The following is a 130,095-nucleotide window of genomic DNA, read 5'->3' on the forward strand; positions in this document are numbered from 1 at the left end:
GTTTTAAACTGTAGAGGATTTTCTAATGTGTAAGATGTTAGCTCCATTAATCATATTGCACAATAGTTTCAGACTGGAAACCCAGGTTCATCCCTTCTTTTTTCATTCTGATGTAACTCACACTGTTGTTTGCTGTTTGTTCTGTGATCCCTATTTATTAACTCAGATTCCAGTAAAAAGTTGTTTTTCTCTCTGTTCTTTTCTGGACTAAAGTATTGCGGGTGTTTGGCCTTCCCATTAAGCATTTTCTCATCATTCACTCAGAAATTTTCAAGTTTATTAAGGAAAAGGTAATCCTGATGATTTACTGGAAAGAAAAAGTCTACTAGGTTGAAGTGATTTACACACATGGGGTAAGTGGAAATTACACATTCACAATAATGAATTCAAGCTGCTGCTGTTAAATTTCAAAAGCAAAGGAATGGGATTATTTGGCTGATTTGATCATTACCTCTGGTAAAATGCAGTATTTTGAAATACAGACCTATTTTTTTCCTCCTTGTATCCTTTTTGCCTCCTTCCCATTCAAGCATTTAGTAAACCCTGAGCTCACTTCCTCAGCAGAGGGACCTATAACTGTATGTCCCAGTAACAGCAGCTATCACACGTGGCACCCTTATGTACCAGACGTGGTAAATATACTAACTCATTCAGCGCCAACAGCCCCATCAATGGGTACTGTTACTATCCCCATTGCACAAATGAGGAAACCAAGACACAGAGGTTTAAGTAACTTGCCCAAGGTCAAGTTACAGTGAGCAAGAGGTAGAGCTAGGATTCAAAGGCAGTCTGGCTCAGAATCTGTGCTCTTTACCGTTAAAGATGATCAATGTTATCTGTCAAGGATTTGAGCAGCACCATGGCCTCAGGAGAAACCTGGGAAAAGCTAATCAGATGATAAGGACAGAATCCAGGGTCAATGCTCTGTGAAGGCGTTGCCAGAACCTGAACTTTCTGCGAGGAATGTTAGTACTGTAGTCCATGGATGCATTGTCAGAGCATCAGGAAAGGTCAGATTGGTGACCCTGCACAATTGTACCAAAGCTATGAAATGAGAATGAGACCTCAGCCCACTGGCTGACAGAAGTATGAGAAAACAACGAGACAAGAGGAGCAGGTGGGATCCAGTGTTTGAGGAGATGGACCAGAAACAGAACGGTTGGGATGCATACTGTAAGGCATGGCTGCTTTTTTTCTTTCTTTCTTTCTTTTTTAAAAATTGAAGTATGGTTGCTGTACAATATTATATGTTATAGGTGTACAATATAGTGATTCACAATTTTTAAAGGTTACACACCAGTTACAATTATAAAATATGTGCCATAGTCCCCATGTTGTACAGTATATCCTTATAGCTTATTTTATACCTAATAGTTTGTACCTCTTACTCTCCTACCCAATATTGCCCCACCCTCTTCCCTCTCCCCACTGGTAACCACTAGTTTGTTCTCTACATCTGTGAGTCTGCTTCTTTTTTGTTATATCACTAGTTTGTCACATTTTTAAGATTCTACGTATAAGTGATATCATACAGTATTTGTCTTTCTCTGTGTGATTTATTACACTTAGCATACAGGGCTCAGCTTCTCAAAGGGGCTTCACTGAGCAGAACAGTGAGCTCATTAGGCTTAGATCTTAAATTAGCTTGTCTAGAAGTTGGATTTTACACATTTACCCTAAGTGATTATTTTCTGGAGAATGGACTCATACTTAACAGTTTCTCAAGGGATATATAAAACAGAAAAGTGAACTTATTAATTTAGGAAAAGAGAATTGCTTGGTAAGATAACCTGTTTAGGAATTTGCATAGAGGACTTCCTCAAGGTGGACAAAATTGCCGCAGGGCAAATCAAGCAAAAGGAATTTTGATGAACAAAGAACATGAATAAAGAGCATTGAACTTAGAGGCTTTTTTTTTTTAAAGTAAAGTAATTAGATAAACTTTTCTTCTCTGATCCGAGAATATTTCCATTGGATAACAGGTACAGTTGCATCAAGATCAGGTCACTCTGGCTCCCAGACAAGATTAGATGAGCACCGACAAATTTTTTCCTTCTCCTTTTGGAAGACCATATTCAGAGAAGCTTCTCAATTAATACACCAGTTATAACACAGGTGTCATCCAAACCCTCTGGACTCTATACTGTGTCTGCCCCTTACCTGATACCTGACCCAGTCCCAAGAGGAAGGTTGAATTCCAGGTCTCCCCAACTCCAGTCCGCTCCTGCCTGCAGCAGTGAACATGGCTGTTCTCAGCCCCATCATGAACTAGACAACTGATCGTATATCCTTTAGTGTATTCTACCAGCAAACATTTTTGACGGTTATATTTTCCAAACTTGACTCCCAATGAAGGGGGAGACACCTTTTATGGGACTTATAAAATCCTGTGCTCTGAATACTGTGATCACATTTTAAACTTAAAAATGTGACTTTTATCAAAATATTTAGGATGGGACATATTTTAAATATCAAGGAAAGAGGTCAATAAGACTAGTCTTCATTTCAGGCAACTAACAGAGCTTCCTCAGGTGGAGGTTATGAAACTCCTAAATATATAAACTTCCTATAATGTTGGTTTAGATATCATCTCATATGGAGTCCTGAAAGGATATAAAACATTCTCATGTAGCATAATTTCTCATAAGAGAAATTACTATGGAAAAGCATTTTAAAATTAGTAAGACTAAACCAATTACACTAGTGAGTCACCCTACCTATTCCTATTGTCTATGTAACTAGTAAAAGTTTAAATTAATAGATGCTCAATAAATGGGTCCTGAATTAATTAATCCATGTCATGTCAATATGAATGGTATGTATGGTCAAGGGAATAAAAGCGTTTTACTGAAGACTGAGAAAACTGCATTAATTTCCAAGCTCTGTCATGGCTCATTATATGCTCTTGAGCAAGTCATTGCTCCTCTCTGAAACTCAGTCTTCTTCTCTGTGAAAAAAGCTATTGGATCTAAAGGTCCCTACGATCCACTCCCACTTTTAAATTCTCCTTTTTTGCTTATTTATTATTATCTACAAGAAACCTTCCTAGAACATATTATGAAAGAGGATTAAAGTTTTATATCAAAGTTAGTTCATGGATAACTAGGCAACGCTGGTAAGTATGTGTAACGGATGAGTGAACTAGGTTGGAACTGAGACTTGGGTAGAGAGTCCTGTGGAATTAGGGATCCCTTTCATAGTTCTTCTGGGGCTCAAAACAGATAATCACAAAGCTGCTGTAATTATCCAGTTAGAAAACCTATATTATTACTTAAAAAATCTAGGTGCTTTGCTCTGTTCCTGGCCAACTCCTAGAGTTCTGGGACCATGGTGGTCTTGAAATGCTGCTGTTACTACCACGCAGATTTCAAAATGTAAGTGGTGGTTGTAGGAAAAGGCCACTTTCTCCTTCCCTAACCTAATCTAGACTTGGACACAAGCCCCTTCCCTGAAACCTCAACAAAAGCATTTGATAGGCTGTGATGTTTGCAAAACTTCTGAAACTTTGGGGATAATGGAAAGAAATTACAATGCAGAGAAGGAAAATGTAAACAGGAATATTAGCTATGACTATTCTCTTCTCCATAGAGGTCCCCCATGGGCCATCTCTCCCCTTATCAATGGACCCAAACTATTGACATGTTGAAGGAATTACATAACTCTCCATGCAGAGAATGTCCTTGGTCATATCCTACCCTTAATTCCTCTCTTGCTTTATAAAAAGGGAAAAAATGTCTATATCCCCAGCCAATAAAGTACTAACCACTACTGATTCTTTACCTACAATTAAGACAACAATTTATAGATTATGCAGAAAATTTTGCTTTTTTTCCCACAAAGTTTCCATTTCAGAATATAATCTGTGCTATATTTTGCATAATAAAAGCGCATTAAAGTATCACCCACCAAGAAAAAGAAAAGTTTTCTCCAAAGATAAATAATGGTTCTGCTCCTAGCTAAACAAAAAAATTGTCACCAAAATCTTCTTGTTAAATATGGTGGATTGACCACACATTTTAAAATGTGCTTCCTCCTCAAATCCCTTTAAAATGACAGCAAAGAAATAAAAAGGCATAAACCTACAATGTCAAAGCAAACAGGAATGATATGTGAAGAGATAAGAGATTACAACAACTTATTGGAAGAGATTTTAGAGGAACCACAAAATTCAAGAGTGACTGTCAAGGCTGAAAATAAGGGGATTTGTAAAATAATATAAAAAGTGTAGTTGGACCCTATAGCCTTCTCCCCAGCCCATGTAACTCCTACCCTCTTTATTCATATACTACCTACCACTTGCCCATTTTTTATTCCTAAAAGAATTTGATCTGGAACTTATTTTCATTTGGGGATAGCAGGAATGTTGAAAGGTAGGAGCCACAAACAGAGAAGTTAAAATAAAGCATGTATAGAAAAAGTACAACCAGGCACCTCTTTCAAACAAGATTGCTGTCAGGCAGGCTTGTATTTCCTGGCAGGAGACAGGGTTCTTCTCGGGAGAAATGGAATGGCCCCACAGGAAAAAAAATTAAGGATACTAAAATATAATGCTTCCTCCACAGACATGCCAGGTCACCACCTAACCATACATTGAATCTCACCAGTCCACAAACTCTACCCATGAACATTAAGCTGGCTTTCCGTTAGCTTTGTTGGTGCCTCACATAGAGATAACCAAGGATCACCAGACATTTGAAGAATGTCTCCAATATGAAAAACAGAGATAAAAACAAGGGAAGAAAAAAATAAAAATGGAACCCAGGGAATACAGAATACTGGGGGCCAGGCAGTGTTCTAGATGCTGGGGAAACTGTAATGAACAAAACAGACAAAAGTCTCTGCCCTCACAGAGCTTACATTCTAGCAGAAAGGTGGAAGTAAACATTAAACGAAATAAATAAATAGATTTGTTAGAAAGTGATGTCTGCTATATACTGTGAAGAAAAATAAGTCAGTGGAGAGGCTTAGTGAGTGGGTGGGGGAAAGAGAGGCAAATTTAGATAGACTGGGCCAGGGAAGGCTTTATTGAGACGACATTTGAGCAAAGACTTGAAGGAGATAAGAAAGTAAATCATGGGGATAGCTGGGGACAGAGGGAGGAAGGAAGCAGTCTAGGCAGAGAGACTAGCTAGCGCAAAGGCTATGAGGCCGAAGTGTGTCTGAATGTCTGAGGAATAGCTAGGAAGCAAGCAGTCGATGTGTTCAGAGAGATAACAGAGATCAGATTATAGACAGACTACTAGTCTGTTGAAAGGAATGTGACTTTTACTTTGAGTGATGGGCAAGCCACTGAGGTATTTTTGAACCAAGAAATAATATGATGTGACCAACATTTAAAAGAAAAGACATATTTGGGGGGCACAAGAGTGGAGGTAGAGAGACCAGTAAGAGACTAGAGGAATACTCCAGGCAAGAAATGATGGCAGGTCAGAACAGGATGCTAATAGTGGAGGTGAAGAGGAATGGATATAATTTCAAAGTAGAAGAATGATTTCCTGACAGATTGAATGTGAGTTGTGAGAGAAAAAAAGAAGTCAAAGATGACTTCAAAGTTTTTGGTCTTAGCAACCTGAAAGATGAACATGTCAATAAGCTGAGGCGGGGAAGAATGAAAGAACAACAATTTGGAGCAAGGAGGAGAGATCTATTTTGGAAAAAGTAAGTTTGAGACGGCTGTTAAACATGCAAGGAAAACGTCAAGAAGGCAGTTGGATTACAGAGTCTACAGTTAGGGGAAAATATATATTTTGAAGTCAGTACCATAAAGAATGGTATTTAAAGTTACAAGAAGGAGGGCTTCCCTGGTGGCGCCGTGGTTGAGAGTCCGCCTGCCGATGCAGGGGACACGGGTTCGAGCCCCGGTCCGGGAAGATCCCACATGCCGCGGAGCGGCTGGGCCCGTGAGCCATGGCTGCTGAGCCTGCGCGTCCGGAGCCTGTGCTCCGCAACGGGAGAGGCCACAACAGTGAGAGGCCCGCGTACCGCAAAAAAAAAAAAAATAATAATAAAATATAATAAAAATAAATAAAGTTATAAGAAGAATGAGGACAGCAAGGATGTAGTACAGACTCAGAAGGGAAGAGGTAAAAATACCGAGCCCTGGGGTAATCCAAGGTTAAGAAGCTGGGGAGATGAGGCACACAGAGCAAAGAACAGTAGAAAGGAGTTGTCAGCGGGGTAGGAGGAAAACCAGAAATGAGCAACTCCTAGGAACCCGGCGAGAAGATGCTTCAAGGAAAAGGGAGTCGTTCATGTGTCTAGCAGATAAAGTAACAGGAGGACTGAGAACCGATCCTTGGATGAAGAAACATGAAGGTCCTTGGAGACTGTGACAAGGTCAGTTTCAGTGGAATGGTGGGGTGAAAGCCTGGTCAGAGTGAGTTTAAGAGAGAATGGGAGGGGATAAATTGGACATAGCTAAAAAGAAGTACAACTGCTCTAATGGGAAGTAAAGAAAAGGTTTTGTTTTATTTTTTAAGATGGGAGATGTCTGCAGAAGAAAACTCCTTCCAAACTATTTTTAGTATAATCAGAAAAGAAACAATAATGGAATGCTGTTATTTTTATTTAAAAAGGAACAATTAACACAAAGCAGAAAAAGCTCAAAGAAATTAAATGAAACAGTCAAAATTAAACAAACTTCACTGAGTGGATTAGAATATATATTCAAGGAAACCTCCCAGAAAGTAGAATAAAAATACAAGGGTAGTAAAATAGGAGAGAAAAGATAAGAAAATTAGAGGTATAATTTTAGGAAGTCAAGCATGTACCTAACAGAACTTTCAAAGAGGAGATAGAACAAAAAGGAGAGTGAATTATCAAAGAAACAATAGAAAAATAATTCCCAGAACTGAAGGAGTTGAAGTTGAGTTTATTTAGCGTCCAGCACAACGACTTTTAAAAACAAGACAAAAAACACCCACCTCTTGGGCAAATCATGATAAAAATTTGAATAACAGTGTTAGTGAAAAGCTGCAAAAAGCTTTTAGAAGTGAAATCACATAAAAAGTACTGAGACTCAGAATGGCATCATGCTTCTCCACAGAAAGAATGCCTTAAAAATTCTGAGGGAATTTATATTTTCCAAATCAGGACTCTACACTGCCAAGCTAGCAATCAAGTGTGAAGTGTGAATAAAGCCATTTCAGACGTGCAAGAACTAAAAAAACAAAAACAAACACAGCAAACAAACAAAAAACTGCCTTAACATAGCCTTTCTGAGAAAGAGTCTGACAATATGATCTAGAAAAATAAGGGCGAATGAAGATCGATACATCAGAAGACAAGGAAAAGGAACCAAGAAAAAGGGTACGTTTCCCAGAAATCCCTTGCCCTTGCCAGAGTCGGGATTCTTGAGGGAGATCTGGAGGGCAGAAACGAAGCGGCAGCCTTTGTAGCTCTCACATGCTGTTGCCCATCTGTTGGCTCATCTCACTGGCATAAGATCTCTGCCAGGCCTGCAGCTGCCCCGCCTCCCCTGGATATTCCTTCAGCACATGACAGTGGGTTCGGCTTCTACAGGACAGCCACAACAGCCAGGTCAGAGGCAACAAGAACTGACAGAGCTTGCAGTCCGTCCTCACGGGCTCCAGCTCCTGCTTCCCTTACAGCCATCTACCCTTTTCACTCACCTACCCTCCATCCTTCGAACTCCTCCGGCATCTTATGTTAAGAAAAGGGCCTTTGAGAGACCCACAATAGCCTAAGGTCATTTCTTATATATCCTAGAGGCTCTGCTTCTCTGATTGAACTCTGTTATATACAGGATCCCAAACAGGAAAACCGAATGCCAGAGAAGGAATTTTTCAAATGCACTGTTGTTTCCTGGAGGACTCACTGGCCCTCTTGGCCAACTACATAAAGCACGTAAAAAGTAATCTTAATAGACATTGGACAGATCTCCCAAAATGTATAGCTTCAGGTCCCACAAAACCTGTATCCTCCCCTGCTTACCAGTTAAGATAAAATGAAGTGCTTATTTAGTACTCTTCTTTTCAGAGGTTTCTTGCCTATCCGAAATTTTTTCCCTCTGGTATCTAACCAACTCTAAATTAGTTGCCTAACAGGGCAAAGTGCAAAAGATGTTTTGTTATTCAATATATTTTCCCTGTAAAGAATAAAAAGAGCTCTGGGCAAGGAATGTTTGTTTTTCTTTCGATGTGTATGCAAGGACTTCAGAATTGCATATATTTTATGCTTCTGAAGAATAACATCTTTCTTATTAAAGAAGAACCTCCCCATAAGATCACGTCATTAAAAAAAAAACAATTGCAACCAAATAAATGTTAAATTCTAATAGAAAACAGATTTTTTACACTAAATACATGAAGAAGAAATTCAGCTATATTGTGTAAAAATATGTGGAGAAAAAAGAAAACAAGAGCTCATGTTAAGTAAAACCACATTTTAAAATATGCCTTTAGACCCAAGGAAGATGGGCAGTAAGACAAGCGTCTGCTTTCACTCTACCCCCCAGTATGACTTCTCTGCTTTCTTTGATAAATTTGCTATACATCTTTTTCATTCAGGTACCTAAATCCAATTTCTATGTGAGCTTTTTTCCTCCAGTTTTTAGATTCTTAAAATATTATCTCCTCTTAAAACATCATCCAACTAATTGGAAAACACATGATGATTCATACTTTTATGACCACAACTAAAAGTAGAATTCCCAGAGTTGTTAGTTATCCTGACAAAATTTCTGGACACTAGCAGAACATTTAAAAACATATTATTGACGGAAGTTTATTTGTACATTTGAATTTAAATTTGTCCTTGGGACTTCCCTGGTGGCGCAGTGGTTAAGAATCTGCCTGCCAGTGCAGGAGACACGGGTTCAATCCCTGGTCCGGGAAGATCCCACATGCCGTGGAGCAACTAAGCCCATGTGCCACAACTACTGAGCCCACGTGCTGCAACTACTGAAGCCCACGCACTTAGAGCCCATGCTCTGCAACAAGAGAAGCCACAGCAATAAGAAGCCCACACACCGCAAAGAAGTGTAGCCCCTGCTGGCTGCAACTAGAGAAAGCCTGCACACAGCAACAAAGACCCAATGCAGCCAAAAATCAATCAATCAATCAATAAAATTTAAAAAAAAAGTCCTTATTTTTCATTCAGCTTTTAATATTTTTTATTTCTTAGAAAAAAATAAGACATCCTAAATATAATGCTCTAAGATAGTTCATTTAATTTTTTTGGCCGCACAGCTTGCGGGACCTTATTTCCCAGACCGGGGATCGAACCCGTGCCACCTGCAGTCGAAGCAAGTCCTAACCACTGGACCCCCAGGAAATTTTGAGATATAGTTTCTTATTTTCACTTCAAAATAACCACATAATGCTGAGAAAAAAAGTTTTACTGTGCACAATTACACACACATTCTGATTCATTGTTTGGTTAGCCCGCATAAGTTTCATTACAATGAATTTATTTTTCTGCATGTGCATTTGAGACCAGAAGCTGGCGTATTAAACTTTTTAAATTTACATTTAAAAATTTTACATTTGCATGTGGATGACTTTACCAATAACTAGGATTACCTCAAGAACAAAGGACAGATGTCCACACATGTGCATGACCAAGAGTACACACCAAAGTAATTCCCTTCTCTTACATTGAAGTGTTTTCCCGTTTCCTCCTTAGAAATATTGAGGGAAAATTCTAGAACTTTTAGATTAGACTTTTTGCCCCTATCTCTAGCAATCAAAGATGATGAAATATTAAAGCCTAATCTCAGAGTAATCCACTTTTTGTTTTTGCTTATAAGCTAAAGAAATAAATTTATCCAGTCATCTTGAGCAAAAATAAATAAATAAAATAAACAAATGAATTTATTATTACAGGGATACTAAGGTAAGTAACAGAATCAATAACAGACTGCCACAAAAAAGCTGAGGAAGACAGAACATGCACTGCTCCAAAATGCTCAGCAAGAGTTCTTGGATCTGTTCTGTAGTGTGCACCCTTAAAGCGATTTAATTTCAGTGCAAGTTTAGCCCCTGTGTCTTTCCATACAAATTCCACAGCCCTGGGAGAGAGAATCCAATTAGCCTAGTCACTTATATATCAGCGTACACCTAGACATACAGCACCCACACATCGGGGCTATACGCCTGCTCTCTTGCCCACAGATGATAGATTCAGGGTAGAGATTCTTACCGAACATGACTACTGGGGGAACTTCTGTAAATAAAGAAGGGTCCCAGTACGTACCATTTTCCTACTAGCCAATCAGGAAACTTAAAGAATGAAGACAGGGGGATCCCTCCAGTTTACTAGAATATCTTCTGGTTCAATAAAGATGCCTGGCAAGCCTAATATCTCATCTTCTGTGATGACTATTTTCACCAATGACTCAACCACATTACATATGCTCTTTTGTTATTGCTGCCATATACATACATATATATATATATATAAACATATATATACATGGTTGATATGTGTGTATATATATATATATATATGTATATATATGGATGTGTGTGTGTGTATTCCAGTCCTCTTTCCCTTTATTTATCTATTCCAATATTCCAATAATCCCTCTGTACCCTCTGTGAATGAAATAAGCCTTCCCTGGCCACCTGCCCTTCCCCTAAGCCCATCCACCTAGGCTAGATGTTTTCCTATGTGTTTACTCTCTTATATCACACATCACTATATTGTGTACTGGAGTTTCTCTCGTCATTAAAGAGAGATCAGGGACTTCTTTCTTGCTTCTATATCCATAGCACCTAGCATATACGTACCATACAATAGAGGCTCAAAAATATTTATTGTTCACGGAACAATAAAATTCCTTATCTGTGATAGCATATAATAAAAGATTCAAACTTGGTAACTTACATCAAATTGGCATCTTACATGAAGTATTACTTACTATCAGGCCTAATACACAGAAGTCATGCAATAAATTCTAGTTTCCTATTGTCTTGAAACAAGATTAGGACTGTTGAATTTGATCTATAGAGAGAGTGGCAGCAATAATACACACACAAATAATTAATGGTTTCATATACACTGCTAATTTAGGAAAGGAAAAAAGTGCTTTTTAATAATCTAGAATTATTTGTGAGATGGGGAAGAGGTGAATCTGGAGACAATACCTTGCTCCTAAAATCATTTTCCAACATTGCCAAACTCACTCACTCTGGTAGCAGAATGAGAATTTTACATCGCAATAAAGAAAAGTAACAGAAACTTCTGCTTTAATAACGTAAGTGCTTGTAGCAGAACAAAACTGCTACCAAGAAAAACTTGAAAAGTTAGGTAAAATGAAAAAGACTATCTTGTATGAAAGCATCAGGGAGTTACTAAGGCATCCAGGACTGGAGGGGCCAGATTGTAGAGAAGAAAGCTGCCCACAGTCATAATATGATAAATGTAAACTATTCTTCCTTCTTTTTATTTTTTTTTAAAGCATGAACTATTGATCAAAGCAAAAAATACACACAGGTACACACAGGAAAAATACACAAATCATTAGCATATAGTTCAATGAATTTTCTCAAACTACTTTTTCTGTAGTGTGGACGTTCTGGTGATTGATTTTTTCTGTTTTTGTACACCTGAAAATATTTTTGCCGTAGTTTCTGCATATAACCTTCTGGTTACTCCACTGTTCTCTCACGTGCATCATTTCCAGCAAGAAATCTGCTAGCATCCTTGTTCCTCCGTAGGTGACACTTTTTTTCTCTTGCTGATTTTAAAGGAACTAAGTCTGTCCATCCAGATTATATTCTCCAGGAAGCTAAAAAGTTTTGTTCTCGGGATGTTTATGAGGGAGTGGCCTGTGATCCACCCCTGTGGAAGGGAGCAGGTTTGGGCAAAGGGAGAACCTATGCAGAGTTTTGAGCTAATATGGCCCATCAGAGGTATCCTGCTTTGGCCAAAATAGCTGGACCTTACTCCCAGCTTGAGGGGACGTTACATGTGGGCTGCCCAGGGAGGGGAGAGACCCTGGCCAGAGGTAGCTCTCTATAACTGAGGGAACTCCTAAAGGGGCTGATGGCACACCAAGCAACAGGGCAACAAATTCTCCCTTGAAGGGCTGATCTGGAGGTGGTGCATCACCATTTCCTTACATCTGTGGATACAATCACAGGCATTATTCATTCACTTGGTGGAGGAGAGCAGAGTCTAGATACCCCAGAGAGTGTCTATTGTTGTACCTTTTTTGTGACACAGAAAGACTGTTAGATGTCTTTAAAAAAAACTGTGATAAAATATACATAGCACAAGATTGACCATTTTAACCATTTTAAGTGTATAATTCAGTGGCATTAAGTACAGTCACATTGTGGTGCAACCATCACCACCAACCATCTCCAGAATTTTTCATCTTCCCAAACTGAAATGCTACACACGTTAAACAATAACTCCTGTTATTTTCTTCCCCCAAACGATGGCAACCACACTCTAATCTCTGTCTCTATGCATTTGACTACACTAGGTACCTCAAATAAAAAGAATCATTCACTATATGTCCTTTTGTGTCTGGCTTATTTTACTTAGCACAATGTCTTCAAGATTCATCCATGCTGTAGCATGTGTTAGAATTCCCTTCCTTTTTAAGAATGAATAATATTGCATTGTATGTATACAATGCATTTTGTTTATTCATCTGTTGATGGATATTTGGCTTGTTTCCACCTCTTGGCTATTGTGAATAATGCTATTATGAACACTGGTATACAATATGTCACATTCCTTTTAATCGCTCTCCATGACTACTAAAGGATAAAAGAAAACAAGAGGCCAAAATATGAGCTATGAATTTCAATTGGTGAGATTCAGAGGCAGATTTTGAGTATGTGATCATGCAAACTACATGAGGATTAAAAGCAGGTTTGCAAAACAGGTAAGTGTCTTTAAAAGGATTGTTCAGCTTTCAACAGTAAAAAAGGCCACACACACACACACAAAATCTGAACAATCTCATGTTCTCTCCACCCCAGCCAAACTGGATATATGCCATTTCCCAAATACAAGTTGTGCTTTCTGTTTCTGTGTCTTTGCCCATGCTGTTCATTAAGTCTGCAGAAATCTTTTCTCAAAGGATCTGTGATAGCCAACTCTGACCTGTAGTTCAGAACAGAGAAAATGCCAATAATTATTTTCCTAGTCTGAGGCAATTCCATTTAGCATCTTTTCATTCCACTGCTAACACCTATTTAGATTTATTCCCATTTTTTCAGTTTGTCCTTTAAATATTACATTATACAAATTATAGCCAAAGAACCTTATGCATTCTAGATCATAAGATCCTTATGGTTATTCACTTATCAATGACCAGGTCTGTGTCATCCATAGTCAACAGGCAGCCCTAGACAACAGCCCTGTCTGGTTAACTGATGAGATTTGCAGTTGACATGTTATTCTTTTGCCTCCCAGCTTCTATTCCTCCTCTCTAATAGCATCTCTATTTCTGTCTGGGGCTTCTCCGTAACTTTTGGGGAAAACAATTCTGCACTTCCACCGCAGGAGCCAAAGGACAGTGGGCTGCAGGAATTAGATACTTTCTCCAGCATCTGCACATTTAGGGAGAGACACAAGGAGGTCACGCACCCTAGAAGAGCAGAGGCAGCCGCATGCTGGCCGGATGGCACAGGCTATGACACACGTGCTCTGCCCCTTGCTGTCTGCTTCTTGGCTTCCCAGAGCTCTCTCAATGCCCGTTCAGCCTGAAGCCTGATGGCCCCAGATGGCGTTTGATTCTGTGAATCCCACATTCTCCAGTAAATTTCAATAAATTCACCTTTGCCCCAATTAGTGTCAGAAACCAACCAGGAACTCTGATACTTTACTATCCTCTTGCCCCTACTCATCTCTCAAATTCCTGTCCTGCTCTGGCCTGTAACTATTTTTTTTAATGCATATGTATACATATATATATGTATGTATATGTATATATATAAATACTACATATATATGATGACATTTGTAGATGAAAATGTAGATGTAACTTTAGACACAGATGAACAGTATCTATCTATCTATCATCTCAAAACATGAAAGATCAGATTCAGAAACAATGGAAGTGAAGGATAATAACACAAGTTGGCAGTTAGCTTTTACTGCTTTTACACATCTCTCTTTAGAAGATCCTTATCCTAGGCTACTCATCGGAAGATACAGTACTACTGGCATGGACAAAAAAAAAGAAGCAAAAAGCACAACTTGTATTTGGGCAATGCCATGTACCCAGTTTGCAAAAAGGTTAATAAAAGTGACAAAGTATGATTTGGCTGGAAAAACCCAAGACTTGGAATTAGAAAGCCTGGGATAATGTTCTAACTCAAAATCTATTTAAATTGGGGTCCCCCAAAGCAAAGCCTGAGACAAAGATTTGGATGCAAGTAGTTTACTTGGGGGGTGATTCCAGGAATCATAAGTGAGGGAGTGGTGAGATGGAACAGGGAGGAAAGCCAATAAAGGGTGCCTAGTGAGCGAGTTACAGCCCTAGGCAAATGGGGCACAAACCTGCTGGACCAGGGCTTCCCTGGTGGTGCAGTGGTTAAGAACCCGCCTGCCGATGCAGGGACACGGGTTTGAGTCCTGGTCTGGGAAGATCCCACATGCCACGGAGCAACTAAGCCCGTGTGCCACAACTACTGAGCCTGCGCCCCAGAGTCCACGAGCCACAATTACTGAGCCCACGTGCTACAACTACTGAAGCCCATGTGCCTAGAGCCCGTGCTCCGCAACAAGAGAAGCCACCGGAATGAGAAGCCCGCGCACCGCAACTAGAGAAAGCCCGTGCACAGCAACAAAGACCCAATGCAGCCAAAAACAGATAAGTAAAATAAATACATTTATTAAAAAAAAAACAAAACCTGATGGACCCCCAGAGAGACCCACATCAGAATTTCCCCTCATGTGGCAAGAAACCTGGGGTATATACCTAGTAACTCCAGCCCCTCATTGCTTGAGGGTTGCTTCTGTAGGTACTGGCTCCTCTTGTTTTAGTCTATTCCTTCTACCTATGCTCTGAATCCCAGCCCCTCCTTTCTTCTCTAGAACTGTACTCTTTTAATTATCTTTCCCCTTCTTACTTTTAACATCACCCTCTCTACCCAGAGTCTTGTTCCCCTTTCATCCTAGAGACAAGCTCAATTCTTTTAAACTCTAGAAAATTAAAATCTCCCTTGTTCCTGCCTCTAGCTACCCTCTAATTGTTCTCTCTCCCTTCCAGCCACGCTTTGTAAAAAGGGCAATCAACACTGACTCCACGGTCTCACTTCCTATTAATCCCTTAACCAAAGCCAATGACTTCTGATCCCTTCACTTCGCTGCAGCTGCTCACAATTAGGTCACAAGTCTCCACAGAGCAGTTTCTTACTGATTTCTCAGAATGCTCCTTCTTCTTCAAAACTTATTCTTCAGTGGGCTTTCCTAAAACACCTCCCTCTTAGCTCTCTGGGTGTCCTTCAAGTGTTTCATCTTTTCTTAATAGAGTATATTCTTCCTCTGCTAGTCCACTGAATGTTAGCGTGTACCAACTCCCAAATATCTAGTGACAGCTTTCACTTCTCTCTGTAACTCTGTGTTTGGCCAACAGTCAACTCATTATAGTCTCTTCCTCTTCCTTTCCCCTGGAGGAAAAGGCTTGCCTTTGGGAGAACACAATGAGTTGGTAAAACCCCTATTTATTCACTCATTCAGTTCAAAATCTGGGCATTATCAGACATCGTTCCTCTCCCTCATCCTTCATTTCATTAGTCGGTAAGCCCTATTGAATCTACTTCCTAAATACCAAACTTTCTTCATCAGCCCCATTGTCACAATCTCACTGCCACTGCAATCTTAATTTGTGTCCTCAACACCTTAGCATAATCTATTGGTACCTCCTCTTTGATCAATCTACTTCCAGTTTCCTTCCCATGGTGAATATCTCCTACACAGTTAAAAAAAAAAGTTATCTGTATAAAAACAAATGTGATCACATCACTCCTCTGTCTAATAAGGCTCAAGTGGCCCTCCATAATCAACAAGATAAAATCCAATTTCTTTCCTGCAGTGATCTAAACTTGGTGTCAGTATCCACTGGTAGTCAAGTAGTCCCCACGGTTAAAGCCACTGTGACTCAGCCAAAGTGGTGTACTGTGAATGCTTTGAAACCTCTGCTAAAATGTGATGCAGGAATGGATCCTGAAAACTTGGAGGCCTAAGTCAGCATCAGCACAGAGCCTCCTTTGTAAGCATAATAAATGTAAACATTTATATATCACTTACTGTGAGCCAGTACTCTCTGAACATTTTCTGTGTATTAATTCATTTAATCCTCATAACAGCCCTTTGAGATATGCATTCTTATTTTTACTCCCATTTTGTCAGTGAGGCAACAGACATAAAAAGAGCAAGTAACTTACTGAAGGTCACATATGCCAGGGTTTGACTTGAAATAGTCTGGTCTCAGAAGCATGTTCTCATCCACTTGCTGTAGTGCTTTACTAGCTTTACACGAAGGTAGTGGGGTTGCCCAGCCTTAGAACATCATTACAGCCTGTGCAGGGATCTATGCTAATCAGAGGCAAAAAGCATGAGTCAGTGACAGCTCAGGGCAACCTAAACCTGGAGCATAACGTTATAAGGAGAATCCTTGTCTCCACGTTTTCCCAGTGCCCCACACTCCATGAAAAGCTTCTAAGAGAAGTGGAATCACTGCTGCAGAGGACAATGATGGCCTCAGATCATATGGGAATGCTTTCAAAAGTGATAAGATGAGGGCAGTGGGACAAAGAACAAAAAGTGGGACCCATCTTGAAAATTAGGCAGTCTACCCTTCTCTCTCCACTATGTGTTTGGACTAAAGACTGGCTCCTGGGCTTCCCTGGTGGCGCAGTGGTTGGGAGTCGGCCTGCCGATGCAGGGGACACGGGTTCGTGCCCCGATCTGGGAAGATCCCACATGCCGCGGAGCTGCTGGGCCCGTGAGCCATGGCCGCTGAGCCTGTGCTCCGCGGCGGGAGAGGCCACAACAGTGAGAGGCCCGCGTACAGCAAAAAAAAAAAAAAAAAAAAAAAAGACTGGCTCCTAAGAACTGAGTTAAACATCCCCCATTCCATTCTTGAATATTAAGGGAGGGGATGTCAGGGAAATGGAGGGAAATGTTTCTTGTTACAATATCTGCTAATCAGGATAGTTAAGAGTCATATGCAATTAATTTTAGCATTCAGAGAAGACATAACTTTCTTAGAATTTCATGCTGAGGAAATGGGTCACACTAACTCATGTAGCAGAGGAAGAACCTTGTTTATTTTAATAGTAGGTCTAGCTGGGACAGGCTAGAAGCAAGACCAAGGGAAAAACACTGTTCTGGTAACAAATAATTCATGAGGAATTTGTAGTTTCCATGGATAACCCAAGAGGAAGAGGGTGAAAAGGCAGGAGTGAGTGAGATAAGAATGGGCAGCAGAATGTGAAGAATCCATCAAGACGACAGAAAGTTGGCAAGAGGCAGCCAGTGAGAAATTCCAGGCTATGGCCAAAGATCTTTAAACAACAGGGGTGTCGAATATTCACTTTTAAGATGTTTGCTGCAGCACGAGGTCCTCTTTCTCCTCACCCCCTTGCACTGTTAACGCCAAATCTTCAGTGAAAAGCTACCACAGAGAGGTGCCTTGTGTCCATGGTATTTTGAGAAAATAAAGGGTAAGAGGCCATGTTCTGCCTTGGGAATGATGTGGGATGAAGAAAAAGAACAGCCCAAAGAGGCCAGACTTGAGAGAAATCAAGCAATCAGCAAAAGCAAAAAATAATAGAAAAACATTAGCTCCAAGGATCCTAGAAGATGTCGGCAAATGAGATCAGATTTCCTGCTGTCCTCGCGACGGAGATGTGGGTATCCCAACAACTTCGGGGGCTTGGGAACATTCAAGCTGACATTTGAACTATGTAAGTAAAGTGGGTATATTTCTTAAGCCACAAACTTACACGTGAAAGATAAATGTGACTCTTGTTTTTCGAATTGGATTTCGAGACTATAGTCTCTGGGCTTGAAGAAACCTAATCTCTCTTGCACTGACTGCCGGGGCTTGTGGCAGGCGAGGTCTGCGCTATGCCACGAGAACCCTCTATTCCTCCCGCAGATACTGGCCCCTCTTAGTTCTCAGTCAGCAGTCCACACAGGCTGCTGCTAAACTTTCCTCCTCTTCCTTTTCAGAGACGCAAGCGAAAGCATCAAATTCTTTTGATTTCCCATCAAGTCTTCCTCTTTTCACAAATTGTAAGGGGTGGAAACTGCTCTGATTTTAATCTTTTTTTCTCATGTCTGAAATTTTTATCTTTTGTTTCTGGTATGACTGCCTGGGACCATCCTTCATGGAGGCAATGCATGCCTATAACTAGTCTGAATGTGGGAAAAGAAAATACATCAGAAAATGGAACACGCTAATACCTACAAATATTGTTCAGTTGCATTTGCTTGATATTCTCCCTTTCTTAATTAGTTCAAAAGATTCCTTGTATAATGACCATCCTGCAAAGTAGTAAAACTGCATTTTTTTCTGTTGTTAATTTCTCCTTTGATCCATCGTTAATTATCTAAAAACTTTCAATGTTCAGTACTCTCTGTCAGGGGTCAGCACACTATGGCCCCTGGGTTAACCTGGGCCCACTGCCTATTTTAATATCTTCAAATGGTTGAAAAAAATTAGAAGAGGATTAATATTTTGTGACGTGAAAATTATATAAAATTTAAATTTCAGCGTCCAAAAATAATGTTATATTGGAACACAGCCATGCTCATTCATTACCTGTTGTCTGGCTGTTGGCACTCTACAATCATTGAGCAGTAGGACCGTATGGCCCACAGTACCTAAAAAATTTAATATCTGGCCTTTTACAGGAAAAGTTTATCAACCCCTGCTCTACACCATTCTGCTGCACCTACTGTCAGGGTTTTATTTTTTTCCTTGTCTAGATTAGATTGTCTATCCATTCAATATCCCCCAGTTTTTAACTCTGGAAATTTAGTCCTCTTTTGGTAAAGAAAGAACATTCTAACCTCTTTTACCTGGTTAATTTGAGTTCACACATGTTTTGCCAGTTCTCCCTGACCTTAGAATCTTTCTTATGGAAGGAGAAATGCAGTGTGGGAAGCCTTTTTATGGTAAAAGGGCAAAAATCATAGCATATACAGCTGTACCTCACTATATAATGCAGTGGATTTAATACGGCTCAATGTAACGCCAATCATGTTGGATATTCCTTCATTAGCCCACCCTTATTTTTATGCATATACCAAATCTAGACCTGCAGATCTCCTTATTTATGTGAGAAAAGACCCTTTTCTGACCCAGAGTTCATCTTTTGTAGTTACTCCAGTTTACTCCTTTAGAACCATGGCAATTGTTATTTCATATAATTTTAGTTTCAATAACAGGGTTTTGAAAGTAAAAGCTGAAAATTACTTTTCATACCTTTCTAATATTTTTCATATGAATTACAGAACAAAATCTCTATCAGTCTATATTTCTGTAATTTTGGAACCCTCCCACCTAATTACCTGATTTCTCTAATTATTGACAACCTACATCTAGTTATATTTAAGACTTTCTATTGTAGGGGTGGTGGGAAGCTAGGAAAAAATATATAGATTATTTTCCTTCCAATTTTTTATTGTTACTCAGGACACCTTTTTTAAAACCCTTCAACTTGATTTTTTTCCTGGGAAGCAAGCATTGCACATAGGACTGCACTACTGCAGCTCTGATCAGGTTTACAATGAATAGAGAAGGTGGGGTAAAAACACACAGACCCCCAAGAATATACACAAGGAAAATATAGGAAGAAGTGTATAGTAATTACAACTCTAGAGTTGGAAAGCCATGTAAAGACTGATGACCTGCACACAGAAATAGAGACACAGATGTAGAGAACAAACCTATGGACACCAAGGGGGGAAAGTGGTGGTGGTGGAGGGGTGGTGGTGGGATGAACTGGGAGATTGGGATTGACGTGTACACACTAATATGTATAAAATGGATAACTAATAGGAACTTGCTGTATAAAAAAATAAATAAAATTAAATTAAAAAATTAAAAAAAAATTGATGACCTGCAAATATGCATGGAATTGTCAGAATCACAAGGGTTACATTTATCGAAAGAGTGATTTTTGAATGAAAAGGACCATAAATTGGTTATGAAGGAAAGAGCAGTACTGGTGTAAACATTAATATTGTATGCTGAGAGCAGCAATTAGGTATTTTGGAATCTAGTAATAAAGAGTCTGAACTAGGCAGTAATGAGAGATGTTGTAGTAATTAGATATGGGGGAAACGGAAGAAGGTAAGAAGAGCCTTGAAACATTACTTATGCATGAGGATTTGATATAACTAGTTGATATAATTACCTAGTAATTAATTGATTTAATTATTTATATGTTCAGGTTTTTGAGCAAAAGAGGTACATAAGAAAAATCATAATTAACACGGTTTTCTCAATGCAAAGACTAGACAGTGTTTCTCAACTGGGAGTGAGTCTGCCCTTAAGCCACACGGCCCACCGCACCCTGACTCCGGGGTTATTGGGCAATGTCAGGGGACAATTTTTTTTTTTGGTTTTTTTTTGCGGTACACGGGCCTCTCACTGTTGCGGCCTCTCCTGTTGCGGAGCACAGGCTCTGGACGCGCAGGCTCAGCGGCCATGGCTCACGGGCCCAGCCGCTCCGCGGCATGTGGGATCTTCCCGGACCCGTGTCCCCTGCCTCGGCAGGCGGACTCTATACCACTGCGCCACCAGGGAAGCCCAGGAGACAGTTTTGATTGTCATCACCGGGGAGGCAGCGGGCTACAGGCTGCAAGAGGCCAGGGCTCCTGCAGCACACAGCACAGCTCCCATTACAAAGAATCATCCAGCCCCACAGGTCAACCACGTCAAGACTGACAAACTCTGGGCCAAATTAAGGCAGAGCAGTGAAGTGCTCAAATTTAACCGAAAGGTATAAGAACTAGGCCAGAGGTCTCCAACTAGTTCCCTGGGTGACATGATCAATCCCTTTGTTCATCAAGTTACCCACAAGCTAAGATAAAGCGTAAAGATAAAATCAGCTATATTCAGTTGTAGGATTATTCAAAAATTAATTTTACATTCTGCTCTTAACAGACTGTTTCTACCCATCAACATGGATGAATCTCAGAAACATAATGAGGAATCAAAAAGCACATCAAGCAAGAATATAATCAGTATGATACCATTTATATGAAGTACAAAAACAAGCAAAACTAAAAAAATATACTACTTAGGGATATATACATATAGTTACACAAGGAAAATGAAGGAATTATAACACTGATATCATTCAAGATAGTATTTATGACTGCAAAGAAGGGAAATGAGTTTGGTGGAAAGCAGAAGGGTCCTTAAATATACAGATTATATTCTATGTTTTAGGTTAGGAAGTGGATTCTTGAGTGTTTCTTTTCTTATTGTACTTTATAATTTACGCAAATATCATACATTTTCTTGAGTGTTTCAAAAATCACATAATAAAAACAATCTTAAATTCAGTTATAGTATAGTGGTCACTGTCGGTTTTATCTTTAAGTTCTATCACCACCTACAGGTTAAAGCTAGGTACTGCAGAAAACCGTCTTCAAAGACCAAATTAATGAACATCAAAATAAATGAACTCTACAAGGCATCTGGGATATAAAGAAGCATAAAAGGCAGGGTTTCTGCTCTAGCCATGATTAAAATCTATCTGTGGATAAAGAACGTACAGAACTCATTAAAGAGGTAAATAAGATATCACAAAATGTTAAATTTTAAGTGCCCTCTGGTCAATGTCATACTAAATATCAAATAACAGAAACAAATATTTTACACAGCAATGACAGATGATTTAATTTACCATCAGATTCCAACTCCTCCACTTGATTCATTCTGCTACCACCTTAGACCAGGCCTTAATTACTTCATGCCAGTTACCACCTGTTCTTTGTCTTTCCCTTCTCTGCTCTCCCAGTCTGTTCTAAACATTGCCACTAGATTAAGTCTTAAAACAACTACTTCCTTATATCATTGCCTCTTCCAAACCCTCAACTAGTTTCACACTATCTGTTGAACAAAGCCCAAACATTTCAGATCAACATTTAAGATTTTTTACAGTTTGGCCCCAACCTGTTCATGGATCTCACTTTCTTCTCCTGCTTCCCCATCTCCACATGAATCCTCTACTTGACCCAGTCTGTTTTCTGCATTATTCGTTGCTTATTCTGGATGTATTCTCTGGGTTACAGGTGTGCTCCTTTCCTTTGAACATCATTCTTCCATTTCGGCCTCCTCACCCACCTTCAACACATGTGTTTAAGTTTTACTTAAATGTGGAAAACTGAGATGTAGTTTCAACCTATATCTCTTAAAGGCTACTTACGTTCCCCATTTACATTTCCACCAGACTGTTGCCCCTAATTTCATCCTACATAGAAATCCTGGAGCTATCATCATCTTTGAGGCAATATAATACAATATACTTAATATAATGTACTCTTTCTCTGCATTCCTAAAGCACTTACTGTCTGTATCATTTATTTGCCATACTCATACACTACTGATGCTAAACTGGTTCATTTGCATAGTTTGTTTTTCTAAATTAGATGTGAAGGTTTTAGAAATCCAGGATAATTTCATCATTTGGGGGGTCCTCTGTCCCCTGCTAAGATCAATAATGCCCATATTTAGTTTGAGGACCCCATTTTAACGTAAAAATTTCTCAGACTTCTCTCACCACCTAACAGACCAATAACAGCACTGGCATTTTTTAGGGTTCACAAATTAAAAGAACATAATGACCATACGATTTCAGTAGTGCTTTTGAATCCATCTGAATTGTTTCAATGACAATAGCTAATACATATTTAAAAATAATAATATATACGTATAAAACAAAACAGTGATGATGGTGATGATTATGGCTTACCATGTGCCAGTATTTTTTCCCATGCATTTTCTTTTTTTTTTTTTTTTTGCGGTACGCGGGCCTCTCACTGCTGTGGCCTCCCCCGTTGCAGAGCACAGGCTCCGGACACGCAGGCTCAGCGGCCATGGCTCACGGGCCCAGCCGCTCCACGGCATGTGGGATCTTCCCAGACCGGGGCACGAACCCGTGTCCCCTGCATTGGCAGGCGGACTCTCAACCACTGCGCCACCAAGGAAGCCCGCCCATGCATTTTCTTAATCAAAAAATTCCTTCGAGGAGTCAGTAGACCTCAGTTTACACCTGGGCTCTCCCACTTGGAGGTGTCAGAACTTTGGCAATTTATTTAACTTCTCATTAGTAAAATGGAACTGATGCCGAACCAGTATCTTCAGGATAGTTCTGAGAATTAAGAAAACCACAAGAGTTGAAATGCTTAATCCTGTGCCTAATACAAAATAGACACTACTAAAAAAAAAATCTTTCTAAGGTAGGCAATATTATTAGCTCCTCCCCCTCATTTCATAGGTGGGGCAACTGAGGCTCAGAAAGGTCAAGTAACTTGCCTAAGATCTTAGAGCTAGTGTGCGGTGGAATTACAATGAGGCCTAGGGCACACTGGACTACAGTAAACACCTAATCCATTAGCTGCTCGGTGCTGGGAGTTCCCACAGCACTTTGTTTTCTTCTAAAACAGTTTATTTACATCACACCCTATTTCTTCATCATTCATTAAAATATGAGCTCTTAATGGGCAAGGACTATGTTTTTGTTACCTAAGTAATCAGCACTGTTGGACGCACAGAAAAGTACTTAAAAAATGCGGGACAAAGTGTCAAAGATCATTGCACTGAAGCTGAACCTTGGATTCAGTTGCAAATTACAGTAGCACGAAGGGCTTGATTTACCTAAATTATGTATTGAGATGCAGTTCTATGAATTGGTTTTGTGAACAAATTCCATTGGTAACTGAGAACAATTTGCTGTTGGCACTCAGATACCCATTCTTCATTCCACCTACCCTTATTTTGCTTAAAACAAAGTTATCCCACAATTACAAACTGTCGAAAAATAAAGAAAAACTGACCAGTGTTTAAAACTTTCAGGTAGCCACACTGAAGGCCTTAATTGTCACCGCGTTCTGGGGGTTTAAGAGAGAACCTGTTGATATACTAACTTTAACAGGGCTGCTGCTGAGAAAAGAGAGTAAATAAAAAGGGACTTCAGAGACTATAGTTTTAGAGAACATTTTTCGATATTAAATTTTGATTAAAATCATCTGGTTCTTCTAAGGAAACTAGGGCGTTAATCCAAGGTGGAGTTAATTACTAACACTGATGATTCTCCCACTGACCAGCTGTACGACGTCTGGCCAATTAACTCGCGTGGGTTTATCTCCTCAGGTGTAAAATTAAGCCCAGATTGTAAAGGTCCTTTTGCTTCCACCCCTTCGTGACCGGGATGTGGGTAGAAAGCGACCCCACTCTGCGGCCTTTTCTCCTCCTTCCGGCACTCTCCGGAGCTGGCACCACCCCCCCACCAACGGAAAACCAGAACGCGCCTCCACTCTTCTTCTAGCTGCCCAAGAGGGCTCCATCCGCTTCCGCACAGGCCTCGACCTCCTCGTTGGAGGAGCCGGAAGCGCACAGCATGCTGGGATTTGTAGTCATTTCCCTCGTGGCGAACGTGCGGGCGCGTATAACCCGAGCGCCAGTTGGCATTCTGGGATATGTAGTTCCTGGTGGTTCGTTTGTGTAATCAGCAGCCGGCTCCGGAGCCAGAGGTGACAGCGCAGACTCCCGCCGGTCACATGACGCCAGTCTAGAGCGCCGTTCGCACTGCGGCTCCCGCCCAGGCGAATTTCGCCCCCGCGCGGCCGTTGCCGAGGAGACGGCGCATGTCTCGCGGCGCGTTGCCCCCTCTGCAGTCCCCCCGCCCCTCTTCTCCCACCACAATGAGAGCCTAAGATGGCGGTGGCTGCGACGGTTGGAGCCGAGTAGGTGATGTAGAAAAGGCGGCCATTGGGCCCTCAGCAGCCAGGAAACTTGGGGACTCTCCCTGCTGCGGTCTCTAAGGGAGGCCCGCCGCCGGTGGCGGTTCGTGGGGGCTGGCCGTTACTCCGCCCTTGGCGGGAGCGGCTGCTTCGTTTACAGGTAATGCCTGAGCGTCCCCAGCCCTTGGCAACCGAGGGCAGCGCGGCGTAGGGGCGGGAGAGCAACGGCCCTGGGACACTTGACTCCGTAGGGCCTGGTCTCGGGCCCACGCCTCTGTCTGGGCTCCTGGGGTTTTTTTGCTGCTTGCTTCCCGTCCCCTGGGCAGGCATTCCGCCCCCTCCCCCGGACCGACCGACGCTATCTCGGGGTGAGCCTCAAGGGACGCATCTTGGCGGCCGCAGAACCCCCCTTCTTGCCTCCCCGCCCCTCTCTCTTTTTGGTCCTGGGGAGCAGGCCGCCCTGCGACTCGGGAGCTCCAGGAATGTCCCTTGCGAGTGGAGGAAGCGGAGGGGGGTTACGGTTTGGTTGCCAGGGGCAGGGGGTCTAGTTTTCCATAGTAAGGGGCTTTAGTGGCCGTAGTCTTCGTCACTGCGCCTCTCCCACCCTACCCCCAAATTCTCTTCTGGTGGGGCTCTCGAGGTCCAGAATTTGGGGTGGAGAAGGGCCGGTGAGGAGCGACGCGACTTCGGGGTTGGGCTGTGGGTAGCGGGACTTCAGCTGTCTCGGGTGTTCTTAGAGCGGAAGGGCCGCGGGAGGCGTTCCTGGCTTTGGGGTTTCTACTTGCGAGGGGAACGTTCATTTCAGAGCTCTTCCCTCGCCTCTGCCGTTGCGCCCTTTCGCCATCCCTTACTGCTGGTCCAGTTTGGATGGGCCCAGGGTGGGGAAAAACAATGCCAAATGGGATTCGGGGAACATCGCTTGCTTTGCAGAAACGGGGGTTTGGGGATTACGTAGTAGGCCCCGCTAGGGAGGCGGGTCGCCCAAACTTTTCATCCCGCGGCTCACTCCTCAAGAGCTCGCCCTATCTGAAAGAAGAAAAAAGTTTTTTTGACCGATTGGAGATCTGTGTCGTGGGCTCTACGGGTGACGGATCGTGTCTTGCGCCGGAAGAAGCGGGCTTTCTGGGCGCCCCTTTCACCCCCGCCCCATCGCTGCTTTCCAGACTCCGCCTTCTACTATTCTCTGGTTACTGGAGTGGGTGTTGTCAAGCTTCGGTGCACCTGCTCCTTTCTTTCCCTATCACCTTCCCAGTTACAGCCACTGGAAACCATTATAATTCTGAGTTTTTGGGCTGAAAGTAAACCTTGTGTTTATGTAGTTACAGGGCTATTTTTTCATGAAGTAGCCAGCTTTTAAATAAAGAAACTTTTTCCTCATCAACGGGTCTGCAAAGTTCTGGAAGTTTTGAGTGACAGGAAGTTAATGACTTGATCAATCTGAAGAGTAAACTTGGGCAGGGATTTTTTACATGATGATTACATTATATTCCAAAATAGGTATTAAGGTATCACACTGTTGTTTGGTAGGGTCTTACAAGCTTGGAGGATTTAAACCTGTGTACCACATTGTTTTCCTAAAAGATGAAAGTAAGATGATTTAAAAATAGTGATAAATTGGATTTTTCCTTTTCTGTTGATTTTTCTGAACATACTTTACGTTATAAATATAGTCAGTATTTGTTATGCTGTACTTCAATAGTGTAATTTACTGAAGTGATTTTTTTTAAAATCATAAGCAGACAACAGTTTTGAAGTGTGAAACAGGAAATGAACCGTTTCTGAGCTGCAAAAACTAGTTTCTAAACAGGTAATTTGACATCATTATATATGTTATTGGCCTTTGTATTATAGTTGAAGAAGACCTTATGATGCAGACTGAATTATAAAATACCAGTGCATGTAGTAAACAAACGATCTAGGTTTACTGCCCTGTTTGCCCTGCTTTTGGCATGCCACTTTGGTCTGCCTTCATACTTTTGTTTGAAAAGAGGCATGTCATTCCTAATTATTAAATACTAGAATAGTTTATGCAATACCTTTTTAAATGTCTTTGTCTTCGCAGAATTTCTTCTTCAGCCCATTTCAGTTTGAATGTGTCCTGTAACAACTATTTGGATAGCCTCTTGTTCTGAATTCATTTAATCTTAAGTCATCTTGTACAACTTTTCTATTAATTAGCTGTTTTATTTTTTATTCACAAACTTCTCTACTTTTTGAGCTTATTATATATACTATTGATGGAGGTTGTTTTGGTTTGTTGTTTTTTTTTAGCTGTCTAAAATTACCTTAAACATTAGTTTGTATGCACAGTGCATTGTCAAATGCTGGTTATGTAAAGATATTCTCTGACCAGCAGAAAAAAGTCAATGTAAGTTCATTGAGGGAAAGTTAAGTAATTGTTTGCCAAGGACCATTCAGAAATTAAATGACCAAAGGATGAGGATTAGAAGAAATTTTTGTTAGAAGCATTTCAACAATAATTACTCTTTTTAAAAAACGTCTCAGAAAATTTAATTCTATTGTTAAAATTTTAAGACAGACAATTTTCAAAATATGTTTACTATATCCTTGCTTTCTAGGAAAGCAGACAAATCTTCAGCTCCCTTATGAAATAGGCTATCATGAGAAAATATAGATTGGCCATTGATTTATATCTTAATTATAATTCTTGGTATTTTTTTCTTTTAATTGAAAGAGTATAACAGAATAAAACAAGAAAAGTGGAACTCAGGAAAAGTCAAATGTGAGTTTGTGGATTAGAGTTCTTAACACTGGAGTGTGAAATAGGCATTTGGTAAAATAAAAGCAGTTATAAAATCAGTCATAAAATAATTCTCCTTTTAACACATTAGAGAAGATGGATAAAATAGAATAAAAATATAGGGCTCTTGAGTTAAACTCATTTTAAAAGACCTTCGTTTTCTCAGTAGGAGATTTGGCCATTTGTTTGTAAAGGAGGCAAGTGTATGTGAGATTTGGAAAAAATAGAAAGTGTTTGGAATAATCACACTACGGAATTTATTAAGAAGCCAGAAGGGGGTACATAGCAGTACATTCATCTTACAAATTTAATTCAGTGCCTACAATGTGCGACTTAATGGCTATAAAGTACTAGAGATGTGGCAGTGAGCAAAACAGATAAAGTTCCTTACCTCAGTGAGTAAACCTACATTTTGCAAGTGTGAGTGTGTAGTATGGTATAATACACCTTAATAGTGGACACAGTCATTGGCATTTTATAACTATTTGACTGACCTTACCTTTGAGTTTGAGAGTAGAAGCAAAGAGATTAGGTAATGAGGTTTATCCAGAATTGAGTTCATAAAATGGGCAAATAGCTGAGTAGGCCGAGGATGCTAACAAGTCATTTTTGGAATGGCTTACTTGGGTTTGTATTTGGGGTTGAATAAGGAAGTGAGGGTTTAATGGATTCCTGGGGAGAGAAATGATCAAGGGGCTGGAAGTATTCAGGAGGGCCATGAGCAAGTGAGAGAAGTAGAATGCAAGGTCTTAGGTTCACAAGGAGGGATTTCAGAAGTTCAGGATCTTGAACAAATTATCTCTTCAGAGTAGAGATAGTATTGGAATAGAGGAGATGGATGTTGGAACTGAGGTCAGAGTTTAGAAAAATGGTTACAAATGTTCAGGTTATGAAAGCAGAGAATGAAGTGGAGAGTGAAACCATGAGCCTGTTGTTACCAGGAAAAGTGTAAGACTGTCTTGGGATGGACAGTAGGAAATGGTACCCAAGATAGGGAGAGGGGTATTTTTGGTGGTTAATTTGTTCGAAAGAGGAAGGTTAAGCATTGTTAAATAAGAATGGTCTGCAATTGGTATCCTTTCCCCCATGAATCTAAAAGACTAGGAAGAGTAGCATCTTCTTTTAGAAAGGATTTCTAAGGAAATAGTGCTTTTAGAGTGGCTTGGGACTTTATTAAGAAGTAGGAGGAATATTTGGGAACAGATAGAGGATGTGTAGGGAGTTTGTGTGGAATGGTCCAGTGGAAAGGGATCATAGGAAGAGCTGTTACCAGTAATGAGTATGGAATGGAGTGGCAGTGAAGATTGGGATTGGTTATAGCAGGGCATCTAGATGTACCCAGGGAGTTATATGTAATCAGTGACAAGGAAGTGACCGATTTGAATATAAATTGTAGAGAGGGAGCGGTTTTAGCAAGCAGAATTTAATTGACCTCAGGGCTCTCATTTGCTTTTGTAGAGAGCAAGGATATATTAAATTTTCTTGGTGTGGAAATGCTCTACAGAGTAACTGTACCGTAAGATAGACACAGTGCAACACTTGGTACATAGGTCTAATCAAATTTTTGTTAATTCAAACGGAGTGTTATATATTGCAGTCTATTGTTGCAGTCTATTCATTCTCCTCCCCCCAATACCTTAAGAGTTTTTATATTTTTTTAATTTAAAGAGGGTAACTATAGAGCGATAGCTTAAGTTCTAGAAAATTATTGAAATTTTTAGGAAGTGTCAAATTGAAAGAACCAAGGAAAAGATCTGTATGGTTTTTAGGTACAGAGAAGAAATTGAGAAATTCCTCAAATGAAACTAAACAATCACATAATGCCAGAAACTTATGCATTTTCTTCTCAGTTTCCATTAAAAGTGCTTAGTATGCTTGTGCACTGTATTAAAGACTTTCAAAACAGTATACTGGGTATTTCCTTTATATAATTAGTAAGAGAAATATTCCAAATAATGCAACCTTTAGAAAACTTGTGCAGATAACATAAAGTACCAGCTTTGGTTATTTTGTGACTCTAAGTAAATATTTAGAAAAAAACCTGTAGTTTCTACATTATTTTATTTGGATGAGTATTTCTAAAACTTTGATTTACAGCTGTCAGATGAGAAGTAAAGTATTTCCAAAGACAGTTATGAGTAATTTAATACCATTTGAGAAATAGTATCTGAAGTTTAAAGATTTTAGGAAAAATAATCTTTTTTCTTCTCTTGATTAATTTCTTCTTTGTATTTTTATTTCAAAGGTAACTTTAGTTAACCATTGGTATTTTCATGGTAATTAATACTGTGATATTCTACTTAGATATATATAATACTTCTCTATAGTAAGAATCCTACAACAGGATTTTCTTCAGAAGGATCAGTCACTGAAAGTAGCTTATAAATTGCCATGGTATTTTTTGTTTTTTTGTTTTGTTTGTTTGTTTGTTTGAGATACGCGGGCCTCTCACTGTTGTGGCCTCTCCCATTGTGGAGCACAGGCTCCGGACACGCAGGCTCAGCAGCCATGGCTCACGGGCCCAGCCGCTCCGCGGCATGTGGGATCCTCCCGGACCGGGGCACGAACCCGTGTCCCCTGCATCGGCAGGCGGACCCTCAACCACTGCGCCACCAGGGAAGCCCTGCCATGGTATTTTTGCATTTCATATCCTTATAAGATAGGGGAACCAAATAAGGCTGTCAAAAATAGCAAAATGAAACCTATAAATAATAGTTTCAACTTAGTTTAGTAGGTCATAGGATGTGTAGAAGTGCTTGTTTGAAGTAGAAGAATTTTACTCTTATCCCCATTCAGCTTCACATACTGTCATCCATCACTTGTACTAGTTATCTTCCAATGGCTTCAACTTTTCCATCTCATTGTCTTTCTATTAAACCTGCCTGGCAAAATCCCAACCTTGGATGGATTCAATGGAGTGTTTATACCAAGGCTGCTGAGCACTTCTGGGGGAAAAAAATTCACACTGCAGATTAGTGATACATTAGTGATGTCAGGGAATGTTACCGCTCTCATCTGAGTCCTTAGTGCTGCCCACGGTCACTCTTCCCCGGTCTCTCAAGACACTGTCATGTTACCCTTGCACATTTAATGAGCAGTCGTTTTTACTTCACCTCACTTAACAAACTCTCTCAGCTTCCTACCACCAAATCTGCTAACCAGCCTGTATCCAATTGTATCCTTACTTGCTTTTCTTTTGTCTCAGTGAAAGAGGTGTTCCTTTGCCTATCTGAAGCTAATCATTTTTCTTACACGCTGGATCCCAGCTGCTCCTGGTTTTTCAGAGACCACACAATTTATCTCCTTTGTCATTTGCATCTTCATTATCTCCCTCTGTGAGGTCTATCCCGACAAATTTTAAACGTGCTCAAGATACCTTCCTTTTAAGGAAACTTTATTCTTGACCATCTCCACCTGCTTTCCTTCACAGACTGATTCCTTGAAAAAAATCACCTCATCACTTCCTTTATTTTTTCCCTTTCCCATCAATAAATGCATTTGTTATGGAATTGATTCTTACCAAGGTTGTCAGTAACCCCCTTGTTGCTAAATCCAAGTGTACACTTCTCACTGCTTTCCTTATATGACAGAGTAACATCTGGCATTCTTATCATACCCTCCTTCTGTATATACTTCTCCCCCTTTCTAGCACATTCTTCTGGTTTTCCTCCTGTCTTTCTGTACCTTCTTAGTGTTCTTTTCCTTTCTCTCTTAAATATCAGTGTCTTTCAAGGTTCAGTCTTCTTCTCTTACTCTTCATCTTCTCCCTGAACCTTCTTTTCCACTTTAAGTTCTTTTATGAGTTGATGATTTGCAAATCTCTCTAGCCTAGATTTCACTTCTGAGAGGTATTTGCCCACTAGACATTTAATTTGGTGGACAGTAAGCATCTCAAATATTTCTAAAACTGAACTCATCTTCTCTCAACAGAAACTTGTTTCTTTTCAAATTACTTTGAATGTATCATCCTGTACCCGTTGTTCAAGCTAGAAATCTGGGAGTCATCCTTTAACTCCTTCCTCCCTGCCTCATCTCCCACATCATTACAATCACCAAGTTCTATTGATCCTGCCATAAAAATTTTTCTTGCATTGGTCCTCTTCTCTACATACCTAGTTTTTTGATTATTGGAAGTCTTTCTATACAAGTAATAGTTTATAATCATCATAAAATAATAAAAAAACTATATAAATAATTATATTAATGTGTTTACGGAATAAAATTTAGAAGGTAGAGAGAGACCTGTAGTTTTAATGGTGACTTTGAGGTGGTTAGAGAGGTTGACATAAAAAAGAAATGACTTGCCTTTGTTTTCTCCCTTTTGTACGGCGAGATAGCTACTCCCGTAGAGAAATCAGCTGAATGTTAATACACTGAGAATTGACTCACATGCAATTATTTCTTTAGCTTCATACTGATAATTTTACTTCTATAGGAGTATGCCTTTTGAACCATGTTTTAGAAACTTATGAACGTGTTCAAAGTCATTAGCCTATAAATAGATCCTTAGAAAAAGCTCTTCATTTTAGGGGGAATTCATCATAATAAAAAATGAGTATAAAACATCTCTGAATATAGTCTTAATAATTTATCTTAAAGTAAACTTACGGGCTTCCCTGGTGGCGCAGTGGTTGAGAATCAGCCTGCTAATGCAGGGGACACGGGTTCGAGCCCTGGTCTGGGAAGATCCCATATGCCGCGGAGCAACTAGGCTCGTGAGCCACAACTGCTGAGCCTGCACGTCTGGAGCCTGTGCTCCGCAACAAGAGAGGCCGCGATAGTGAGAGGCCTGTGCACCGCAATGAAGAGTGGCCTCCGCTTGCCACAACTAGAGAGGGCCCTCACACAGAAACGAAGACCCAACACAGCAAAAATAAATAAATTAATTAATAAACTCCTACCCCCAACATCAAAAAAAAAAAAAAAGTAAACTTACCTTATTACTCAACTGATAGAAAATGTAACATACTCTATTAAAAAAAGAAGAAAACGGAATTTCCCTGGTGGTCCAGTGCGTAAGACTCTGCATTCTCAATGCAGTGGCCTGGGTTTGATCCCTGGTCAGGGAACTAGATCCCACATGCCACAGCTAAGAGCCCACATGCTGCAACTAAGACCCGGCACAGCCAAAATAAATAATAAAATAAATAAGTATTAAAAAAAAAAAAAGAAAAAGAAAATGTAACATACTCTTTTACCAAAAAAATTGGTAAGAGTTTTTCTTAAGTATTTTAATAATTTTCTGTTCTAATTTCCATTTTAAGATAACTTGCTTTTAGTAATGTTAAGTATCATTATCACCTGTACTGCTTATGTATTTTTTTGAGCTCCTGTTCTTTAACATTACAGATTATATTAGTACATCTAGAAAAAGGTACTTGTAAAATGTTTCATTTAAGTGAGTCATTTCAGTTCACTGGGCATACCTCTTTATGAGTATCAGTTATTTTGCAAAGTTCTTAAATATATTTCTAGTATAAAAAATGATGTAAACTATTGCTGAAAATATATAAGACAGAAAAGAGCAAAAATCACATTCTACCCCTGCAACCAAAAAGTGCTTTCATGCAAGCATTTTTTAATATAGTAAAGATACTAACTATATACTTCCTGTTTCTTTCAGATTTTTTTTTCTCAATTTGTCATTTACTATTTATTCTCAGTGTACTTGGGATTCACTTGTATATGAATCAAATCGGTTGAACATAGTCCTTTTATTTCTGCATTCCAAATAAGTAAAATCTCTATTTTTAAAGTCTGTTCTTTTTTCTTGTCTGTTATTTGATTCTTTCATCTTATTTTTCTATTTTTAATCTACTAGATAGTATATTGGTGTTATGATATAAGGCAGTCTTTTTCAATTGGGAGGGAATTAAGCTCTAATGCTCTAAGGCATCTGTTTTTTTTTTTACTGTGAATTAATTCCCCTTCTGTGTGTCTGGAATGGTACTGGGTATGTACCATCCTTGGGAGAACTGAGAAAATAGTCGCTCAAATCATTTTTCTGTTTGTGTTTAAGATGAAGCATCCTAGTTTAGGAAGCCTGTTAAAGCTCTAAATAAACTTTTTTCAACATGGTTAGCAAATTGTCCCAACCACTGAATAATCCAGTACCACACAATTGTTGTGAAGATTAAATGATAATCGCATATAAAATATTTAGCATGGTGCTTGGCATATAGTGAACAAAATAGATGTTAGCTATAATTAATTTTTGTCATTAAATTTTTTGAATTGGGTGTATTTGAGGATTTTCTTCTTGGGCGGTACTAATATAGCCATATAGATACTTAACGTGGTTGAGTATCTTGGGACTAGTTTTCTACTCTCTTGACCTCTCTTGCAACTCTTGCTTTATTTTTCAGATAATTTTTTTTCCAACTACTTGTTTATTCTTCCAGATGGTTTTTAGAATCATTCTGTCAAATTCCAAGAAGAATTCCAGTGGGATTTTTCTTGGTATTTAATTGAGTTTATACATTTAGAAAAAATGGTATTATGTTTATAATATTTAGCCTTTTCATTAGGGGACATAGTTTTTCTGCTTATTCACATTTTCCGTTATGTTGTTTTATGGAGTTTAATAGTGCTTCTTATATATGTTTAACTGAATCACTCTGCTGTACAGCAGAAATTAGCACAACATTGTAAATCAGCTGTACTTCAATTAAAAAATAATTATTCTTTACATAGGGCAAAATTATATTATTCCTAGATAATTTTATTTTTTTTGCCACTGTTATAAGTGATATCATTTCCACCCAGTATATTTCTAACTGGTTATTTGTGATATTTTGAAGTTCTCTAGGTTTTTAAAATTAATGTTCTTTAAGAATACCACCTTTTCTCTTTTCAGTATTAATATTTGTTTCATATTTTTCTATTTTGTAGAAACAATTTCAAAACAATGCTAAATAACTAATATGTGTTTTGGTCTTTTATTTTAAAATTGTTTTTAAAGTTTTTTTTTTGATGTGGACCATTTTTGAAGTCTTTATTTAATTTGTTACAGTGTTGCTTCTGTTTTATGTTTTGGTCCTCTGGCCAAGAGGCATGTGGGACTGTAGCTCCCCGACCAGGGATCCAGCCTGCACCCCACCCCACCCCCCTGCCTTGGAAGGCGAAGTCCTAGCCACTGGACCGCCAGGAAAGCCCCATTTTGGTCTTTTAATAGGAATATTCTTCATATCTTATTTTAAGATCATTGGCTATTGGTTTAAAATATACTTCTTTTCAACTCTTTAGAAAATTTTTAAAGTAACTTATGCTCATTGAGTATAAGCTTTAAAAATTATGAATCTCTGTGTTTTACACCTGAAAATTATATGATATTGTATGTCAACTATACCTCAATAAATTTTTTTTTAAAGTAATAAATGCTATTGAAATAAACAGCATAAAAATACACATACCTGTAAGGAAGTACCAATATATTTGTACTTTTTAAGGTTTTTTTCAAATTAAGTGTTGAATTTTATCACTTTTTATTTTGAGATGATAATATTTAACCTGTTTAATGTAACGTATTATTCTAATATATATCCTAGCATTCAAATCCCCATGGGATAAATCCTGCTTTGTCATGGATGGTTAAAATCCTTTTAATATTATACTCTAGTGAGTGGGAGAAGTCAGGATCTTAGAATCAAAGCAACTTGGATTTATATTCTTTTATGATATTTTTAGCTGAATGACCTTGACAAAATTATCTGACTTCTTTGCATGTTAATGTTAGTAAACTGAAAAACCTATTATAATCCTGATGTCTAATGGCTTACCCTGCCCCTTGAGTTACAGATAAAGTTTATCTCACTGTCTCTTCTTTCACTCAGTCCCCCTCCAACCCGAGCAGTTCCACACCCAGTGGAAATACAAAGTCCTCCACAAGATCATGTAGAAATCTTATTTTCTCATGATCATCTATGCTTCTGAACCTTTGCTTGTACTATTGCTTCTCCCATTTCTCAGCTCTTTGACCCAGGTGTGAAATTTAGTACCTTCCTTGATTTTCACAAAATCCCCACTTTTTTTTAGTGGGGAGAATTTGTGACTTTAGTAGACTATATCAAGATCTAGGGAAAACTATGAGGTAGCAGTAATACAATTTAAAATAGGGCAGTAGGGGGACTTCCATGGTGGCACAGTGGTTAAGAATCCGCCTACCAATGCAGGGTACACAGGTTTGATCCCTGATCTGGGGAGATCCTACATGCCGTGGGGTAGCTAAGCCCATGCGCCACAGCTGTTGAGCTTGCGCTCTAGAGTCCGCGAGCCACAACTAGTGAAGCCTGTGTGCCACAACTACTGAAGCCTGCGTGCCAGAACTACTGAAGCCTGCGCTCATAGAGCCCGTGCTCCGCAATGAGAGATGCCACCACAGTGAGAAGCCCGTGCACCTCAACGAAGAGTAGCCCCCTGCTCGCCGCAACTAGAGAAAGCCCACAGGCAGCAACGAAGACCCAACACAGCCCTAAATAAATAAATAAATAAATAAATAAATAAATAAATAAATAAATTTAAAATAGGGCAGGAGACATCGCTATGTTTAAATGTTTTTAGCCACTGTATTCTTGGTTTTTATCGGCCATTTCACCTACCTGGTCCTGTTTCTCTCTTGCTGCTTTCTTTTCATCTTGCTTACCATTACCTTTCCATTCAGACCAGACCTTTCTTCATGTTCCATGCAGAGCCATTCTACCTTCTTTGAATCTTTGACACAAAACAAATGCCCAGGTCTTTGGGGGTATTAGTTTCTTTTCAAAGAGCAGTTTTGGTTCTAGCTGTTAATAACTTTTTCCTACCTGATTACCTGTTAGGATTGTGTTGAATAAATTAAATTGAATAACCTTAAAGCATGCAAGCCAGCTGACACAGTGGATATTCTGAGATTTTTCCTTCCCCTCCCCATCACTTTGGCTACTTAATGCATACTAATCGTACTATGCCTGTGGCAGCTAAATCAGTTTGTCTGTGATGTGTAGTTGACAGTGCCTCTTTTATTTCATAAAATCAACTTTTCTGATAGTCTTTTATATTGCTAAGCTTCATAGAATTACTTAAATTTACAATTTGTTTTTATGTGTTAGGAAAGTTAGTTTTCACTTGTTTTGCAGAACATTAATTATAAAAGCCAGTATGGCCACAGGAGGGGGTCCTTTTGAAGAAGGCATGAACGATCAGGATTTACCAAACTGGAGCAATGAGGCTGTTGATGACCGACTCAACAACATGGTAGGATATCTTACTACTGATGGTGTGTCATTGGCTGCTAATGTTAGAATGCAACTTTCCCCTGACTTAGCGAAGTCATATTCACTGAAACTCTTTGAAAACACATTTTTTCTTGCTGTCCAAGATATTAAATGACCCTGGGCTATTTGTTATATTACTTGAAGACATTTTTGTTTGTAGGTAACATATCAACTTGAGTTAGCTTAAGCCAAAAAGGAGATTTATTACAAGGATATCAAGATGTTTTATGGAAAACAACTTAAAGGAATATAGCTGGGTTTTAGGAAGGGTCTAGAAAAAGCAACCAGAAAGTTGTCAAGAATTACTTTTTCATTACGCTCTTTGCTTCTGTGTGCCTCTGCTTAACACAACTTTCTTCACAGACCAGTTTTCTCTCCTCTCTGGTCCACGTGCTATACTATGGCTGCCCCTTCATTCTAAAGTTTTCAGCTATGGCTGCAATTATATACTGACTAGTTATCTCTTAGTTCCAATTTGAAATTTTAACATATGATTATCCCAATTTGGATTAGATATGCATCTCTTTTCCAGTCATCTATGGCCAGGATTGGGTGGGGTAAGTAGAACAAGAGGTTGGCAGCAACACCCACACATGGTTTGGGGTGGAGGGACAGTTTGTAGAGAAAGGAGTTTTATTATAAAAGAGAAAACTATCCCAAAAGATTTTACTAAAGTAAAACTAAAAGACTCTTCCAATATGGATAAAGTGGGAATTTATAGCATTTTTGTTGAATGCGAATTTATAGCATTTTTGTTGAATGCGTTATGTGAGTATAGCTAAGTAAATAAAAATGTTTTCTAGTTAAAATATTAAGCATTTTTTGTCATTTCATATCAGACCTTATCATGTAGTACAGTGTTGCCTATAGAAAATAATAATAGTTATATTTATTGCTTACTATATGCTAGGCACTGTGCTAGCTGTTTTATGTATGTTTTTTTTCTTTAAAAAATTTTTTTTATTGAAGTATAATTGCTTTACAATGTTGTATTAGTTTCTGTTGTACAGTGAAGTGAATCAGCTATATGTATACCTATATCCCCTCCCTCTTGGACCTCCCTCCTCCGCCCCCATCCCACCCATCTAGGTTGTCACAGAGCACCGAGTTGAGCTCCCTGTGCTATACAGCAGGTTCCCACTAGCTATCTGTTTTACACATGGTAGTGTATTTATGTCAAACCTAATCTCCCAGTTTGTCCCACCCTCCCCTTATGTATGTTATTTTATTTTATTTTATTATTATTATTTTTTTTTGCGGTACGCGGGCCTCTCACTGTTGTGGCCCCTCCTGTTGCGGAGCACAGGCTCCAGACGTGCAGGCTCAGCGGCCATGGCTCATGGGCCCAGCCGCTCCGCGGCATGTGGGATCTTTCCTGGATTGGGGTACGAACCCGTGTCCCCTGCCTTGGCAGGCGGACTCTCAACCACTGCGCCACCAAGGAAGCCCTATGTATGTTATTTTTAATCGTGTTTTAAAGGTGACACTATTTTAGAGATTAGGAAACTGAGATCTTGGGAAGTTCAGTAAATTGCCTAGGGTCACACAGTGGGGCGTTTCTTCCTATAGCAGTAATTGCTTTAGAACACAGGTTGATTCCAGATCTGTCTACCTATATATACTGACTTTAAAGGAGGCCAGTAAAGGTATATATAATTTATTTCACTATTCAGTTTATAAATAGTAAGGAACCATTTTTAAAAACGCCTTTGAAAATATTCAGACTGACGCTAGGTTTGGAGTTTGGGTATTTGTATTTGTTAATGACCTATGACAGGAAAGTAATTATTTTCTGAATAATTATAATTTCAACACAGTTTGAAATTTAGGCTAGGTGTAGTGGAGGGAAAATGGGTTAGTACAAGTAAATAATTGTCTCTAAGACTATGTATTTATGTGAAAAATGTTTGTCATTTAAAATTTTAAGACCGAAAATTTTTAAGCATACCAAAATATTTTCCTGATTTGATAGAGGCCAGATTAACCTTTGCCTGTAATTTTTTTTAAAGGATTGGGGTGGCCAACAGAAGAAGGCAAATAGATCATCAGAAAAGAATAAGAAAAAGTTTGGTGTAGAAAGTGATAAAAGGGTAACTAATGATATTTCTCCGGAGTCATCGCCAGGAGTTGGGAGGCGAAGAACGAAGACTCCACATACGTTTCCGCATAGTAGATACATGACGCAGATGTCTGTTCCTGAGCAGGCAGAATTAGAGAAACTTAAACAGCGGATAAACTTCAGTGATTTAGATCAGGTTTGTAAATTATTTTAAAAATCAAGTTATGACTGGAAAATATTTGCAGTAGACTAAATAGTTTGTCTTAATAAAATGGAGCTGTTTCTTTCCTTTTTCTTAGTTTCTGTGCGTATGGAAAGAATGTTAATCCGTTGTGATGGTACTGTGTTCTTTGGAGGGCAATGAAGTCCTTCTTTCTAAACTTGCTGAGGACAAGTCTCTTGGGACTTTATTATTACACTGTATGACTAACTTAAATGATTTCATTTTGAAACTAAATTATGCATGCTAGTAACTGAGCAAGACTGCTGTTAAGCAGAAGGGAATATCCAGTTTAGAATAGTTGTCATTGGTTAAGTGGGGGATGTGCTGGGTTATCTCAAGTTTAGAATAACTCAGTTGTTTGTATTCATAATCACTGAAACCAGGTTTAGAACTCAAAGCAAGTAGAAACGATGATGAACTCTTAACATTTTACTGTCACATCTGTACTTCATAGAGGTGAGTTTTCCAAACATGCATAAAGGTAGATTCAAGTCTGGTATGATGGTGATGACCATATATCGTTTAGCCATCTATGTGTTAATTATTGAACATTTACTGTATGCCGGGCACTGCGTTGAGTACTTTATCAGACAATGCTTCACACTGACACATCTTTTTTTTTTTAATTAATTAATTTATTTATTTTTGGCTGCATTGGGTCTTCCTTGCTGCGTGTGGTCTTTCTCTGGTTGTGACGAGCGGGACTCTTCCTTGTGGTGCACAGGCTTCTCACTGCGGTGGCTTCTCTTGTTGAGGAGCGCGGGCTCTAGGCACGCGAGTTTCAGTAGTTTTGGCGCGCGGGCTCAGTAGTTATGGCTCGCGGGCTCTAGAGCGCAGGCTCAGAAGTTGTGGCCCATGGGCTTAGTTGCTCTGCGGCATGTGGGATCTTCCTGGCCCAGGGATCAAACCCGTGTCCCCTGCGTTGGCAGGTGGATTCTTAACCACTGCGCCACTAAGGAAGTCCTACACTGACACATCTTGATGTTCATATTAATTAATTAACATTGATTCATTGGGTCCAAAGCCTATGTTATATTCTGTGATCAAGTATGACTAGCAATATGAGTCATAAATCTGAATCATAATCCTACTACTTCATTTAGACTAGTCTTGCTCCTATTCATCATTTGAATTGTCTCTGACAGAATGAGGCCTAGGATGTGATCATTGAATTTTGATATTTTACTAAAAGAATTTTGTACGTCTGAAGCTGTTTTGAATCTTACAGCAAATCTGTTTATATGCACCTTGTGAATCAATATCTGATGGTAAATCTAAGAACATTGGATTTTTTTTAATTTTGAAAGATTAATGTTTGTGGGATTTGGTTTCTTTTTCATATATAGAGAAGCATTGGAAGTGATTCTCAAGGTAGAGCAACAGCTGCTAACAACAAACGTCAGCTTAGTGAAAACCGAAAGCCCTTCAACTTTTTGCCTATGCAGATTAATACTAACAAGAGCAAAGATGCTGCTGTAAATCCTCAAAAGAGAGAAATGATTGGATCAGCACAATGTAAAGAGTTGTTTGCTTCTGCTTTAAGTAATGACCTTTTGCAAAACCGTCAAGTCTCTGAAGAAGATGGGAGAGGAGAGCCTGCAATGGAGAGCAGCCAGGTGATAAAACTTCTTTCTTTTGCTCTTTGCTTTCATAAACCTCAAAGTAGATTCATTAAGATTTGAAAAAAATATTGGGTTATGCACATAGGAATTTTAGTTAGGTAGAATTAAAGTACTTCTCTGACCTTCCTCATTAATCTATCAGATTTACTCAAAATGGTGTAAATTTCTTTTTACCAAAATGATTGTAGAAATGGCATAGTAAGGTAAATTAGGGCTTCTGTTCATCTGCCAAATGCTGTATTGCTAATTTTTAGTGAAGAGCAATTGGGAGCAATGTGATGAATAGATTGCTGGAGAAATTTTTTAAATGGTTGTATAATTTTTTTGAAAAAAATATTTTCCAAAAGTATCTTTTAAAATGTATTTTATAAAGAAATATATAAACAGCAGAAAAATTTATATAAATAATAGTTTGATATGCAGTTTTATAAAATGAAGTTCCCAAGTAATGAAACTAAAACACATTTTGAAATTTTTAAGTTAACAGTAATTGGAATTGTTAGTATTGCCTGTTTTGTTTTGATTAAATTCTAAATTTGATTCAGATCTTTTGCATGTATGAATTCACACAGTAAACCTAGAAGTATCTTTGCTTATTTGAAATTAAAATCTATAATTTTAATTCCCCCCCACCCCAAATATTTCCCTTGCAGATTGTAAGCAGGCTTGTTCAGATTCGTGACTATATTACTAAAGCTAGTTCCATGCGGGAAGATCTTGTAGAGAAAAATGAAAGATCTGCTAATGTTGAGCGCCTTACTCATCTAATAGATCACCTTAAAGAACAAGAAAAGTCATATATGAAATTTCTCCAAAAAATTCTTGTAAGTTTTGGACCCTTTAAATAATGTATTGAGTTATTTTTGTAGTATATCAGTGTACACGTACTGATGACATTCTGATGCCACCCCAGAGGAGTTAATATATTTTCAAAAAATCGTGCCATCCATTATAACATTTTATTGCCCTTTTTAATAGTTGTATGATTTATACCGCTAAAATATTTCAGGCTAGAGAAAATGAGGAGGAGGATGTTCGGACTGTAGATTCAGCTGTGGAATCTGGTTCTGTAGCTGAGAGCACATCGCTAAACATAGATGTGCAGTCTGAGGCTTCAGATACCACGGTAAGCGGCTTTTTAGTAATTAAAGTGCTGGAAATGAAGATATAAAGTTTTCCCCCGTTTTTCACGATGATATTTTTGTAGGCATTCCTTAATGAAAACTTTATCTCAGGGAAGAAACCCTCATATTGTTAATGCTGTATATATTCTTTTTGAACATGGAAGTTTAAAAGTTTTATTTATTAGCATTAAAAATAGTTTTAATGGTTGATTAAATCTAATAATATCTGATCTTCAATTTGCAGAAACCTGGTTTTTCTAGTTTGTTTCATTAAGCACAGCTTTACTCATTTTAAGAAGCATTGGGAAAGTTAAAATTCATTGTGGATATAAGAGCTATAAGTACAGTGTCATTGCTTAGCATGTCGTCTGTTGGAAAAGTCTCCAAGTTCATTTGCCATTGAGGAACCATTTTAAGGCTGTTAGGATTCTCATTTCTCAGGCTAGCTTAGAACGGAAGCAAAACCAGACAACTGATAAATTGAGATGAAAATGGGACAGGGTAGCATTTACTTTGGGATTTATTCCAGTGAGAAAAATACTATAAATTCTGACTCTGCAAAATGGAATGTATCAGAATACTGTCTTTTGGAAAAATAATCAGAAATTTACAGAACTTTGAGGAAAGATTTATAAAATAAACTTAGTTCATAGAAGTTAGTATGAAACTAGTATACTTTTAAGCATTTTAATTTTAACAGATGAACCTACAACCATGCATTAGTAAACTTGAAAGCCTGTTATCAGTAATGCCTTTCTTGTGAAAGGATAGCCACGTGTATCTTTTGTTTCTGAGGTATGTTCCAAAGTACCATTCAGCATTAGGAATTTGAGGGTTTGTTTCCTTTTAATATTGACCTGCATAGTTTCCTATCTGCCTCCTTTCTCTTCCTTGCCCTTCCTGATTTGAAGAGGAAATTTGAATTTTTTTTCTCTCCATTATTTTCACCAGGAGATGCTCAGAGGGCTTGATCCAAATGGTTGTTGAAGAATGGATTCTACTGTGGGGAAATTGTTTTTCTGTTTACAGTGGGGCTGGGAATAATTTCTTTCTCAAATTTCATTCCAGCAGAAGTGGAAGGGTTGGGGCATGTCGGTAAAGGAATTCTGTTGGAGAGGAGTGGGAAATGATGTAGATGATTATTATAATTTATATGCTAGTGTATATTGTGTTCCCATGATGAGAGTTTCTTTCATAACATCAAATCAGGAAATTTTGAAAGTTAATTAATAACATAGCAGAATAAATGTTGAAATATGCTTCAGCAATTGTTGTATAGCTTATTGCCTAGGATATGATATTCACTTAATTATAATAAGCCCAGAGTCTAGTCTATAGGAATTTAAAAGTCTAATTTAAAGTTTTATTGCCACTTGGGGGAGGGTGGATTGATTTTCTAAAAGATGGACTTGTAATTTAATTTTTTACATTTATTTACAAGACTGGCTTATATGTTAAACAGGAGTTTGTGTTAAGAAATTAATGTGCTACACTATTTAATAAAGGAGGCATCTGTTAGTCTGAGAATTCGGCCATGCATTGAGGACAAACTAGGGAATTCAGCTTCACAAGAACAGGTTTCAGACATTGACGTTACAAGTCCAAAAGGGAAAGGTGACAGACCTCCTCAGAATGACAGGGAACTGAGGCCTAATAGGAAATATAGCCGAAAACGTGGATTTCCCTCAAAGGTATACTTCACAATATTAACTTGGGAAGTCTCTAAATGAGCACCTCTTTTGTTCATATTTCCTCTCCTTTATTTGCTTTTCTGTTGTTGCTGTTAACTTTTAAATATGTACATTAACATGGTTAATTGTACTGTAATTTGCATTAGTAAAATGCTGTCCCTTAGTGTTTTTTCCTTTCCTGCTTTCTTATTCTCCTCTCCATGGATTATGTGTGGCAGCTGTTTTTAATTTGTATTAACAAAGGACTTGAAACTTAATCCATTTTCCTTTTTTTGCTGTTGAGAACTCAAAATATAACATTCTTAACCCTTGACCATTAGTTGCCTTTTGTTTCTGATACTCTATTCATGGATTAAGATGGTATTTTTAAGTTTTGTCTTATTTCCTGTAGTCATTCATTAAAGAAAGAAAAAATAGAGCAAGCTATTAGCTTTCCTGTTTTTTTAAGAATGAAATACTGGGTTGGCAAAAAAATTCGTTTGGGTTTTTCGCTAACATCCTATGGAAAAACCCAAATGAACTTTTTGGCTAACCGAATATTTTTAGTGTTTTTTGGTTTATATTTTTCTTCCCATTGCAAATCCCTTCGTCCCTTCTTTTTTTCTTTTTTTAATTATCCGGTTGACTTGTTTCCTGATGTTTTTGCTACTTTTTTCTCCAATGTTTGCTGTAAATGTTCTTTCTTTTAATTTTCCATGATTTGCATAAAGACACACAGGAAAGGTTTAAAGACAACTATTTGTGTAGTTCCACTTAAAACAGTTTGAAAAAAAAATAGCATTTGTAAAAGTGCTCATACCCATTTGACAGGAGTAAAGTACTATTTTAATAATTGAGTATAGATAAGACCAATTTCATATGTTTTATTACTAGCTTATTACCTAGGATTAGGCTTTCCTTTCTGTTATGTACATATTTTATATTTTTGTGGCGTTTAAAAATGACAAAGCTTAACCTCTAGATATTATGGTGTCTCCCCGCTCTCCCACAAGAGTTTGAAGATATAATTTGAAATCAGCTATAGTGATCTTACTATAAAATGTTAAGCAAAAGGTGTCCCAGTTCAACAGAATAGTAAAGTAGCTGATTATTTTTAAAACTACTAGCATTGGAGAAGAGAAAGTGAATGGGGGAAAACAGATCCTTTGGAACTTAATGTTCCTTTCTTAAGTCTTCTGAATAGTGACAAACAGAACTTGACTTGACAGTTACTACAGCATAGCATCTTCCAGTTTTACTTTTTTCCCCTAAGGCGTTATGTTTGCTTTTAAAAACCACTTTTCTGTTTTTAAGTTTCTTTGAATAATGTCCTTATAAATATTATTTTCTCTTGAACTTCTTTCTGGAGTTTATTTTAATTTGATTCTTTTTAATCTTTTGATTCTTAGGGCCATCCTAGGGTAGTTCTATCAGTACTCTGTTCATAAAATGATTTCATTTTCTTAGAAAAAACCCTAATTCCCACTGACTGACTTTATTCTTTCTCTGCTATGCAGAATCTGTCGTTCTCCCCACCTACCTTCATTACCTCCTTAACATCCTTTCAAAATGTAGTATTCTGTTAGAAGACTAGGGAAAAAAGTTGGTGTCTTAACTGAGGTTCAGAGCTTAAAGCAACCTTGTGAGTTGCAGCTTGATAGGAGATAATTGATATTCTTGAGTTGCCTACAAGGACAGAGTCCATTTTATGAAATATTTTATAGACACGATGACTTTGCATAATTTTTAAAAAGAGCCTTCCCTGAATACCCATGCCCTCATTGTTTTCCCATACTCATCCTTCCCCCACACTTAATCTCAGCTCTTAGAACATTCATAAGCTTTTAAAAATACCATCTACCCATTTTTTGCTATCTTTTTAATCATTTCTAGTTATTTCATGTGGGCTAGATTTGTCTCCCAAACTAGACTATGCTTCTTCAGAGATAGTTTTAAATATAGCAGACATAGTCTACGGATGTAATTTTGGGGCAAATAGTATGATGTGAAAATACACTAACCTAGAACTTAGGAATCTGACTTCCCCTCACTGTGATATTGGATAAATCACAGCTTTATCTTCTCTGGGCTTATAGTTTCTCACCTTTCAGATGACAAAACTTAGAATACATATTAACTGAAGTACTTTTCAGCCATAAAAATATATTTGAATCCATGAAGAATGATTGGAAGAACATCAGTTGCGTAGAGGAAAGGAAGACTTAGGGTTTTCTGAAATCTGTTACCTGTATGCAACTCGAGATTTCATGCTTAAGTTATTATTATTATTTTTTTTAATTTGTAAACTAAGAATGTACTTACTGAAAGTGACTCAAAACGTTTAAATGAAAATATGTGTTTGAAGGATGGGTATAGTCCTGGCCTCCTTTTTTGGATTTCTATTCCATGCACCATCTTCTTGCCATGTTTTTATCCCCAGGTATTTTTATTACCATTTTCTCATCTTCCCTTTCTTTATATTTGATTGTAGTTCCACCCACCTCCCTCAGTTCATCTTTTCTAAGTATTAGTCTGAAATGTTATTTATGTGGATGCAAAAGTTATTAAGCAGTAATAAACTCCACTAATTTCAAAAATTGTTGGGAATTCATCTTTGGATTAGTGAAAAATCTGGAGTTCATGATTCTTTATAATTAGAGTATCAAAGTTTTGCAAATAAATGTGACTAACAAGGATTAAAGTTCTTTTTAAAAGTTTGCATTTTAAAGGGTAAGAAACCATAATATTAAATTGTTTAGTAAGTTCTTTAAAATTAGATAGCTTTAAGGTTAGCTTGAGGTCTAAACTATTTTTGAGAGATGGGAGGATTATGAGTTAGATGGAGATAATGCATTCTTGATGGTTTTCTTTTTTCCTAGATGACTTTTTGCCTTATTTGTGTAATGTTCCTTTTCTTAGTCATTTACCACTGATGCTTTGTTGGAGTATTTGATTGATGTCAACCTGGAGAGGTTTCTCTGAGTCGTTCCACTGAAATCTGTACCTGATTGGGTCTGGTTTTATATTTTACCAGTGACTTTGATGAAATTAATTTGGATCAGATCTGAGATGGCTCCCTATCTCAGATTGATAGTTATCTCTCACCCTTCAAATTATTTTTTCAAGATGTAAATAGTCTTGAAATGAGCAAGAACTAAGAAGATGAATTTTCATAGGAATGAATGTAATGTTAACTAGGTAACGCCACTTGTATAGGATGGGAGAGAACTGAGTAAATTGCACTTGATTTGAAAATGGCTTTAGTTTATTGGAAAGTCTCCAGTAAATACTAGCTTAACCAAGGTACATTATTTCTCTTCCATGTTCATAAAGTCTAGTTGTCCAGTCCTGGATAGAGCACTGACCTGGCTTCTCTGATACCTACGTCAAACGTTCTAACTGTAGTCTTCTACGTCCTATTTGAGCTTCCTTTCTTTGAGTTCTTAATTCTGAGCCATGTAATTATTTTTATTGCTTGCCAAGTTATCACAGTTACTCATTCTTACTTACAGTACTAATGAGTGCTACTTGGGGAGGTAAAGAGAAGAGGTTTTTGCAGAGTACTGTTAAGGAATGTTACCCAGAAGGGAATTTCTCTGGAGCCATCTGTGTTTTCCATAATTTTTCTTGGAATCAAATGTACATAGGGAAAACAGATCAGTGCATTTTTACTCTGAAAAGAAATCACTGAGGTTTATTTTCCTTGTTAACTTTGGTCAGAGCCAGGGGAGATCATTCATTTAAAGTCTCCATATCCCCAACAAAAATTTGGTAGCAATGCAAATTTAAAATTGACTATTTCTAAGTTAATAGAAATATTTTATGTAAATATTAGCTAAAATCATTAAACTTTTAAGATACAAAATTTTTTAAAAGGCAAATCAGTGATGAAAAATACCATTATGGTATACAGTTCATGCATAATTTGTCTTATTTATTGTTTCCAGGTTGTATTTAACTTTCTCTCTTTGATTAGTTGACTTTATTTTTTCTGGTTGGGTTACACTTGAATAGTTTTAAGATTAACATTTAAAAATTTTATAATTCTTTATAAGTGGCACCTATTTAATCTGTTCCTCTTTTAGGCAAAATGTTACCTTTTGGGGGGAATTTCAAAGTAATTTATGTCCTCAGACTCAGCATTAAATGAGCATCTTTTGAAAGAAAAAATAGTAATGATACCTTTGATGCAAAAGACAATATTTTTTCTTTACTGTATGATAATATAAAGTGATGCAAGTAAATTAAAGCCTTTCACATCAAATAAGCAAATAAAAAGTATATTTTTAAAATTTCCGTCCGTAGTTAGAAAATAGTTGGTTGGTTGTTGTTTTGTTGGTTTTTAAACATCGCTTCTAGGAATGGGGCAGAAGGTTTTTTAGTCTGGTCTTTCTCCAGGGCTACTTTTAGGGCATTAGCCTGGGATGATCTGCTCTTCCTTTTCTGTAAGGCCTGGATCCCTCATTCGTGTGTGTGTGTGTGTGTGTGTGTGTGTGTGGTGTGCGTGTGTGGTGTGCGTGTGTGGTGTGCGTGTGTGGTGTGCGTGTCTGTTTGTCGGCCTTCCTGTCTTCCTTTTTGTATGCCTTTTCCTTTATGTTCTTTTTGTTAATCTCTTCTTCATGCTAAGCATATGGTCTTTTACCTTGAAATTACCTAACTACCTAATTCTTAACATGACAGGCTGTCTCTGTGTCATCATTTTCTTCTTCTTCTTTTTCTTTCAAGTCTGTATCTAAGGTTGTATATTTAATACTAATTTATTATCTATGTATGTACCTTGCCGTTGGTAGTTGAAATAGGAACATGGACTTTAAAAGATATAAGTGTTGTTGGTCTTATTTTTCAGGCCAGAGATCCTCAGCAGGAGCCTATGGAAGAGATAGAAAATTTGAAGAAACAACATGATTTATTAAAAAGGATGTTACAGCAGCAGGAGCAGCTGAGAGCTCTGCAGGGACGACAAGCTGCTCTTCTTGCTCTGCAGCATAAGGCAGAGCAAGCTATTGCTGTGATGGATGATTCTGGTATGCCACCATCTTAGAGTGTTTTTATAAGTAAGGCTCAGTGAATAATGATATGATTGCAAGGTGGATGCTGGTTATTATATAATTAGATCTTGATTGTTGTCTAGTTTAGAAACCTACATGTGAGGCTTACCCTGTCCTGTGCTTTTCTCTGATTATGCAGAAAAGGTTGCAGGGACAACTCCTGGCCATCATACTGTACCGTGCAGACAGCCAGCTCGCTCTCCTTTTCATCAGAGAGCACCCTTAAGAGGTAAAAGGGACAGGATGTAGTTCTGTTTTTGTACCTCAAATTTATAGGGCTCTTGTTGCTATATTTCTGCCTTTTGTACTTTATTTAACTAAGGTTGCTGTGCTTTGCTTGCCTGCCAAGGAAGGGTTAAAACCTTAAGTGAGGCAGTGAATAAATGTAAGCTTCTTTGGCTTCTGACATGAGTAGTGAGGTATCCAATTGTATGCACTAGTTCCTTTGAACTAAATTTATATGCTATCCAGTCTCCCTGAGACTCAGAAATGTTCTTTTCTTTCTCCTTCTTTCCCTCATAGCCATGTATCACTTAGATGGAAATTGTATTGAATTTATTTATTTTTTTATTTTTAAAAAAATTTCAGCTTTATTGCAGTATAATTGACAAATAAAATTATAAGATATTTAAAGTATACATCTTAGTGATTTAAGTTTTGTATTTTTGGATCTTGTTTAAGAAACCTTCCCGCATCCTATGTATTGAATTCTTTAGTATTGAGTCTAACTTTATAGTTCGTCTTGTTATTGTCAAACCTACGTGTTTAATTTCTCATTAAGTTGAAAACAAATTGTTACTTATTAAAACTTAAAACCAAGTTATATTTTCTAGTAGTCTGTCATTACAATCTAATAATAATTTATCTCCTGTGGGCTCTCCATTTTAGGTCCTTACTGTGGTTACCCTGTTGTTACTCAATTTATCGTGTTGTCCACACGTAGCCCACTGGCTCAGACTTCTGATCACTGTTATATGTAATTTAATTTTGCATTTTCATAAGGAACTTTATGACTTGCAAGTAACTTACTCTTTTGTAATAATTATATATTTGTATAGAATATATATGGTATAGTATATAATAATTATGCAAATTTTCATCCCCATTTTTCCCTTGCAAAATTCAAAAGTATCATTAGCTGTTAGATTTAGGAAAAAAAATATTTTAACAATGACAAATACAGTTTGGTTAATGACCAACTTTTAAAATATTTTTCAAGATTGGAGTATCAGATTTCAGAGATTTTCTTGTGAAAGTTATGTTATTTCAAATAGTTATATTTACGTCATCTCATTTGATCACCACAAAACTGTAGGTTAGTCGCCAGGGCTTTTTTTATAATTCTCACTTTAGAGAGAAGGAACTCTAACACAGAGCTCGTGACTTGCCTAGGCTTATATGGAATTTTAGTAGAATCAGATTTCTTGAGTTCCAGATCAGGGGTCTTCTATTCCTGAATATAAACCTTTATTTTTAAGTAAGCAGATAATCTTTCTTTCTTTTTTTAATGTACTATTATGAGACAAGTACCAGGAGGAGAATAAACAGGAGTTTAAATTTGAATTTATTTTATGTACTATTTCAAAAAAAAATTTTAGGTTAATGATTGAAAACAGACTTTCTCTTGCATTTATGAGATTTTGCAGGAGAATACTGATGAAAAAACAAACTTACAGTATTTAATCTTTAGGTTTATAAGAGAGGCAACATAATTGTCATGGGAAAGAGTGTTCCTTTTACCATTTAACTAGCAAGTTGTGCGTTATCTAGACTGTAATTGCTTTTTTTTCCCCAAGTACTTTGGACTGGATACGTGGGAGTCTACCCCATCCTGTAATTCTAAGTTCTCATTGAAAAAGCTAATATTTTCCTTCAAAACAGAAACAGTTTATAGTCACTGTCTCTTTTAGAGCTGGAAAGATAAGCATGGGGTGGTTGAGTAATAGAGAGTAACTATTATGAAAATTGTCATCAGAATACTGCCTTAGGAAGATAAAAACTGGTCTTTTAGTATGACTTGTATCACTAGCAACTCCTTCAATAAATTATCTGTTCTACAGTAGGGATCGGCAAACTATAGCCAGCTGGATTTGGCCCACTGCCTGAAATAAGATTTTATGGAACACAGCCATGTCCATTTGTTTATGTATTGTATATAGTTGCTTTTGCCCTACAGTGGCAGAGTTGGGTAGTTGAGACAAGAACTGTATCTCCATAGAGCCTAACATGTTTACTATCTGAATCTTTAAAAAAAAAGTTTGCTAGCCCCTGTACTAGAACATTGATTCTGATAGGGAGGTGGGGATTGAGACTGGTCAGAATTAGCTGTGCTTTTTCAGACTAACCACTTTGCCCGCCACGCCTCCAACCCAATCTGGTAGACCTTCCCGCACCCCGACTCTGTTGAGTCACTATTCTTTTTTTATTTTTTTTTTAAATAGATTTATTTTATTCATTTATTTTTGGCTGCATTGGGTCTTCGCTGCTGCACGTGGGCTTTCTCTAGTTTTGGCAAGCAGGGGCTACTCTTCCTTGCAGTGTGCAGGCTTCTCATTGCAGTGGCTTCTCTTGCTGCTGAGCACGGGCTCTAGGTGCACGGGCTTCAGTAGTTGTGGCTCACGGGCTTAGCTGCTCCCCAGCATGTGGGATCTTCCTGGGCCAGGGCTCGAACCCGTGTCCCCTGCATTGGCAGGCAGATTCTTTACCACTGCGCCACCAGGGAAGCCCTGAGTCACTATTCTTAATTGGGATGTAACAGTATCCCTCCTTGAATGTTGGGACAGAAAAAGATGAACCACTATACTAGAGTTTTGTGAGTGTCCCTTTATTTTCAGGTTGGATGGAAACTTATAAAATGATTGGTTGGCAGATAGATCTGAGGGTTAACTAGTTTCAAATTACATTGAGATTTTTAAAATTTCTTTTTTCCCCCCAAATTTCTTTTTAGCTTCTCAGAAATTAAAGTGTTGTTTTTTATTTATTTGCTTTAATGAATTATTAAATTATATGCATGAATGAAAGTTGTTAACTTCCTTTCCAGTTGTAACAGAAACTACAGGTAGCCTATCTGGAGTCAGTATCACATCTGAACTAAATGAAGAATTGAATGATTTAATTCAGCGTTTTCATAATCAGCTTCGTGATTCTCAGGTAACTTCATTTTTTTTGTTATACTGGATTTAAAATCACATTAACTAAAGCGGTGCTTCTCAAACTTTACTGAGCATACATATCACCTGGCATAATTGTTAAAACATGTAGATTTCTGGTCAGTGGGATCCCCCCACCTCCAAAATTATGATTCATACATTTGGGGTGGGCTTCCCACCATGGAATTCCAGTGCTGGATGTCTCGGGACTATGCTTTGGGAAACACTAATTTAGAGGAAATATCTACTTTGAATGAAGTGATTAGTGAAACTTCCCCTTTGTATGCTCCTAGATGTCGCATTCTTATTTCACCTTAAAGATTGTTAATAGTCACAACTGTTAAGCTTAAGTTAGTGTGAATCTATGCTTGTGCAATGTTTTACTAACAATTTTAAGGAAGTTCTTAAGTTTAATTTCAGAGTTATTAAGTGATATAATTTGATGACCTTTGTAAATAATGACATAAATGCAAAATTTCAGTCTGTTGAGTGAGAAAGGGTGAATTAATACCTCTCCACTGGAAATGGGTATAATTGACAATGCATTATCTTCTCTCTGCTGACCCAAGTTTAAATAAAAGAAGATGATCTAACTACTTTGGAGAGTTATTTAGCAATATCTAGTACATTTTTTCTAGTGACCCTGTTCAAAAGGAGATGCGTACAAGAATGTTCATGGCAGCATTGTATTAATAGCAAAGCAGAAACATCTAAATGTCCATGAACAGGAAAATGGATTAGTAAGTTATGATATATACATAGAGTGAAATCCTATAACCAGCTACAGTAAATGAACCAGAGCTAATGAATGAAAATGCAAGTTTAAGAAGGATACCACTTAGCTTATGTTTTAAAATGTGTAGAGTGTATATTTTTTATGGATACCTTCATAGGTATTACAAAATAAAAATATGTTTGAGAATGGTAGGTGTCTAATTCCAGATTGTGGTTATCTCTTGAGAGAGTAATGGGGTCAGGATTTCTATGTATAAAGCTTTAGCTATTATCTATAATATTATATTTCTCTTAAAGAAAGAATTGATGCAAATGTGGCAAAATACTAAAATTTGACTAAGCTCAGTGCTGGTTACTCATTATATGATTCCCTAATCCTTAGTGGATTTTTTAAATGTTTCATAATTTTTTTTTTAGTAGCAAAGAAGTGGTAGGAGAAACTGATAGGTTAAGAAGTTAAAGTTTATGATTATGGTTCTAAAAGATGGCAAGAGAGAGAATGAGATTTTTGAAGGTTTATTCTATATAAAATGTGGCATTTCTAGCACTTAATTTAGATCCAGTTAATAACATCCAGTGAATCCCCACTGTGTAGTTACGTGAGTCTATAAAACAGTATATATATAGTTTTATAGATATGGTGGCACATTAGGAAACAGTATGTATATAATTTGGGAATAAGAAAGGCATATATACTTACTGACCAGCACAACCTACACAAATGTTTATCTCTTTTTATAAAGAATATTTATGTATTTTTGGGACTTCCCTGGTGATGCAGTGGTTAAGAATCCACCTGCCAACGTAAGGGACACGAGTTTGATCCCTGGTCCAGGAAGATCCCACAAGCTGCGGAGCAACTAAGCCTGTGGGCCCCTACTACTGAGCCTGCACTCTAGAGCCCGCAAGCCACAACTACTGAGCCCACATGCCACAGCTGTTGAAGCCCGCGTGCCCTGGAGCCTGTGCTCTGCAGAAAGAGAAGCCACCGCAATGAGAAGCCCGCACACCACAGCTAAGAGTAGCCCCCCGCTTGCCACAACTAGAGAAAGCCTGCGTGCAGCAACGAAGACCCAATGCAGCCAAAAGAAAAAATGAGAGAGAATATTTATGCTTTTTTTATATATGATCCAATTATTTTTTAAATTTAATTAAATTAATTTATTTATTATATTTATTTTTGGCTGTGTTGGGTCTTCGTTTCTGTGCGAGGGCTTTCTCTAGTTGTTGCGAGCGGGGGCCACTCTTCATCGCGGTTCGCAGGCCTCTCTGTTGCGGCCTCTCTTGTTGCGGAGCACAAGCTCCAGATGCGCAGGCTCAGTAGTTGTGGCTCACGGGCCTAGTTGCTCCGCGGCATGTGGGATCTTCCCAGACCAGGGCTCGAACCCGTGTCCCCTGCATTGGCAGGCAGATTTCAACCACTGCGCCACCTGGGAAGCCCTGTTTGTACATTTTTAAAATGAGACTGCAAGCTTTAATCGCCTAATCTTTCTTTTTTTTCTTTTCTTTTCTTTTTTTTTAAAAAGCCTCCAGCTGTTCCAGACAATAGAAGACAAGCAGAAAGTCTTTCATTAACTAGAGAGGTTTCTCAGAGCAGAAATCCATCAGTTTCAGAGCATTTACCTGATGAGAAAGTCCAGCTTTTTAGCAAAATGAGAGTGTTACAAGAAAAGAAACAAAAAATGGACAAGCTGCTTGGAGAACTTCATACACTTCGAGATGAACATTTGAACAATTCATCATGTAAGTAAATCTAAGCAGTATTAGGTAGAGGACACGTAAGTATATATGCCAACATGTAATAATTCCTTAGTAAATATTTGGTGAATGAATAAACACATAGTTACTCAAGAAAATTATAATTTTTGTGGGGAAATAGGACTTGTATGTGAAAAGTTTTTAAATAACAAGGCAATGTATGGTAAAGCCAAATAGATGGTAGATCTGTAAAATTCAGAAAAGGAAAAGAATGAATTTAGGCTTGAAAAATTGGTAGGATTTTATTTTTTTTTAAATTAATTTACTTATTTTATTATTATTTTTGGCTGTGTTGGGTCTTCGCCGCTGCACGCGGGCTCTCCCCAGTTGCGGCGAGCAGGGGCCACCCTCCGTTGCAGTGCTCGGACCTCTCACAGCGCGGCCTCTCCCGTTGCGGAGCACGGGCTCCAGGCACGCGGGCTTCAGCAGTTGTGGCGTGCGGGCTCTAGAGCACAGGCTCAGCAGTTGTGGCGCATGGGCCCAGTTGCTCCGCGGCATGTGGGATCTTCTTGGACCAGGGCTCGAACCTGTGTCCCCTGCATTGGCAGGCAGACTCCCAACCACTGTGCCACCAGGGAAGCCTGGTAGGATTTTTGTTTGTTTGTTTGTTTTGTTTTTTGCGGTACGCGGGCCTCTCACCGTTGTGGCCTCTCCCGTTGCGGAGCACAGGCTCCGGATGTGCAGGCTCAGCGGCCATGGCTCACGGGCGCAGCCGCTCCGCGGCATGTGGGATCTTCCCGGACCGGGGCACGAACCCGTGTCCCCTGCATCGGCAGGCGGACTCTCAACCACTGCGCCACCAGGGAAGCCCCTGGTAGGATTTTAAATAAGGGAAAAGTATAAGAGAAGGTAACTGTTAGATACTTTGACATAATAATACTGCACTTTTTAGCATATCCAAAATTTTTCCTTAAGGAAAAGCTAAACCAAATTAGTACTTTGATTTTAAAACTATGAAACAGGTTTAGAAAGTATTTATACAATAAAAACCTGAGATATGAAAAACTTATTTAGTGCAGAAAGTCCCAAACACTTCATTTTTTAAAATACATAAATAGTCATCTCAGGTGGGACTAGGAAAGGCATATAGTCATCCTAGGTATACTAGTTAAATAGTTATGCTACCATCCCTCGGTATCCATGGGGGATTGGTTCCAGCACCGTCACCCACACCCCTATGGATACCAAAATCTGAGGCTGCTTAAGTCCCTTATCTAAAATGGCATAGTATTTGCATGTAACATAAGCATATCCTCCAGTATACTTTAAATCATCTCTGGGTTACTTACAATACTTAATACATGTAAATGCTATATAAATAGTTACCAGCATGCTGCAGATTCAAGTTTTGCTTTTTGGAACTTTATGGAATTTTTTTTTTCCTGAATATTTTCTATCTGCTTTTGGTTAAATCCGCAGATGCAGAACTCTTGGATATGGAGGGCTGATTGTACTAGTTATATAGGAAAGCCAATAGTCATCTTAGTTACACTGTAGGAACTGTCTTTTCTGCTCTACAGATGTTTTACTTGCCTTTGTCTAATTCAGATCCAGTTACTAGTCCTCACTTGGCCACATACCTTCCCAAGCCTGGTCCCTGCCTCTTACTCAAACAGTTGGTAGTGGGAGCTGTAGCACTGGGTATTGGAATCAGTAGGGTCAACCCTAACTGGTCATTATTCTTTAGCATTCCAGATGCTGTCTTATTAAAGAACAGACAAGGGATAGAAACATCGTCTCTGGATCCCTGTACTGCACCCTAGTTGTCTGCCACCTTCAAAGAACTGTACTATTTCTGCCCTGAGACATACTCCTTCCTTTTCCCTGACTTCTGCTACTCCTCTGCCTCCTCTAGAGTATAAGCTAATCCCAGAGCCCATCCTTCCTAAGCAGATGAATACAACCAAGAAAAACTTAGTTGTACTCAAAGCCTTGTGGTCAGTTTTATACACATAATTAAAGTAGCACTCTGTCTACTGATGACTAAAAAATCATATATTTCTCTGGGAAACAATGAAAGCAGAGCAAAAGGTAGAACAGTCAAGGAATAGAGAGAAAAGACTACTGGAAACCAGCTGTAGCAGTGGATAACGTGAGCAACAAATGACGATTGTCACTGTGAGGAAGAGATAAGTGATGATAGTTTTAAAGTGGTAGTGGACTTGCCTGTGGTGCAGTGGTTAAGAATCTGCCTGCTAGTACAGGGGACACAGGTTCAAGCCCTGGTCTAGGAAGATCCCACATGCCGTGGAGCAACTAAGCCCATGCACCACAACTACTGAGCCTGCACTCTAGAGCCTGCGAGCCACAACTACTGAAGCCTGCCTGCCTAGAGCGTGTGCTCCACAGCAAGAGAAGCCACCACAATGAGAAGCCCGTGCACCTCAACAAAGAGTAACCCCCTGCTCACCGCAACTAGAGAAAGCCCACACACAGCAACGAAGACCCAACGCAGCCAGAAATAAATAAATAAAAAGAAAAAAATAAATAAACTGGTAGGGGAGAGAGAGAAGCACAAAGATTCTTAGTCTTCATTTATTACCCTTGAAAGCATAAGGTATCTTTGTCTGATCTGTGTGGACAGAAAAGTAATTAAAATGTAGTTCAAGAGCTGTCTTAGAGGATTAATCATCATCTAATTAGAAAATTTTATTGCTGAGTAGTATTCATGGTATTATGTACCGCAGTCACTTTAACAATTTTGCTTTATCTTTTGGAACAAGAGAAGTTCCACCTTGGAGACCAGATAGAATCCCTCTGGACTGGAACATTCTCAAGGACCTAATCAGCTAGGGTTGCCCTGTAAAGATTTGTAGATGGTGTCCTTGCACATCATATGCAGTGGCTCTGTTTAACTTAACCTGGAACCAAGTTTATCAGAGGAGTACTCTTGTTACTTTCTCAAGGTAGAATATCGTAGTTCTTGTTGGTTTCCATCTTGTCTTTCCTTATTCTTTCCTTTCTGTTTTAACTCTGTTTGGTTGAAGGACATGTTAATAAACAAGTGGCCTGGTTATATCCTTAAGTTTCACATTTTAAAGCTGCAGGATTTAAGATGTTAATGACTTTTACTTTTTATTTTTCTGTGTCTGAGCCAACTATGAATGTGTTGTTTGATGCTGTATTTGTTTATTTATGGTAACTGGTCTTTTTTTTTTTTTTTTTTTGGTAGTTGTGCCTTCTTCAGCCTCCCCACAAAGGAGTGTGGATCAGAGAAGTACAACCGCAGCTCCCTCTGCTCCTGTAGGCTTAACACCAGTTGTCAATGGAGAATCCAATAGCCTCACATCATCTGTTCCTTATCCTGCTGCTTCTCTAGTTTCTCAGAATCAGAGTGAAAATGAAGGCCACCTAAATCCAACTGAAAAACTCCAGTAAAACATTTCTACAAACATTGTTTACATAGATTAGAATTGAATAATGGGGATAAATCTTGGGGGTTTTTTCTTTGTCGAAAATTCTGGAAAAACTGAGTTAATTTGATATGATAAACATTCTTAAGTGGTATGGTGGTGGAATAAGTGTATTATATGTGCATCTTTGAGTTGTCCTAGAGAAATGTGACATTGTAGTAACATGTAATTTCTATGAGCTAATATGTTCCTGTTTTCCAAATAAAGGGACTACAGTTAAAAGATTTCTGTATTCAAATGGTTTAGAGCCCAGGCTCTAGAGTTAGACAGCCCTGAAATTTTATCTCACAAGGTTGTGTGACTGTGGACAAATAGCACCCTCACTAAGCCTCTTTTTCTTCACCTGGCATAATATATTTGTTCATAAAGGCGTTTTAAGGATTAGAAAACATTGGCATAATTCCTGGGACTCAGTAAAAATTCAACAACCTAATTATTCTTTTTGGTAAACATGTTATATAGTATGGTAACTGGTAGATCTCTATATGTTGTAGACAAATTGGGAACCTTTTGTAAATGCTCAGTAATGCCTGCATACCTGATTTGCCCAAGAGGTACTATTTTAATGGAATATTTAGTACTTCACATTTTTGATACTTATTAAGAAACATAGGAATATTTTTGACATTGAGATTTAAGCTGTTAACATCTATACCTGCTTAAAATGAACACTTGGAAGAGGGTTTTTTATGCTTTTGTCCGTAACACAACATAAGTAAATAAGGTGATAAGAGTTTGAATAACCTGTACTTGAAATTACATTCATTATAGTCACATACCCTGGATATTTGACTGGGTTTAAATTTTGTTTGTGCTGGCTGCTACTGTATGAAAATAGTGTATGCTTTAGTTTGCTAAAATGGGTGTTAATATAAATGTTTTTGTTGTTTATCAGGAAGTTAAATGAAGTTCGAAAGAGGTTGAATGAGCTAAGAGAATTAGTTCATTATTATGAGCAAACATCAGATATGATGACAGATGCTGTAAATGAAAACACAAAAGAAGAAGAAACTGAAGAGTCAGAATATGATTCCGAGCATGAAAATTCTGAACCTGTTACTAACATTCGGTAAGAACTTTTTTTTAAGTTGTTTTTCTAACATATTCACCCTAACAGTACATTTAATATGAAACAAAAGAAACCTCAATAGAGTGCCTACCGTTTGCCTTTTATTTAAGCTTTTCTCCTGTAAGTCTGCTGTTTTGGTCAGTGTACAAATAGGGAAGTATTGAATACAGTAGTTTAGTAAATTTGCTGTTTGTTAGATCAACTAAAAGAATCATAAGAAGTACGTAACTTCATTTTCCTACCTCTTTATTTTTAGGTGTAATTTTGATTTTTTTTGGTTGTAATTTTGATTTTTCTAGGTTGTAATTTTGATTTTTTTAGGTTGTAATTTTGATTTTTTTTAGATGTTTTTCTTCTTAAATTTGTGAATAGGAGAAGTTAGTGAAAAGCAAGAGCCGTTTATTTAGAGGATGAATTTAAATGGGGAAATAGCCCATGATGTTCATAGTCTGGAATTATTTTATCAGCAGTTCTAAAACTTTGATTTTCTTATTATTATATATATTTTTTACCTTAAATAACTTCAGGTTGTTTTCTTTCTTTTAGAAATCCACAAGTAGCTGCCACCTGGAACGAAGTAAATAGTAATTCTAACGCACAGTGTGTTTCTAATAATAGAGATGGGAGATCAGTTAATTCTAATTGTGAAATTAACAACAGATCTGCTGCCAACATAAGGGCTCTAAACATGCCTCCTTCTTTAGGTATGATTGACTCTATTCACAGATAATTTTACCATATTATTCTTGGGAAGTGGAATCCCTTTCTTTAGTACTCTTAAGTTTATTAAATTATTGATTTCACTGGTACGTGTTTTCAGCAGATTGTCGATATAATAGAGAACGGGAACAGGGGATTCACGTTGCACAAGGTGAAGATGAGGAGGAGGAGGAGGAAGAAGCAGAAGATGAGGCAGTCAGTGGAGCTTCATTATCTAGTCATAGGAGCAGTCTGGTTGATGAGACTCCTGAAGATGCTGAATTTGAACAGAAGATCAATAGACTTATGGCTGCAAAACAGAAACTTAGACAGTTACAAGATCTTGTTGCATTGGTGCAGGTAAATACTGCTTGTATTTAAAAAAAATGTCAAATGGACAGTCTTATAAGGTAAAATATATGTGTTTGATAATTATGTTGGTATAACTATACTAGTACACATTTATTGAGTTCTAACTATATACCAGGTTTAAATACTTAGCACTTTACATGCCATATTATCAGAGATCAGCAAACTTTTTCTAAGGGTGACTTAGTATAAATACTTTAGGCTTTGTGGGCTATACAGTTTCTGTCACAACTACTCAGTGCAAAAGCAGCGATAGACAGTATGCAAACAGATGAGCATGGCTGTGTACCAGTATAACTATTACAAAAACAGGTTTGTTTGTTTTTTTGCTGGAGACCCCAGTTCTATATCACGTAGAACTTGGTAACATCTCAGTGAGGCAGATACACAGATTAAAGGTGTTAATTGGCCAGAGTTATACCATTGTCAGAGCCAGAGTTGAGACTGACATTCTGGCTCAGATCTTAACTCACTTGATGTAGAAGAAAAACCATATTGTCTTATTCAGTAAGGCCAAACAAGTAAAGTTGGAACTATTAGTTGTAAATTTTAAAAAGCTATTTGAATGTATGAACGTGAAATTATGTAACTATTAACACTTCTGTATTGACTGATGTGGTCCAAAGGCTTTTTGCAGTTTATTAGACTAGGTATAAAACTTTCTAAGAATGATTGAACTTCTTAAAATCATTCCTTTTCATCTGTTTTATATATATATATATATATATATATATATATATATATATATATATTCTTTTCTCAGTAACATAATCACTATAAAAATATCTTTAAGAGAGACTTCCTAAAGTATTGAAATTTATATGATTTTTGGAAGCCAAAAAACTTCTGGTAAAATTAATGAGTGATTTGTTTTCATTTAGGTTTGCTTAGCTTGTGTTAGGTTGAAAAAAATGAAGTATAGAACATTAAAATTAACCACACTAATGTATAGAAAAGCAATTTTTTTGTGAATAAAAAAATTCAATTGTTATTCACAACTTCTTTTGGAATGCTACTTATTTTGAATTACTAAAGTGAAAGATGAATGTGCTCCCATTTTTAAATAAAGGGAAACACTACTAGTAAACTCCCTCTGAGCCTTCATTCATAATCCCATTCTCCTTCACAGATACTACTTTGCATATGTTTTTTATATATATGTGTATATATATATATAGTAAATACAGTTCTTTTTTAGCTGCAACATAGTTTTCTGTAGTATCAGTGGACCTTAGTTTAGTTAATCTAACATCCTATTGATGTTTACTTTTGTTGTTTCCAGTTTTTCACTATTTAGAAACAACACTCCAATGAACATTCTTTCACAAGCTTTGTGGTGCATTTGTGTTTTTCAAGAGCAGATGTGAAGAAGTGGAATTGCTTTGCCAGAGTTTATGCACATTTTAATTTTAATGGGCACTGCTTAATTGCTCTCCAGAATGACTATATTAATTGATATCTAAGCAGTGGTGGATGAATCCATTTCCTTATACCTTTGATTACATTTTATTTTATAAAATGATACCATATAGCTTTTTTAACCATTACTGGAATTGGCTTTTGGCTTTTTCTAAGGTTTTCCTGTTGTAAGAAGGTGTGTTGAAGGGAAGAAGGAGCATAAACACATGTATACAGACAAACACATACAGGTTTATATACACATGTATATATTTTTGCTTATATATTCAAAGTATAACTGTAGACAGATACATAAACTGATATTACTGGTTACCTGTGGAGAATGGAATTGGGGAAAGGGATGGACAGGAGATGTTTCTAAACATCTTTTTTACTTTTTGAACTTTGATCGTAAGACAGTAGTTCCATTTGAAACCATGAAGACAGCTTCTAGAGCAAAGAATAATATAGGTCGTGCTATCTTGAACATCATTGTACTTGTTAATTACTTTCTCATTTTTTCTTTATGACTCCTCTCCTTAGATGTATTGCCCAGAGTGGGAATAATAGATCAGAAATGATGAATAACTTGGTGGCTTATAGATGAATCAACTTAATTTCAGGCTTATGTTGAATGCAGCTCTTTTGCTTTAGTGAGTGTTCTAAGACCTGAAATAACATGTATGAAAAATGAGAAAACTGCAACACAGAGGGATTAAGGGTCCTCATTCTGAGAGCTATTAAAAAAAAATATGTTTAAGATTGATACATTTTACTTTTTTTATTAAGGGTAGTCTTCTTTTGCTTGTGCCCTTACTTGTATCCTTTCCCAAGAGACTCAGGAGAAGGTTTAAACAGTTATATAGTTATCATGATTGTAAAAAACTATTATTACTCTTCTTGATAGATTAGCTTAGACAATTTATATGGCCCTTATATGGTTCCTTAGTCTGTGATGCAGCCTGTGTTGAAACAATAATTCTTTAGTCAGTTACTTTTAGCTTCGGAGTTTATATCATTTCAGTTGGTCAGACACTCTCATGTGACAATCTGAAACTTTATGTAGTTTTTTTTTTCATACTTTGGTTTTTCCACTTTTTTTATTGTGGGAAAATGCCTCATGATCCAGCTTCTCTGTTTTTGAGTCCCAACTCAGTTTCTTTTTAATCTTACCATTTTAGTAATAAATCAGATTAGCTTTTAGATTGACGAGAAGACCAGAATAACACCATGTCTATAAGCTTAAAATCGATTAGACAGTTTTACAATCAAAGTTAGCTTTAACTCTCTATTTCCAAAGGTTAAAGTTTCAGTTGATTTCTGCAGGGAAAGCATGAGTAAATATAAAGTATACAATATTAAAATTTTTTTTTTTTTTTTTTGTGGTACACGGGCCTCTCACTGTTGTGGCTTCTTCCATTGCGGAGCACAGGCTCCGGATGCGCAGGCTCAGTGGCCATGGCTCACGGGCCTAGCTGCTCAGCAGCATGTGGGATCTTCCCGGACTGAGGCACAAACCCGTGTCCCCTGCATTGGCAGGCGGACTCTCAACCACTGCACCACCAGGGAAGCCCAATATTAAATGTTTTTAAGAAAATGTCATAGGTTACCTCCAATCCTCCATTTTTTTAAATAAGATTTTTAAAAAATAAATTTATATATTTTTGGCTACGTCGGGTCTTTGTTGCTGCATGTGGGCTTTTTCTAGTTGTGGTGAGCGGGGGCTACTCTTCATTGCAGTGTGTGGGCTTCTCATTGTGGTGGCTTCTCTTGTTGCAGAGCACGGACTTTAGGTGCACGGGCGTCAGTAGTTGTGGCATGCGGGCTCAGTAGTTGTGGCTCACGGGCTCTAGAGCGCAGGCTCAGTAGTTGTGGTGCATAGGCTTAGTTGCTCCGCAGCGTGTGGGATCTTCCCGGACCAGGGATTGAACCCATGTCCCCTGCATTGGCAGGCGGATTCTTAACCAATGCGCCGCCAGCCCAGTCCTCCATTTTAATAAGCACATTGATTTCAACAGAGGATACGTATCTACTGTTAGGAAGATATGAACTTTTGTTGTTTTTCCAGTAGTTACAGATTTGAGGTGGTACATTCTCATTCGTTTTTGTATTGTGAGCCATTGGTACTTGTTTGGCAAACTAAAGACCAAAGTGAGGAAATGGAAAGCTTTTTAAGTGAACAAGTGATAATAGACATTGGTTGTTAAATTGTTAATGTAAAAGTCACATCTGAAGAAAAAGTGTCTAATATCAAGAGTTCCCAGCTCCAATGATATATTTTGTATCTTTTTCATATTCTCTAGAAAGCTCTTCTTTGATTTTAGAATCTGGCCAAGGAAAGAAAAGGCAAACTAGTGCTTGCCATTGCTGGGTAATTGGCAACTCAAATTATTAATGTACTGTTTTTAGTTTTAGTACTTTATTTCCTGCCATTGGTAGAGGGTGAATTTCATTGCTCAAAATCATATGCTTTCCCTACTGCTTTAAATTTTATGTTAATTTTACAACCTAGTTGTATTTACTAAGGTATGAATTGGATAATGTCTTTAGATATCAAGATTGTTTTAATATAATGATGCTGTTTTAGGATGATGATACAGCAGATCAAGGAGTTATCTCTGCCAGTACCTCAAATTTGGATGATTTCTACCCAGCAGAAGAAGACACCAAACAAAATGCAAATAACGCTAGAGGAAATACCAATAAAACACAGAAAGATGCTGGAGTAAATGAAAAGGCAAGGTATGTTAAGCTTCTGGCTTTCAGGTCATAAAAGTTTAGTGCCTGTTAGAGAGAAGGTACTCTGCTAGGTACTGTATTACATCGTGCTTAATGCTATCATCAGATTTACTGGAGTCCACAAATATAATGTCAATTTAATTATAGAGAGAAATTTTATGAGGCTAAACTACAGCAGCAACAGAGAGAGCTCAAACAATTGCAGGAAGAAAGAAAGAAACTGATTGAGATTCAAGAGAAAATTCAAGCATTGCAAAAGGCATGTCCTGACCTACAGGTAATTAGGAAATTTCTTTCTTTCTGTTTGTCTGAAGAAAGATATTTAAAATCTTAGTGTCAACTGAAAGTACTCTTTGTCTTTTTTTAGTGCTAATTTGATAGATTTATATCTTAATTTTATGATTAATGAAATGGATGGACAAATGAAATGTGTTGAGGATGTACATTTATACTGTGAAAGGTAGCACATAGGAATTGACTCTAATTATTCCCATTCTTTCACTTTTTGGGCTGGCTGGCTGTAGATTCAGAACATGAGTGTTTATAACTATGTATTATATTAAAATATTCTGGCTTGAACTTGGAGTTAAGGGACTAGCATTTCCTTTTTTTTTTTTTTTAATTTATTTATTTGGGGCTGTGTTGGGTCTTCATTTCTGTGCGAGGGCTTTCTCTAGTTGTGGCAAGCGGGGGCCACCCTTCATCGCAGTGCACGGGCCTCTCACTATCATGACCTCTCTTGTCGCGGAGCACAGGCTCCAGACACGCAGGCTCAGTAGTTGTGGCTCACGGGCTTAGTTGCTCCGCGGCATGTGGGATCCTCCCAGACCAGGGCTCGAACCCGTGTCCCCTGCATTGGCAGGCAGATTCTCAACCACTGCGCCACCAGGGAAGCCCTAGCATTTCCATTTTTTACTGGCCTAAAATTACATAATAAAGCTGTTAAGCCATCATGAGTTTTTTAGGGAAATTAAAATATTATTTTTGTAGTTTGAATATTAAATGTATATATGCTTATTAAATAGTACCCTATGCATGGGTTTTTGAGTTGAACAGAGAATGTGCAGTCTTTGACCACGTCAGGTAATTAGGAGGAAGGTTAATATGGGAAGGGAACATCAATTCTTTTTTGAGATTTTTCCTACACTTTATTGGTTAGCTTTATTCTTCAGTCAGGTTTTGTTTTCAAAGAAAGGGAAACATATCAAGTGATATTTCTAATATAACTTTATTTTTTAGACGCTTACCTTTTCTACTTTATCTAATCCTTTTTTTCTCGTTCCCAATCTAAATAATGTGCAGAGGAATATATGTCGGAGTTGGGTTGAGTATGTGAAATTTTCCACAGTAACATTTTATCCCTCATGTCTCTGTTGTTTCGGAGGGTTGGTTACTACTGTTCAACTTTAGCCTGTGTTTTCATCTTTGTTTGCTTATGTCAGATTTTCTTTAGATCATGATGGCAATTGAAGTCTGGTGGTAATAAATTAAATATGATACTAGAGCCCTAGAGAAGCAGTGAAATAATTGCTTTTACGAAATTAACATATAATTGCTTTAATTCCTCATAATAGTTTTAATTCTTTTTTAGCTGTCAGCCACTAGTGTAGGTCATTGTCCCACAAAAAAGTGTATGCCAGCTGTTACTTCAACCCCAACTGTTAATGAAAATGAAGCCAGTACAAGCAAACCTGCTTTTGAACATGATGATTCTTCAGTGGTAGATAATGAGGTATTGTATGTTGTACCTTGTTGCTGGGTCTTAAGGAAGAAAACTGAATATCTGTGAAACATGTTTTTAAATGTAGCCTATTATGTGTCTTTTAGTTGTGGGAAGAAATAATTTTTTCCAAAAAGTAATTAAGTTGGTATATTTTCAAAATAGCCTTGCCCTTTATTAGCAAATATTTGGCAGAATTATATGTAAGGGTTAGTTATAGTAAATAGTAATCATTTCAGTTAGAAAAACCTGTCCTTTGGCATTTTATTTATATGGGATTTATAGAAAACATTGTAACTTTCTTTTCTTTTAATAGTTGATAAAGTATACTTGGGTGCTACCTGTTTTCATAAAGAATTACTGATTGCCTAATTTTTTCTTATTACTAAAATATCATTTTGACCTTCTTGGGTGTCTCAGTGTAAAAAGGATAGAGTGAGAATAGAAATATTTGTTGGTATTGACAATAGTATTAGGCTGTTTTTCTTTAAGGCTAAAACAAGTCCAGATATTTACACCAACTTGACTTAATTTTTAAAATAACAGTTGTGGTCAGAAATGCGAAGACACGAAATGTTAAGGGAAGAGCTGCGACAGAGAAGAAAGCAGCTTGAAGCTTTGATGGCTGAACATCAGAGGAGGCAAGGTCTGGCTGAAACTACATCTCCAGTGGCTGTTTCACTGAGAAGTGATGGGTCTGAGAACCTGTGTACACCTCAACAGAGTAGAACAGAAAAGTAAGAGAGCTGCTGAAACCTTTTCTTAAAATATCACCTCCTTACGGCCTGTAGGATAGGCAGCCTCATTTCCCCTCTGCATCATAGCACAAATCTGCTGTTGCAGTGAGACTTGTGTTTTAAGCATCACCTTTGTGACTTAGTTTGACTAAATCCAGCTACTTTCTGTCCTAACTTCTCACAGCATCACCTTTCTCTCTTTTTAAAAAATTTCTAAGACACTTGCTCAAACGGTGATACAGATTTTCTTGAGTATATAAGCCTTATTTTCTTAGTTAAGTTTCAAGTTTATAAAAAGAAAATGCTTGATACTTTGTAGTGCTTTTCTGTCAGGCCAGAAATAAGTGCTTTTTTTTTAACTTAAATTGAGTATCTGCTATTTGTAAATTTCCTAAGAATTTGAAAACATTTTATTGTATAAAACATTCAGTTTTTAGGATTTATGTTTGAAATTTCCATATTTAGAATATTTCTAAAAGAATTGGTTATAAGATCAGTTAATTATCTTTATAGTAGTATTCAGATCTAAACTTTTGAAATCCAAATTTGTTATGACCTAATCTTTTGGTATCAGATGGCATTTCTGCAACATTGCACTAAACCTTACTCTCTTTCGTACTCATAAAAGAACTATTCCTGTTCTTGGAGTGCCAATATGAATTTTATTGATCAAACTATATCTTCAGTATTTTATTGTGTTCTGTGTACCACACATCTATACTTTAAAAAAGTTCTTTATATTGTTTTGTTAAACATCTCAGTTTGAGAACCATGGGTCTAGACTTGTGCTTTCCAGTACGGCAGCCACTAGATGTAGGTGGCTATTTAAAGTTAAATAAAATTAAAACTTCATTTTCTCTGTCACACCAGCCACATTTTAGGTGCTCATTAGTTATGTGTACTTAATGGCTACTCTATTGGACAGCACAGATATAGATTATTACTACTATTGCAGAAAGTTCTACTGGATAACTCTGATCTAGAAAACCGTGACTCAAGGAAAAGTTGAAAGTTGAGAGGGGTTTAGTTTAGGAATAAGTTCCAGGGGATATGATTACTAGTTTAATTTATATGAAGAATTGTTTTCTGTAAACAGGTTATAACAGCAGTTGGAGAGTACCACCCATCTCATAGTTACTATGACTAAATGAAATTTTATATACACACACATATGCATATACATATATATATACATATATACATACGCTTTTTTTGGTGCAGTGATATATATATATATATATATTTTTTCTTTTTTTGGTACAGTGTCTGGTACATAATAGGCGGTAAAGTATTTAGCTCATCTCCAGAATGATCTCATGTGTTGTCTCTTAATCTCTAGAACAATGGCAACTTGGGGAGGTTCTACCCAGTGTGCACTAGATGAAGAAGGAGATGAAGATGGTTACCTTTCTGAAGCAGTTGTTCGGACAGATGAAGACGAGGAGGAGGAGGAGCAAGACGCCGGCTCCCATGATAGCTTTTCCGTGTGTCCTCCTAGCAGCTCAAATCATAACTCCTATAATGTAAAGGAAACTAAAAATAGGTTAGTTTTTCCGTGTGTCGTCCTAGCAGCGCAAATCATAACTCCTATAATGTAAAGGAAGCTAAAAATAGGTTAGTTTCACTGTTTTAATTTTTTGCTTGATTTGAAGAGTCTCAGGTCTTTCTGACTCCAAGCAGTTCTTCAGTTCTCTGAACCAACTGTGTGTGTCCTACAATGTAATTTAATTCCACCACTAACTACTTGGAGTCAGGGCAGAGCCCACAGGTTAAGAGGCTCAGTCCCACAAGAGTGCCTCACTTTATTTTTTATTTTTTATTTTTTTGCGGTACGCGGGCCTGTCACCGCTGTGGCCTCTCCTGTTGCGGAGCACAGGCTCCAGATGCGCAGGCTCAGTGGCCATGGCTCACAGGCCTAGCCGCTCCACGGCATGTGGGAGCCTCCCGGACCGCGGCACGAACCCGTGTCCCCTGCGTTGGCAGGCGGACTCTCAACCACTGCGCCACCAGGGAAGCCCAAGTGCCTCACTTTAGGTGCCGCTTTAAAGTCTCAAGTCTTCAGGGCACCCACACTTCTGTCTGACTTGGCTACATATTTGGTGTTTCCCACAGCCCCTCTTCAGGTTCCATAATTTGCTAAAACAACTCATAGAACTCTGGAAAATACTTCTGTTTACTGACTTCTTATGAAAGATACTACTCAAGAACAACTAAGTGAAAGAGATGGGATGGGTTGGGGAGGGGCACAGAGCTTTTATACCCTCTCTGGGCACACCAGCCTCCCAGCACTTCACTGTGTTCATGACCCAGAAGCTGTCCTAACCACCTTGTTGAGGAGTTGTTACGGAGGTTTCTTTACATAGAAAGAATTGACTAAATCACTGGCCATTGACGATGAAGCTCAATCTCCCTCCGTGAAAGTTGGGGGATGGGGCTAAAAGTTCCAACCCCCAACACCTGGTTGGTTTTTCGGGTGACTAGCCCTCATCATGAAGATAACTAGGGCCTGACAAGAAGGAGCTCATTATGAATAACAAAAGACAGTCATCACTCAGGAGATGGCCAAGAGTTTTAGGAGCTCTGTGCTGGGAACCTGGGACAAAGACTAAATATGATATTTATTGTATCACAAGAGTACTGTCGTCGAGATAGATTCCAGCTAGATAAGATCAAGATTGATAAGCTTTGATCTTCACTCTTGTTTTGGGGAATTAAGCAAAAATAAAAATCATAGATAGTGAAAAATATCTAACAACAAAAATATTTACTACGTTTTTATTTATAACTGGAAAATGTTTCATGTATAAAAGATGGTTAAGTAATTCCACTCGATGGAATGTTATGTGGCTAAGCTTAAAGCATGAAGAGTGGAAAAATGCTTGTGGTGTAATAACTATAACTATTTTCATTTTTTTTTTTAATGGCAGACTTTCCCTATTTTTAATATTTATTTATTTGGTTGCACTGGGTCTTAATTGCGGCAGGTAGACTCCTTAGTTGCAGCTCGCCAGCTCCTTAGTTGCGGCATGCGGGCCCCTTAGTTGTGGCATGCGAACTCTTAGTTGCCACATGCATGTGGGATCTAGTTCCCTGACCAGGGATCGAACCAGGCCCCCTGCATTGGGAGTGTGGAGTCTTAACCACTGTGCCACCAGGGAAGTCCCATAACTGTTTTCATTTTGAAGAATACAGAATTATATAGACACTTCTCGGTAAAACATAAATGAAAAAAGATTCGAAAGGAATGAAAAATGATATTGTACAAGACTAGAAATCCAGAATTTTTCTCATTCTATTTTCCATACGTTTTAAGTCCTGTGAAGAGAATACAGGTGTATGGACCAGGGTATCATGGTTTATTGCCAGATTTTAAAAAACAAATAATTACATAAGATGACCTAATGCTTTAAATCTTGTGTTAGGTGGAAGAACAATCGCCCTTTTTCAGCAGATGGAAATTATCGTCCTTTAGCCAGGACAAGACAACAGAATATCAGCATGCAGCGTCAGGAAAACCTTCGCTGGGTGTCAGAACTCTCTTATGTAGAAGAGAAAGAACAGTGGCAAGAACAAATCAATCAGCTAAAGAAACAACTTGATTTCAGTGTCAGTATTTGTCAGACTTTGATGCAAGACCAGCAGGTAAAGTAGAATTTTTTTATCTTGTTTTTGAAGCAGTACACATTTTTCTCATGTCATCGGCAACTATTCTGAAAATTTTCTTTCCACAGACTCTGTCTTGTCTGCTACAAACTCTTCTCACGGGCCCTTACAGTGTTATGCCCAGCAATGTTGCATCTCCTCAAGTACACCTTATAATGCACCAGTTGAACCAGTGCTATACCCAGCTAACATGGCAACAGAATAATGTACAAAGGTAATCTGTTTCTTAGAAGTAGTGAGAGTGTGTAGTAAGTGCTAAAACTAAGCAAGAGTTTTACAGTTACCTTCTGGGAGAAAAGAGCGTGAACCAAATATCATTTTCGAATATTCTGACACCTGAGAATTTTATAAGCAGAGATATTGCTCAATGTTCCTTTTTAATACCGTGGACCTGACTTTTAAAAAAAATTTTATAGTACTCAACTTTACACTTACCTTAGGTAGGTTGTATAGTGTGTAAATTATACCTCAGTAAAGCTGTAAACAGCAATATAAAACAATGAGTTTGTTGTAATTATGCCTACTATCTGTTAGAAGTGCTCATAAGCGCAGTTCTTGCTGCAAAGGCTAAGTTACTGAACTAAGCATGCAGGACAAGCAGATAATTGTTGTAGTAAACATCAGAGCAGTCAGTTTGTTCCACATACTGTTGAATCATGTCTTACATATATTCTTTCTGGATGTACTTTACGTAGATGGTAATATAACTGATCTTTAAATTACTGACTCCTTAAATTTTTACAGGTTGAAGCAAATGCTAAATGAACTTATGCGCCAACAGAATCATCCGGAAAAACCTGGAAGCAAGGAAAGAGTCAGTAGTGCATCACACCCTCCTTCTCCCAGTTTATTTTGTCCTTTCAGCTTTCCAGCACAGCCTGTAAATCTGTTCAACCTACCGGGGTTTACTAATTTTTCATCATTTGCACCAGGTAAGTGGCTGAAAACTTAAATGAAAATAAATAAATGCAGAGTGTTTAAGAATAACATTTGTCTATTGCATGGATTTTTATCAGTCCCTTTTGGAGTGGTAGGAAATGTTTGCAAAGAAAGTTATAAACTCTTTTCTACATTGATTCTTTATAGTGAACGCTTAAACTGAATGTGGTTGCTAATGAAATTAAGTAAATTATGAATGATTGCTTAGTCTTTTACCTTTGAATTACTCAACAACTATTTATCAAGGAGAAAGGGAATTAACCTGTCTACTGGCTGCTGTACATCAGGCACTGTGTAAAGTATTAGGAGAGGAGAGGTGAATAAGGCAACGCTCTTGTAGAGGAGCTTTGTGTCTTAGTAGGGAGATATACCACTAGAGTAAAGGTGTTTGGTTTAGGCTTATATTTACTTTTACTTAGTTTAGGCTTTTATTCAGACTTTTTCTGTACCTGTCATGTGCCAGGCACTATATAAATGACTGGGATTCAAAGATGTTAAGCCTGATGCTTTAAGGAACTTAGAGTCTAGTGAAGAAGCTAAGAATGTTAATAAGTGCTTAGTGCTTTGCCATGGGTGCTGTAGCAGTGGTGCAGATGAGGTGAATGGCCTACTGTTCCTTGGGGCAAGAGATTATCAGCAAATCTTTTTTTCTAAAGAAAGTGATATTAAAGCTAAAGAATGAATATAATTTTTTTCCAGGGAGATTAGAAGGGAAAGGACTTTCTGATGAATGGAACCACTTAGAGTTACAAAGCAATGGAACAGTATATTACTTAGGGAATTTAGAGGTCATGAAGTGTGGCTGGTGTTTAGGGCCATGACAGGGGAAGAAGTAGTTGATGTGGCTGGAGAGCACTGGAGGCCTTTGTGCTGCGCAAAGAAGCTTAGACTTTCCGCTGCTTACTAGAGGGGCCATTGGAGGATTTTGAGCAGAGGAATAGCATGAGATTTATGTTGTAAAAAGATTACACTAGCGGTAGTGTTGATGGAGATTGGAGGGAACGTGCTGAGGGTATAGATGGTGACTGGAAGGCTGTTGCAGTAACAGCCGGGAAGGAATGGCAGCTTGACCTAAGGCAACGGCGGTAGCGGTAAAGAAAAAGGAGTAATTTTAAAGACATTCTGGAGGTAGGATGATCAGTTACGTGAGGCGAGTCATGAAGGGAGAGGAGTTGAAGGTGTTTGCCAGAGAATACAGGAAGAGGAAAAGGGTTGGGAGGGCTTTGTGAACATGAATATGCACAGATACAGTGTATTTTCTTAACAGGATTATAAAAGCAATGGCGTTCAACAATTTAACAAGGTTTTTAGTTCTTAGGTGTGGGTTAATATTGGCAGCAGACTTTTTTAAAAATCTATTTCTTCCTTCCTTCCTTCCTTCCTTCCTTCCTTCCTTCCTTCCTTCCTTCCTCCCTCCCTCCCTCCCTCCCTTCCTTCCTTCCTTCCTTCCTTCCTTCCTTCCTTGCCTGTATTGGGTCTTCGTTGCGGCTTGCAGGCTTTCTCTAGTTGCGGCGAGCGGGGGCTACTCTTTGTTGAGTGCGCAGGCTTCTCATTGTGGTGGCTTCTCTTGTGGCGGAGCACAGGCTCTAGGCGCGCAGGCTTCAGTAGTTTTGGCACGTGGGCTCAGTCGTTGTGGCTCACGGGCTCTAGAGCGCAGGCTCAGTAGTTGCAGCGCACGGGCTTAGTTGCTCTGCAGCATGTGGGATCTTCTCAGACCAGGGCTCAAACCTGTGTCCCCTGCATTGGCAGGCGGATTCTTAACCACTGCGCCTCCAGGGAAGTCCCAGCAGACGTTTTTTGTGTAGGCATTTAAGTAACAAGTAATGTAAGAAATGGCACATGCAGTTCCTTTTTGTCATAATATGCCTTATACCCATGCCAGCCCTGTATGAAGACTTCATTCTTCACAGTGAATCTAGTTCAGTTTTGTGAAACCCTCCCTGATCCCCTTCTCCCACAAGTTGTAAGTAGCCGTTTGTGAATACCTGTGATACAGCACTGTATATTAAGTATGTGATTATATTTTACTTCCCACATAGAGTGTAAAGAACCTAAGCTCTGGAGCTGTGTAGACCCGAGATCTAACCTGCTCTTTCATTTACTAGGCATTTGATCTCTAAACCTATTTTCTCAGTGGTAAAATGAATATAATACCTATTTCACAGTGTTGTTTTGAGCATTAAATGAAGTAACATGTAACGTGCCTACAGTGGAGTCTTGTACCCAGTAATACTCTGATAAATATCAAGCATTATTTTTGCTAACTTTTAGCTCTTAAGGCGTTGGGGATCAGTATTTATCTTTGAATCGCCAATGCTGAAAACATAGCAGACTGAGTTGTAAAACAGTGATTGAATAAATGAGTGTTACTTTATTTTAATCACAAATTTTTCTTTTGGTGGATTTGAATGGCTTATTTAATTAAAACTATTTTTAAATTTCATTTTAAGGCTAAAGGTGCTTCTTTATTGTTGTCTTACCCATTGTTTTTATTTATTAGGTATGAATTTCAGCCCTTTGTTTCCTTGTAATTTTGGAGATTTTTCTCAAAATATTTCTACACCCACTGAACAGCAGCAACCATTAGCCCAGAATCCTTCAGGGAAAACAGAATACATGGCTTTTCCAAAACCTTTTGAAAGTAGTTCTTCTGTTGGAGCAGAAAAACAAAGGTACTTGATTGTAAACATAATCCATTATTTGCTTAAACATCACTTTGTGATTACATCTAATTATCTGTAATTTGAGAATGTAATTGGGGAGGATGTTTGTGATTGTCTGACTTGATAGTGTTGGGAATACGAAGTTTTGACATCTTACCAGATGTCACTCAAGCGTATACCTGCTGCTAACCCTGGTACAAGAGCGGTTCAGAGTTTTGATCAGCGTGTCCTGTGAGGTTCATTTTGGAAGGATATGACCTAACCCATAGAGTGTCTTTGGCCTTGATTTGATATCTGTCTTTAAGGTTATACCAGTTCACTGTTAATTGATGTAGAAATAGAAACTAATATTAACTGCTGGAGGATAGTTGTTACAAAGTGATGGTTCCTTTGTTTGATTCGTAGCATGTCTCAGCCTCTTAATTTAGCATTTTGACAGTTTAATTGTTAAATCATGAACATTTTGGTTTTGTTTTTTACTTAATTAACCAAAAATTCTTAGAATTCAACTTCGTGTTAACTTCCAGGAATCCTGTGGTAGACCTCCCTGACCTTGCCTGATTCCTTTTCTTATCTGCACTAACCTTTTTTTCCTACTAAATCTTGTGTTACTCTGTGAAAGTATTCTATTGTCAGAGCCTAAACCAGTGTTTAGTGCTCAATTGACATTGAGAAATGGTGGTTGAATGACTCGTCATCACAAGCAATAAACATTTATTCAAAGCTTTAGTGAATGGTCTTCCTATTGGAAGGTCCCTACTTCATTATTATCTATAGTTTATATGTAATTGGTAGTAAAAAAAAAAAAAAGATGCATCTGGGTATTATTATTTTAGATGTTAGACCTACTTCAGATTAGACCTCATCTCTTTCCAAAATTTCAGCTATTATAGGTTCCCTGAATTAAATGGCTGGAGATAACAAAGAGGTCAGATAAAACATTGTAGTTGTTAGCTCGGGTCAGAAAACTGTTCCTATAAAGGACTACGTAGTAAATATTGCAGGCCATAGTGTCTGTCATAACCATTTATCTCTGCCATTTTTGCACAGAAGCATTTATAAACAATATATAAACAGATAAGTTGCTGTGTTCCAAGAACACTTGATTTATGGACAGTGAAATTTGAATTTTATGTAATTTTCATGTCTCATAAACTATATTTCTCCTTTTAATTTTTTTTTCAACGATTTAAGAATATAAAGATCATTCATAGCTCTCAGGCCATACAATAAAACATGCAGCAAGCTGAATTTGGCATGTAAACTGTAGGTTTGCTAATCTTTGTCTTGAATTAATCCCTATAGATCAATGTCTCCCAAATTATATTCTTAGGAACTCTGTTGTCCATGTCAGGTTCTGTAATAAAAAGTTTCAGACGTGTTCACTATGTTCCCTTTGAAGACATTTATAAAACACATTGGCATATTGAAAGTTCTGAGAAGTACTGCAGACCTGTTTAACTTTGTTTTGCGTATTTTTTCCCAGATTTAGGTAACCAGTGAATACCTATTAACATATTAAGGGATGCCAGTGTTTAGCAGATAAAATTTGGAAAATGACACTAAGCTAACAGCTAAATAAGACTTAATGTGCAGAGAAATAAATTACTAGTTACATGGCCAATTGTTTTCACCAGATTCTGGTTATATTTGAACTGTTTTAGATGACACAGATCCATGTATGTTTCCAGACTTTTTACTGGGGTTCTTTTTCAGTTGTTTCTTTAAGGTTTTTGTTTTTTCCTCGTGTGTCCCGTCCTCCCTTGATCTTACCCTCCCACTCTTTCCGTCATGAATGCTGGATCTTTGGTTTGGAAGTCTCAGTAGTGAAAATGGTTTAGTGAGAAAGGTCTAAGATTAAAGTTTAAAGTAATGTAGTACCTTAGCCTGTGTAATATTTTCATTTTTAATGTGTATTTTGTGGGAATATTTTTATAGCCTGTTGACAGTTTTTATTTACCTGAATCTACTAGTAGACTGTAAATTAAGTATATCTGGAGTTTTCAGTAGATATAGAAATATATCATTATAATATATAAAAACTTATTTTCATTGGTAAGGAATCAAAAACAGCCCGAAGAGGAGGTGGAGAACAGTAGGACACCATGGTTATATGACCAAGAAGGTGAAGTAGAAAAACCATTTCTCAAGACTGGATGTGCAGTGTCTGTAGAGAAAACAACAAATAGTAATCGCAAAAGTCAATTAGATACCAGTAGGAGAAGACGCCAATTTGATGAAGAGTCATTAGAAAGCTTTAGCAGTATGCCTGACCCAGTAGATCCAACAACAGTAACTAAAACATTCAAGTCAAGAAAAGCATCTGCACAGGCCAGCCTGGCATCTAAAGATAAAACTCCCAAATCAAAGAGTAAGAAGAGGCATTCTACTCAGCTGAAAAGCAGAGTTAAAAATATTGGTAAGTACTGAAATTTGTTGACTTGATCAGCATAAGTGATGGTACCCTTACTCTCAAACGTTGGCGTGTATCATTTCGGTGTGGCTGATGAGGAGGCACTGTTGTAGACCCACCTGAACGAAGTCATTTTTAGTTACCTTTGAGAACTTTTTAAATAAAATTGATCAAATAGGGTTTAATGGTGTAGATATTTTAAAACATGGCATTTATTCTTTTTTGTGCTTCTTAAAACTTCTTACTATGTATGTGGTTCCTATGAGCTCGGAACTTTTACTGTTCTCTCATTTAATATTACATGCAAGACCTCGTTGGTGACTTCTGGCTAGATCCGTGATGGATTCATTTAAAGAAATGCGGGCCTCTGACTTGCAGTCTTTGGCTATCATGTAGATGAAGTCACTTTCAGAACAAGTTTGCTCTTAGTCCTTCAGGAACTGAACCTTAGTGAATAGGAGAAAGCATGAATCCATATTTTATTGAATCTTGTCATTGAGTATAATATCAAAGTTCTCTTTATAGTGTTCACTGCATGCCACTTTTTTAAAAAATAGATTTTTTATGATTTTTGAAGAACTTAGTGAAGTCTAACACTGGTTAAAAATTGATTTACTACCTAAAATCTGGAATATTATAGTTAAAGGATGCTCCTTCCAGTTTGCAAGGGACACTTTTTGGCTGTGGCCTTGAAAGGTTGTTCTGCGTTCAAGGAGATAGTATTTGGTGCTTAAGAGCAAAATATTCTAGGCTTATAATCAGAAAATTGTGAAAACTCACTGCACCCACTAACTTCCTCTCTTGGAAGCTCATAGTACATTATAAGTGTAGTAAAGGTCCTGGGACACTCTGCAGTTAAAAATCCACTTGTAAGCTTTGGCAGCATTCATCTCAGCCATCTTTGGATAATGGAACCCTTGAAAAATCTGATGACAACTATGGATGTGAAAAAGAATACGTGTGCATTTTTTTCATTTCAGTACCTCATGCTTCCTAAAGTCCCGGGCTGCTACTCCTACTCCCATGTGAAGAATCTGATTTCATGGTTAAACAAGCAAACGTGAACAGGGCTAACATTTTTCTCAGCATAAACATTATCATCCTTGAAATCATTTTTCAGTTATGTAGGTCTGGGAGGAGCTGATTACTTAGTAGATTAGTGATCTGAAACCATTCAAATGAATGCAAATACAACTACGATGCCTTCTCCGTGGTCACTCTTGGTGCCACTAGAGAAGATTTAAGTAGATAGTGACCATTTTGAGAGAGGCCCTCGGGGTAACTCTGAACTTCTTATTAACGTAGTTGCTCCAACAAAATGCTTTTTGTCATATGAGTAAATGGAAAGAAACTAACCTTTGTTATCCCAGCATTCTCTCATTCAGCTGGTTATTTTGAGTGTGCTAGGGCAGTGCGTCTTGAACTTGATAATGTTTCATACAAATCTCTTTGGGAATCTTGCTTAAAGTCAGAGTCTGATTCCGTCAGTCTGGGGAGTCTTCATTTCTAACAAGTTCTCCCATGCGTTGTTGATCAGCATTGACAGTGTAGTCAGTCTGTGGACTACAGTTTGAGTAGCAGGGTCTTAGAGGGCACTCAGCCAGCATATGGCCATGTCTGCCGGAGCCTCGAAGTCCTGGTGTATTTGTATTTTTGAAACCCCTTTATTCTGAAGAATTATGGTTCCAGATATACAATTCAGCTTTTCTTTTACTTCAAGGCAAAGATTGACATTGTGATCCATCTGCTCTCTTTTCTCATACTTAAGTATAAAGATACTTGCCAAGGATGCACATTCACATTTGTTCAGGGGGGCTTTAAGACCATCTGTTAGTGGGAGCCCCACTTTAAGGTGCCCACACAAAGGTAAAAGACCCGATAGCAGAACCGAACTAATACATGCAGAGTCAAAGTAATATGTAGCAAAATCACATGAGCTAAGTCCTTGCTATGCAGAATGTGAACCATGGACAGGCAGCATCCACATCATCTGGGAGCGTATTAGAAATGCGGACTCTTGGGCCCCACCTCATACCAACTGAATCAGTACGCATTGTCTTTCAGTTTGCATATTAGCAAGATTCCCGATGTTTTCATACGAATTATGCACGTTGAAGTCTGAGAAGTGCTGAGCTAGACCACTACCTTATGTTGCATTTGTTCTCTTTGTGGGATAGGAATAGCCATGATTTCTTAGAAGAGAGAATGTTTACTCTGTCTTAAAGGAAGTAGGAATGGAGGTCGATGGAGGGAAGATTGGAGAGCATTCCAAATTGTCGTAACAGTAGGAAAAGTAATACAGAGTCAGGGTGAAGCCAGAGGAGAAGATGAGAGAACTGGGGAGGGAAGTAGGATATGACAGATAGGCCAGCACAGTGGGACTTAAGCTGCTGTCTTAAAAGATACAGTACAGCCAGTTACACTGTTCCAAATTTGAGCTGTTTCTTTGTTTTTTGCGCATGTTGACAGTCCTTCAGAAGTAGCATGCTAGATCTTCATTTAAGTTTGTTTTACATGATGGTAATATACCAATGATGGTAATCTTTAGAAGGTCTTTATATGTAAAGATACATATTATTGCATGCAAAGTAAGATTTTTACAAATTATGTGCTAATTATCTTTTAAGCTTCAGTTCACATTCAGACTTTATGAGTTGAGCATGACTTGCCTTGCTGGGTACTTGAGTTATCAGACATATATCTTGGTTAACAGACCCATAATTTGGCTACACTCTGCCAGACCCATTTCCTCTTTTGATGGTATTAGAGAGGAGCAGAAGCATATAGTCTAGATGGTCTTCATTCTTGTCTTGGGAAATTGGATGAGACTGTTAGTATACTGACTTCTGGGTTCCACCCAGCCCTGAATCTTTTCGTTTCTTTCTTCCCCCACTCTTCTTGCTCACTAATGAAGATTGAGATAAAACGGATGTCTAGCATTAGGCAAGATAAGCCCCGACAGATGTGGCCCATTTTAGATTCAGAGTTTATTATTTAATGAAGTCAGAGAAAGGAAGGGTAGCCAAAGGTGCCAGCTCCCTGTGTCCCTTATTCCACTCACCACAAGGGCGACGCTGAAACAGAAGGGGCCAGATGATAGTTGCATCATGAGTGGTGGGACACCCTGTAGCCTAGGAGCCAATGCTGTGCTGTAGCTAAGCCACAGTAGAGAATGGAGATGTACCCTCAGGGGGTGAGGCGAACCGGTCTCATGTTTTCATCAGAGCCCAGGAGGAGATGAGAAGTTCTCTCATGATAGCCTTTCAGGGGAAAGAGAGGAAAATCATAAGGCCTTCCGCCAAGACTTAGATTCAGCGACGGTTCAGTCCTTCCCGATGTGGCCTGTGTAGGTACATGGAAGGTCTCCAGAGTGCTGTGGCTGAGCTGTTTCCCTGTAATGGAGACACAACTAGAAATACTGTTTCCTTCTAGCTCTTTCAGCCACTCGTGCTGAGAAAAACAGGAGATAACCCCTTATAATAATGACCAACATATGTCGTTGTTGCTGTTGTTATATCAGCTGGCCTGGCCAGTGCTACTCTGAAGTATTACTGACTTTCATTAAATCTTCTACTTTCCCTGGAGGATTACTATTAAAGTGCCCCAAAGAGAAACTAATCAACAGTAGTACCTTAACTTTGGAAATTTCGCCCTTGATATTTTAAAATTGGGACTCATATAAAACCATGGGTTTTTTTTTTTTTCCCTCTTTTTATAGCATCTTAAAAATTATAGCATGCTTCTCTTCACAGTCTTAGCTCTTTTGGAGGGTGACTGATTTTTTTTTCCCCCTCACTACTGGGGCTCCCTAAAGAGAATTTTATGTATGCTACATAATATATATTTTAATTTTGATTAGAATCCATTCAGCACTTTTCACATGATTCAGTAACAGCAGTTAGAAGCTTAATTTCGTTTATATAAATGTTCTTGTTAGAATAACATACTTAATTTTCTTCAGAGCTATGTTTGTTGTTAATTAAATAAGCAATAGTACTACCATTTATATCATTTTACATATTACTCTTGGCAATCATACCTTTTATTGCTTTTTATGTAATAGTCCAAAGTAACCAACAGGGCTCTTTTTCTGGTAAGTTTCATGCAGAATGAATGAGAGTGGCTTGAGAGTCTGAGAGACCAACAAAGAAATCAGGAACCTGTACATGAGATGCTGAAGTCCTAACTTGAATGATGGCCTTAGAGAAAGAAAGGGAAGTTGAATCCAGATAGGATATCACAGAGAATAATTTGACAGTGTATTGGGAACTAATTTATTATTAACAGAGCAGCCGTTGTGATCTAGAGAGATAAGCAGCAAGGCCTTAAGTTCTGCAGGCTCTTTCAGAGAGTGAGCAAAAATCAGAGCCCTGTGGTTCTTAGAGAAAGCTTGGTTGGAGGAGATCCATGCAACCCCTCCTTCCACAGGGAGGGCGCTTCCCTCCCTTCCAAGAGTAGCAGTCTTTTGCCACTTCAAAGTACTAATGGGAAAAGGTGTCACTGAAAAAAGAGGCGGCATCCTCTACCCTGAACACGGTAAAGCATTTACCTTTGCAGCTGAGGAGCCTGAGGGATCGAGAGGCTTCTTTCTTCATTGTCTTGATGGGAGGCTGACAGCTTGCCAGCCAGACCATTGCTTCACCACGGGCATGAGGCTCCCAAGCACTGCCAGCATGCTGCCATTAAAGCTGCCCAGCAGTCGGGTCCAGCCTGAAGGGTAGATAAGAGTCGGGGCTAACCCAGTGAGCATAACAGTGCACATAAAAAGGACCAGCAGCCAGAGAGAAGTCATAGAAGCAGACCACTAGAACAGGTAAAATCTAGTAAAAACAGAATTATCAAAGGAAATACTCACTTGAGCAAAATTATAAGAATACTTAAGCAGATTGAATTATTTTTAAAAAGCAGATTGAATTATAACATAAATTCTTTAGAACTAGAAAAAATGATTTTCTCATTTAATGTTTAGATTATTTGAAAAAGAGGACAAATGCTATTAAGTTCCAAATTACTGGCCTAGAAAATTAAAGGGAAGAACTATGTCATTACACAGAGCAAAAAGTACTAAGAGATAAAGAGGGAAATGATTAGAGGCTTAAGGACAAATCTTGGAGATCTGATATACAAGGAGTTCTAAAGGAGAAAAAAAAAAGGTGGAGAGGCAGTAATTCAACAAATAATAAAGGGGAATCTTTAATGAAGAAAGACTCGAGACCGCAGATCAAAATAGTTGACTGTTGCCCAGCCAGGAGGAAGGGAGAAAAAGTACACACCCCTTCTCCCCTGTGTATAGACTGATACAGTTCCTGGATTCCGAGGAAAAAGTAAAAATCCTCTAAGCTTCCAGGTTGGAAGAACAAGTTACATATGATGAAAAAAACAAACTGACATCAGGCAGTCTTACTTAAAACCTAAAAAAGTAGAAGTGAAATGACATCCATTCGTGGACAAAAAGGGACTACAACTCAAGAATCCTACTGTCGGACAAGAGACTCTTCACCTGTCAAGCTGAAAGAAGATACTGGTGTATCCTATCTGAAGAAAACTATAGAGACAACATATGAATCAGATAGAGACCTTTATATAAGGGAAGGTGAAAAGGAGAGGTAACAGTTCAGTAAAGAAAGCAGTAGTTTAATCTCAGCTATTAATGTAAATTCAAAAGTAAAATACTAGCAAATTTAACCTGCCAGTATATGAAAAGAATATTAGACTTGTCAACAGGGTTTATTACAGAAATGTAATTGTGATTTATTTTCTGGAAATCTGTCAACATAATTGATTATATCAACCACATTACAGGACAGAAGTCATGTCATCATAGTGGTAGGTTAGATAAAATTTTAAGTCATTCCTAATGAAAATGCACCTAGAAAGGGAGGCAGTTATTTAAATATAATAAAGGCTGTTAGCTGATGCCACTTACAAGCACTATGGTAAATGAAAATACTCCAGAGATATCTCTATCAAAATTAGGAATTAACAGGGATTCCCTCTCTACCACCATCATTATTTAGCATTGGTTGGAAAGTATTATGACAAGATTAAATGATTGGAATAAATATTTGGAAAGGAGGGAAACAAATTTTGTATATTTTCTAAGCTAGCCTGAGAGACACTGGAAAATAGCTACCTAAGTTAGCTAAGTTAGTAAAGTAATTATGAAATAAGATTATGAAATAAGTGTGTAAATATTTTTCTCTATCATAGTAATACCCAGTAGAAATGGAAGTGGCAGGAAGTATTCTTTTCATAGTAGTATCCAAAGCTACTGGGACAAAAAAGCCTTAGGAATCAATTTAACAAGAAATGTACGAGATCTATAAAATTTTTTTTGAAGAACATGAAACAAGATTAAGCAAATATAAAAGCATAACTATGTTCTTAAGTTAGAATGTATAAAATTGCAACTAAAGATTCCACACGCTGCAACAACAATCCCCCCGTGCTGCAGCTAAGACCTGGCATAGCCAAATAAATATATAAGTAAATATTTAAAAATAAATAAATTCTCCTCAAATTAATAAATACTTTTAATGTGTTTCTATTTTGAATCCTCATGGATTGTTTTTGAAATTGGCGGAAAAAGATCTCAAAACTTCTTTGGAAGGACCAGTGTCCAAAAATAGCTAAGAAAAGAAGCTAGATAGGACTTGTCTTACCAGGTGTTTAAACATAGTGTATAACTTCTGTGGCATTGGAATAAGTTAAACAGATGGAATGCCCAGAAATAAAACCCAGTAAATGTGGAGATTTAATATATTGACCAAGGTTGCATTTTAATTTAGTGGGAAAAGGGTAGGTGTAACCAACTATACATGTGGAACAAAATAAAGTTGAATTCCTACCTTGTGCTAGATGCTGAAAAGTAACTGAAAAAAAGATTAATACCAAAACTCAGAAGAGTTAATAGAATATATGTATAATCTATGGGTGGGGAAGGCTTTATACCAAGTCATATTAAACAAAAGGTATACAAAAGCAGACATCTGATTAATGCCCCTTATTCTTCTTTCTATCATGGACATATATAGATTAGATGTGATTCTTTCTTGTATTTCCTAATACTGAAAAATTGTTAGCTTGGAGTCTAGTGGAGAATTTGGGTTATATAAGGTCTACCATGTAGTTTGAGTTGGGATGTATTCATTGAGATGAATATCGAAGGACAATGAAGTGTTAGAATTTATTACTGTTATCCTATGCCTCCAAAGGTTATCGCAAAGATTTTTCCGAAACATACTATTTACTATTTTGATTTCTAGTTATACCAGGCCTTCACAGCATTCTAAAGTGAGTGACCTGTACTGTTTCACTATGGAAATCCATTTCCCTTTCAGTTTGAGTTAGTTGCAAGTGATAACAGTTGTCACTTTTTTTACTCAAGGGTATGAAAGTGCCAGTATGTCTAGCACATGTGAATCTTGCAAAAGTAGGAACAGACATTCAGCCCAGACTGAAGAGCCTGTTCAAGCAAAAGTATTCAGCAGAAAGAATCATGAGCAGCTGGAAAAAGTACTAAGATATAGTAGGTCTACAGAAATATCTTCAGGTATGTTCTTTTTTGGTTTGTTTTAATTTAAGGACTTCTTCACCTTAGATTTGAAAAGCTATATTAAAACAAGCTTAAAATTCATCTATCACACTTTTCTATCATGTGAAAGGTTTTATAGTAGAGTTTACAGTGCACAGTTCTTGATACCAAGAAGTGTAAACTGGAAATATATTTTATTGTTATTGTGATACTATCTTTTGATGCATTTTGATAAAATTCTGAATGAACAAGTATAGTTGACATTAATTTGGTACTCCTAATTTGAAATTCTGAAAGTATTATCTGAATAAGAGTTGGATATAAAATCACATCGTTCCCCTGCTTAAAATCTTTGGCCTTCACCGTTCCTGCGGGAGAAAGTCCAGATGCCTCAATGTAACATATCTGACCAGCAGAGATTTGATTCCTTCCTGCTTCTCCAGACTCATTTCTCACACCTTATGCCTTGAACTTGACTCTTTCAGTGGCACTGAACTGAAGTTTTCCCATAGCCACCTCAGCAGTTGTCTTACCTCAGCAGTTGTCTTTCCTGCCTCAAGTCCTTTTTGCTCTTTGTAAGCCTTTTTCTCTGCTGGCTCTTAAATAAAATCTTAATTCTGCAACTCTGGAATTGTATCCAAATCCAAGCTGGGAGAGGTTACCGTTTCTCCCTTTTGTTTTTCTGTCATAGCCTGTGTAAACCTCTTTCGTTGCCTGTATCACATTATGTAGTATTTACTTGTTTAAGTGTCTGTATCACCTTTTTGAGTTCTTTGGCAGTAGATAATATTTTTTCATATTTGTATCTTAAATGTTAGCATGGAACCTGACACATGGTAGGCACTCAGTGAGTGTTTATTGAATGAATGGAGTCATAAGTATTTGCCGCCATTTTAGTTTAAGTACGTACTGGCACGTCCCTGATTTATAGAGAATAAGTACATCTCAAAGAAGTATGGAGAGGGAGGCAGTAAATATAGACTCTAAATTTTCAGTTGTCAGTAGACCCTTGGTGAACATGATAATAGTAGCTACCATTTGTAGTGTGCTTTACTGTTTACAAACTAGACAAATTACTCATCTCATTTGAGCCTCATAATCCTTTGAATTCATTTTATTTTCATTTTGCAGATGAGGAAACATGATCAGAGGGGGTGCCTGTTTTTCCCCAGTGCTCATAAAGGACCAGTAATATAAACTGGAACAGTCTTTTGGGAAAAAAGTCATGCCCTTAACCCAGTACTTGTAGGCATCCATCCTAAGGAAACAAAAGTGAAAAGAAGAAATTGGGATTTAGGTGTTCACTGAACATTATGATTCCAATTATTTTAAACAAAAATCTGGATTAAAAAAATGCTGGAAGGGGCTTCCCTGGTGGCGCAGTTGTTGAGAGTCCGCCTGCCGATGCAGGGGACACGGGTTCGTGCCCCGGTCCGGGAACATCCCACGTGCCGCGGAGCGGCTGGGCCCGTGAGCCATGGCCGCTGAGCCTGCACATCCTGAGCCTGTGCTCCACAACGGGAGAGGCCACAACAGTGAGAGGCCTGCATACAGCAAAAAAAAAAAAAAAAAAAATGCTGGAAGAAAATGTTAATAGTGGTTTTACTATCTTTAAACTCCTCTGTATTTTCTAAAATTTATAATGAGTATTTATTACTTTTGTAATCAGAAAAGAAACATCACATTTATTCATATTTTGAAATGACCTCCTCAAGGTCCTATTGCTAGCAAATGGTAGAGCTGAAGTTTCAATCCTGGTCTCCTGTTAAGTCCAAGATCCTTTTGTCAAACATATCAATTCTATTGTTCCGACCCTAGCATTTTACCAAAGTTTTGTAGTTTCCATCTCCTTTCACTATCTTTATCAAATACCGATGTCTTCAAACAGTAAACAGTTGGGTGGAGGTTGGAGAAAGGCACTAAATTGATAGGCTTAATAACTTAGATGTCAGTTACCTAAATAATTGATAGTTGGTCATAGTACTTCAGATCTTATTACTGTCACTTAGAAACATATAACCATCAAATTTTGGTGAACTAAAAAACTGTTTGAATAATATAAATATTCCTCTTTTCTAAAAAAACTTAGTTATAGTTTTAACCATTACCCTGAAATTCTTTATAGCACGTAAGAGTAGTTTTTGTTATATGATCATTAGATTGTAGCATATACGGCTGCTAGTATTGAACTATATACAGTCCTCTTCTCCCTCGGGGGTTGTGGGGGGCTCCCTTTGATGTGTATGCTTCTAAGAGTGAATGGTAGAAGTTTATTATGATAGTCATCATCAGTCACATCAACACAAGTTCATAGCAGATCTTTTGATATTTTCCCTGAAGAGAGATTATTTTTAAACAGAACATAAACCATACCTTGTGATAACATTTCAGTTCAGGCAAACGATTTTAAAGAAATTTGCTTATTTCTTTTTTTCCTTCATTTATTCATGTTATAGACCCTGTCTTTACTATTCATACACATTTTATGTTCATCCTTATGTCTGCCCTTTCCTACAGCACATGCTAGGAGAATACTACAGCAGTCTAACAGAAATGCATGCAGTGAAGCGCCAGGTAACAATCTGCTTAGTTTTGGTGTCCACGTTTTGTTAATTCTTCCATTGGTTCTAAAAATCCTTAGTTTTATTGTTCTAATTATTTTTTTAGATTTAGTTTAGTGTGTACGTGTTATTTGGCTGGTAAAAGAGAAAGAATTCATACTTACTAAATTCTGAAGGTTTTCATTTATAATTCTTTACTTGGTTGGTAAAATTGGTGTATTAGTGTATGTAACATAACCAACACATTCATGTAGGTAATAGAAAACGTTTTTATAATTTAATGTTTTATTTGAAGTTATTTTTCTTGTATTCTTTAAATGCTTACGAGCATTAATATTTTTTGGAAACAAAAATATAGTTACTTTTATTCTTAGCTCTGATTTACAGTGTTAAGTATTGTGTATGACTTCTGTTGTAGTTCTTATTTTTCCTTACCAGTCAACATGTGTAAAAAAATAAACCGTTGAACAAAAACAGCTATGACATGCAAAGACCATGATAAATAAAGATCATGGAAAATTGCAGAATGCTATTTTTGTCCTTAAGCTATGAATTTTTTTTAGACATGGTTCTGTATGATTTAGAATTGTAAATATTCTTTAATGCCTCCTGTGCTATACATGAGTAAAAAAGAAAAGCTGGGGGAACCTCTAGGGGAATTTAAAGAAAACAAAAAAAACCCAAGGACCTAGCATGGAGGAAGCTAAATGTATCAGTGGTATTTCCTAAAGAAAAGAACTCTGAAAGTAGGATAAAAACAAGATGGAGTCAGAGAAATCTGGCTGAGACCAAGGATTTTTCTAGCCTAACCTAATGCATTTTAGTCCAGGAGGAGAAACTGGCAAAAACTTTCCACTTTTCTGTTGTATGTGGGAGGGATGAAGCATATGTTTGGCATAATTCATTATTTGGGAATAATTTAATCTTTACTGATATATAATTTAGAGTGATAATTTTATCACATACAGAGGTAATTAAATATGCTTTTTTCTTATATCTTTAAAATAAAAAACCTTTTCTAAAACAACTGATCAAACTACAATATAGTGTATAAATTGGGAAAGTTTGTATGATATCCCATCTTCTTACCTGGATTTTTCCTATAAATAGAGATTTCCTACAGAGATAGTTCTGGTTCCTGCTCATAATAAATATTTTTATAGTAACATAGCACATTTGAACATTTAAAAACTACTAAGAGAGTTTTAGTATATCATTTCATTTTATACTCATAAATGTCTGAGGCAAGATAGGGAAGTTGCATATTTATTACCCTTATTATTTTATACTTGCGGAAATTGAGGCCTGAGGATGTTAATTTGCCTAGTAAATTAATGGAAAGTTTTTTCATTAAACCACATGTGCTTTGCATTTTAAAAATTTCTCTCTTGCAAAAAGTGAATTTTTAAAATCTTAATGATCTTTGCATGTTTATTTGAAAGCACAATATATTAAAACACTCAACATTTCAAATTCCCTTTCTTGAGAACTTATCACTGATTTTTGTAGAACTTGAATATTTAGCTGCTTGTGGTTCTACTATTACTCTAGAAGGTTTACAGAATTTGATAGCTAGAAGAACACTGGGACATTTTTTTTTTCTTAGAGAACTCAAAATGGGAACAGTTCCTGATTTGTGCTCTTAAAAGTAAAGGTATGAGTGGATACCTTTAAGGGTGGTAATTCTTTGCTATAAACAAATATATGTAGCAGAATTGTTGTTAAATAATAGAGTGATGCCTAGATTCTGTGAAACTGAAAACTTCATTAGCCTCACTGCTTGCTCCAACTTAAAATGAGTATGTCAGTAAGACACTGTAGTAAAATTGACCTGTTTTGTTATAGTTACAAATTCAGTTTTTCATCAATACAGCATGATTGTGGAGATTTGAGAATCAGTAGACCTAACTAGATAAGCCTTAAAATAGTATGTTTCCTTGGCAGCATTTAGTTTGTTCTCAACATTAACAAAATAAACGAATTTCCTTTTTTGTAAAAAAATTCATATTAGCCAAAAAAGAAAATTGTTTGCAATTTGCTTATTTCATTCAAGTGCTGAAAGATTTCCACTGATTATTCCTATAAAATGTGTAAAATTTTCCATTGAGAAATAACTTTGCTCTAAGTAATGCTAAGTAATGTTATTTCTCTAGTAAATATTTAGTGTATACCTTGATATTTTTAAGATTATTTTTTTCTTGGTAATTTTAAGATTTTTATTCTACTTTAAAAGCTCTGAAATAGAATTGTGTTTTAAGTAATTTAAAGGTCAGAGTAATGTTGCAAGTTAAAAGAAATAGTCAGGAATGTATTTCATCAATATTAACTTCCTGATCTTTTATATCTTCCAGAAACCGGGAGTGATTTTTCCATGTTTGAAGCTTTGCGGGATACCATTTATTCTGAAGTAGCTACGTTGATTTCTCAAAATGAATCTCGTCCACATTTTCTTATTGAACTCTTCCATGAACTTCAGCTACTGAATACAGACTATTTGAGACAGAGGGCTTTATATGCATTGCAGGTATCTAGTACCTAACATTTTTTCCCCTACGCTTTCTGGTATTGCCATTTTTCACCATTCTCTCTGCTTACTTTCTTAGTAACCATACTGAAGTATGTCCTTGTTCCATAAGTATTTTGATCTGTTTTTTTATGTATTTCCATGCCATTTTAATAATCTTACGTAGCTTAAGTAGATTTAGATAAAGTCTTTTTCTGAGCAATTTTTTAGTGTTTTATCCTAAATGTTATGTCTTCCTCATCGTTAACCTTTGAGGTCAGGAGTATTGCATTTGTTCTGGTATCTGCTTCTACTTTTAATTTTGTGATTAAACACAAATGTTTTTCATAGCTATCTTATTTTCTTATTTAGGACATAGTATCCAGACATATTTCTGAGAACCATGAAAAAGAAGGGGAAAACGTAAAGTCAGTGAATTCTGGTCCTTGGATACCATCAAACTCAGAACTTACTCCCAGTGAAAGCCTTGCTACTACTGATGATGTAAGCTGATAATGATTAATGAAATGTAGACATAATTTCAGTCTGCAGCTAACGAAAGTTAAGTAGGTTATTAATAAATTGTGAGTATACCTAATATATTTGGTTTTTAGCTTTTTTAAAAAGCTGAGTGTAATGTATTGCTTTATTTTGAGATGAGGTATAAACTTCAGTCACAATATGACAGCAGTCAAAAACCAAAAACTAATGATAGGTTATAAGGTCTAAAATAACCGTATTTATATCTCTTTTGTCCAACATAGGAGTTAAGTCATAATAGACTCTCAGTAAAAATTGTTGTCTTTGTTCAAGACATTGAGTAAACCAGACAGCAGTTAGATCAAAGAACCCTTGAGTAAATACAAGATAAATTGAGTTAGTCTTTGAGTTAGAAGAGAAGCCTAGACTAAAGAAAGCCTGGAAGAAAATGTAATTTAATATATTAAAACTGATGAGGAAATTTTTGAGTAAAGTAAAAAGGGCCTGGAAATGGAAAAGAGTGGTGAGGAAAATGTATATTTTCAATAAACTATGTCCTCCAAATAACACCTACCTCACACATAGTGAATTGGATGACTGTATGGCAAACTACAAGGATACTGAGGAGATGAACTAGGCATTTGAAATCACCTATTTAAAGGTTCAGACCCTGATTCTGTTGTAAAAGATTATATGTGGTCCTGGGATAACAAGTACATTCTTTTTTATACCAACTTCAGCACCTGGATATTCATGGATAAGAGTGCCATAATTGATTAGCAAATACCTGCTATAGGTATAGAGTTGGAAGCATATTACTGTGTTTCTGCCCATTGTTAATATGATAACATACTTTTTTTCCTGAAAAGATAGTGTTTTCTCAAAAGATCATCTTCTCTTCTTCATGTACAGTAATTTCCTTACAATTATTGAGGACTTTTTCTCAATTTTTGCTCTTTTATTTTACTCCTATTTAAAATAGTACTTCCCCAAGTCATCTTTTCTGCTTAAAACTTTTCCTCACTAGGCTCCAACTCCTATACTACTATGAATATAAACCTGTGTGCAAAAACTACATGGTTTTGATTGACTTTATAATAGCAAATACAAGTTAATGTAACTAATTGCTACCTGGGATTGATTGTTATTTTAACTAATTGAAAATTGTGTTCTCTTTTTTTGTGGGAAAGGAAAAGTGGTCCAGCTGTATACATAAAAAATAGGAGATACTAGGTTACATTTAAGTTGATTAGGTATTGAAATAACTTACTGAGGGAGCATGAAGAGTGTCTGTTCTTAGAAATCTTTTTTAGTAATTTTATAGCCTTAACTCCAGTGCCTTTCTTTTTATCCAAATTTCAGATAGGCGGCATTACTTCCAATTATTTTAAAGGATTTGAGCCCGTTGGTTTGCATCATCAACAGTAGATTTTGAAAATTGAGCTACAACTTATGATAAAGTTAACCTGACAAGGTTTTAAAGTTAAAATTTAAAGATACAGTAATACTTTATAAGTAGGTGTCTTAGCAGCTCTAGAGCAGTGCTATCCAGTAGAACTTTCTACAGTGATGGAGATGTCTTATATCTTTATTGTCTAATACAGTACCCATTAGCCACATGTGGCTATTGAGCACTTGAAATGTGACTAATGGAATTGAGGAACTAAATTTTAAATTTTATTTAAATAGCTGCATGGCTAGTGGTTACCATACTGGATGGATATAGAGTCTCATTCTCCATGTTTCTAGGCCAAGGTCCTTTGAGTTCCATTTATGGAGCTTTTACACATACCTTTCAGAGCGTGTAAAAGTCTTCATGCCATGAAAGAGAATTAAAGTAGACATCTGGGGATTACAGTCAAGGAGGTTGAGGAATTGGGACTTAGGAAGAGGAAGAAACAATTTGCATCTTCTACTCCTGGGTGCTATAAAATGGCAAAGGCACTTCTACCTTCAAGTCTTACTTAAAGGAGTAGCAAAATGGTTCCATTTCTTAAAACATGTTCCCTAATGCCTGCATTTCCTTTAATCAGGGACAACCTTTCATTTCATAATTTAAGAGAAAACTTTTAAAAGATCAGTAACTAGCAAAGAACACAATTGTGAAATGAGTTACAGTCAAAATATAATTGAGGCTCTCTCCTAATCACACTATACACAAAAATTAATTTGAAACTACTTACAGTCCTGGAAAAGTTAAAACTATAAAACTTCTAAAAGAAAAGAAAATCGTCATGATTTTGACATAAGCAGAGATTTCGTAGGACACAGCACTAAATATAAAAAGAAAAAAATTTATAAATCAGCCTTCATAAAAATAAAATCTTTCTGCTTTTCAAAAGATACCATTAGGAGAAAACAACCTCAGTACATATATCTGGCAAATGACTGTGTAAAAGACAAATCCTGACTATATAAGGAACTTTTACAACTCAATTGTAAGAAATCAACTCAAAAAAAATGGGCAAGAGATTTGAACATGTGTTTCACAAAAGAAGATATATAAATGACCAGTGTGCAAATCAGAACTACATGAGGTATTACCTCACATCCACTAGAAAGGCTGAAATTTAAAAGATTGACAGTAAGAAATATTGGTGTGAATTTGGAGCAGTTGGAACTCACACTGCTTGTAGGATTGTAAAAATTGTACAGCCGCTTTGGAAAGCAGTTTGGCAGTTTCTTATAAAGTTAAACATAAACTTGGCATGTGACCCAGCAATTTCTCTTCTAGGTACTCATCCAAGAGAAATGAAAACATGTCCACAAGTACTTGTACACTAATGTTCATAGGATCTTTAGTCATGATAGCCTCAAACTGGAACATCAGCAGATAAGTGGATAAACAAACGGTGGTATATCCATACAATGGAATACTATTTCAGCCATTAAAAAATAATGAACTTCTGAAACACACAACAACATGGATTAATTTCAGAAACGTACTGAGTGAAAGAAGCCAGACACCGAAGAGTATATAATGAGTGGTTCCATTTTATATCAAGCTCTAGAACCAGCAAAACTACTCTGTGGTAATAGAAAGCATATGAGTGAGGTGTAGAGGAGACAAAGGAACTCTCTGGGCTGGTGGAAATGGTCTTTATATTCAGGAAAGATGGTTGCATTGGTGCATATAGCTTTCAAAACTCATCAAAGTGTACACTTAATGGGTGCATTGTTGTATGTACATTATATTTCAATAAAGTTAATTTTAAAGACATGAAGGATGTTGTCATGCTTTTCTTCTGAGACAACCAGATGTCATAGTGAGGTACTAGGCATTGTTAGAGTTCGAAGGTAGAGTTTCTCTGATGGTGTAGAAATGATGTTACCTTTTCCAAGTTAGAATTTAATTAGTAGCTGGCCCTGTGTAGTTTCATCTCCATAATGACAAAGTGTTCTGCAAGGTTAATATTTTAATATTATCGGTGACTCTGTATTCAACTTTTTATAACTTTCATTATATCACAGTTTTAAGTGTTTTATGCAAATACTTAGTTTCTATGTTAAATTTTTAATATTAATCATAAAATTTTAAAAGAAATATTAGTGACTTTTATTTGTTTTTTTAAACTATAACTTAGGAAACTTTTGAGAAGAACCTTGAGAGAGAAACACATAAAGTAAGTGAGCAAAATGATGCTGATAATGCTAGTGTCATGTCCGTATCTTCAAATTTTGAGCCTTTTGCAACAGATGATCTGGGTAAGCAAAATTTTTATAATCTTAGAACACGACTTTAATATAGTCTTTGAATGGCATTGATAAGGAAACAAAAGTCTAGAAAGGCAAGATGTGGTGGAAAGAATGTGGACTTAAAAGTCTATCCATCCATCAGTCTAAATTCAAGAATTGTTAACTTTTGACTTTGGGCAAATCATCTAACCTTTCTGACTCTCTGCATATACTAAGGAAATGGGGTCCTGTTTACCATGCTTATGTTCTTGTGAAAGATACACAGAACTCTTTAGCATGCCTAATAGAGGTTCAGAGAATGTTAATTTCCTTTCCCTTAAAGGTCATCCTTTAAGATCCTCCAGTTAATTAATAGGAAAAACTCAGAGGTAGCAATGCCTCATCCAATCACGTCTTCAATAAAAATGTTAACTTCATAATCTGGGTAAGAACTGAAATTTCTTAGCATATATAATTTATAGTGGGAAACCCAGGTAACTCTGAGGCATGGCACATTGCATGTTTTTACATCAGTAGTAAAACAAAAGCTTAGAGGGTTGCATAGGTCAGAGAGAAAAAAACCCAAGTCCTAAATTTGGAAAGGAAATTAGAGAAAAGAAAGATGCCCAGGTGCCTGATTCATTTTCCAGACTGTAGCACATCAGACTATACCCAAGTATTCAATCATTCAGACTTCCGGGGCACTTAGTTGATAGAATAATCTCTAATGTTCTGTAATTCTAGTGTTTGTTTATATGATGAGAACAAGATTTAGATGATTTCAAAGGGCTTTTCCACTACAAAGAAAAGGGCCAAGCCCTGCTTTATCATTAGGTACCTACCTTTTAGTAAGCAGTAAGTTTTCCTTTTGCCTTACCCTAACTACGAGGACTCTAGGCCCTAGCTCCCTCTGATTAAATACCTGTCAAGTCTGTACTGAGCTCATCTCAGAGAGAAAAATCACTCTAGCCAACCCTCTCTCCCTTAATTGTCCGCACTTTCTGAGTTGCCAAGAGATTTTGAATCCTACCTGTTAAGTTTCATTAGCTGATTGTTTATTCACAATCCTTCACCACTAGCTTTGTCTGAAGTGGACAAAGAAGAATTGGGAAATCTCATTCTTAGGTCTTTTCCCTACCTTAATTACTTGTATTAGGTTGGATTATTTACATCAGAATTTGTATGACATTTTGGAATTAGTTTGTGTTGTACTGTTCATGTGAAGTAATGTATGGACTTGAGAGTCTGAGAGACCTGGGTTCCAATTCTTGATTCTGTATTTAACTGGCTGTGAAACCTTGGGCAGTCACTTAAGTTCTGTGAAAGTGAGGGTACTATCATCTACTTTATGGGGTTATTTTAAGGATTAAGTAAATGTGATAATGTATGCCAAGTACCCAAATAGTACAGTATCTGGAACTTGTTAAGCTAGTTTTTCTTCCCTATGTTCAGACATTATTAATAAATTTTATGGAATACATGAAAAAGTTTGCTTTTATATCCTCTAGAAATATTTCTGTTCCATATGCAGGTAACACTGTGATTCACTTAGATCAAGCATTAGCCAGAATGAGAGAATATGAGCGTATGAAGACTGAGGCTGAAAGTAACACAGATGTCAGATGCACCTGCAGGATTATTGAGGATGAGGATGGTGCTGCTGCCCCGACTACGGTTGATAGTTTAGAAGGTGTGTTCTTGAATTGATTAAAAGTAAGACTCATTGCTCCATATATAAAAAATTAAGAGCCCCACGTGATGTGGAATGGGGATTTTTTTTTTTTTTTTTTTTGCGGTACGTGGGCCTCTCACTGTTGTGGCCTCTCCCGTTGCGGAGCACAGGCTCCGGACGCGCAGGCTCAGCGGCCATGGCTCACGGGTCCAGCCGCTCCGCGGCATGTGGGATCCTCCCGGACCAGGGCACGGACTTGCGTCACCTGCATCGTCAGGCGGACTCTCAACCACTGCGCCACCAGGGAAGCCCTAATGGGGATTTTTTGGGACCACTTTTCTTTTAATTATCAGGGGTACTAGAACTACATGGCTGTTCCATTGTGTTATTTTAGCATAAAATCATCAGAGTTTAATATTCTTTAGAATTTTGTGTAAGTGTATACATATAACATCATAGACTTTATTTTGCTAATACAGCATTTTCTTTTTTAAAGCGGAAACTCCTATTATTGAAAATCATAGTTCACAGCAACCTGTAAGTGAAGTTTCTACTGTCCCATGTCCTAGAATTGATACACAGCAACTGGACCGGCAAATTAAAGCAATTATGAAAGAAGTCATTCCCTTTTTGAAGGTAAGCAGTTATTTCTTAAAAATAAATAAACTGTTCTGTATTTATTTTTAAAATTCATACCAAAGACTCCATTGTAATAAATTAAGAAAATAGGTAAACAAAAGAGAAAACTAAAAATCACCCATAATTTTGTCACTCAGAGATAGCTCCTGTCAATATTTTGTCAACCTTTTTGTAATATTTTGTCCATATATTGGTGCATTCTGCTTTTTTCAGATATTAATAATATAAACATCTTTCTGAATTGCTGTCTTCTACAGCGTATGTTTTAATGGTTACACACTGTTGATTCATTATTCATTCAAAAATATTTGTAAGATGCCTACTTTGTCCACAAAACCTGGCATATAGTAGTGAAGAAGTCAAGACCTTGGCTAACATGGAGCTTACATGCTAAGATGAGAATATGGATTAAAAAAACAAGTAAATATAAAACATATAAGTAGATATATATCAGGTAGTCATACATGCCATGCAGAGAATTAAAATATGGCGACGTGATGGTGTCTGTTTTTGATTGGATGATCAGGGAAGGCTTTTTAAAGAGGGGATATCTAAGCAGGGTTGTGCATAAGGAGCCAGCTTAAGGCAAGATCATGCCAGACGGAGGAAGGCCTTGAAGTAGGAGCTGGCTTGGCATGTTAAGGAACTGGATGAAGGACCATGTGGCTGTAGGAAATTTGTGTGAGATGATGTTGGAGAAGGGGTTTACAGAGAACATCATAGGCTACATAGAACATCATAGGTATGGTTAGGAGTTTGGATTTTGTTCGAAGTTCAAAGGGGAACTCCTAGAAGGTTTTAGGTAAGAGAGAAACAAAGTCTGGTTTGTTTATGGAGAATTAAATATAGGGGTCAGAAGAACAATGAGACAGGTGAGAAATGATAATGGCTTAGACAAGGGTGTGGTACTAAAGATGGGGAGAAGTAGACAGTTGGGATATATTTTGGAAATCCGGTCCTACTAACAGTAGGTAGGGGTACCTAAAGCCCAGCACTAGATAAGAGAAGGTGGCCTAGAACTGGGGCCCGGGATCAGGTGATCAAACATGTAAAAATGCAAAAGAGGAAGAGCCAGAGTTGACTAAGTAGGACTGCCAGCAGTGAACTATGTTGATTGCTGCTGTGAGGGCTGAGTATTCATAGAACAGAATTCCCTGTTGTTTTGTCAGTTCCTGTTGTTAAACATTTATGTTTATTCTGGTTTCTTTCTCACTATTATGAACAATACTTAAATGATTTAGCTAAATTTAAATACACATCCCATTTTTATTTCCTCAGAAATAATTCTTAGACATAGAATTTCGAACTTTAAGGGTATGAATATTTTTAAGGCTTTGGGGCCTAATGTGCATTGTCCCTCAGAAAGGTTAACAATTTATATTCCTAGTAACAGTGAGAATAGTAAGCAGTACCATTAATTTTGTTTAATGACAGTGAAAAGGGGAGAGAAAGAAGCGTGCAAGCCAGGGCTTCTTTCTGAGATGGCCCCTTTTACATTCTCATTTAAAATGGAAATTTAAAAAATTAGAAATGAAAAGACGGTCTTTTCATTCAGATGTGGGAAACTACAAAATATGTTGTCATTGGGCTCGTTTCTTACAAGCTGCTTGTACTTGCCAGTGTGTAAGATGTTGACAACAGAAGGTTGTTTCCATACACTTACATTTCTTCCCTCGGTGGAAGTAATTGCTTTCTTTAGAATATTTTAAGAGAAGAGAGATCCTTGAAAAGGCAATTAGAGAAACTGCTTTCCCTGAAGGGATGGGAAAGCCAAGAGGATAGAGAGGATCCATCTGTCTATGCCCAAATTATTCCATGTGAAAAGTGGAAAACTTAGCCTTTTCCTGGGCACCCACAGCAGCTCCAAATGGTTCTTTCTGTCTCTGCTTCCTCTTCTAATCTTTCAACTCTCCTGCTAGCGATGCTAGCATTTTTAAGGCCTTGGCACTTGCTGATACTTCTACCTGGAATGCTCTTCCTTCACATACCTGCATGGCTTTTTCCTTTGAACCCTCAAGGCTTTAATCAAGTGTTACTTATTGGGTGAGCAGATCTCCCCTACTCCTTATCTGCTTTTCTGTATCTTCATAGTGCTTGTCACCTTATAACCTATCTAGTATTTGCTTATTTGTTTTGTCTTTCTCTCTTGTTACATGTAAGCTCCATGAAGTAATGGAAGATTTACATCAGAGATGTTAAACTGTTGTGGTCACTGTCTTACCAGTGCCAAGTATAGTACATGCAGGTAGTAAGTACTCAGTAAATACTTAATGAATTAGTAAGTGAATGGATCCACCAAACCTTGACTGTGGTTTTCAAACTGATCAAGTGTACTTTGAAATATAGTTTGAAAACAGTTGGCCTATAGAATCCAGATCAGATTCAGCATTGCTCATAAAACTTCTGTAGCCTGGTCCCAGCCTCATAACTGTTCCTTCCCGCATACCTTGTATCCTACTTGACATTGTTCAAAAAGGCACCTTGCCCAGGTTACTTCCTTTGCCTCCAGTGCCCTTCACCCTTCCTCTGGCAGTCACACCCTTGAGGACCCAGCTGAAGTATGTTAGCATGTACTTTCAGGCAGGATTTCTCCTTCTCGTAGCTGCTTCTGGGATACTTGGTACCTATTCTTATTTCAGCACTTATGACAAAGTATCACAATTTTTTGCCTGTATTTCCCCACTAGAATAATGTCTTTCTCGATTTCTTAGTATTTTCACTCAAGAAGGACTTGAGAGACTAGATGAAGGGAATCTGAGGAGATAAGACAAATACATCAGTTTCATCCGTTATTCCTGTGCATTTATTAAAATATGTATTCACCCCCTCACATATTTATATTCCTATAAATTATAAGAATATGTATATATTCTTATAGATGGATAGGTAGATATTCATTTAAGAGTTTGAAACCATTCCCTAAAGTAAATTGACAAACTATTCAGGTTATTGCTTGCTTCTATCTTAGGCATAGACAACAAAGCATTACCTTTTTTCTTTTAGGTTTTTGTTTTATTGTAATTCAATAAACACTTTTAAACATGGCTTTTTGGTTAAATTAGGTATATTGGTAGTGATATTTATTTGGTATGTACAGTTATTTTCTAAGTGTTAAAAAATATAAATGATTTAGCTTTATGTGTAGGGAATGCGACCATCTCAGGAAATTTTATTGCATTTACAATTTTGTGTCTGGTTAAGTTATATCCTTTCATAAGGATCCCCTACTAAATTTAGCATTTCAGACAATTTCTGAGGCCAACAAAATGGGTAGGACTAATGGTCTGATTTTAACTATTTTATGATGTCTCATTTCACTTCAAATCTTGACTTTTTGGGTAAGATTATAGAACTTCTTTGTTAGTGTCAGCCTTACACCCAGTCACCTAAGCTAGACTTCCTAACTTTCTCTTACCCTCTTATCACCTGTGAGTCAAAAATTGATGTTTTTAAAAATTGATTTTGCCCCTAAGAGCAGTTAGTTTTACTTCCTTCTCTCCAATAGCATAACCTTAATTCATATCTTTGAAGTTGAGAGATTTCACCACTGCATGTGGTTTAGTTTCCCAGCTTCATCTCTCACTGCTCTCCATCTAGATAAATACTCATTTCAAACTACTCAACATTTCCTATACCTGCCATTTCTTTTTCATATGTCAGCCCTTTGTGCAACTAGTCATCATTGAAAATATAAAATGCTGTCACTCTTTTCTGCCTGACTGACCTTTCTTCAGAGCTCTGATAAGCTACCACAGCTCCTTAGGGCACCTAGTGTATGCTTCTTTTATGATCCTTATTTATTCAGCAAGTAATGAGTATCTCCTGTGAGCTAGCAACTGTGCTAGGTGATGAGTAAGAAACAGTCCCTGCAGTTTAAAAGTATCACCTACTGGATAGCGTGTAGCTTGTAGTGATTGATGTACTCATGATCCGACTCCTCCACTGGTATTTGATTCCTTGAAGACACGGACTGTTGTCTTTTTTTTAATTGCCTGCCTTGACACATGAATTTTTTTTAAAATGGGCTTCAATCCTCAGATTTAAGGGATCTTAGACATCGTCTAGTTTGGCCACCTTTGGCCACACGTTTAATGGAAGGGAAAAAAACCCCACAAACTTAACCTGAGTCAAGGTTAGAGGACCTGCCCAAATGAGTTTAGTGGCAGAAAGAGGATCAGAACCTTGAGGTTACTTGATAAGGATGTTTTATGGACTCACCTCAGAAAGTTAACTCTGGTTTGGATTATTATGTAGCTTGCGCATGCTTCCAAAGGAAGATTAAGGTGATGAAGAGAGTTGCCCAAAGGGGCTTGTTAAGAAAGGACAGTAGTTCTCAACTGGGTGTGATTTTGACCCTAATAACATTGTATGATGTCTGGGTATGTTTTTTAGTTGTCAGAACTTGGGAGAGTGGAGGGTGCCATTAGCTTCTAGTGGGTAGAGGCCAGAGGGCTGCTAAATATCCTACAATGCACAGGATGTCAGCAGGGCCAAGGCTTAGAAAAGTTAGAAGATAACACAGAGGAAGTTGGGTGGAAGGTGAAGTGTGGTTGTGAGAGTAGTTGAAATGAACTGAACTGCAAATAGGAATACAGGCACTATGGAAACCATGGCATGAGTAGTTCCTTAAAGTACAGAAAGGAAGTGATGGAAAATGTTGAATCAGCCAGTTTCTTTTACTGGCTATTATCTGCTATAGTGAATCAAAATTTGCAAACCTTTTAATGTGCGTAGGGGGGAGTTAGGCTATTCTTATGAACGAAGTTTCCAAGTGTGCATCTAAAAGCTGAAGAGCTTATGCAAAAAAAATACAATGTCATATTATGTGGATTAATATTTTTTAAGTAAGATAAGTTATATCCTAACCAACTAGGACTTTTCTCAGGAGCACATGGATGAAGTATGCTCTTCTCAACTTCTAACCTCAGTAAGACGCATGGTTTTGACTCTTACCCAGCAAAACGATGAGAGCAAAGAGTTTGTGAAGTTCTTTCATAAGCAACTTGGAAGTATATTACAGGTAAGAGTTTGTACTTGTATGACTTCAATAAGTACCATGCGGTTAGGATTTTTTTTTCCCACCATTTTCTGGCATTACACAGTTTATTCAAGTAGATATTCATTCTAGCATCCATTTGGGATGACATTTTAATACTTCTTAGGTTATTGCTTACTTAGTTTAAAAAAAGTTGGATTAGGGCCTGTGTCTTCATTTAACTTTATTATCTCTAAGGCCTGTCCCAACTCTAATAAAATTTTGTTTTGATTTTTCTCCTACCCAGTAAGAGCATTTCAAGTTTGAATTGTTTAAAAAGTATTCCATGGTATTTTCTAAAATAATTTTTTTTACCAATCTGGGAAATTGTAGAAGCCGGAAGCTAGCTTTTGATTGTAGAGACTTCTTAGGCTGTACAGTAACTTTAAATTATGTGACGGTTAGTGGTTTGTAACTGGGGGCAGTTTTGCCTCCCAGGAGACATTTAGCAGTGTCCTCAGGCCAACAGGCAGGGAGGGGCTGGTAGCAGCACCGTGTGGAATGTTAACAGTGCCAAGGGTGAGAAGCCTATGTTAACGAGTAGGGGTACCATAATTACTGCATATAAGAAACACCTTGACAGTTAAAGTCACCGGTATGTTTTCCCATGGAGATAGTTCAGTGATGTGTATTATTGCTCCAAACTAGAAAATAGGTTTTTCTTCTCATCTGTATTACAGAATTTTCCTGTAAAATTTTTCCTTGCTTCCTATTCTGTGTTTAGTTTAAATTGGTTTTAGAGATAGTATTTTCACTTTGTCCATCAAATTTTTAAAAACCCTAGGTTGGTGTGTTTTTCCATCACTATAATTTTTCATTTTGTTTTTAATAAGACTGAAGTATAAATTTCAGGAAATCTATAGTAATCTATATAAATCTATATAAATCTATAGTAATAGATCCTAAAGTGTTCTGACTCTATTTAATCTAGTTGTACTAACACATAAGGAATATAAGACATCTGTGGTGTTATGCATTGTTTAAAAATGTTTAGGATAATTTTTAGATAAATGTATTTTTTTTTTTTTTTTTTTTTTGCGGTATGCGGGCCTCTCACTGTTGTGGCCTCTCCCGTTGCGGAGCACAGGCTCCGGACGCGCAGGCCCAGCGGCCATGGCTTACGGGCCCAGCCGCTCCGCGGCATGTGGGATCCTCCCAGACCGGGGCACGAACCCGTGTCCCCTGCATCGGCAGGCGGACTCTCAACCACTGCGCCACCAGGGAAGCCCTAGATAAATGTATTTTTATAAATTTAACTAGGTAACTTATTCCTACAGAAAGAAAGAACTCCATTTTAGAGTCAGGTTGAAAGAGAAACTATTGATACTTTAAATGTTTTTGTTAATCAGGATCCATGCAGCCCTTCCTCAGTTTGTCTACTGTTACAATTGTGGGAAGATTCCATATATTAATTTGCACATAAGGTTTTTTTTCCTAAGTCTAAGAAAATCTGACTGCTTTTCTTCTTATTCCTAATTTTTTTTGCAAGGAGACCTACATGAAGAATAAAAGTTAGTTTACTAAATCTTGCCCAGAGTTGAAAATTCTCCTTGAGCTAGAGATTAAATTACTGTCTTCTACTTTTTCTCTTACAAAAGCTATTCAGTGCATTTTTTTTCATGAAGGACCCAGGGTTTGTACTTCTCTCCATCACTGTGCTAGATAAGGTAGTTTTTTGGAAGGGAGGGGGCACTGAGCATTATAGTTGTTTGCCTGTTTTCTAAATAGCATAGTCCATATTTTTAGGAAGAAAGAAAAATAAAAGCGGTTTTGTAAAAACTGTGTAGAATATGGCAGACTTGTTCATTTGGTGATGCTATATTTCAGCTTAAATAGAACTAAAGTTTACTTTTAGACTGATTTTGAAGAGAAAATTTAAATTAGAATGATTGGCTGCCTTACATAAAGGGGAAAACTTGAAAAGTATTCTAATGGTATTTTCTTCTCTCATGGCACTTCAGCTTTTCACTGTGGTTTATATGTATATCCTCTGGTACTGTGTGGGACCTCTTTTGAGAATAGGAATCCCTTATCTTACATATTTGTGGCTGGCAGTTATATTACATAGGGACTAAAGCTATGGAACCATGTGTTCTTTTGTATACTCTGTAAGCAGGACCAGCAAGATTCCCACTTAGTCATATTTTTAGTAATATTAATATATCTTTTCTTAGCCTGTCTTAGCCATTAGTTTTAAGTTTTTCAATACTAAAAATAATATTGTTTTTTCATTGGTGAGTATTATAATTTAAACTTGTTAATTGTTTGTATTGCTTTACCGACAGTTGAAGTTTACTGTAATCTTTAAAGCTATTTGGTTTATCTTTGAACAGGATTCACTGGCAAAATTTGCTGGCAGAAAACTGAAAGATTGTGGAGAAGATCTTCTTGTAGAGATATCTGAAGTGTTATTTAATGAATTGGCTTTCTTTAAACTCATGCAAGATTTGGATAATAATAGTATAACTGTTAAACAGAGATGCAAAAGGAAAATAGAAGCAGCTGGAGTGATACAGTCTTATGCGAAGGAGGTAAATTACATGCATTTTGATTTTAGGAGTAGTTATAATTAGCATATAAATATAGTTCTTGATCATTATGAGTAACTAAAATCATACTTGACCTCAGCAAAAGTAGGTTTTTTAGTAATATGAGTTAATCAGGAATGCAGGCAGAAATGGGTGGCAGGAATTGTCAGATAGCCACTTTACGTTATTGCCACTTACGCAGGTTTCCAGAAGAGAGAGGAGGACGGGGATCCGGTCCTTGGCCAGCTGCCTGCAGCAATTATTACCAGTCCCAGTAGATGCCCCAGGAGTATTTATCACCCCAGCCAACACTTATGCTTGCTATTAGTTAGGACTTTGGTTGTATATCCCTGTAGCTACTTATACCCTGTTAAATTAGTCTTGATCACATATGAAATTGGGTGGTTTTTTCCCCTCAACTTAAGGCATACCAGTAGGCTTTTTCCCTAGACAAGCACCCTTTTCTTGACTCTAATCATGAGAGGGAAAGCAGGTCAAGACCTAAAACAGAAACAGATAACCCTTCCTCCTGAAATCTAAAGCAGATAAAGTCAAGCCATCTTTTTCACGCTTTTCATAATGTTTTTATTGTAGACATAAATAAGTTTCACATCATTTCAGTCGTTGCTTAGAGCTTGAAAAAAATAAAAGAGGATGATACTATAAAAAAATGATAGGAAGGGTTGCTTTAGATGGCGGAATCACGAGGCTCCTTCAGGGGATGAAAAGTGAGGTAAGACATGGACAAGAGGAGTTTATAATGAAGATGAAAGGGAAGAGCATTCCAGGCAGAGAGAACTGTTAAGTGTAAAGAAAGACTCTTAAGGCAGGATTGAGTGTTTTGGAGAACAGAGAGAAGGCCAGGGAGGCAGGAACACTTTAAATGAGACGAGCATATGGGAGATGAGGTACACAGAGGTAGGTAGGACCAAGTTATGGAACCTTAGAAACTGTGGTAGGGACCTTTTATTTTATTTTGTTGTAAGCATGATGGAAACTCATGGGAAAGTTTGGAATAGAGGAGTGACATAATCTCAGTTTAAGATTTGTCTGGATATGATACTGATTAGGAATTGTAGAAGAGTAGAGATGGAAGCAGAGAGACCAGTTGTAAGGCTGTTGCAGTAGTCCAGGTAAGAAATTATGTGTCTTGTCTTTGAGTGTGTAACAACAGATACCTTTGGATGATTGAGTCAATAACGCATTCTCATAGTTTCAGTTTGGATAACAAAAGTAAAGTACAGGCTGGTTCCTAGTTTTCTGGCTTGTGCATTTGGGTGGATGAAGGGCCATTTACTGAGATTGGGAAGACTGAAGGAAGATGGGGTTTTGGAAGGAAAGGAACCAAAATTTTTGTTTTGGATTTAGTAAGTTCGTGATACTTCTTACTCATCCAAGGAGATGTCCGGTAGACAGTGTTGCTTTTTGTTTTGTTCGTTTAAAAGATTTAAATGAAAGAGTTGAATTTACATTTCTAAGAAAACACTCAACTCTTTGGATGATGGTGCAGCATTTGTTAAGGTTTACTGAGTACTTAAGTGTAATGATGAATGGTTACCCCTAAATTCTGCTTAATTGATTTGCTTATAGGCCAAAAGGATTCTTGAAGATCATGGCTCACCTGCTGGAGAAATTGATGATGAAGACAAAGTATGTGCTAATAATGCTTTTGAAACAAAAGATTAAATAATTTAAGTAGCTTTTACCTTAATGTTTGAGAGCAAAGTATATCATAAAATATCCTTTCTTCTGACAAACTTTTTATTTTCTTTTAAAAACAACTAAATTTAAAATGATTCTTTATATTTTTTATTAGATAATAACTATTATTTTTATGATAGGCTTACTATATACCTTTTAAAAATGTACTTTAAGGAATTAATTACTCAAATTTTTTTGTGGCTAGGACAAGGATGAGACTGAAACAGTTAAACAGACTCAAACATCTGAGGTTTATGATGGTGACGGTCCCAAAAATGTGAGCTCTGATGTCTCTGATCAAGAGGAAGATGAGGAAAGTGAAGAATGTCCAGTGTCTATTAGTAAGTCGGAAGGCTCTAGACTAGGTTTATACATTAGCTCTTTATAGATTGCTTATTGAAACAGTTTGGTGGAGTGGAATGATTATAGAATTAGGTGTCAAACAACTCTGAATTTGAATTTCCGTGTGACCCTGACTAAATTACCTGCCCTTTCTACACCACAGTTTTCTAGTACTTACTCTTTTGAAGATTTCAGATACTGTATGTAAAGCACTTGAGCAATGCAGGAATGCAATAAATGGTAGCTATTATTAAGATTTAAGTGCTGAAATTTTACTAAAAGTTGTGTTATTAATCAACTTAGATTTGTCCAAAGCTGAAACTCAGGCTTTGACTAATTATGGAAGTGGAGAAGATGAGAATGAAGATGAAGAAATAGAAGAATTTGAAGAGGGACCTGTAGATGTCCAGACTTCACTGCAGGCTAACACTGAAACTACAGAAGAAAATGAACACGACGATCAGGTATTCCAGTGCAGGCTAACACACCCTCCACCAGTCTTACTGTAACTACTAAAAAGCTGATTCTTTTTACAGATGTTAAAATTTACAACTTCCCCATTCTCATTTTCATGAATACAAACTACTTTAATATTCTTATTGAAATCCTAAACACTATTATTATTTTTGTATTTAGCAATGTTTACATTTAAAGCACTTCAAAAAAAATGTTTTTTTTGATAACAAGTCCTAAAAAACTATGTGATTACTTCAGAAGATCTGGATTTTTAAGTTTTATTTTTTCTAGTTATATGTAACAAAATAAAATCATTCCCTTTCCTACCTTCACCTCATCCTGCCCCAGAGGCAAAATTTTGTATGATTTCTTCTGCTGTTTACTTCTTTACATCTGAACAATACATGTGTGTATTTATTCATTTATGTATTAGGCATTACCTACTGACTTCTATTATAGCAGGTGAAGATTTTTAGGTCACTTATGGCTCCTCATTTAATTGTATTAATCCTGTCCACCTCATTTAATTATGCCTTTTGGTTAAATCTGTATTTAACCAAATATTTAGATTTAACCAAACTATGTAAATATTACTGACTGTTGAGCTAAGCAAATATTACTTATTGCTAAGTCTTATACATTTTTTCACCTGAATTTAATAATTGTCTCAATTTTTAAATTTACTCTTTTCTTTCATCACAAGCCCAAGTCTTTGCTATGCCCATCAATAGTTTTATAAACCTCTCAGTAGAAGTTTCTACATGAACCAATTAGTCAGTTTTGTCCTTCCTGGAGCATTCTCCTTTCCTGCTCCATTCTGGGTTTGGCTCTTCTTTAGACCTTCAAATAGCTACCAGCCTGGGAATCCCCTTTGTTGCTCTTTATTAGATCTCAGTTTCTGGAATCAAATCTTGCCTTTCTCTTCCTTGGTTTATTTTCTCATTTTGGTGGAGCACATCATCCAGTAGCTCTCTAAGAAAGAGTGCAAAGAATATTTTGAGACTTCATATTGTCTAAGACAAGTTAATGCTTCAGTGCTGAAAATCATTTTCCCTCAGGTCTTTGAAGGCACTGTTTCCTAGTCTTCTAGTTTTCAGTGTTGCCAATGCCTTTCTTTATTCTGATTCTTTGTATATATCTTTTTTTCTTCCTAGCTCTAGAAGCTTTCCCTCCATCCCCCCACAGAGTTCTGAAACTTTACAGTGATATACATCGTTGCAGGTCTTTTTTCATTCACTACACTAGGTACTCAGTTGTCTTTTCAATATAGCATGTTCTTCAGGTTTGGTCAATTTTCTTTTATTTCCTTTATTTCTTCCTTACCATTTTCTCTTCTTTTCTTCTGGAATAAATGTTATCAAACGTTATTAGCTCTCATGGGTTGATCTAATTTTCTCCTCTCTTCTATTGTCTCATTGCTCTTTCTCTTTTACTTTCTGGGAGATTTCTTTGACCTTAATACCTATATGAAATTTTATTTCAACTGTTAAAATTTTAATTTCTAAGTACTTTTTTTCCTGATTGTTACTTTTTTATAACACCCTATTATTTCATCGAAGCAATATTTTCTCTTACCCACCTAGAGGCTTTCTTTAAATATCCACTGTACCTTTGGTGCTTATATTAAAGAATAATAATACATCAAAAAGCCAGTTGGGGTTCTTTTGGGCTTCACCATAGGGTAGCCGAGTGTATAGCTTTTTGACAGAAAATCGCAAATGTTAATTCCTATTGGTCTTTTCTCTGGGGTGGTTTAGTTTCTCCAAAGTAGGGAGGGTCCTCCAGTCTCCTTCCGCCTCCTTGGCTGTTGGTGTTCTGCAGTTAGGTGTAGGATTAGGGCTGAGGGTCCCACCTCTATACAGACTTGCACTAGATCTTTCTGTTTCAGTGTGACACTTTATCTTGTCTTCACTTGTGCTTTCTGCAGCCTACCCCTTCCCTGGTGGCCCCTGGTCTGAGGCTCACTAGTTCATTTTCTCCAAAACATAATCTCCCATTTTCTGGTGAGCCTGGGGGAGGGAATCTAAACGTCCACATATCTCTTAAACAGCTTCAAACAACCACCGGCACCATCCCCTTGTCACCAGCTCCCACCCCACTACTGTACTCCTTCCTTCCTAGAAACTGGTGCACCCAGCTATGAGGTGAGTCTTCAGTTTTCTGTCCTCCTGCAGAAGGCACTTAGCTCTGTTCATCTTTCTCTCCTCCTTGTCATTTCCTCTTCCTTTCACTTAACATCTGCATATAAACAGGTGTCTTTTAGTTTCATTTAAGATAGAGTCTGGTCTGAAAAAAACAGTGAAAACTAGTGGAGTCCATAACATTCAGTTCCTTGTGTTCCTGTGAGGCTAAGAAGAGGAGCCCTTGTACTGAGCTGCCTTGGAACCGCAGCCACCGCCTCCTCCCTGAAACACTTTTAGGAGGTATTTTAAAATTCCCCTGTCTGAGGTCTCAGGCTGGACATACCACACTTACCAAGCATCTCCTGTATAGTGACCATATATTTAGGCCCTACTATTAAGACATCACTTTTTCCTTCCAGGTTCCACAGCATGATTTTGAAAAATCAGCGGAAAGCAAAAATGTCCCATCAGAGCAAGAACCCACTACTAGTAAAGGTAAGAAATCTAAATAAGTTTCAATGTTAAGATTATCTGAAGTGCCCTTTATGTGCTTAAAAACAAAAAAATCTAAATTCTTAGCTAATGGAAGTTCAAAGGTGTTTTGGACCTGATGTATGTCTTTGTTTTCTCCATAAATCCTTTGTAGAAAACACGAGGGCTTTGTTTCTGCAAACAGCTGTTAAAGAATAGTTGACAAATATTTAAACACAGAAAAAAATTTTGTAAGGAAGGTATCTTTAGATACCAATGTGGGGGATTTTTAAAAAATACCCATTCCTGGGCCTTACTCCTGAAAATCCTGTTTCATTAGAAATCAGGTGCATTTCAGGAATCTAATATTTAAAGCATCCCCAGATGAATCTGGTCAAATACATTTGGGAACCATTGATAAGGAGAATTTCTAGTTGCCTTTTCTTTTGGGTCTTAAATGTCTTGATTACTCTCATTTATACAGTTCAGTCTTTATTTGGTATAATAGTAAATTTAATGACAGTTGAATGACACTAATGGTAAGACTTTCTTTTGATGACAGATGACCCAGATAGCACTCCTGTGAAGCCCTGTTACCTCAATATCTTGGAAAATGAGCAACCTTTAAACAGCACTGTCCAAAAGGACGCTGTTACTACCATCGATTCATCTAATCAGTCTAACGCTTTGCCTTTACCTTTAACTGAAATTGAAACCTTGGTGCCTAGAGTCAAAGAAGTTAAATCTGCCCAGGAAACTCCTGAAAGCTCTTTGGCTGGAAGTCCTGATACTGAATCTCCAGTGTTAGTGAATGACTATGTATGTATCATTTACATTTCATTTCTGTGCATATTGCTTCATTTTCAGGTTAACATTTCTAGTATATAAACACAACTCTGCTTTGTGTTTAGGTTTAGAAACTGTCGGAACATTTTTATTTCTTACTCACACTTTAAACTTGAACAGAAGAGTGATAGTGAATTAAGATGACCATCTCAAAACCTAAAATTCCACTTTTCATAGTTTTGAGAAGCAAAGAGATGAGTTTTATATGGAAACCTTGAGGGAGTTCAAGTTCAGATCTAAAGGGGTAGTGATATGTGAATCACCTCTTAGGCCATCCACGCTTGACTACTCAACAGTTTGGAACACTTCATAATCTTTGATAACCCTGAAAGTTTACATTTGGGATGGGAAATAAAGCAGTTTGACAGCACTGGAGTCCCTAGCTCTGTATAGGGAATGACAGAAAAGTAAGCTAGCAAATCTGCATTTATGATGTAAGTAGCTGAGTTTAGTTTTACTCTGGACGTTTGTTTCAATTTAATTTTATAGCAAATAGGTTTTTTTGTGGATCCTTGGGCTGTATATGTTATATATACTTTACTTTCTCATCAGTAAAAATGAAGGGATTTGTAATAATGTACCTTTAGGTCTAAAGAATGTGTTTCACATATTTTTTAATTAACATCAGTTTTCTGCCCAAAGATACACTTATGATTTCACAGCTTTTCAGCAAGGGGGCTTATAATACTTCAAAACATTCGTAGAAAGAGTAACCCTCTTAACTGTTTTATTTGCTTCACTACCTGTAAAACTTTGCATTTAAAACTGTGAAAGTTACTAGATTTGTTCTTGTTATCATTTGATGGGTGCATAGAATTACTGTAGGAGGCATTCAATCAAAATTAACTTGAAATTAGATCTTAGAGGGTCTTGAATTTGAATTTTAGGCAGGGAACACTACGGAAGGTCTTTGCACAAGAAAGTGAAATGGTCAAAGTCACGGTTTTTGAAGATGAATCCGATGACTATATAAAAAGTGTTGGGCCTCCCTGGTGGCGCAGTGGTTGGGAGTCCGCCTGCCGATGCAGGGGATACGGGTTCGTGCCCCAGTCTGGGGGGATCCCATATGCCGCGGAGCGGCTGGGCCCGTGGGCCATGGCCGCTGGGCCTGCGCGTCCGGAGCCTGTGCTCTGCAGCGGGAGAGGCCACAGCGGTGAGAGGCCTGTGTACCTCAAAAAAAAAAAAAAAAGAAGTGTTGTCAAGGAAGCTGTGTTAGGAGCCTCCGTTATCATATAAATATAAAATGAGCTGAATAGAGAGACATGGGTGAGAAATGTTTCAAGAAAAAGAAAAACCTAAGGTTTCTACTGGGTAATTGGTAGAATGATGATACTATTAAAAATCAAAGAACTAGGAGAATAAAAGATTTCAGTTTTCAGGAAAACAGTGTGAGGTGTTTTTTAGTAACTTTTGTGAGTTACTAAGTTCATACCTCATCTTTCTATTTGAACCTCTGGAGTTGATACTGAAAGTCTGTAGGTGCTTCGCTGGTGGCACAGTGGTTAAGAATCCGCCTGCCCATGCAGGGTACACGGGTTCGAGCCCTGGTCTGGGAAGATCCCACAGGCTGCGGAGCAACTAAGCCCATGCGCCACAACTACTGAGCCTGTGCTCTAGAACCCACGAGCCACAACTACTGAGCCCATGCACCTAGAGCCTGTGCTCTGCAACAAGAGAAGCCACCGCAATGAGAAGCCTGCACACCGCAACGAAGAGTAGCCCCCACTCGCCACAACTAGAGAAAGCCTGCGTGCAGCAACCAAGACCCAACACAGCCAGAAGGAGAGAGAGAGAGGGAGAGGAAGAGGGAGAGGGAGAGGGAGAGAAAGAAAGAAGAAGGAAGGAAGGAAGGAAGACTGTAAATGTTTACTTATATTCTTCTGGATACAGTTCTGATGGATTCTATAAACATATCAAGTAATAAGAGTAGTTGTTCTAATTATTTTAGCCCTCAGTATTACCATTACTATTTTTTCCTCTAACCTGTGTGAACTGGCTCTTTGTTTTATAAAATGGGGACAGAAAAGCTTGACTGTGTGCCCACAGTTGCAAGTGTGTAGCGCTTCCCGTGAACTCTAGATTTCTGTTCTATTCACTGAGCTGCATATAGAAGAAAAGCAAAAATGATAGAATTACTGACATATATACACATGTAAGAGTCCACTTTATCCCTTGGCATGGATGACTGGTTTAGATCCAGAGATAGAGTGGATTGCCGTCATTAAATATAATTTGTTAATCTTATAGGAAGCAGAATCTGGTAACATAAGTCAAAAATCTGATGAAGAAGACTTTGTGAAAGTTGAAGATTTACCACTTAAACTGACAATATATTCAGAGGTATTTTGCTCTCTTTAATTAAAGTTGTCTTTATATAACAAATATTGTTAAGGTGAAAAATGATTTTGTATTTTTAATTTTCATTCTAAAGGCAGATCTAAGGAAGAAAATGGTAGAAGAAGAACAGAAAAACCATTTATCTGGTGAAATATTATGTGAAATGCAGACTGAAGAATTAGCTGGGAATTCTCAGACACTAAAAGAACCTGGTAAGAGTTATCATTTTTAACCATATCATATTGAAAAGCTACTGAATCTTGATACCATCATTTTGTTTTGTTTTTTAAATGTGCTACTAGTACCTGGAATATCTAAGATAAACATTAGAAAGGAAGCGTACGTAGTTCTATAAAAATTTGTTCAGCTGCCCAATTTATAAAATAGTATTATCAGATAATTTTTTTCTGTTTTTAGTTTTAACAAAGTAATATATGCACATGGCTTAAGAAAGGAAGGTATAAAGCAGTTAGTGATGATTGGCAAGAGCCCGTTTCTTTTAATTATTGGTTTTCAGTTCTTTTGGAGGAGACCCTCTAGATCTCTAAATACTATTCTTATAATTTTTCTTAATTTTAAAAATTAGATAATACTTCCTGTCTCCCAAATGAAAAGTATTTAGACCTACCTCTTCTTCTTTCGGTGTTTATATTATTTTTGGTTTTCCTGTTACCTTTGTTCTTATAAATATATACATTTTCTAGTTCCATCACCTTTGGTCATCACCCAACTACTTGCTCCTCCCCTTTTCCTTCTGCCTTCTCTGTTCAGTTTTACTCATATTCTTTTTTTGTGTGTGTGTGATACGCGGGCCTCTCACTGTTGTGGCCTCTCCCATTGCGGAGCACAGGCTCCGGACGCGCAGGCTCAGCGGCCATGGCTCATGGGCCCAGCCGCTCCACGGCATGCGGGATCTTCCCGGACCGGGGCACGAACCCGTGTCCCCTGCATCGGCAGGCGGACTCTCAACCACTGCGCCACCAGGGAAGCCCATTTACTCATATTCTTACGTTATTAACATTATTAAAGTAAACACACTTACATTCTGTTTTTGTAACTATAATAATTGAATCTTCTATAATTTCCTAAAGATGATTCTCTCTATATATGGTTTGTTTCAGAGCCAAGTGATAGTCCCAGATTTCCTTCTTTATAGGTCTAATAGCACAACCCAAGGGCCACTCAGAGGAGCACACTGCTTGCATTAAGGTCAAAGATTTTCTTTTTGTTCATCAATTCATCAGTTGATTAAACTCATATAAGATTTTTTGTTTTTTTTTAAGAAATAGGGTGAAGAGAAGTGCAAACCAAATGTCAAACCTTCAGTTAATTTCCCAGTCTTCAGCCCATTTCTGCCTGTTAGGACTCAGTTGGTACCCTCTGCACTGTGGCCTGTCCTAGTGTGCCTAGGCTGCAGCTTCCTCCCCTCTTCACTGTGCCTCCATCTCCTTTGAGCATCCTGGGAACTTGTTGTGGTTCCCCATCCTCTGTTCTCTCACACCCACTCTTCTTCTGTTGGTCTGGGTTTATTCATTTTTATACTTCTTTTCTTTTTTTTTTCTAGTGGGGTTTTCTTTTTGAGAGAGAGGAAGTATCTGCTTAGTCTGCCATCTTAAAACGGAAACCCTTACCTATGCCTTTTAAACTCTTGCTGTGTGTTATCAGGGAATTATGTAGCAAACTAAGTTTCTTTTGTAATAACTTTATATTAGAAGTGAAAGTTTTAATGGAAGAGAGCAGTATTAAACTAAATTCTATAAGGTCTTAACTTAGTAAGTAATTTATAAGGCATTAACTATGATTCTGTTTTTCAGAAACAGTGGGAGCCCAAAGTACATGAGATGTCTTCAGAGGCTCATCTAACTCCCTCTTTACATAGTCAATGCATATATGAAAATGGCACTAAATAAACATCTCTTTTGATCTGTAAAAAATGTAAATTCGTTTGACGCTGCATTTTTGGTAGGTGTGCTAATTTCTGCCCATGGCAGTTTAAAACATCAGAAACTGAATTCTGGACAGATTCAAGCCTTGATACACTGTGGGGTTTTTTTCTTTTTCTTTCTGTCATTTTTTTTGGTCTTGATTTTTTTCCCCATTGTGATGTTTGGTAACATTAAATTTAAAATGTAGTTTTAAATAAAGTTTGGACTTAACCTGTAAACTATCCTTTTTGGAAAATATGTTGAATTCTATACAGCAAGTCACTGTTCTATATAACTAGGCTATTCAAAGAGCAATGGTCAAGAGTTAGAGAAATATACTATTTATTGTAAAGCCCAGCCTTTAGGCCAGGCTTCCAAATAATGCCAGTGTTGCTGCTATTGGGTCTAATGTTCTTTTAGATACTTGCATGTCTTATTCCTGTGCAAGAATAGGGCAGGTTATAAAGGTATCCAGGTTATTGTAGAATATATATTAATATTCTATTCAAATTGGATAATAAGTTTAGAACACTTGTCCTTAGTATCTAGAACTTACATAATTATCTATTAGGTAAATATTTTCTAGAATTTCAATTCATATCTGTTGCCTCAGTCTAAAAGTAAAAAAAAACACAAACATTTTCTATGATTAGAGAGTATTTCTGCACAGCCAAGTAAAGTAACACTGTGATTAATTTTAAAGGGAAAACCAAGATCTTTAAAGTAGAGATTAATAGAACTAAATTTATGTACCAGCACGTTCAAGTTCTATATGCCTTCGGACAGCCTTGCCTTTTGAGATGATAGTCTAGCCAAAGCATAGCAGTTGCTTCTGTATATGCAGTGAGAGAGAAGCAGGTTCGCAGATGAAGTTTTGAGTAACGCAAATCTACATGACCTCTTTGTCACTAAGTAAATCAGCTTTTAAAAGCTGCTGTAGCTTTAGATCCCAAACTTGCCACCTACATACCCAGTAAGGCTTCACATCGCCAGTTAACAATTAAGTCATCTTTACAGATTCTTCCTTGAATAAAATATGAAGAACTGTTCCAAATAGTCTTTTAAATTTGCCAACAATTAACTGAAGTACCCCATAAGAAAAGAATTTGGTTGGTATTCCTTTGGAATTCTTGCCTGATACCTCAGTGTAAAAGTATAATGTCCAGTCAGGGAGTATTAAATGAGGATTTCCCTCTGAGGGCACTGACTGTATTGCTCCATAACTTAAATTATGTGAGACATATATCTCCAACTTTCTGAATTAGTAAAACTTATTCAGAAAACTATCATCCCAGAAACAGGAATTCTTATTCAATTGGCTTGACTTCAGGGAAATTGAAACATAAGTTACATTATATGTATACTTAAGTTCTGTATTTGTTTTCTAGACTGTACAGAAACTTCATTTTGATACTCAAGCCAAGCTTTACATAGGACGACTGTCTCTCTCTCTCTGCATGCATTTTAAAGATCGATACAGTGGAAGCGTTGTACTTATACCTTAGTTATTACTGTAGTATCTGTGAACCTTATCAAACTTATTTATGCTTATCAAACTTTATGCTCATTTGACTTATGTTATAGCTGTTGTAATATGGTCTGTTGTTTTCTATTATAGTAGATAATTTAGTTTTAAAATACCTAGGACTTGAGAGCAGATAACTTGTTTAATATGTTTTTCCCTGGTAACTGTTGCTAAAGGGTTAGGCATTGAATATTACTCTTTGTCTTCATTTTTAAGTTAAAAATTTGGTTAGAGATAACAGAGGAAGAAAAGGTCAAAATGAGTGAGAGAGAAACCTCGCAGGTTGAAATAATGCCTAAAAGAGTGAGCTCGCCAGACTGTGCAGCAGGTACTCTTTGTATTTTGTAACGTTCACTTTGGGTAAGTGCTTTTTCACTGTTAATAAATGTATATCCTGCATACAGCCCTGAATTGCATTTTCATTTAAATTGACATACTCATTTATGCTTTAGAATTTATTCCAGAATTGTGGCTTGACTATTTGAAATGTGTAAAAAAAAAAACAAACCCTCAATACAAACTACTATATATAAAATAGAAAAATAACAAGGTCCTACTGTATAGCACAGGGAACTATATTCAGTATCCTGTAATAAACCATAATGGAAAAGAACATGAAAAAGAATATATATGTATATGTATAACTGAATCACTTTGCTATACACCAGAAACTAAAACAACATTGTAAATCAATTATACTTCAATTTTTAAAAAAATCAAGACATGAAAAATAATGACATATCAACCAACCAGAGAGAAGATTTAAACTTGAGACATTTTTCTTACAGTGTGGCCATGCTCTTCTATTTTTTAGTTACATCTGTCTTATATACTACATAAAGAACATTCTCATATTTATTCAAAATTAGATTGGCATGTTTCTTGCTCAACTTTCTTTAATATAAAAAAACTCATTCTTTATCTTTCAAAGAAATAATTGCCTCTGGATTTCACTTGTTTCAGTATACAAGTATAATTGCTCAGTCGCCTTGCTTGGAAGAGCCAGCATTTCTTTTTTTTTTTTTTTTTTTTTTTTTTGCGGTACGCGGGCCTCTCACTGTTGTGGCCTCTCCCGTTGCGGAGCACAGGCTCCGGACGCACAGGCTCAGCGGCCATGGCTCACGGGCCCAGCCGCTCTGCGGCATGTGGGATCTTCCCAGACCGGGGCACGAACCCGTGTCCCCTGCATCGGCAGGCGGATTCTCAACCACTGCGCCACCAGGGAAGCCCGAGCCAGCATTTCTTGTTCTTTCTGCACAATTCTAATTGTTACTTTAATGTTCACTGTCTTTACATGTCTAGTTTTTTCCTCATATTAAGTAGTGTCTCTGGCTGACCCACTTTGCATTAAGGCACAAGGAACAGGGGAAAATTCTATGCCTACAAATGACTGTGATTCATATATAAACAGAGTTTTAATTATCTTATCAGTTCGTTTCATCTGCCCAGACTCAGAAATATCCACAACAGAATATCCTTTAGGCCAGCAATTTATAGAAAGCTATTGATTTGGTTATTTTGAAAACTAATCACAGCATAATGTTTCTGTATAACAGAGTTCTGTTCTCTCACATACTTAATATATTTCTTGCATTATGACTTTTCCTACATGTAATTAGTTATCCCCCATATATAGGTCTAGCAAATCACATGTGATTGATTTAAAATAAATAATATAGTTGTAAATATTAAGAATATTAATCAGAAATATTAATTAGAATTATTAATTAGAAATGTTAATTAGAAATCTTCACCTTTAATGAACTGTATCCCCCAGAGTTATAGTTGCCTTTTTTTTTTTTTTTTTTTTTTTTTTTGCGGTACGTGGGCCTCTCACTGTTGTGGCCTCTCCCGTTGCGGAGCACAGGCTCTGGACGCGCAGGCTCAGCGGCCATGGCTCACGGGCCCAGCCGCTCCGCGGCATGTGGGATCTTCCCAGACCGGGGCATGAACCAGTGTCCCCTGCATCGGCAGGCGGACTCTCAACCACTGCGCCACCAGGGAAGCCCTATAGTTGCCTTTTTAAGGCCATTCTGTTAATCAAATGACATCTTGAAAAGGCTTTGCAAAATATCAAGTGCTATACCAGTTCACGGTCATAGCACTCAGCATTGGTGTTAACCTCGCTTTCAGTGAGACTGTGTCCATATACATTTAGCGTCTCTTCAGTTTCCATTGCTCCATCTCCTGTTGCCTCACAGTTGATACTCAGTATCTTCCTAGAAGGGGCACAGGCATGGGTTACTCTTATCAAATGAAGTAGTGTTCATGGAAATGCTTTGATGACAGGTGCTATATATAAATGTAAGGTATCTTGTGTATATTCATGTTGGAGAAAAGAAAGGTCCAGGAAAAGAAGGGCTAAGATTCTCCTCAAACTTACACAACCCAGTAGTGAGGTTTTTTGCTTACTTTTCAGTGTTCTGACAGAGTTTTAAAACCAGAACCCATAATTGCTTCCATGTGTTCTTTGCCTAACAAACATTTTTTTCTGACATGTCCTGGCTGTATACTCTTTTTGTAGTTCGTCCCTCTTTAGGTAAAGAGGCAAAGTCTAAAGAGCCTTCCATACTGGATTTTAAATGTGCAGTTTTCCCACAGTGTCACTTTCACCATTCTAGTTATCCTCCTTCTGTTTAGTTTTATTTACTCTTTTTTCCATTTCCTCACTCTGTTAGTATCCCCAAATCCCCCAAAAATGTTTAAGACACAGGTAGAGTAGTGGAGTTTATGCTCCAAAATTAGTATTTCCAATAGCTTTTTGGACTTTGTGTTTGTTTTTTACTGAAGTGTATTTGGTTTACAGTATTATATCAGTTTCAAGTGTACAACATAGTGATTCAATATTTTTATACAGTATACTCCATTTAAGGTTATTATAAAATATTGGCTATATTCCCTGTGCTGTACAATATATCCTTGTAGCTTATTTATTTCATACATAGTAGTTTGTACCTCTTTATTCCCTACCCCTGACGTTCCCCTCCCCCTTTCCCTGTCCCCACTGGTAACCATTAGGTTGTTCTGTATAGCTATGAGTCTGTTTCTGTTTTGTTATATTCATTTGTCTGTTTTATATTTTAGATTCCATGTATAAGTGATAACATTCAGTATTTGTCTTTGTCTGACTTATTTCACTAGGCGTACGTAAGTGAACCCCAGGTTCATCCATGTTGTTGCAGATGGCAAAATTTCATTCTTTTTTTATGGCTGAGTGTAATATTCCATCTTGTGTGTGTGGGTGTATATGTATATATGTACCACATTTTCTTTATCCATTCATCTATTGATGAACACTTAGGGTGTCTCCGTATCTTGGCAATTGTAAATAATGCTGCAGTGAACATTGATGTGCATGCATCTTTTTGAATTAGTGTTTTTGTTTTCTTTGGATATGTACCCAGAAGTGGAATTGCTGGTTCATATGTAGTTCCATTTTTAGTTTTTTGAGGAATTTCCATACTATTTTCCATAGTGGCTGCACCAATTATTCCCACCAACAGTGCACAAGGCTTCCCTTCTCTCCACACACTCAACAGCACTAATTATTTGTTGTCTTTTTGACAATAGCCGTTCTGACAGGTGTGAGGTGATGTCTCATTGTGGTTTAGATTTGCATTTATTTCCCTGATGATTAATGATGTTGAGCATCTTTTCATGTGCCTGTTGGCCATCTGTATGTGTTCTTTGGAAAAATGTCTATTCAGGTCCTCTGCCCATTTTTTAATCAGGGTGTTTGTTTGTTTTTTATGTTGAGTTGTATGAGTTCTTTGTATGTTTTGGATATTAACCCCTTATCAGATAAATCATTTGCAAGTATCTTCTCCCATTCAGTAGGCGGCCTTTTCGCTTTGTTGATAGTTTCCTTCGCTGTGCAAAAACTTTTTAGTTTGATGTACTTCCATTTGTTTATTTTTGCTTTTGTTTCCCTTGCTTGAGGATATATATCCCCCCCAAAAAATATTTTTGGAGACTGATGTCAAAGAGTGTACGGCCTGTGTTTTCTTCTAGGAGTTTTATGGTTTGTGGTCTTATAAACCATTTTCAGTTTATTTTTGTATATGGCATGAAAAAATGTTCTAATTTCATTCTTTTACGTGTACCTGTCCAGTGTTCCCAGCACCACTTATTGAAGAGACTGTCTTTTCCCCATTATATATTCTTGCCTCCTTTGTCATAGATTAATTGATCATAAGTGCGTGGGTTTATTTCTGGACTCTCTATTCTGTTCCATTGATCTATGTGTCTGTTTTTGTGCAAGTACCCAATGCTTTTGGTTACTGTAGCTTTGTAGTATAGTCTAAAGTCAGAGAGTGTGATACCTCCAGCTCTGTTCTTTTTTCTTAAGATTGCTTTGGCTATTTTATTTATTTATTTATTTTATTTTTTATTTTTTTTTTTTGCGGTACGCGGGCCTCTCACTGTTGTGGCCTCTCCCGTTGCGGAGCACAGGTTCTGGGCGTGCAGGCTCAGCGTCCATGGCTCACGGGCCCAGCCGCTCCGTGGCATATGGGATCTTCCCGGACCGGGGCACGAACCCGTGTCCCCTGCATCGGCAGGCCGACTCTCAACCACTGCGCCACCAGGGAAGCCCTGCTTTGGCTATTTTAAATAGCTTTTTGGATTATAATTTTCAAGTTTATTTGGATTATGTCACATATGATTGCCTTTTTCTCCTCCCTATCTTTCTTTATATTCCACCACCACCAATTGTCAAGTTTAGGTTATACAGGTGTTTAATAGATTAATTTCTATAATGCTTTTTTGTTATCCATCATTGAATTCTATTATATTTGAGTATAATTTCTGATAGTAGCTAGAAAAACAGGTATATTTTAAGATGTAAATATTTTCTAACCAAAGAGATATATAAATATTCCATTTCTTGTTTCATGTGATTTTGAAACTTATTCTCTGATAGTGTCAGTGGTTAGTCTTAGATTTTCATGTAGAAAATCTCTGTACCTTCCAAGGGATTGTCAGGACTTAAAAGCTTAGCTTCATATAACATTGTATAGTTCAACTTTTTTCTTCTATCAGTATTAGCAGTCATTTTAATACATTGGAGTCCTATGTTCTTTAGCTTAAAATTCTTTCACAGACAATATTTGGACAAGTATTATAAAGCAATAAAGAGATAGTATTACTATGACTTTTGGAAACATATGGTGCACAAAAACATACTGATGTTTTTAGCCCACTCTATTCCTCATTTTTCTGTCTGCAAAATGAATTATACTGGATCCAAGGATGCTCTTAGTATTTACATTTTATCAAATGGTAACTGTTTACATCTTTCAAAGGAAGATTTTTTTTTAATAAATTTATTTTATTATTTATGTTTTGGGCTGCGTTGGGTCTTCTTTGCCGTGCATGGGCTTTCTCTAGTTGCGGCGAGCAGGGGCTACTCTTCGTTGCGGTGCACTTCTCGTTGCGGTGGCTTCTCGTTGCGGAGCACAGGCTTTAGGTGCGTGGGCTTCAGTAGTTGTGGCACGCGGCCTCAGTAGTTGTGGCTCACGGGCTCTAGAGCGCAGGCTTAGTAGTTGTGGCCCACGGGCTTATTTTGCTCCGTGGCATGTGGGATCTTCCTGGACCAGGGCTTGAACCCGTGTCCCCTGCATTGGCAGGCAGATTCTTAACCACTGCACTACCAGAGAAGTCCCTCAGAGGAAGATTTATGAAAAGAAATAAAAATGGAAATTAATAAGCAATTGTACAAATAATTATCAGTGTTTATTAAAATCACAGTGAACAAGACTGTTGAAAACATATAGTTATTTTATAAGAAAATTGGGATTAAATTACAAGGATCCATGTGACCCCAACTTTTGTCAGTCATTTCATGATTTGTGAGGCTCTGGCCCCTTGCCTTGGCATGGTGGCACAGCCTGAAAAAAATGTATACTTTCTTGTTGTTACTTAATAGAGATCTTCCTGGGCATGTTCCCCGAAACAAACTCCACAGGATGGGAGAAAGGTGCTACTACAGAGTAACAGTGTTTCTTCCTACTCCCTCTAGGCTTTGTAAAACCAAAGTCAGATGTTATATAGCCCCATCCCCAACCTTAAATGTAAACAACCAAATGATGTTTTAAATTAAAGCCTTCCATCTTTGACATTCTAGAATTTCTGTATGGTGAGATTTATGAAATTCATATAGAAGTACAAAGAAGTTCTTATAATAAATGTAGGCATTCCCTAAGACTTAATCATTAGATCTCTCAATTATACTTTGTAAAACCTTGGTGATCTCATCTAACCTCATAACTTGAAATATCATTTATAACCTGCCTGCTTCCAAGTTTATATGTCAGTACAACCTCCCTCCCCTCTCATACTCTAAGTGTTTTTGAATGTCTAGTAGGTTTTCTGAACTTGATGTGTCCAAAACTGAGTTCTTGAGTGTTCCAAATCTAATTTTTCTGCAGTTTTCCCCTCTAATAAATGGCACTTCCATCCTTCTACGTTCTCAAGACACAAACCCTGAAATTATCTGTAGCTCTTCTCCCACATCCAAATAGTCACCTCTACCTTTAAAATGTAACTAGAATCTAATAATTCTCACTATGTCTTCTACTACCCTCTTTATTCAAGCCACCCTTATCTCTTGACTGGATTATTATGGTAGTTTCCTAATGCCTCTATCTCTTCCTTCCTTGGCTTTCTATCACTGAATCTCATCACAGTAGCCAGAGTGATGCTGTTCAGATGTCAGTAGCTTTCTATTTCACTCCAGTTAAGAGCAAAACAGTGTTTACAAGACTCTACGGGACTGGTTCTCTACCTCTACCTCATTTCTTATTTTCCCCATTATTCGCTCAGCTTCAGTCACACTGACTTTTTGCTATTTCTCGAACATGCTGGGGACCCTCCCACTGCTGGACCTTTGCATTTGCTGTTCCCTCAACCTAGAATGCTTTTCCCAGATATCTTTATGGCACACATTTAGTGAGATCTATGTGTATCCAACTTAAAATTACAACCTCCACGAATCATTCTTATTCCCTTGCCACGTTTTATTTCTTTGCCTGTTACTTTTCAACACTGTATTACTAACTTGTCTTATTGTCTGTTTCCTCTTTACCCCCTAATTGAAGGGTAAGCTCTATAAGGGCAGGAATTTTTCTCTGCTTTGTCCACTGCAATATAACTAACCTTTAGAGCAATTCTTGGCATATAGAAGGTGTTCACTGTCCATGAGTAAATGATTAAATCCTTTTTTTTTTTTTTTTTTTTTTTTTTTGCGGTACGCGGGCCTCTCACTGCTGTGGCCTCTCCCGTTGCGGAGCACAGGCTCCGGACGCGCAGGCTCAGCGGCCATGGCTCACGGGCCCAGCCGCTCCGCGGCACGCGGGATCCTCCCGGACCGGGGCACGAACCCGCGTCCCCTGCATCGGCAGGCAGACTCTCAACCAGTGCGCCACCAGGGAAGCCCTGATTAAATTCTTGTAGTACTCCAAAGAGAGGTTTACGTTCTTACATTTTACTGAGTAGGATTGGCTATCTCATTTAATTATGACAGATTCTCTCCACTTCAACAGTTTGGAAAAGAACAGTGTAGTTCTCCTATAATAGTGGATTTCAGACGGAAGAGTTCCAGCTGAGGCAAATGCAGATACATACCTAATAGCTATTCTTTTTCAAATCTGCTAATAGGTAAGTGACATGCCTTGATTGATATGATCACGATGAATATGGAAGTGTTTACAGTGCAGCGAATTCAGTGGTGTGATGTGACAGCAGATTGTAGACTACCCGTTGGGAAGCTTTTCAGAAAGACCGGGGTTTACTCGAAAGTGTCTACTAAAGGTTCCTGAGAAGAGGATTCTCCCCCCGCCCCCCATGTTTCTAAATGGTCCATGGGAATCGGTACCGTAGTTTGGCGATATGCACCGAAGTTTTTCATGAGTGTATATCCTTTGACAGAGCAATTCAATTTCTAAAAATGTATCCTAAAGATAAACAACTCACTAAGTTGCAAGAATTCTTTTTATATTCTGGATACTAGTCCTTTGTCTTATATATTTATTATAAACATTTCCTCCCAGTCTGTGGTTTGCATTTTCATTTTTCTCTTTCAAAGAAGCTGTTAATTATGTCTTTTTTTTTTTTTTAATGCTTGGTACTTTGTGTCCTAAGAAATAATTTGTCTGTGCCTAAGTCACTGAGGTTTTTTCCCTATTTTCTTCTAGACGTTTTATAGTTTTAGCTTTTACACGTAGGTATAGCCTCCATTTTGAGCAAGTTTTTTGTATGATGTGAGGTAAGGATCAGATTTATTTTCCTCCCATATGGAAATCCAGCCTGCGTCATTTGTTGAAAAGACTATCCTTCTCTATTAAATTATCTTGTCACCTTCATGGAAATCAGTTGGCCATGTGCGTGTGGATCTGTGTGTGGAATCTCTTTCCCACTCATTCATATGTCTAGTCTTACGTCCATGTCGTTACTGTAGCTTTATAGAAAGTCTTGAAAATAGGCAACATGAGACCTCTAAGTTTGTTCTTCTTTCTCAAGAACTCTTGACTATTCTATGTCCATAATCTTGCATTTGCAATTTTAGAACTGTCTTCTTAGTTTTCACAAAAAAGCTGCTGGGATTTTTTATTGGAATTACATTAAATAAATAGATCAATTTGAGGAAATAAAAATGTAAACAGTATTGAGTTTTCCAGTCCATGAACCCTGTATAGCTTTCCATTCATTTAGGTTCTCTTTTGGCTCTATACAGAAATTTGGTTTGATAGTATTTGTGTTTGTCAACTTTGCAGTGTAACTACCTGTCTACAACATTTACTACTTGTGTAATAACTCGGCTCACCTATTCTTTGCAGGACTTTGGCTATCCACAGTATTCTGGCATTGCTGATTTCATTGTCACCGATTTGTAAAAAGGGAAGTGGCTAGGTTGATTCTTTGAAATAAACTGTTGTTCTAGAAAAGAGGTTAATTGTTAAATCACCACCACTGTTTACTGCCTGGTGGCTAAATTAACCTCCCCGTGGGATACAAAAACAACTTAATGTTAACTCTTCTTCAGAGCAAGTGGATTCCACTCTACCTACCTCTCCAAATAGAAAGCCAAACATCCCTAGTGTTCAGTAAACATTGTTACTGAGGATCCAAGATGTGGGAAGAACAAAGGATAGGGCCAACCTTATCAATAGTTTCTAACCTCAAAGGAAAATGGAACCTTGCTTGCACTGGCATCTTCCTGTTACTGCAGAGAGTGGCCGAGTAGGGCAAAGAAGGAAGAGCAGTGTGAGTGTGGGCCTCTCTTGTCTGTGAGGAATATGCTGATCAAATAGGAGGTCAGAGAACAGGTACAGTGTAATCACAGTATTAAACCACAAACATCATGTTATGTTTTTTCGGCAAAAACAAGGCCGTTTTCTATTTGCTATTTTGCAGAGAGTTAATTTCTTCATTTTTTTGGTGGGGGGGGTGGGTGCAGTGGGGAGTATACTTATATACATCTTGCACCAACCCTTGTGACATTGTGTGTATTGACAGCAAGGTTTAAATGAGACGTCAGTGATTGGTCAAGCCCTTTGAAGGCCATCTCTGCCAAGTAAGAATATTGTTTGTATGAAAAACACCATGAATTCAGCAAAGCATCAGACCCATCAAGGAAAATTATACCAAGACGTTTGGGTAGAGGGGATTAATTTGAAGTCTTTGTGATCTATACAATTACTGGAGGTGTTTAGTATTACAATAGATGCCAATACCTCTGACTGCTGTTTTTCACTGAAATGTTTTAAAATCCACATCTGTCACCGTAAAACGTCCTGTCAAATTTATTTCTCTATCCTTATCATTACCCTTCCCTAGCAGTTTAAATACAATTGAAAGGATAAAGAAAAGAAAGCGTATGTGTGGGTACTGTTCAGTACACTCTGCATCCTTCACTGTGCTGAGAACTTTTTTTTTAAATTGATGTGTAGTTGATTTACAATATTGTGTTAGTTTCAGGTGTACAGCAAAGTGATTCAGTTATATATATATATTTTTCAGATTATTTTTCATTATAGGTCATTACAAGATACTGAACATAGTTCTCTGTGCTATACAGTAAATCCTTGTTGCTCATTTATTTTATATATAGTAGTCTGTTAATCCCATACTCATTTATCCCTCCCCCATCTTCCCCTTTGGTAACCATAGTTTGTTTTCTATGTCTGTGAGTCTGTTTCTGCTTTGTATATAGATTCATTTGTATTATTTTTTTAGATTCTACATATAAGTGATAAAATGTTTTTCTCTGACTTACTTCACTTATTATGATATTCTCTAGTCCATCCATGTTGCAGCAAATGGCAATATTTCATTTTTATGGCTGAGTAACGTTCCATAGTGTGTGTGTGTACATCTTCTTAAACCAGTCATCTATTGATGAGCATTCGGGTTGTTTCCATGTCTTGGCTATTGTAAATAGTGCTGCTATGAACATTGGGTTGCATGTAGCTTTCAAATGAGAGTTTTCCTCTTTTCTGGATTTAAGCCCAGGAGTGGCACTGCTGGGTCATATGGTAGCTCTATTTTTAGTTTTTTAAGGAACCTCCATACTGTTCCCCATAGTGGCTGCACCAATTTACATTCCCACCAACAGTCCAGGAGGGTTCCCTTTATCTCCACACCCTCTCCAGGATTTATTATTTGTAGGCTTTTTGATAATGGTCATTCTGACCAGTGTGAGATGTTACCTCATTGTAGCTTTGATTTGCATTTCTCTAATAATTAGCGATGTTTGCATCTTTTCTTGTGCCCCTGTTGGCCATCTATATGTCTTCGGAGAAATGTGTATTTAGGTTCTTCTACCCATTTATTTTATTTTTTGGATACTGAGTTGTATGAGCTGTTTGTGTATTTTGGAAATTAAGCCCTTGTTGGTCACATCATTTGCAAGTATTTTCTGCCAGTCCATAGGTTGTCTTTTCGTTTTATGGTTTCCTTTGCTGTGCAAAAGCTTTTATGTTTGATTAGGTCCCATTTGTTTATTTTTGGTTTTACTTTTTTTGCCTTGGGAGACGGATCTGAGAGAATATTGCTACTGTTTATGTCTGGGAGTGTTTTGCCTATGTTCTCTTCTAGGAGTTTTATGGTGTAATGTCTTATATTTAGGTCTTTAAACCATTTTGAGTTTATTTCTATATATTGTGTGAGGGAGTGTTCTAATTTCACTGTCCAGCTTTCCCAACACTAGGTGCCGAAGAGACCGTCTTTTCTCCATTGTATGTTCTTGCCTCTTTTGTTGAAGATTAATTGGCTGTAGGTGTGGGGGTTTATTTGTGAGCCTTTTTTTTTTTTAACCCAGTGCTGGCTCTTCCTGAGGAGAGCTAATAGGCGTTTTTAAGAGCACAAAAATGCATGTAACAGTCTCTACAGAGACAAGAGAATTGTGTCCTCTTCTAGAAAGCGCCAAAGTTTGGCTTCAGGCTCTAGGATCACTAACTCTAGCAGCCCTTGCCTGAAGCAGTGATCGAATAAATCCTCTTTGGTGTTAACCTCCTCCTCCTGTGCACAGTAGTCACTAGAGGGGGAGTGTGTGGCAGGGAGTGGAAGCTGAGGAAGGAAATGGGAGGGAGGATTCTTTGTTTAATGTCTTTAATGTCTACAAAGACAGAGACCTTGCCTTTTCTTTTTTTGCCCAACATGGTATCCCCAATACCTAACAGACCACCATGTTGTTGAACGTGCTCCCAGGTATATTTTTAACAACCTTATCTGAGTGATTATTGTGAACTCTATACAGTTTGCTAAGTTTTTACATAGGTATACACCCGTGATACCCTTACCACAGTCAAGATAATAAACGTATCTATCATCCCCCAGAGTTTCCTGAGGCCTCTTGGGAATCCTTCCCTCTCACCTCTGCCCTACTTCACCTCATCTCCAGGTAACCACTGATTTGCTGTCACTATTGATTAGCTTGCATTTTCTAGAAATTTATATAAATGCAGCTGTACAGCATATGTCTTTGGCTTTCTTTACTCAGCATATTGAGATTCATGTTGTAGCATGTATCCATAGTTCATTCCTTTGAATTGCTGAATAATGTTACATTGTATGGACATAGTGAGACTGCTAGGTGGTGTTTTGGTGGGGCTCCAAGGAGCTCCGGTTCTTTATGTCTCAGTGCAGAAAGAATTCAGCAAGAGGCAAAGTGATACACAAGAAGTAACTTACTAGAATAGGACACTTTTGAGGCTTACAGGCAGGTGGGCAAGAGGGTGCCACGCTCTGAGAACTTAGTGGGCTATGGTTTTATAATCAAAGGAAAAGTGGGGAGAGAGAAGACCCCCTTCTTCCTCACTCTCGAGTAGACGTCAGGCTTCCATCATCAGCTCCTCCTCCACGTCGGGGGGAGTCTTCCTGTCCCTACATGGTCAAGCCGAGCAAAAAGATAGTAACATGTACTTAAATATGGCAAATCATCTTAGGTTTTAGTATAATGTCACCTTTTCCTCATATTTTGTTTTTAGTGTGCGCAGAAGAGCATGTGCTAGGCATCATTTAACTCACTGAGCTCACTGGGCAGGATGTGGGTCTCTTGCCACCATTGTTTTATTGTTTTGGGGCATGTCTCATGCTTCTATTGCATGGTTTTGTCGCTAAGCAACCCTGCTTTCTTGAGTGATCATTAACTTACAGGGGTCTCCCATACTTTTTTCTTTACTTACAGACCCTAGTGGGATTAATTCTTTAATTGCCTAATTTGTCCCTTTACTCTGTCCCTATCAATAACACCATTGTTTATCCATTAATCTGTTGATGCATACTGGATTGTTTCTGGTTTGCATTTCCCAGTGTGGCTGTACCATTTTGCATGACTCCTCCATTACACACTGAGGCTTCCACTACACTTGCTCCACATCCCAGCCAACACTTGGTATTATCAGTCTTTGTAATTTTCAGACATTCTAATACATGTGTAGTGGTATCTCATTATGGTTTGACTTGCCTATCCCTAATAACTAATGATCTTGAACATCTCATGTACACATTTGCCATCCATATGTTGTCTTTGAAGTGTCTTCAAATATTTTGCCTATTTTTAAAATTGGGTTGTTGGATTTCTTATTTTTGAGTTGTAAGAGTTGTTTATATATTCTAAAGTCCTTTATTAGATCAGTGATCTGCAAATCTTTCCTGAGCCTTTTTATTCTTTTTTCAGTGCCTATTAAAGATGTTCTCAATTTTGATGGAAGCTGATTTACTATTTTCTCTTATGCATCATGCATGTAGTATCATATCTAAGAAATTTTTCCATAATCCAAGGTCACATAGATTTTTCTTGTTTTCTCCTAGAGGTTTTATAGCGTTAGATTTTTACAGTTAGGTCACTGATTATCATTTTGAATTAATTTTTGTATACAGAGATATGGATCAATGTTCCTTTATTTTCTGATTAGTATCCAATTGTTCCAGTTCCATTTGTTAAAAATACTATCCCTTTTCTACTGAATTGTATGTGCACCTACTGAATGAATGTTCACTCAGTTCATTTCCTTTTCGAGCTGCAGGAAGTAAGGATATAGAAAAGGGAGCCAAACCTGTTTGTACTTAGGATACAATGTAATCATGATAAAAGCAGTACCTTGAAAGCCTTCCAAGCAGAGCACCACTTAAGTATTGCCTTTATGAATAAGGCCAAGGATCACTCCAGCCTGGTTCCATCTATCTATCTCTGAGCAGACACTGTGGAAGGACAGAATAGAATCTTTTTCTTATTCTAGTGCTGGATACATTGTTGTCCCCAAAGGCTTCTGGAATTCAGTGACTCAGTAGCCAGAAGGGTTGAATGTTAGGTAAGTTGGTGTTTCCAGAATGACTTGATTTATGAAATGGTAATTGTAGAGCCCTGGATACACCACTCAGTGTTGAACTTGTTGACTTCAGTGTGAAGTGCTTCAGTTACAAGCTGTTGATTCTGTCTAGGTGGAAAATACTGTCTTGGAACACAGGGCCAAGAGTCACAATTCCTTGGTTTCTTCCCACCCTTTCAGATCAGATTTTCCAGGTGAGGGTCCTCCATCGGGTTTTCCTTCTCCTTTTCTCAGTTGCCCTGACACAGGCACCTGTTATCAGTACTCATAGTGGACCCTTTGCCAAATTGGAGTTGTAGCCCACCTGACCCCATCTCCCCAGGAATGTCTTTACAGGATGTCCCAGGGATTCTTTGAAAATGAATCTGGCAATGGAAATAGAGTAACTGTACTCACTCTTACGAATGTGTTCACCGATGTCATTTGACAACAATTACTGTCTTGAGTGTCTTGGGAAAAGGCATTCTCCCCACTGTTGGTGGAAGTGTATAAAGATTCAAACATTCTGGCAGGTGCTTCGGTAGTAGCATAAAAAATAAGTGTGCACCTAAACACATCTTTATTACCTGCTCTGTAAACTTTCACATACTCGAAATACGTTCACTGTAGCATTACTTACAATTGCAAAACCATGAAGACAAACGAAATGTCCACAAAATGTATTTTAGAATCCTACAAAGCATTTTAAAAGTATGATGAAAATTGACAGTGACATGGAAAGAGATTCATACTGCTAAATGAAAAACAAAAATAAGCATAGGACATAGCACAGAGTATGTGTGAGGGGTTACCTCCCAGGAGAGGAGTGGAATTAGAGAGAGTGAAATAAAGAGACTTTTGTTTCTTTTCATTAAAAAAAAATTTTTTTAACCAAAAGGAATAAATTACTATATTGTTTGTATATTTAAAAAAATATTAAAATAACCTAGCCCACTGGCTTCTGTACAGAAGCCATCAAGTAGCTTAGAGGTGTAACTGATAAAAAGTAGGTCTGACACAAATTTAATGTGGTATTCTCTGCACACAGACAAAATCCTTTATTTTACTATACCTAGGTTACATAACTTTATTAATAAAATTTTAAAATTACTGTTAAGTAAACCTTGTGGCAGTATCTAAAGCAGAACATTAAAAAACATTCCTTCTAAATCAATTTTGTCATCAATGTCACTTGATAAAAAAAATTGCACCTTCTTGTTTTTCTATGCTAAACTCTGTAAAACATTAACTCTGTAAAATACTGCTGCTCAGTGCTAAAAGTTTTAAATTTGTTTGTTTTAATTTGAAGGGCAAAGAAGTTGCTCTGTAGGAAAACTAATGGAATTGTCAAAATTATAAAAAATTATTCAGTAAAAGTTACACTTCTGTTTTCTAACTAACTTGGCAAAGCTGCAACTGGTTATTTAAAAATTTATTTCAAAGTATTTTACACAAAATGATACACCAAAGGATAATCGCTTTGGTTAAAATCTGTTTTTAGTGTTGAATTTGTCACTGTTTTAAGTAGCTCAGTTGAAAAAAGAAAAAAGTTAAAAGTACTTGTACTCAACTCTTGAAATCTAGGATCTAGGTGGGTAGCCTATCATCAATTCTATGATTTTTAAAAAAGAAAAAAAAATAGGAGCTATAATCTCTTCTCCTAAACAAGAACTTAACGATTAAAAAAAAAATCCATCATATTAGCTCTTGGCATATTGAGAGCTTAAGGAGATGACAGAAAAATATTTTCAATATCAGATTATTTTGGCCATGGCAGATTTTCAACGTGAAAATGAT

General features: G+C 37.5%; 1 protein-coding gene across 21 annotated transcripts; it reads left to right on the forward strand.

Moving 5' to 3' along the window:
• Positions 1 to 24,747: 24,747 nt before the first annotated feature.
• PCM1 (pericentriolar material 1) lies at positions 24,748 to 114,893 on the forward strand. 21 transcript variants are annotated; one of them, XM_081220965.1, is made up of 41 exons: positions 24,748 to 25,075; positions 36,790 to 36,907; positions 38,937 to 39,182; positions 40,556 to 40,825; positions 41,485 to 41,655; positions 41,841 to 41,957; positions 48,472 to 48,649; positions 48,813 to 48,902; positions 51,714 to 51,823; positions 54,084 to 54,300; positions 57,488 to 57,689; positions 58,624 to 58,797; positions 59,344 to 59,501; positions 59,618 to 59,856; positions 63,851 to 64,005; positions 64,150 to 64,279; positions 65,594 to 65,734; positions 66,269 to 66,459; positions 67,799 to 68,002; positions 69,882 to 70,101; positions 70,191 to 70,336; positions 70,867 to 71,054; positions 73,562 to 73,733; positions 75,785 to 76,143; positions 83,525 to 83,689; positions 86,189 to 86,245; positions 88,584 to 88,756; positions 89,108 to 89,239; positions 92,800 to 92,920; positions 94,422 to 94,580; positions 95,059 to 95,198; positions 100,087 to 100,221; positions 102,570 to 102,767; positions 104,355 to 104,414; positions 104,671 to 104,806; positions 105,111 to 105,271; positions 107,806 to 107,881; positions 108,420 to 108,676; positions 110,951 to 111,043; positions 111,135 to 111,252; positions 112,855 to 114,893. In XM_081220965.1, exons 2-41 carry the CDS (start codon positions 36,812 to 36,814, stop codon positions 112,878 to 112,880), a joined length of 6,381 nt encoding a protein of 2,126 aa, XP_081077091.1. In that variant the 5' UTR covers positions 24,748 to 25,075; positions 36,790 to 36,811; the 3' UTR covers positions 112,881 to 114,893. The 21 variants fall into 21 exon arrangements, with proteins under 21 accessions (XP_081077091.1, XP_081077102.1, XP_081077109.1 ...); XM_081220976.1 differs by having other exon boundaries at positions 59,621 to 59,856; XM_081220983.1 differs by having other exon boundaries at positions 40,655 to 40,825.
• The last annotated feature ends 15,202 nt before the right edge of the window (positions 114,894 to 130,095 follow it).

The sequence above is a fragment of the Mesoplodon bidens genome (assembly GCF_964165515.1).
Source record: "Mesoplodon bidens genome assembly, chromosome: 20".
NCBI lineage: Eukaryota > Metazoa > Chordata > Mammalia > Artiodactyla > Ziphiidae > Mesoplodon > Mesoplodon bidens.

Excerpts from the sequence above, each read along its gene's own strand:
- PCM1 (XM_081220965.1), top strand. The coding sequence starts at position 36,812 with ATGGCCACAGGAGGGGGTCCTTTTGAAGAAGGCATGAACGATCAGGAT. Across the intron at positions 36,908-38,936 it reads ATGACCGACTCAACAACATG|GATTGGGGTGGCCAACAGAA; the intron begins GTAGGATATCTT and ends TTTTTTTTAAAG. Across the intron at positions 57,690-58,623 it reads AATCCAACTGAAAAACTCCA|GAAGTTAAATGAAGTTCGAA; the intron begins GTAAAACATTTC and ends GTTGTTTATCAG.